This window comes from Parambassis ranga, chromosome 17 (assembly GCF_900634625.1).
Source record: "Parambassis ranga chromosome 17, fParRan2.1, whole genome shotgun sequence".
NCBI classification, from domain to species: Eukaryota; Metazoa; Chordata; class Actinopteri; family Ambassidae; genus Parambassis; species Parambassis ranga.
This window is the reverse complement of record NC_041037.1, coordinates 2,172,501-2,296,340: the sequence shown is the minus strand read 5'-3', so window position 1 is coordinate 2,296,340 and position 123,840 is coordinate 2,172,501. Positions and strand designations below refer to the sequence as shown.

The 123,840-nt window shown below is 42.5% G+C and overlaps 6 protein-coding genes and 1 long non-coding RNA gene across 18 annotated transcripts in view; 5 read left to right on the top strand and 2 right to left on the bottom strand.

Annotated features, from left to right (window-relative positions):
- The first annotated feature begins 7,424 nt into the window (after positions 1 to 7,424).
- On the top strand, positions 7,425 to 27,289 carry LOC114449327 (myosin IXb). Of its 3 annotated transcripts, none has more exons than XM_028426887.1 (41): positions 7,425 to 7,912; positions 8,155 to 8,931; positions 12,090 to 12,184; positions 12,329 to 12,391; positions 12,546 to 12,645; positions 13,397 to 13,497; positions 14,539 to 14,662; positions 14,862 to 14,951; positions 15,097 to 15,213; positions 15,509 to 15,643; positions 15,858 to 15,979; positions 16,440 to 16,581; positions 16,860 to 17,049; positions 17,137 to 17,212; positions 17,327 to 17,419; positions 17,502 to 17,541; positions 17,654 to 17,776; positions 17,892 to 17,972; positions 18,082 to 18,192; positions 18,325 to 18,447; positions 18,571 to 18,720; positions 18,971 to 19,113; positions 19,535 to 19,876; positions 19,975 to 20,047; positions 20,267 to 20,473; positions 21,137 to 21,231; positions 21,316 to 21,395; positions 21,645 to 21,829; positions 21,916 to 22,023; positions 22,120 to 22,290; positions 22,373 to 22,414; positions 22,501 to 22,612; positions 22,691 to 22,764; positions 22,844 to 23,036; positions 23,151 to 23,279; positions 24,159 to 24,264; positions 24,341 to 24,472; positions 24,562 to 24,685; positions 25,134 to 25,234; positions 25,320 to 25,444; positions 26,466 to 27,289. In XM_028426887.1, the coding sequence occupies exons 2-41, from the start codon at positions 8,185 to 8,187 to the stop codon at positions 26,744 to 26,746; spliced, it is 5,646 nt and encodes a 1,881-aa protein (XP_028282688.1). In that variant the 5' UTR covers positions 7,425 to 7,912; positions 8,155 to 8,184; the 3' UTR covers positions 26,747 to 27,289. The 3 variants fall into 3 exon arrangements, with proteins under 3 accessions (XP_028282688.1, XP_028282691.1, XP_028282689.1); XM_028426890.1 differs by having other exon boundaries at positions 25,320 to 25,456; positions 26,466 to 26,601; XM_028426888.1 differs by lacking the exon at positions 20,267 to 20,473 and having other exon boundaries at positions 7,426 to 7,912.
- Positions 27,290 to 29,595: 2,306 nt separating this feature from the next.
- Positions 29,596 to 41,800, top strand: mfsd14a2 (major facilitator superfamily domain containing 14A2). Its single transcript, XM_028427921.1, has 12 exons — positions 29,596 to 29,849; positions 32,702 to 32,797; positions 34,886 to 34,948; positions 36,100 to 36,227; positions 36,362 to 36,476; positions 36,574 to 36,792; positions 36,926 to 37,039; positions 37,946 to 38,017; positions 38,220 to 38,332; positions 39,553 to 39,650; positions 39,810 to 39,964; positions 40,046 to 41,800. The coding sequence occupies exons 1-12, from the start codon at positions 29,766 to 29,768 to the stop codon at positions 40,256 to 40,258; spliced, it is 1,470 nt and encodes a 489-aa protein (XP_028283722.1). The 5' UTR covers positions 29,596 to 29,765; the 3' UTR covers positions 40,259 to 41,800.
- A 9,509-nt stretch (positions 41,801 to 51,309) lies between these two features.
- Positions 51,310 to 93,614, top strand: insra (insulin receptor a). Of its 4 annotated transcripts, none has more exons than XM_028426757.1 (21): positions 51,310 to 51,415; positions 61,286 to 61,834; positions 74,682 to 75,018; positions 78,432 to 78,571; positions 79,034 to 79,178; positions 79,509 to 79,723; positions 80,610 to 80,736; positions 81,169 to 81,422; positions 84,172 to 84,339; positions 85,236 to 85,434; positions 86,243 to 86,529; positions 86,610 to 86,749; positions 87,190 to 87,349; positions 87,431 to 87,530; positions 87,618 to 87,685; positions 88,314 to 88,543; positions 88,707 to 88,817; positions 89,237 to 89,396; positions 89,538 to 89,667; positions 89,909 to 90,043; positions 91,573 to 93,614. In XM_028426757.1, exons 1-21 carry the CDS (start codon positions 51,310 to 51,312, stop codon positions 91,928 to 91,930), a joined length of 4,119 nt encoding a protein of 1,372 aa, XP_028282558.1. In that variant the 3' UTR covers positions 91,931 to 93,614. The 4 variants fall into 4 exon arrangements, with proteins under 4 accessions (XP_028282558.1, XP_028282561.1, XP_028282559.1 ...); XM_028426760.1 differs by lacking the exon at positions 51,310 to 51,415 and adding an exon at positions 53,016 to 53,060 and having other exon boundaries at positions 91,573 to 91,930; XM_028426758.1 differs by lacking the exon at positions 51,310 to 51,415 and adding an exon at positions 53,020 to 53,066 and having other exon boundaries at positions 91,573 to 91,930.
- A 2,452-nt stretch (positions 93,615 to 96,066) lies between these two features.
- arhgef18a (rho/rac guanine nucleotide exchange factor (GEF) 18a) lies at positions 96,067 to 108,228 on the top strand. 4 transcript variants are annotated; one of them, XM_028426977.1, is made up of 23 exons: positions 96,067 to 96,228; positions 99,392 to 99,460; positions 99,874 to 99,941; positions 100,303 to 100,435; positions 100,671 to 100,771; positions 100,979 to 101,119; positions 101,413 to 101,663; positions 103,017 to 103,142; positions 103,272 to 103,389; positions 103,473 to 103,724; positions 104,118 to 104,194; positions 104,274 to 104,455; positions 104,767 to 104,822; positions 105,190 to 105,369; positions 105,514 to 105,636; positions 105,722 to 105,798; positions 105,885 to 105,953; positions 106,038 to 106,085; positions 106,176 to 106,664; positions 106,761 to 107,067; positions 107,152 to 107,256; positions 107,452 to 107,603; positions 107,990 to 108,228. In XM_028426977.1, exons 5-23 carry the CDS (start codon positions 100,687 to 100,689, stop codon positions 108,020 to 108,022), a joined length of 2,871 nt encoding a protein of 956 aa, XP_028282778.1. In that variant the 5' UTR covers positions 96,067 to 96,228; positions 99,392 to 99,460; positions 99,874 to 99,941; positions 100,303 to 100,435; positions 100,671 to 100,686; the 3' UTR covers positions 108,023 to 108,228. The 4 variants fall into 4 exon arrangements, with proteins under 4 accessions (XP_028282778.1, XP_028282777.1, XP_028282780.1 ...); XM_028426976.1 differs by having other exon boundaries at positions 99,870 to 99,941; XM_028426979.1 differs by having other exon boundaries at positions 99,870 to 99,941; positions 107,452 to 108,228.
- A 1,416-nt stretch (positions 108,229 to 109,644) lies between these two features.
- Positions 109,645 to 117,105, bottom strand: sppl2 (signal peptide peptidase-like 2). 3 transcript variants are annotated; one of them, XM_028426981.1, is made up of 15 exons: positions 116,994 to 117,105; positions 115,853 to 115,969; positions 115,325 to 115,507; positions 115,156 to 115,245; positions 114,922 to 115,061; positions 113,873 to 114,015; positions 112,969 to 113,065; positions 112,635 to 112,751; positions 112,395 to 112,476; positions 112,230 to 112,304; positions 112,084 to 112,146; positions 111,906 to 112,005; positions 111,671 to 111,748; positions 111,277 to 111,437; positions 109,645 to 110,576 (listed from the first exon to the last, which is right to left on the bottom strand). In XM_028426981.1, the coding sequence occupies exons 1-15, from the start codon at positions 117,039 to 117,041 to the stop codon at positions 110,391 to 110,393; spliced, it is 1,680 nt and encodes a 559-aa protein (XP_028282782.1). In that variant the 5' UTR covers positions 117,042 to 117,105; the 3' UTR covers positions 109,645 to 110,390. The 3 variants fall into 3 exon arrangements, 2 of the variants coding, with proteins under 2 accessions (XP_028282782.1, XP_028282781.1); XR_003671988.1 differs by having other exon boundaries at positions 110,444 to 110,576; positions 111,160 to 111,437; XM_028426980.1 differs by having other exon boundaries at positions 111,906 to 112,146.
- A 507-nt stretch (positions 117,106 to 117,612) lies between these two features.
- On the top strand, positions 117,613 to 118,632 carry LOC114450305 (uncharacterized). Its single transcript, XR_003672072.1, has 3 exons — positions 117,613 to 117,677; positions 118,344 to 118,381; positions 118,522 to 118,632. It is a non-coding gene; the product is annotated as an uncharacterized LOC114450305 (long non-coding RNA).
- The window catches only part of LOC114450304 (leukotriene B4 receptor 1-like), a 6,959-nt gene continuing 1,182 nt past the window's right edge, over positions 118,064 to 123,840 (bottom strand). Inside the window, exons 2-5 of one of the 2 annotated variants that reach the window (XM_028428324.1) lie at positions 121,969 to 122,554; positions 121,681 to 121,881; positions 120,706 to 120,749; positions 118,064 to 119,683 (exon numbers count right to left, since the gene is read on the bottom strand). In XM_028428324.1, coding sequence (XP_028284125.1) covers positions 119,410 to 119,683; positions 120,706 to 120,749; positions 121,681 to 121,881; positions 121,969 to 122,538 — 1,089 coding nt within the window. In that variant the 5' untranslated portion in view covers positions 122,539 to 122,554 and the 3' untranslated portion in view covers positions 118,064 to 119,409. Of the gene's footprint in view, positions 119,684 to 120,705; positions 120,750 to 121,680; positions 121,882 to 121,968; positions 122,558 to 123,840 lie in introns of both variants that reach the window. The other variant, XM_028428323.1, reaches the window with a different exon arrangement.

Genomic DNA, 123,840 nt, shown 5'->3' with positions numbered 1-123,840 from the left:
ACCCTCTACGGCACATCCTCCAAAAACCTGCCGTCTGAGTGCTCTCTCTCTCTCCCTCTCTCTCCCCCTCTGTCTCTCCCTCGCACTCCAATCACTCTACATTATACACTCCCTACAAAACTGCAGGTGGTTTTGCATGCAGCAAAGCATGCAGGGTCCATTCACTTCCCTCTGCATAAAGAACTTTTCAATCTCCTTGGCTTCTTTAAGCATCAAACAGACTTTCTCTCCAGAACTGTGCCAAAGTCCTGAACCTCACCACAAGGACACGAGTCACTCATTTCCACCTACACACATTAACAGCCTCTCTGACACAGGAATCACTTCGTTCTTTAAGGTCTTTGTCTGTCACAAATGTCCGATGAGAGAAGTCGACTGTTGGACTGTTAATGACTTAATCCTCACACGTCAGGTGCAGATTGATGATAACAATCAGATGTCTGTCTGATCGTGGAGCACATCTGGAAATGTCAAAAGTCAGATTCAAAAATCAGGACTAACCAGCACTTTTGTGTATCCATACAGACCTAAAGAAAGAAAACTCCGGTTGGGGTCACATGCCTGAAGTCTGGACGTAGCCTGAGACCTGCAGAAAGTGCTCCACAGCAGCAAGGACATCAGGCTCACTGTCAGAATGGCGACCACCTGTTCGTCTGGAGAGGAGGAAGTCGTCTGAAGGTGACAAGTCAGTTGTGTTGAGTTTAATTGATTGATTTTCTCAGACAGTGTTGACTTGAAATCAGAACTACACATGCGCATGTAACAAGCTCTAACCGATTCATCTCTAGATTTTTTTTAGTTCAGCAACTCTGTGCTAATATTTGCTAATAAGCTCTTAATCAGTGGTGGAAAGTAACTAAGTATTTGTACTTTGTTACTGTACTTATGTATTTATACTTTACTTAAGTAAAAATAATAGTGCATACTTTATACTTTCTACTCCACTACATTTCTACACTGTCTGTAGTTACAAGTACATTTATGATACAGTTGTGTTCATGCAGCTGTGCTGGACTGATGTGAGGTCAGACTCTGCATGGAGGTGGTGTCACGCTGCCAGCTGTGTTTCTATAATGAGCCTCAGTCATGATGCCGGTGCTCTGGCTCAGTGAGCTAACTAGTTAGCTGCTGTCTGCTAACACAGGTCCATCCATGAATGTCTGATGAACATGAATCATAACATGAATCTACAGCAGGAACACTGACACAGTAAACATGCTGAATGCCTGTTTGTTATCAGCAGCCTCTCTGTTCACTTGATGCCCACAGCCTGCCTCATGACACACAGACCTGTCCACAGCTGCTTCTGGACTGAGCATGGACATTAACTACACATGCTCCATTTTCATTTGATTATTTTAACCTGTTCAGATCCTTTGCAATGGAAATCAATCATATATATGTGGTGCATGAGTACTTTTACTTTTAATACTTTAAGTACATTTAAAAGTACTTAAGGCTTTTACTTAAGTAGGATTGTTGATGTAGCACTTCTACTTTTACTTGAGTATATATTTTGCTGGTTATTTGTACTTTTACTTAAGTACCAAGCTTCAGTGCTTCCTCCACCACTGCTCTAAATGGAACATATGGTTATGGCTTATTGTACTGCCTCTTTAAATGTGGCGCTAACACTCACTTGGGTGGTCAATTAAAGGTTATTGTGACCTCAAAAACATCATACAAGTTCAAATTTCACATGGTTATTATTTAAAATACAATGAAGGGAGGACATTTTATATCCAACAATAGTCTCACTCTGACGTCTCAATGCTCTGCAAACATACTCATCGAATTAATTCAAAGTCTTCATCACACAAAAATTAAAAAAAGTGGAATAATACAAATTTTCCTGCATAATTTATCTTTTATCTAGCAAATTTTTATCAAGCAAACTTGACAAAAATGGATGCTTACAGTTTCTGTTGAATTCTTTGCAGTTTAGGGTGGAAAACACAGCAAACAAGTACTGTTACACATCCAGCTGCCAATAAACAATCAGTATGTCCCACAGAAATTACAGCACTTTTATAAACGAGTCTCCCATATTATGAGACCTTAGGGGCCTGTTGGACATCAAAGCAGTCGAAAAGCGGTTTACCTTCAGACTCCTCCAGCCGTAGCTGCACATAATGGACAGTCGGGCTTCTCGGAGCCAGCTACCCCATTAGGCCGGACTAATGCATCCAGGACTGCCCGCCATGCGCTGCCCATCATTCCAGACCAGATCTGGTTTCACACAGGAGCCGCCTCATCTCTTTGTGGTCGGGGGAAACTCTCGCCACCAAGAACACCGACCTCTGAGAAACCGGACAGATCAGATCATGGAAGAGTAGCACAGAGAATGTGCTCTTTTCCAGTCCTGCTAATACGTTTGTGTATTTAGCAGCTGAGGTTACAAGGTTAAATGAGGAGACGCTGCAGAGCAACCAGCAAAAATCTTCAAATATGCCAGTTATTCTAAAGAGCAGCTGTACTGTAACACATATCACACTCCTGTTTCTCCTCAAAATTTAAAGTGGATATTGGCTCAATCAGAGTGTGAAATTGTTTTTGACCATGCCTGTGATCTTGGGTTTCACAGCTCTGCTTTGCTAAATGGAGCGGGTGCATTAGGGGCCAGGGAGGAGCGCCGCAGAGTGCTCTTAAAAGGCCACAGGAGAAAAACAACTGGAGAAAGACTCCCTGTGTTTTTTTTTTTTAAGGCACGCTGTAGAAGGACAGCGACATGTAACAACCATGTATGGAAGCGCTGCGTATCAGGTTGCAGCTGTCAAATCAAAACAATCACCCTGATGGAGAGAGAGAGAGAGAGAGAGGGCAGAATGGTGACTGACATGAGGGCCCTGATGTGACAACAGAGTCTGAAAGTCTTCCAGTTCCTCCGATTTGTGTTTGTAAGGGGACAAACTCAAACTGAACAAGAGCCGGAAAAGCTTTATTTCCCATACAGACGCCACAAAGTGAGAGCAGGAAGTTTTAAATTTAAACATTCAGTTAATCCCTGTGGGTAATTTAGGGTTGTTGAAGCAGCAGAGTAAAAGAAAATAAGACAATAAAGACAGTAAATGACCACATGTGTGCATAAATACACATTTTTGTAGACCTCCGACTCAGATTGACTGCAATATGAACACACTATATGGACAAAAGTATGTGGACACCCAGACACAACATGTGTCCCCTGCGCAGCCTGTTTACCTTATAAATTCTGATGAAGTGATGAAGTTCAGGAGAAGCAAGTTCTTCCTCACAAAGCTAGAATTTCAAAAGCTTTCAAAGCTTTTTTCAAAGCTTTGAGTTTCTTTGAGCTTTTTTGTATGGCAACAAACACAAAGTTAACACCGACCCATTATATGCTGTGAATCTGCAACAGTGAGGCAATGAGGGGAAGTTAGGAAGTGTTAGAATGCATTGATCAACAATCATCAGGGGCAGATCTAGCAGACTGCAGTGTTGGGATGTCCCACTTTTGTCCCACTTTTGTGTGTGTGTATAATTGAAAAAGACAATAATAAATATGTATTGAGTCCTTTATACTGCAAAACACAAAGACACTTCTGTGTTTAACTTCCTCTTTCTCATTGTAATCCTCAGTTGAAGCGCCGCCATCCTACCAACGTCTCACTATTTTGCATCCAATTGTCCCACAGAAACCCACGTTTCTCTCACTTCCACCACAACAAGGGTGACTCATCACACTGAAGCAAATATGCCAATAGTGTGCAGCAGCACCAGCAGGGTGTGTAAATTCCACACCTGTCCCATCATCCTCCCTCTCCTCCCTCTACCTCCCCTCTCTCACCCTCCCCTTCCTCTTTTGTGCCTTCTCTCTTTTCACACATGCTCGTTCACCCACACCTCACACTGAGCAGCGTGAGGAGCAGAAAGCAGCTCTGTTTTTTAAGAACATTTTAACAAGGGCCTCACACACTCATCATCATCATCATCATGAAGCGTCTCTTCTTGCAAACAGGTAAGCTGAGAGTCACGTCTTTATGAACTGATTAGTTGTTTTTTTGTGTTAGATGTGATGCGATATATTAATCCTGATCATGTGTGGGGATCTGTGCTGAATATGTTGCTGTCTCCATCTTTGTCTTAGTCTCAACCTGAAGCAGACCCACTGTGGAGAAGCTCACCAAAATCCTGTGTGAAGGTGAGAGTGGACTCTTTGTTATTCTGCTTATTAAAAACCCCAAGCTGGATCACACTTTTTCTCCACAGGAGGAGGAAGAAGAAGAAGAGGAGGAGGAGGAGGAGGAGGAGGAGGTGGTGGTGGTGTGATGACAAAGGGTTGCAGCTGCCCTTTCTTCTCCCAGAGCAGCCTGAAAAATGACATAATAGCGGCCGAGCTCAGGTAACTTCATCTGGACACTGATAGCTTTGAAACTAATCCAGCTGTTGTGTGGTTGTGTTTACAAAATCTGTAACAAAATAAATGATCATTTGGGCGAAGATGATCATGTGACCCTCGGAAGTCAAACGTCTGTTTTTTCAGTATGCAGAAAGTCGGAGAATCTGAACTTGTCGTTCTGAAAACGTTTACAGTGAGACGTGAGAGTAAGTTGTTTTCGACTGAGCGCTGATGTCATGACGCCACTGTTTGGGACAGACTCGCAGTTTGTTCTGAAAACTGAGCTCATGTCCCGAGGCTCAGATACGAGTACAAACGAACAGAGGTAGAGACTCCTCGTAGCCGAGGAGGGATGGAAAATACGCATCTTTTGAAAAGAGAAAGCCGATAGGAGCGTTTGAAGTTCAGTGAAACACAAACTTTACCACAAACTTTCTCAGACAAACAGGCCAAAAAGTCGACCAGCTGTGACCCTCCATCACTGGATTTATACCTATAATCTTAATCTTTTTCCCACATATTCACTGTTTTTTTTAAATAATGCCATTGAATGGTTCCTTATTATAATTTGTAAGCTTTGATAGTTTATAGCTTTGCATATGTTTTCATTTCTTCTAACAGTTGTCCTCACTGGATCCGTCTCTTTATGATCGTTGGCTATAAAGCAGCACTCATGATATTGCCTCTTTCTAATGAAGATGAAAAGTATTTATTTCAGAAGCTATCCAAAAAAACAACGTAGCATAAAATGAGACATTAAATTGACTTGCATTTTTTTACAGCGTACTAACCCTCTTTAGGGACTGATTGTTTCTTCTACTGTTGCCTTTAAGGAATGACGTGTTTCTGTGTTTTCCTTCTTAACATGCAGACCATGTGTTCGCTCAACTCTTCGTGGTCCAACTCTTTGCCTGATGTCACATTAGTGAGTCAGAGTAATGTATTAAACCCATGCAGAAAGCCGGGATATCTCCTTTGGATCCATCACATCCTGAAAGCAGCCATTTTTTTTAATGAGTTGTATGAAGATTGTTTTTTTTTTCTCAGGTTTTCCTCTGGGATGACTTTTCTGAAGATGCAGAACTTAGCTCATTAGTGAGCATTGAACCAAATAGGAATTGTTCACAGTGGCTAAGTTCAGTTTCTGACATGAAAGAATGAGCTTCCCCCGCATACCTGAGAGCCTGAAGGAGACAGCTGAGGGATGCAACAGCACCTGTACTGTAAAACAAAGAGGAATGCTGTAAACGTCTCTGCATGTCCAGACAGACAGTACAGTACTCAGCTTCCTCTGATTTATGAGGGTTTGGTGAAAAGAAGGAGACAAACTACATTTTTCAGCACCAGGCGTTTGTGTTTTTTGAATCTGACTCCTTCAAACTTACTGCTGCGTCTTAAAAAATAGAACCACCGCTCACTGTAATGTACACTTTCAGTCATTTTAGTGGACGATGAGGCGTTTTCCCAGGTTGTGTACTCATGTGCCTACTGAACTGATTTCAGTGTGTCTTTGCAGAACTGGCTCAGTCCAGCAGGAACAAGAGTGACACCTAATGTAGCATCATTATCGTCATTAAAGTGATCAAAAATCTGCATATTCAGCGGGATGAGTGTGTTATGATGGCATAAAGAAATGGTGTGTGTGTGTGTGTGTGTGTGTTCCTGTGTGGGGAGTGTGGCTGCCTCTGCAGGCAGGCAGCGGTTGCTTTGTGCTGAGTAACACTTTAAGTCGCCTCTCTTCATTCCTCATGCTGTAATAAGCTGTCAGTGTGTCTTCACCAAATTGGGCTCCACACCTCTGCAGTCATTAAATACCTGAATGGACAGGCTGCACATTAGCATAAGCAAAGCTGATCGTCATAAGATATTGATTCTGGATGTCCTCGGTTGTTGAGCTGCCGTGTTGAACAATTACTTTTCACCTTGGGCCATCTTCTTGTGGAGGCATTTATTAGAAAATCTGCAAGGAGCTGCAAAAAAAATGGACAAAAAAAAAAGGATCAAATTCCACATTGATTTTCGTTAAAAGTGTCTGTATATGTCTGGTGGTGCACGACTGGAGGGCCCATTAAAGGCTGAACCCAAATCATTACGTGTGATGACGATTCCTGCTTCAGTGCTGCTTTCACTGTCTGAGGTTTACAGGAAATATACAGCCGCATGTTTGTGTGTGTGCAGGAAGCAGAAGTACGAGTGATTCATTAACCCGTGTTTGGACGTCTCTGTCAGCTGACAGGCAAATTTCAGCAGAGCGAACACAACTCAGTCTCACCTGAAACACAATCAACCGACCACGGTGAGCTTTATTGATTTGCATGATGATGCACATGTATTTTGCATTGTATCCCTCACCTCTGTAAACTATATAAAGAGAAACATATGGCACATATAATATAAGACACGAGGAGAAAGGTTCAATAAACACAACAGCCTTATGTGAGTGTAATGTCAATAAATCTGTCTCCACATAGTTTTTATTAAACTATGAATAATCCGAGATAACTGATGCTCTAATGATCAATGTTTTTTTTCTATGTTGTTTGATGGCACTTAAATTATTGTACAGTTATATTATGGTCTGTTGTGGCCAATGAAGTTCTTTATTTATTTATTTATTTTAAATTTTTAATTAAACTTGCCAGAAAATAACACTAAAACACTGCTTAACCTACCTCAGCAATATTATTCAGTTTAATGTATGGCTTTTACCTACTCACAACATTAAAATTTTTATGACCTTATTTTATCTCATCCATTAATTTTTTTTTTTTTTTTTTACTAAAGCTGGTAATTAAAATTACACAGAAAAAAAAACGTGTGGGAGATGTAAAGTATATAATTCATTTTTAAAAAATCATAAAATTAAAATATATTTCATGGAATAATTACAACATTTATATGGTGTTATTAATAATACATAAACATCAATAAAACAATCATATATGGATTAGACATTTGGTGTGCTGTGCTTGTTGTAATACATCATCTGTCCACTGGGGGGAGCTCAAACCCCGCAGCTCACCTGCAGCACTAATTAAACTGTTGGGTCTATTAACGGCGGTGTCTGATTTTTCTTCTTCTCTTCTTCTTTTATTTGTAGTTTTATCTCTTGTTAATTGAAAGTCGGCTCCATGTTTGAGGTCAGTGAAAGGAAATAAACAATTTATTTCCACCTCGCCAGCGGGTGTGTTTGTGTCGAAGTGTGTGTGTGAGAGAGAGAGAGAGAGTGTGTGTGTGTGTGTAGAAATGTAGGAAGTAAACTTTCCGAGCAGGACGACGAGGAGGCGTTAATCTCTTTATTTCGCTAAGAAGCTGTGATTTATAAACGCAACAAGGACTTCGAAGTGTTGAAATCACCTTTTCACCTTTTAAACGTCTCGACGAGAGATTTAGTGAGTTACCTTTTCTGAGGGGCGAAGCTCAGGTGAAGAAGCTTTTTCTCGTCCTGGAGTTTGTGTGAGTGGAGTTCGATAACGCTGACCGGACAGACGTTCTCCTCACTGTCGGCGGTTTATACCGACTTTTAAAGATGAAATGACTGCTTGTCCCAGAAAGGTGAGACTTACTTTGACATTTATCGACAGGTTTGACACCTGGTGCTGTTTATTATTTGTCACCTGGGTGGGTGTACGTGTGGGAATTTAGATTAGGATTACCAGGAAGTGTGGATTATTAACATGTTGATACTGTTGGTGGAACACAAAGCAGTTTCTAGCACATTTAGTCTAATTTGTGTTTTTTTCCTTACACTTATTGTGTGTGTGTGTGTGTGTGTGTGTGTGTGTGTGTGTGCACAGTTATGCTGAAGCCTGTCTCTGAGTATCAGTATGAGTCCAACAGATGGAGAAGCCCGTGTGGTGCAGATCTACCCCAGGGTGTCCCAGGACACCGCTGCCTACTGTCCCCTGCAGATCACCGCTGAGGACACAGCGAGGTCGGTCATCCGCAACGCTGTGGTCACCCTGGGCCTGGACTCCAACCAGAAGTACTGCCTGCTGGAAGTCAGGGAGGGCGGTGGGGAGGAGAGGCTGCTGGATTCCAGGGATTCCCCTCTGAAGAGAGTCCTGCTGTGGCCACCAGACGCACAGAAGTGGCACCTTCAGAGCGATGGGTACTACTTCATTCTGCAGCTGCGCACCACCAATGAAGGAGTAGACAGCAGCGTGGAGGACTATGATGACCTCTGCCACCTCTCCACTATCACAGAGGAGAGCATTCTGGAGGCTCTACGGGAACGCCTCTTCAAGCACAAAATCTACACCTATGCCGGCAACATCCTCATCGCCATCAATCCCAATAAGTTCCTGCCCCTGTACTACAACCCCAAGTACGTCAAAATGTACGAGAATCAGCCGCTGGGAAAGCTGAGCCCACATATATTCGCCATAGCAGACGTGGCCTTCCGCACAATGCTGAACCGGCAGGTGAACCAGTGCATTCTGATATCTGGTGAGAGCGGCTCAGGGAAGACTGAAAGCAGCAGTTATCTCATACACTGCCTGACTGCACTCAGCCAGAAGACGTACTCCAGCGGGCTGGAACGGACCATCCTCGGGGCCGGGCCGGTGTTAGAGGTAGGTCACTGTGTCACCCATCTGCTGAAACCACAGAACATCAAAAACATCTGCTAGAGCAGACCATGAGCACACAAGGCCTCAAAGGGGTTCTCTTTAGGGACCATTAGACACAGATTACCCCAGATTATAGGTCCTATATTGTCTGAAACACAAACATATATGCTTTACAATGATAAAATCAAATAAAATTGATTGATCAATGAGTTTAGTCAAATATCAAGTGGCACAAATATTCTACTAAACACTTCATGTATATATTTATTTTAATGGCCAGTTTCTTTTCATGGGAAATAATCCTCTCAGATTTTATCAGAAGTCTTGCTATGATGAGAATCTGCGCTACATTTTTGAGTTTTCAACCGTAAAATGAGCCAAACTGTCTCCATTTTTCACACAATTAGAGGCTCTGTCTCATGTTTGATGCCAGCAGGCTCTGTTTTAGTGTGACTTGTGGTTGATTTCTTGCTGAGAGGGTCAAAGATGATCATCTACAGTACTGCAGATTAATATTATTATTATTCCAAAAACAAAAAAGGTGCAAATCACCACTCTCTTACTGAACTCACACTCACATTTGGATTTAATCTACTCACTGATGTTTCCTTTTATCAAGTTGCACAAACAGTCACATGTTCTTCAACGCATCACAGCAGTTTCACTGATTTCTGCTGTTGTCTCATCAGCACTGTGGCACATTAGACGCCACATTTCCTCTCTTTCTGTTGCACAATGTGTTTATAGGCTGTATGCCTATAAACACTTGCTTAAAAGAAGACCCGCCTCTTTTGAGGGAATTCAAGCTTGTTTCACTTCGTTTAAAACACAGTGTTCTGAAACTAAGAAACTTGTAGTTGTAGGTGTAATAATCCTGTTGTTTCCCTTCTTCACTTTCAACCATCTAAGTCTGATGAAGGCATGTGCAGGAACAGTAGGTGTGGAGTTGAATGCTCCCTCTGATCTCTCCACTTGCTTTATCTCTCCATCGGTCCACATTGTTACTGATGACACACACCTATGCACAAACACAATCCCAAAGGGGCCAGCCTTTCATTAGGCAGTGACTAAATATGGATTCTTCTTCTTCTTTTTCTCTCTGAACAAGTCCAGCAAGTTTCCCCCTTGAAATAAGCAGCAGCTTTAGGCACCTTTCCTGTTAACTGATCTTTCTGGTGTTGTGTGCGCTCCTTCCTGGTTAAGGAGCCACAGATTAAGCTGTAGTGGAGAAAATGTTGCTTTTGTTGGTGTGATTTGTTTTCTAATAATAACTGGGAGAAAAAAAATGGGAAACGAGCTTAACGACTGAGCTCGCACGCCACCAGTGAGGAAAGCTGATGCTAATCTGTTTCTTGGTGGTTTTGCCATTTTGGGGTTTCCCTTGTCTTCATGACTCACACTTCATAACTTATCTGAAATCAGACAAGTTGTAATGTTTTTGTCCTTGTAGCTGTTAATGTTATCTCACCCGCTGTCAGTATGCAAAGAAAAAAAAGTGTGACGGACTCCTGCGGTCTGTACAGGCAGCAGCTGACCGCACTGTGTGTGCTGTCCTTCAGTGAGGTGTTTGCCGTAGTTGTTGTTGCTCCGGGTTTGTGTTGGTGAGCGGGAGGCTGAGCTCCGAGCTTTGCTGGGTGAATGTACAGGGCGTTGTCTTTGAGGGAACATCAGAGAGAGAAGAGAAACAGGAACATGTCAGAACGTGTTCAGCCAGGTCCTCTGGGAAACCGACACAACAAAGTACAGATCTGTGTACTCAGAGTCCGTTTCTCAAGCATTCTGTCTCTAACTTTGCTCAATATTATGGATTTTCTGAGGTCAACCTGCATGTTTGTTTGTGTAAAATTGTTCTCCTTATCTAATTTCCTTGTTTTTATTCTGAATCTTCTCATGATTCCTCCCAGAGTAACATCATTGTGTGAGTAAGTTCAGTGGTTCCAACTTGGGCAGTTCAAGAGACTGCAGAATCCATGTGGTGGGCCACAAACAAATGTACAGTATGGGTCCCTAAAATGACTAAAAAGAGGAAAGATTGTGGTTGACCTGGTGAACAAAGTCACCAAGGCACCAAAAACTGCGGTGAGTCAATCCCCAAAGACGTCCATATCAGCACACAGCAGAAACAAACGTTTCCACAGCACCTCATATTTCAATATTTGGCACTTTTGATGAATTAATCAGTTAATTAACGTCATCACACTTTGCTCACGTCATGTATTTCTCACTTTGAGCTGTGATCAGCTCAGCGTTGGGTCTTCAGGTCTGCCTGAATGCACCATCAGTTTCTGTCTTTCTAGAGGAGCAGGAGTGACGTCTGGAGGAACATCATATCCTGCTGCAGCGGCGTCTTTCCTTATCCCACGTACCATCTGAAATGCTTCTCTCCACATGCCTTTCATTGTTGTTGCCCTCCCTCAAGGTTCTTTGTATGAAATAAAATCGAAATGGAATCTTAGCGTACACTGGGCAGGAACGTCCCACTGTTTGAACAGCGCCGTGTGGCTCACCATCTGCACAGGCATTTCTCTGGCCTGTTAGGACACAGCCCCTTACAGTGGAATGAAGAACAGCAGCACCTTCAGAGGCTGGCGTACATTCAGTTTGGGCTTTTTTTATTGGAATTAGAAGCTGATTTACAGTCAAGCACAGCTAAAAATCCCTCATAAACATATTTATATTCATGGGAAAATGTCCCATGTGGAGTCTGTTGTGTTATTGATTACTGCACAGCTGTGAGATCAATCATTAGGTTCCCTCAAGGGCTGCAGATAACCATTTTTACAGCTATAAGATAATGACAAAAGCTCAAAAAATATATAGTTTAATGTGTAGCAGAAAGTGGCTGAACCTGCTAATGAAGTTTGACTCAAAGTTTGAATTATACCGGTTTTACTTCCCTCTTCTAAGCTGTTCTCAATAACTTCTCTTCATCCTGGTTCATAAGACAGGATGTGCACCACAACACAACTAGGTCACATTCATACTGTAGTTACATAAGGTTGCTAACGGAAACAGTCCTCTGCCATCCACAGAATGATTTAGCACCTCGCTCCTCTGCGCGGCAAACATTACATACAGTGTTTACATTTGGCTGCCAGTGTCTGTAGGAAACGTGCCTGTTTATTTTAGACAAAAACACATGTTCCTTATGTTTTAAACAGGCCTTTGGCAACGCGAAGACTGCAGAGAATAACAACTCTAGTCGCTTCGGGACGTTCATCCAGCTCAACTACCTGGAAAGTGGCGTCATCAGAGGGTGAGGCATCAAAGTTTGTTTTTCCCCTTTTAATTTAATGAACCTTCAGAAGAGTTTTTTATATTTTGTCAATGGACGGTGTCAACAGCTACTCCAAAGCTCTGCATGTTTTGACGACAGTCTCATCTTTCTTGTCTCTTGCAGGGCAGTTATTGAGAAGTACCTGCTGGAAAAGTGTCGCCTTGTGTCCAGAGATAGGAATGAGAGGTGAGGCTCAAAGAGACCCTCACAGTAACACCTCTAAGTCACATTCTAATTAAAAATCTGATGGAAACTTTAAGCTAATTAAAGTAGAAAACACTCAAGTGAGGTAACGCATGTTCAGTCAATAACAATGTTGAAATTGTTCTGTGACCTACAGGAACTACCATGTGTTCTACTATCTGCTGATGGGTGCGTCCAAAGAGGAGCGAGAGCAGTTTCATCTATTAAAGCCGCAGGATTATCTCTACCTCAAGCAGGTACCTTTGATCTGCACAATGAATGAGGAAGATACAGGATGAGTCATTAGATGATATTAAAAAGGAAAAGCAGCGCAAGGGTTTTATACAAACATTGTATAAAACGCTGTGAATAAACAGACGCTCACATAAAACAGCATTTTAACAAGGCTTCCTTCAAATCAGTACAGTATTGCTGTAGATGGTAGAATTTATGATATTAGCCACGGTTTTATTGTACATACTGATGCATTTAATCAGCTCTTTATCTTCATAATGTGCCTGCTTAAACACTAGAAAACTTATAAAGTGATGATTTCAAGGTGCCGTCAGCATCCTGAAATAGTCACATGTACAGGGTAGTGAGGAGGACTCACTAATAAACTAAATTATTATTAGATTACCAAACCAAGTTTTGAACTCTAAACGTAATATCATTTGGAATATGTATAGTTAATGATCAGCAGTTGAATAATCTGAGGTTTAGTCTGTTAACTATTTCTTTCTCGACTCAACTTTTCTTTTTTAGTTGTCCATCTGTTAACAGTGTCTTGCCCAGGATATCTGTTTACCATTATCCACATATCTACTGACTTGAGGGTCTTAATGAGTCCATGTTGAAAAAATAAACATTTAAAATGAAGGTTTGGTCTGAGACATAGATTCAGTCATATTATTATTGATTTGTTTTTATGGACTGTGTTTTGTGTATGTATGCGGGTCATCTCTAGCATGGATGTTTACTGGTACCCCTCGTCTGTCTGTTCCACAGGAAGACATCAGCGTAGATGACGAGGAGAAACTCGGGAATGAGTACAGGAGGCTCCATCAGGCCATGGAGATGGTTGGCTTCCTGGCCTCAACTAAACGACAGTGAGTGTAAAGAATCAGAATCAGAATCGTGTTTACTTCCATGTAAGTGAAGAGGTTTCACATTACTGGGAGTTTGCCTTAGTTATTGGTGCATACATAAAACCGTATATAACAATTAACACAGCTGAAAGGCTGCATGAGGCCACATGAGCGTGAAGGGAAACGTGACGGGCCAACTTTGATGCATGAAAGTGAATTCACTTGTTGTATTTGTGAGTAATCTCTTAATACATATTGTTAAAGTAACCTCCCGCAACATTTCATTGTGTTTCCTCGACAGCATAATGAGGTTTCTCTCTTCTCAGTTACTAACAACAACTGTGTAGATGCTGCAGGTGGGGAGGTGTACTATTTAACTGAAAACTGTCAAAGAGTGTCTGCTTTCCTTTACTGGTGTCAGTAACAGGTTGGAGCTTGTCAAGTCAAGAAAAATGCAGCAAATATGTCAGCCAGCGCCTAACAGCCTGAGGACAGAGTGTGTAGATAAAAACAGCAGCAGCAGCAAACTTTGTAGCCGGTCCAGGTCAATTTCCCTGTTGCAGAACTACACAAACAGCAACTTTTATTCAATGTCAAAGATTTTTTTTAACAAAAAAAAAGGAGATGCAATCAAGAAGAGACCTTGCTGTGCATTTACAGAAGGCTGTGAGCAAGTATGTAGCTAAGGAGACATCCGTATAGATCATAGTGACTGTAAATTCCTACAGCACCAGGTGTCCTCAAAGGCAGCACAGACATGTTTACAATAGCACAGTAGTGTTTATCCTTGGAGGCATTGTTAGTAGGCTGCAGAAGCACAACTTTCACATTCTATATGGATGAGTGTGTAGTGTGGCTTAAAAAAAGAGACACCAGAGCATACAAATGTCAGTTAACAGATGAGAATGTTCTGTCAGTATGTGTTACATGTCAGATTTTACTGATAAAATATAAAAACTGACCACATTTGGTGAGATGTGCCAGCTCTTGTTTCTATTCTGGGTGCCATGTGTGGTATGTTCACATTCAAAACCGCTTAATGGCACCTGTCTCACCGTGCAGCATATTTTCCATCCTCGCTGCCATCCTGCACCTGGGTAATGTGACGTACACTATGTCAAAGGACGCTCAGGTCCTGGAGGCTGGACCTGCTGACGTTCTATCCACCCTGTCAGACCTGTTAAAGGTGAGATTATAAAAAAGATTCTCAGAATTATTGTGCTTCAGTTTCATTCTGTGAAACTGAAAATAAATGGTGTCACCTGTGTGGGTTTTCAAAGCAGACATGTCTCTACAAGTTCTGTCAGAGTCATAAATAGTAATTTATTAGAATAATTATTGAAGAACTGTGGCAGCAGGTTTATGTTTCCTCTTCTTCTTTCTAGGTGAAAAAGGAACTGCTGCTTGAGGCTTTGACCAAGAGGAAAGTTGTGACTGCCAAGTCAACCATAGTTTCACAGTACACACTACAAGAGGTGCACAGATCAGATCAATAATACTAAGGCTGCCCCCTGGAGTTTAATCGATCAAACATTTGATAGAATGATTCAATCAAAACATCACATTTCCTCAATTTTCCAGTTTGGTGACATATTTTTTTTTTACCTCGTGTGCTTCCAGGCCATCATGATGCGGGACTCTATGGCCAAATCTTTATACAGCGCTCTGTTTGACTGGATCATCCTTCACATCAACCACGCAATGCTCAATAGACGAGACATGGAGGAGTCTGTGCCTGTGAGTAACATGATTGATTTTGGGCCTGCTGTGACTGTGGCCAGAGTTAGTTATATATATATATATATATATATATATATGTGTGTATATATATATGTATATATGTATATGTATATATGTATATATATATATATATATGTGTATATATATGTATATGTATATATATATATATATATATATATCTGTATGTATATGTATATATATGTATATATATATATGTATATATATATATGTATATATATATATGTATATATATTCAGTACAGTAAGCGTATGAATTGCTGCTTTCTTTTCAGTGTTTGTCCATCGGTGTCCTGGACATGTTTGGGTTTGAGAACCTGCAGACAAACAGTTTTGAGCAGCTGTGCATCAACTACACCAACGAAAAGCTGCAGTGTTATATCAACCATCACATCTTCAAGCTTGAGCAGGTTGGTGTTTCTATATATATTTACAGCAATTAGTCCCTTTATTTGCATAAACCTGACCCAGAGAAACATCAGTTCTATACCTTCTTTATTTATATTTGTCCTAACTAACTTGTATGCTTATTTATTTATGGGTCAACCCATGCCACCATTGCAAACAAATTACATTTACCTTCAAGGTATATGATTACATAATAGTGACTAAACTAAATTCCAGGAGGATTATGTGTCTGAGGGCATCACCTGGAAAAACATCAGCTTCACCGACAACAGCGGCTGCATTCAGCTGATAAGCAACAAGTCAGATGGACTGTTAGAGCTGCTGGACGAGGAGAGCGAGTAGGTGTTTCCAACATGGATGAGATAATACTTCTGTCACCTAATGTTTGATGGTTAATTTGTACAAGTAAAAGAAATGAGGACATGGTGTTTTAAGTGTTTATTATTGTCCATTAGTCAGAGTTTGAATGAAGGCCTCATCTGTATTAGATCCACATCCACTAACATACACACATAGCTAGTAACTACACTACACACCTGTGTTTTCATGTCATTGGTTAGCATTGTAGTTAGCTTATTAGGTAACTGAAAAAACAAACAACAGAACAGGATGATCCAGTTCATGATGATGTAAGCATTTTATTTTTTCCTTTATAATATTTAATGACGCTTATACTCGATTTCTCCCTTTGTCTGTTTATTTGGCTTTGTGTCTGTTCTGCTATTGTTGGTTTAATAACCAATCAGGCCGATGCTTTTTCCCAGATATCAGGTGTTGAATCTGTTCTCCTCTCTTCAGCCTCCCTCAGGCCACAGACAAAACCCTGTTGGACAAGTTAAAGCAGCATCACCAGGACAGCCCATTCTTTGTGCCCTCTCCAAACAGAGAGGCGAGTTTCATCATCCAACACTTTGCCGGGAGAGTTAAATACCACATCAAGGTAGGTGGAGTATGATTCCCACACTGCAAGCATCTCTGGTCTAAACACTGAAATAAAGTCAACGCACATTCTATCAGTCAGCATGAGCCTTGTCAGATAAGCCAGTGTGAGAAAAACCTGGAAAATCTCACCCATTGAATGATTAATCTGCTCCGGCACCAAGGCTGTGGACACACTGGGAAGTTTGTTGTAGTGAATATCAGGAACTGCAGCCTTTTAAATGTAACATAAGTGTGTATATTACAATAATTATGATGTTTTTTTTTTTTCTTGTCCAGGATTTCAGAAAGAAAAACTCAGACCACATGCGTCCTGAAGTCGTCTCACTTCTACGGAGCAGTGAGCGTTCATTCCTGCATCACTTGGTTGCATCCAGCCCAGAAGCCCTGTTCAGATGGGGCGTCCTGCGGGCGACCATCCGCATCCTCACCGTATTCAAGAACATGGGGCGCCAGCGGGCAGAACAGAGTGGGTAACTTTAGTGTAGAACCTTACTCTGTGATCATACTATTGTATAATATTTTTTTTAAGTGACCTGATGAAATTTCATCACAGTGGTGGCAAAACGGAGCTCCCGCATGTCTCTCGGAGAAATTAAACGGCGCGCCAGTTCTATATACACACCGTCCAGGTAAATATAATACACATGTTCCTTAATAGCAGCTGTTTGGATTGTGGTCTTTCTGCAGAAGGAACTTAGGGTCACTGTACCTCTGCTCACTTAAAACATGTCTAACTTTCACAGCAACAGCATGACTCTGGATTTCTCCTTTGATCGCTCCGATGAGCATCCTCTTGATGCATTTGAGGACATCTTTGCCAATTTTGAACAGACAAAGTAAGGGGGCTATATGTTTTTGCAACTTTAAAGTTGGTTGGTTGTCGGCGTTTTGTGCTTCATTATGTCTCTTGTTCTTCAGGAAAAGTAAAGGGAGCCAACAGAAGCAGCTCATTCCAAAGGTGAAATGTCATTTTAAAGCAGGCAAACATCTTAAGTGCTATGTATTATTCATCTGCACACACACATTGTTCTCAGAGTCGTTTACAGCCTGTTTTGTGTCTTGTCAAACAGAACCTCATGGATATGCGCTCACTTCAACATATCGTTGGTCTTACGGCACATGACCGAACCAGCAAATTAATCTTCCACCCTCGCCGGACAACTAAACCCCCAACAGTTAGCTCTCAGTTTGAGGTTCGTCTTCCGTAAAGGGCAAAATATTTTTGTTTGTTTTTATCAAGTCTTAACTATAGATATGAAAAGAATTTGTGTTTAAAGTTCTATATTTTAATACCTGCTACTCCAACAGGCGTCACTCGGACAGCTGATGGCCAAAGTTCAGAGAGCTGAGCCTTTCTTCATTTTCTGTGTTCGCTCCAACGCCGAAAAGGTGAGGATGTCTGTGAGTGTAGCATCATCTCACTAAATGTATTCCTTGTATACATGTTGGACTGCGAACGTCACTTAATAACACTTGAAATGTTTGTTTGTGTTTACAGAAAGAGCTGCACTTTGACGATGAACTCGTGCTAAAGCAAATCAGGTACACAGGTCTGCTGCAGATGATTCACATGCAGAAGTCTGGATACGGTGCCAAATACACATTCAAGGTGAGTCCGTCTATTAGAATAAGGTATATATTGATTTTAATATCCTGCATTGCTGCACATTTAAGAAAAAGATGACGCAACACAGACAAATAAATGATAATAAACTTAATTTGTGCTTTTTCCTGATAACAGGAATTTGTGAAGAAGTTCAGGATTCTACTTCCAAAAAGAACCACTGCAGCTCCAAAACCTATAACTGAGCTGTTTGAGAGGATGAAGTTGGATAAGACCAGCTACCAAATAGGAAGAACTAAGGTTAATCACTCTCTTTGTGTCCATATCATGTCTCTGTTTGCAGCAAAGCATGTAAGGTTTTGACTGTACAAATGAGCTTTCATCCTTCGTCACATCTTGTATGCTGTTCTTTCATTTATTCAGGTTTTCCTGAAGGAAAAGGAACGACAGCTGCTTCAAGACACTCTCAACAAAGAAGTGGTGCATCGAATCATCACCCTGCAGCGTTGGTTCCGCTCCTGTCTGATAAGGTTCCATTTTCTGCAGAAAAAAGACGCCACCATGATCATACAGGTACACTTTTATCACTTGTGAAGACTGCTACAAAGCCATGGTTTTACACATTCTCCCCTAAAGTTCTTTCTCTCACTGCAGCCATTGTCATATTCAGAATCATTCAACCACCCTCATCTCATTTTTGTGCGGTTAAATATAGCCCGGCCTGTTTATTGGCCAAGCAAAAATAAAAAAATGTTCTCAAAGTCCAACAAATAAAGAGCTTAACCACATAACAGAGCTGAAGGGAGGATTTGTGGTGTTTCAGAGGAGCTGGCGTGAGTTTTATGAGCACCAAAACCGAGCAGCTACAGTGATTCAGACGGCATGGAGGAGTTCCCTGTACAGGTCAGGGCAACAACAGGACAAGGAGGGTAAAGAGGAGCCCAACGGCCAGCCGAGGAGTGACAGGTACTGTGTCTGACTTTAAATCAGAAGTGAACACCTTATCTATACTGTGACAGGCACTAAACATTTAAAGTGTAAACACTGGGTCTGGTGTGGTAACAAACATTACAGGTGTACAGGGGTCGTGCATGTTGTACTCAGAAGAACAGCATATAAAGTCTCAGTTGAGTGAATGTTTATTGATAACCACTCTTAATAGTACAGTTTTGCATTAGACAAGTGTTAGATTCAGCGATAAGCAACATGTGGAGGAGGAGGTTTTTTTTTTGCCGCTTGGGGCACCACAAGTAGAAACCTCTAAACCAAATATAGCAAAATCTGTATAGATAAATATCTCTACAGGCAACAGGGAAGATGAATACTACTATTTGACTTTGTAGTGAATTACAGACTCATGATTGATGTAAACCTTTTTATACAACAGCTTGACAAAAAGAGAGCTGAAGAGGCAGTACAAGGTGGACCACAGCCCCAACAGAACCCGGCTGCCTGACCCGCCACCTGGCCAGTCCGCACAGATCAAGGAGAGACGAGAAGGCAGGGGGTCCCCTCCTACCCTCAACAGACCCCTCTCCCTCCCTCTAGGTCCCAAAGTCAGCAGTGAATCCACCAGCCACACTAAGAGCAGCTCGCTTCAGCGCTACAAAGATGTAGGGGACATCAAGGAGAAGGCCGAGAGGTGGAGGGAAAGACAGGGTGAAGCTGACCCAACGGACGAATCGAGTCCTGAACTACCGCGACGAAGACAGAAGAAAGATGAGTTTCAGTAAGCTTTCAGTTCATATTGTGTATCTTGATGCTGTACTGGTGACTTTAGTCCCACAGTGATTCACCTTTCTGGTTTTGTTTTCCTCTGCTAAACAGCCGCAAAGGGAAGTCCATGTCTGCTGATGAACTGTCCAAAATAAGCTCATCGGGCTCTGATACCTCACCTCCTGTATGTATGCATAAAACACAATTCACAATACTTTATCTGGAAGTAAAACATTGAATCCATCTTTATTTTTGCGTCCTGTGGAGTCAGTGTCATATACAACATAATTGTTGGTAGTGGTTTTACAAAGTGCTGTAGTTGTGTATGCTGTAAGTGTACCTAGCAATAGAGTACATCCACCAAAAGAAGGCCTTCCGATCTGTGCCTCATCACTTTTCCCAGCGCAATCAGGTCAAGGTGCGTCCCCGCAGGCAGAACAAACGCAAGCGGCGCTTAGCCCACGCCCGCAGTGGTTTGGTGATTAACTTTGGGGGCTCCAAGGAGAGCGAGTACTGGAGCTTTCCGCTGCCTCCAATCAGCCCCTACATGCCCAGCATGAAGAGCTCAACCAGTTGTCTGGATATCCGCACCCTCAAATCCCAGGTCAAGGTACTGACCGACGGGATGTTATGACCGAACCCAGCTCTCCTCTGCATACTGCCCTTGCATGTGTAGTCCTGAATGGACTGGTTGGATAGCTTGCATTGTTGTGAAGCTGGTTTCTGCTCAGTAGGACAAAATGAGCGGTTGCTTTCAGACAGAAAGGAAATATTAAAAAAAAAACTATTTCCAAAGCTCATTTCAAAAGTTTTGTTTTTTTGGCCCAAATTTACAGTGAACTCACAGAATGTGATGTAAATATCAGTGAGCTAGCTCTGTGTAGCATTAGCTTTGTGTATTAATTTAATTCATAAACATGGTAAATATTACTTTAAATCTGTAACTCATCCATTGAGTTTTACTAACAAGTGTCTGTAAATACACTTTCCACAGAAGCACAAACTAATGAGGGCAAAGTTTAGCTGGTGGCAGGTGACAATGTAGCTTTGCATGATGAATAAAAATGGTGACAAGCTGCCATTGTTGTGGTTTTACTGTTATTATCAGGTGCATTGGGAGTGGTTTGGTGGTGGAGGTCTTCCGTCTGGAAGAGATGGGTACAGCTGTTGTGGGATCATGTTTTTTTTTTTTTTTTTGGGGGGGGGGGGTGTCTAACTGTTGCTTGTTCACAAGATTTCTTCTTGAAAGTTGAACACATTAATCCTGTTGCAGATGCCACCAGAACCAGACGGCTTGAGGTTCAGTCTTCCACCAAGGACCTCCCATGAGCAGGAGCCTAATCAAAGACAGCTCACAACTCCTGAGAGGTAAAGCGCCTCATAAAGATGGTTTTAAAAACAATCAGAACTAAACTTTGTTATTAACTGTGTGTATTATTTTTGATTTTTTAGGATTTGGTTTCTCAGTAAATTTCTGAAAAAACGAGCCCAAAAATCGTCCCCTAACACCGAGGCACCGTCGGATAAATCAGGTAACAAAAAGGTTGCTGCTAATATAAATCATTTAGTACAAACATTTTATTTTTTTAAATATTATGGTGCATGGATACTTCCTGTCAGTGGTTAACACACATCATCTCTTTGCTGCCATCTGGAGGATGTTTCCTAATCAGCAATAAAAGTCCCAAACTTTTGGCCTTTTAGGAAATTCATGTCTTTCTACAGTTGGTGGTAGATGTTTTATTTAAAATGCTTTATTCTCATGTCATGTGACCTTACAGTCACCCTGCCCAGCTACACTCCACATCCTTACCACATGCCAAACCAACAGAGCGGGAAGGTCAGTCGTAACCCCACCATTCGCATCAGTCGGGCCACACGGGCTTCGCAGTGGGACGCGTCTCTGGACCGAGAAATCACCGACCCCAAGGAGCTACGACACCTGGACGAGTTTCTGGGGAATCAGGTTAGAAGAGAAGAAAGACACGGCAGCTTTACAAAGCTTCATTTAAAAAAAAAAAAAAAAAAAACTTTCACCACCTTTGTCATCAGGTGAATGAGTTGAGTACAAGAATAAAAGAGCTGTCGCCAGCGGAGAGCATTTTCCTCACAGCCACCATGCAGTTCAGAGAGACCATCAAAGGCATGTACTCCATCCAGGTCAGTCACTGTATTGTATAACAGCAGACACACAGGAGACATAATAATAATAATAAAAAGCGACTTGATTACATCGCTGCATGTTGTGACCAACAGAAGCCCCAGATTGGCTACAAAGATCTGATGGTGGGTTATCACAACAAAGTGAACTCACTAGCAGGACCCACGCAGATAGGAGAAGTCTCACTGGTGGTTAACCTGTTCCAGTCTGTGCTGGACGGATTCATCAGAGGTGAATTAAAACGAGTGGAGTCCGAGCCGGCCAAGGTATGTTTCATACTTTTAAGTTTATCATCAGCGTCTTGGAGAATAGGACTCGCTCATATATCTGATGTCTGGCTCCTCTCAGGCTACTAAGGTCACAAAGAAGACGAGGAAAAAGGAGAAATGTGTAAGTTTGAGTATCTTTTATCACCTTTTCTCACCATACGTTTAGTTAAATAATCTGTGTGTTGCTGTACTTTTCTGCATCTACAGCTTGATAACCGTCTGGATCACCTGTTCAGCACATACCAGGTGAACATTATGCAGTCTTGTGACATGTGTGGCTCCTACATCTGGGGAATGGAGAAGGCCTACATGTGCAGCGGTGAGTTCAAAGACCATAAACTCATTTTAGACAGCATATATATGATATACACTCAGAGTAAACCGTTTTCCTTTTTAGCTTGCAAGTTGATATGTCATAAGAAATGTCTGGACAAAATCATCACAGACTGCTCAACCCGGTGTGCCAGACGGGTAAGAACTGACATTTTTAACTATAATTCATGTGTTTTTCTATCTGTAAATCCCTCATGTGTGCTCCTCTCATCCACAGGATGACAATTCAGCCAGCTCCCTTCACTTTGGGGTACAGGTGTGTGTGCTCACTAGTAAAGCCAACCCTGTGCCTAAAGTGGTGGAGCTGTTGCTGATGCACGTGGAGCTGAACGGCCTCTACACTGAAGGCATTTACCGCAAGTCAGGCTCAACCTGTCGTGCGAGAGAACTCCACCAGGTTCTGGAGACTGGTGAGAAATCATAGAAATAAATACCAAAAACAAATACTGTATCTACATGATGATTTAAGTTGTTTATCTTAACCCTCACACTTCTCATCTTTGTGTTCTGGCCTGTTCCATCAGACCCTGAGAAGGTCTGTTTAGACAATTACCCCATCCACACCATCACAGGTCTTGTTAAACGATGGCTCAGAGAACTCCCTGATCCCCTCATGACGTTCTCCCTCTACAATGACTTTTTGCATGCAGTGGGTGAGAAAATATTTACATTGTATACATTTTAATACCTGTTTTTGTGTGTGTGAATAGTCTATAGCAGGGGTGCCCACACTTTCTCGGCTCGCAAGCTACTTTTTACAATGACCAAGTCAAAGTGATCTACCTACTCTAATCCTAATCCACGTATATACATGTGTGTATATAATTGTCGGAGTTTCCATTTTAGGATATATGAACAGTAGCTATATATAATCAGGTTAAAATAATCAACAAAGAAACCTTAAAATTACTCATCTTTATCAAATTAAAAATGACAATGTGGAGTTAAATTACATTTTTCAGTACAAACATATTATAAATGTACCCAGTCAAGTCTGTGTGTCATGGGGCCAGAGCACCGGCACCTTGATTGAAGAACATTATAAAAACACAGCGCGCAGCATCCAGTGTGAACTGGCATCAGGCTACGGCCCTCTGTCTGTCCGCCTGCAGCACTCAACTGTCTCTCCGGTTTGTTGACACGGCCCAAAAACTTGCCTCAAATGTCTTGTATTGACGGTAAGAGCTCTCACTCCTTCGATCTTTCACGCTACTACATACAAACACACACAAACATGCAACGGCACGGGTGATCAGGACAGAGTGAGACATCTGTGTTATAAAAGATCTTTGAGGCACCATGAGGACAGGTGATAGACTAACATGAAAACATTTTTTAAATGACACACGATCAACCCTCACCTCCTCCGCGATCGACGTAATGGGCACCCCTGGTCCATAGTATGCTCTATGATTCTACAGTATGAACACAGCAGGTTTGCAGACATTGTCCATGTACAATCATAAATCTGCTTTTGTAAAGTTAAAATAACATCTAACTGTCTGAGTATTGACGTTCCTGTTTTCCCTCAGAGCTGCCTGAGAAAGCTGAGAGACTCAGAGCTGTATACCAAAAGATTGATGAACTTCCTCCTGCCAACTACAACACGTTAGAGCGGCTTATCTATCATCTCGTTAGGTACGAAGAATCTTTTTCTTATTTGTGTAACAAAGATGCAGTGAGATTATGAGCTCTGTGTGTGTGTGTTTTTTAGGGTTGCAAAAGAAGAAGAGCAGAACAAGATGTCGCCGGGCGCTCTTGCTATTGTGTTTGCCCCTTGCATCCTGCGCTCACCTGATGCTTCGGACCCCTTCCTTGGTATGAAGGACGTGTCCAGGACCACACTGTGAGTCATCACACATGCTGACAGACCCTGGCTGTTATTGTCAAGTACCGGTATGTGTTTCTAAGGATGGGATATTTTTTTGTCTGCAGCTGTGTGGAGATCCTCATCTCTGAGCAGTTCAGACGCTACAATGAGAAGATGCAGAACATTCAGGAGCTGGAATACGCAGAGGCGCTGGCTGTCAATCAGCTCAAACTGCGGAGGCAGAACACGGTGAGAGGGCACTAGAAAGACAAAGGAAGTATGACTGTACCAACTCACTGTGAAAACGTCCTTCTGCTGGCAGTTATCTGGACATAGTAACATCCTACTTTTTCTGTCAGTGTGTTCACTCATGGTTTAGTTAACAGGCTCCCTTTAAAAGCAGAACATTATTTGCACATGAACTTACAAAACAAAGGCGTGCATTATGCTAAATTCACTTATCGGACTTTCCAGCATTTAAAATATAATGAGACACTTTACTTCCTCATTGTTTCACGTTTGTTCAAAAGGACAACAAAGGAAAGTGAAGTTACTTTTACATTCACAGTTCATGTGTGTATCCTTCATCCTGCAAGTTCTTCCTTTTTACTGGATCTGATTTCATGATTTCTAATGACAAACATCAGCATCTAAACATCTAGATAGTGAGACAAACACTGCTCTGTAATGTGTGCAGGTTGTTGAAAAGCCGTCCGAGCTGACCGTGCCGCTACAAACACATCCTGATGAAACAGAGAAGACCCTGATTGAAAGGATCAAGTCCATCAAACAAGAAAAGTGAGCTAAACGTGTTTCATATCGGATACATATCACTTCACACATTCAATCCCTTGATTTAATATCAATATATTTATTTTGTCAGGGTGGACTTGGCCTTCAGGTTACACGACCTGGAGCAGGAGCACTCCGACAATGACAACCTGGACTCGTCATCGTCAATGAGCACAGAGAGCCTAGAGGAGCGGCTGAGGAGTCTGGAATCGGAAGGTCAGTAAAGAGGTATGGTATTCAACCTTCCTCTGGGTTTTAAATGTCAACCGCATGTTATGTGTACCTGTAGTGTCTCACCACTGTGGTAACTGGTAGATCAGACGTGTGACAGTCAAAATTTCATTTTTTTTTTTTAAATATTTCCCAAGTACTTTCTTCAAAAGCCCCGCATTAGGCACTCCAGACACAGGTAAGTATAGAGACGGTTAGAGCTAGGGCTGGGCGATATTGCCTGAACTCAAAAACCGCAATTAATTGCCGCTTTGTCCTCGATCGTGAGTTAGTGTGTGTGTGTGTGTGTTAGGCCCCGTTCACACTGGAGAAAGTCATTCCAGCTAGAGTAGGATTGAGTCCAGACATCCTTTAAGCTGGATGCGTTCAGACCTATTTTCAAATCTGGCTGGTACACAGTTGTGTCCGCACTCAATCCGGCTTAATCCAGCGTGTTTGCGGTCCTCCAAACCACTAGGTGGCGCCTCGTAATATACAGAGTCCGTTCACGCCACGGTAGGACCGCATGTGCGCATGCGTCGTGTGGTTTTTTTGTCCCGTGTGGCGCCCCGTGAACCGGAAGTAGTATGTCGCTAGCCGGATTCGCTAGCCACATTTGCGTTCACACCTGAACCACATTTGAGCCAATCCGGCTAGATCCGCCTCTCGTAGGTGGTAGGTAATGTGTGTGTGTGTTTCGAACATGGAACCTGTTGCTCCCAAGCCACTGATAATCCCGCTGCGCCACAAAACACTCGATCAATCACCACGCATTGCATCAGTTACTGGGCATAAATGTCGGTTTCGATATATTTTCGGTTAATTGCCCAGCCCTAGTTAGAGCTACAGTTATGTGAGTTTCATACAGAAACAACCACTGAGGAAGTTTATTTCACACAAACCAAAAAGTACCCCATAGGAACTGTCCTCTTTGTTTGATGAATCACTGTTATGCAATGATAGCATTACATTCTTATTACAACAAGCTAATATTTATTGTTTCCTAATCAGACATTTCTTTCTACAGGAAAGACATCCATGCAGTTGAAAACCCAGAAAAGTGAGTGCTCGGGTAAATCCCCTGACCTGGCTCAGAGAGTCAGGAGTCTTGTGGCTCAGACCGACGACGAGCAGAAAGAGCTCACTATAGGACAGAACACAAGTACCACCACATCCATGTGCTTCCTGCCCTGCCCGGACACCCGCGCCACCCCGACCAGCAAGCCCCAGGTCCCCAAAAAGGCTTTGAATGGGAGCTTTGACGACCTCAACATCCCTTACATCGACGAGGACGAATGTCAAAGCTGAGATAATGATATGAGAAAAAGTGTCCTTGTTTAATAGACTTGTATCAGTGCTGCTATGGAGACAAAGTGCTTTAAAAATTATTTGTATTTAATAGGAGATTGTGGTGGCTTCAATGTTTTTATAATGGATCTGGACTCGACCTCTTTACACCATACAGTGAGTGAGGTTTTAATTCATATTTCAGTATTGTACAGGTTTTACAAAGCCAGATAAAAACACAGCATCCTGGTGAGACGTGTCTCCTTCAATGGACACTACTTTGAGCTCAACTACTGTGGTACTAATGGGAAGTTATTGCGTGTATGGTCCAACAAAAAGTGTACCAGAAATAATGTTGTACATAAAGAGATTCTCCGTTGTACACAAATTGATGCTGAGCGCACCATTTGAAGCCATTTAATTGTCTTTCCATTTGCTCGTGGTATACATACTGTGACTGAGCAGTATACCTCTTGAGGACTTGCTGCCTTTTAGATTGACTGACCGTTGTTGCTTCTGCAAATCTGTGCAGCTTCACCAAGTAAACTACTATTCATTCGTTCACTCTTTTACGTGCATACTTACACATTTTGTAGTAAGTGGGAAGGATGTACATCGTGGTGGACTTCCTGACAAACACACAGTTCCCAAGTATCTGGAGGTGAAAGAAGAGATATGCAAATACTGTCAGAAAAATGTACTTTTCAGAATCAGAATGACTTTATTTATCCCCGAGGGGAAATTCTTTTTTGTTACAGACAATAGAAATTAAAGATAAATTGAAATATATAATAAATATCTAAATACCTAGATAGCATTTAAATCCCTGAGTTGTTTCTAAAGAAGAAGAAACATATTTACTACTGTATAAAAACCTTTACATAGTAAAGTACCTGTATGAATGTACAGTGTCTGAGTGACTGTTACAGTTCAGACTTCAGTAGTTTGATTGAGACAGGCAGGAGTGACTTCCTGTGTCTCTCAGTGGTGCATCGTGGGAGTCGGAGTCTGTTGCTGAACGAGCTCCTGTAGCTGGTCAGTACAGTGTGGAGTGGGTGAGAGGGACAGTCCAGTATGGCCTTCATCCTCCTCTGACACACCTCTGTCAGAGAGTCCAGGTCCTCTCCTACAACATGGCCACCTTCCTGATGATTCTGTTGAGTCTGTTGATGTCCCTCACCCTCAGACTGCTGCCCCAGCAGACAGCAGCATACATGATGGCACTGGCCACCACAGACTCATAGAACATCCTCAGCATCGTCCAGCAGATGTTGAAGGACCTCAGCTGCCTCAGAAAGTAGAGGCGACTCTGGCCCTTCCTGTAAACTGTGTCCATGTTCTTACTCCAGTCCAGTTTGTGGTCCAAGTACATTCCCAGGTATTTATACTCCTCCACCACCTCCACACTGACCCCTTTGATGCTGGTAGGGGTCACTGGAGCCTTTGTCCTCCTCAGATTCACCACTAGTTCCTTTGTCTTTGTCACATTGAGCAGTAGGTGGTTGCTCTCGCTCCAGGTGACAAAGTTATCCACCATGGCCCTGTACTCCCTCTCATCACCACCAGTGATACATCCAACCACTGCAGAGTCATCAGAGCATTTCTGGAGGTGGCAGAAAGGGAGAGAGGATGGACCATGAGGAGCCCCAGTGTTGCTGATTAGTCTGTCTGACACACAGCTCTGTAGGCGTACATACTGTGGTCTGCCAGTCAGATAGTCCACCATCCTGGACACCAGTGGGGCATCCACCTGCATCGCTGTCAGCTTCTCAGCCAACGGAGCCGGCCTGATGGTGTCAAAAGCACTAGTATCTTAATACACTAAATTCACTGGTGTAAAAAAAATTAACATGCAGGATATCCAGAATACAGCACAAAGTGGTGTGTTGACACTTTACAGTTATTGATGAACCTCAGAGACGCATAATAAACACTGTAAATCATTCAAACACATTAAGCAGAAGCATTTGTACACAAAAATATCCATAAACATTAAAAAATACCATAATCCAACACACGCCATTAAAAGAAAAAGCTCTTTCAAAATAAAAGCCCATGTTAGTCCCAGCCTCTTCACATGACTTGGAAAACAAGGTTTCATCTTGTCTGCATTGACAAGAAGTGATGAGTGCTGAACAACAACAAAAGCTTTCTGCAGAGATTCAGTGGCATGAACAAGAGCTGGTCCACAGCAGTACATCACCGTCATCTGTCAAGTAGCATCACACACATTTAGAAGCAGATTATTGATATAAATAATGAATGAGAGGAAACCTAACACAGAACCCTGCAGCACCCTCTTGTGGACAAAACACAGAACACAGACCATCATACTTCATTCACCATGTGTTATTACCGAGATAATTTGTGAAACAAGTAAATATTGTTACAGAATCATTTTTGTTTCAGAGAACTAAGATGGCTGCTGGCTCAGTGAATTGTTTATTTGACTAATATTGACATGAATGAACATTATAACCCACAAAAAGTTCTACATTTTGTCAATGTTGGGTTTTTCAGTACACTCATGTAGTGTCATAGTGACGTGTGATTTTGTTTTTTCACCGATTATTTGATCAATATAAATTGGCGACTTTTGATTGGGTGTCGGAGTTCGGACCAGGGAGTTTTTGGCGCCAGCCTCTTCTGGCCAACAACGGTACTTTAAGCAACTTCCGCATTTGCCTCATTTCTCGGTCCCGGAGGTGGCCATTTGTGTAATGTTCACAAATCACCATGTGAGGATCAGCAGCACCAGCGTCGTATAAACCAATCAGATTCACTGTGTAGTGTCACTCGTTGCTAAAACAACCAATCATTTACCAGTATTGCGAGGGGAAGGGGCGGGTCAATGTTTGGTTCAGGAAGACGGACTGAAGTGAGGTGGGGATGAGAAATCATCATTTAGTTAGCTCGCTGCTAGCTGCCTGAAGCCGATTGACGAAGTGTGATGAGCTTGGTAGCCGAAATTAGTATATCATTTTATTTTTAATCGGCGCAACGATGACCCTTTGACATCAAGAATGGACATAAGTTAACAATGACGGGGGAGAAAAAGAAGAAAAAGCGGCTGAACCGCAGCATTCTTCTTGCAAAGAAAATTATAATAAAAGATGGAGGAAGTGTGAGTTAAATATTTATTTATCTTCGTTAACTTAGCTTACCAGTAAGCTAAACAAGCTCTCGGTCAATGAAGTTAGTCAGTAGCTTTGTTTATTTCTTCAACACGTAGCAGTCAAAGCGACATTTTCTTTATAGCTGTCAGATGTTTTGCCACAGCAGCATATAATGTTAACCGTTAAGGCTAACTGGCTATTGAAGGGAGCGCCTCGATAACACAGCTAGCTATGAACTAGCATTGGCCTACGTTAGCCAGTCGTTTACACGTCAGCTCAGGTAACGCTAGCTAGCTAATGTCTAAACTGTTTTATCGAATATCTTAACCCCCAGATCCCAGTTCCTGTGATCATTAGCGTGTCTAACTGTAGTATTTACTGTGAACGATACGTCAAGTTTGTTAAAAAGCTTATATAAAGTGCATATGAGTGTGTAAAACACAAATGGGTGCTAGCTTAACATTAGCTCACTAGCATGTGTGTGTTTGTAAGGTGTTTATTTTCACTCTTGCAATAAACAGATATCCTTTGTTAGCTGGTGCTGCTTTGTCTGTTACCAGGCGATTGAGAGATGCAGTGAATATGCTGGTCAGTCAGCAGGTTTTTTACCTTTTACTGTTGTAATGTAATTTATAAAATGGGCGAACACAAGATATTTAAACACCGGGTTAGGTGTTGTTGTTAAAAAACGTGTAGTAACTAACAGACTACATTACGCTGTGAAGAATTATGTGTACATGTTTGTCTAAATAGCAACCATAGCCTAATGTTTTTGTCATATTTATACTCCTTTATCTAGATCAGTGTCGTCTGTAAAAAGTATAATGATGCACTCATGCCATAATAAGATAAAAAAAATATATTCTCTTATCATGAAACCTTTCAGTTCCCTCCCCAGTTGAATCATATAGCCACCTCACTATCATCAGGGATTCCAGTTATTTTGATCACTTAGATGGTTGAGGTGATGATTGCACTAAATTAAGCTGCTGGCAAAGAATGAGCATGGTGGGATTGTAAGTGCAGTGAGACATCAGTGCTGGTTATGTAATCAGTTGGACACTGTAAGGCCAAACGTGCTGGAAATCCATATGAAGACACAGAGTTTATGTCATAATAAGAGACAGTTGTGATTGTTGTGTCGTACGTTGTGGGCGATAAATATCTGAAAAGCCTGACACGTTGTTTTCCAATTCCAATTACACTCTTTGTGTTATTGTAGCTCGTTCCGACCACTCGGCTATTAAGAGTTACAACATCCTGCTTTGTGGATAAATGGTTTGGTTTACTATTTCATAGTAACATGATCTCTATGTGTATAACAGGTCATCATTTCAGTGGAAAGGAAGTTGCAACATTCATATAATAAGACTGTTACAGATTGTTCCTTATTTCTTCAGTGAAGCAGGTGGTGTGGTTATAAGCTCGAACAATAGGGCCAGAAGTTCATTTGAATTGCTCCAAGCAAGCGTACAGACAGATTTTTTTGTGAGGTTTTCATTATTTCCATATGATGAAATGACAAACCACATATGAGTCAGTAAACTAGCAGCTAGTGTTTCAAAGTTGGCCCCCGGCCTACTTTATAGTTTCCACAATTTTCACACCTTATTGTGCTTTGTGGCAGCAATCCTGCTTCAGCACCCTCACTCACACTGTCACAAAATCTCTCCACCTTACAAGTTTGTATAGATTTTACTGAGCCACAGTGAGGTGGCTTTCTCTCCAGGGAGAGAGAGAGGGTCTATGAGAGATAAAAATGGATGTCTATTCGTTATATATAGTCATTACAGACAGTATGTCTGTATTTTTTTTGCCAAATTTTAAATGTTACTATTAAGATGCAGACCCTTGTAGAATCAATTGATATAGTTACTCTCTCTCTCTTTACTTGTATATGTAATCGAAGTAAGACAATAAGGCAGATGGTACAGATGCCATGTAAACAGATTAGCCATGTTGTCTCGCTCCTATTAATGATGTTATTAGAGTATCTGTCACTGGATTAAGACCCACAACGCTTGCCATTGTTTAAAACTACTCTTGTCATGGTAACAGTGTAGGCAGTGATACTTCACATTAAATTGAAAAGCGCCTGTTGTGAAATAGATGCAAAGCAGTGTGTTGGAGAACTTGTAAACTTAAAGTGGCCACTAAATCAATTCAATCGTGCCTCAGTCTGTTTATTTACGGTATCATGTCATCATGTAATCTATTAATCATTGTCACTGGTTCCTGTGAGCAAATTTCCGTAGCTTCACACAGAACATACAATCCAAAGTATATGTTGTATCACCATTTAATTTCAGTATTTAGCACTGTGCTGGCTGAGGCAGGATCAGTCTCCCTTTGCTGATGCGTATACAAGCAGCTGCAGACACAACTGACACGTAGTTGTTGTTATCTATACTCTGTTTAGAGAAGTTAATACATGCACAGTCGATAGCGGAATCACATAATCTCAGTGAACTCTTTCTGAGTTTGTCTGAGCTAATTTCCTTTGCACGCGTTACTATCTTTATATTCTTTTAAAGAGAAATTCTGCAGCTGTAGCTTGAGATGTCTGGCCACATAGGCCTTCTTGTCACTCTTTGGTGTGATATACCATAGACCCTCATATAACCACATGGGTAAGAATATTCCTCAGTGCAGATGCTACTACAGCGTCTCCAGAGCAATAAGTTAATTTGGCCCTTACCAATCTATAGGTTGTCTCGTAGGATCAGACAGTGCCGTCTTTATATCATTTGGCAAATGCCATCTTGAAACAGTCTCCATAAGGTTCGATCTGTTGATGTGTTTCCATTATGTTGGCAGTTTACTTTTCAGCTAACCACCTTCTTTCTGTCTCTCCTTTTAGCCCCAGGGGATCGGTGAGCCCAGTGTTTACCATGCTGTGGTGGTCATCTTCCTGGAGTTTTTTGCATGGGGTCTACTCACCACCCCGATGCTCACGGTAAGCCTCAAAGACACACACACACACACACGCTTACAAAGACATAGCTGTTTGTACACACCTCTATCTCCCTTCTTTGAAGATCTGGAGTGTGCCATTTCCTATTTCCCAGACCATCAGTGTCTATGAATAATTGAATCCCTAATCAACTGAGCAGGACCAAGGGTGACGCAGTTTTTTTTATTATTATTATTTCAGTGCATCTGTGTTGGCAGATGTTTTTTTACCAGGCGCTAATGAACTGAGAAAAATGAAAAGGCCATCAAACAGATGTATTGTGTGAACACCAGTTCTTTGTTGAAACAGCTTATCAGGGAGTCAGTGGTTTGTGTTGTCAGCCTACAGCACAGATGCTGGCTGGGCAAACCACGCCACACATTCACCTCAGTGCACCTCTGAGCAGCATGGCTAAAATGTTTTCTAAATGCAATCTGTGCACCATTTGTGTAGGCAATTCACTGCAAAACATTAGCACCAGAAAGGGTTTTCAAAGCACGGATTCTGTTTTCCTAATTAAGATTTATTTTGTAAGAGAAGTGCTGAGATGTCTTCTATCAGTGGCATGTGTTATTTCATAGTTCCCATTTTTATTACTCTGTGTTTCATATGTCTGCCAAATTCCACATTAACTGAATTCCAACCATTATTTTTTTTCCATACACATACTTCTTCCTTCCATCCTCAATAACGTTAGGGAGGAACTGGTATCTCAAACAAATGATGAGTAAACATCTGTGAGCCACATGAGGTGAACCAGACAGAGCTTATGCAATGCGTGCTTCGCAGCAGTCTCCTGTTTGACGAGGTGGTTGTATGTGTAACTGTTAAGCATTAATTACTGAGGGTTTGTTGCCCTCAAGATCCCTGGGCGGGAGGCAGGATTAGCATTTTGGACTAATCAGAGGCCGCCTGAAGATGAGAGGGACTGCTTCACTGCTCCCAGTGAGCACACTGCTTCATTAGTATCCAGCAGCAACAGTCTTCACTGGGCATTCAGAGTCTGTGTGTGTGTTGGGCAGCTGACTCCCAGAGGAAGAGGAGGGGATTCTTAGCTATACCATGAGCCTTTCCCTCTCTACCCCTGAACAATAACCAGATCCTGTTATTCAGTCAAGCTCCACATGTCCTAAATTAAACCGAAGCTGCGTGTTCCCGCTGCTGTGTCAATGACACGTACCTGCTGTACACTGACGCTGTGGACTTTGAACGCAACATCCAGTGGATTTTTAACTACGTGAACGACCTATGAAACCCTTTCCTTTCTGCATTTACACAAAGATAAAGCATTAAGCATACGGCTTCCATTTTTGTGGTACTGCAATTATAAACAAAACAGAGAACTGAGAATTTATTAAATGTTCTTTCTTCTTTGTTGAAGATACAAACAAGCTTACTTGCAAAGTAGATACAACAGTCAGAGAATTGTGCTTTGAAATGCCCGTAGTTTGTAGAATTCTGTCGACAACCATGTTTCAAGGTGCTAATATCAGGTTTGAATAAAGCCGCACTGTTTCACAGTCATTTTACCAAACCATTGATGTTCACCCCAAACAGTTGTGTAACAAGTAAAAGAATTTAGTTATCCAGAATGCCTCTTGTAACCATGACAACTTGAACGACTGACCAAGACTGGCAGCCTCAACATCTGAAATCATGCAGGGATCAAACAGACATACAACAACTTTACAGTTTCTTCCTCCTACAGAAGTAGTTAGTTCAAAGTCACCATGTGACCATGTAAGGTTGTAAATTTCAGCACAGTACACTGTCGGTAATGTAGTATGAGATCTGTAGTGTTATTTGAACTTGTCTTAAAGTGGCAGATTGTTGTAGGTTACTAAAACAATATTTTCATAGTTCATTTCATTACAATGAAAGCGATTACATTTATGTTTCTTCTCTAAATGTGTGGCTTTCGTCATAGGTTTCAATTCGTAGACTTTTCTACCATGCGGTCACACTAGTTTTCTCTCTAGTTTAGTTTAACTGTAAAACATATATAACCAGCTGTAGGTCACTGTTTCCAGTGTGATGCAGACTGTTTGGACAAAGTGGTCATATCTGACGTTATCTCTGTTTGTTCTCCAGGTATTACACCAGACATTCCCCCAACACACATTCCTGATGAATGGTCTTATTCATGGTGTGAAGGTAAGAGACAGAATTGCACACAAACACAACAGATAATTCATTCCAGACAGAAAAAAGACATGTGACTAACTAATCAGCAGGTTCTGGTTGATATTTATAGATCAGTTATAGAAACTTTCCACTCGATTGCTTTTATTTTATAAGTACGTCCTCTCAGCCTTTCTTTAGACCCCCTCCCCTCTCTGAACCAAATAGCTGCTGTCAGGGTTGACTTGAAGCCGAGCTGTTCTGTGGCTCGCTGCGGTGCCTGCAGTGGTTACCGGACGGCTTGCAGGTGTTAACGTGTAACTGCATGGATGGTTAGCGGTGCATCGCTGAACGAGAACACGTTTCTTTTAAAAGACAAACTGCGAACTGACTGAAGGAGGACATGGAACAGCAACAAGACAGTTTTAATGTTTGGCCAATCATAAAATAGGAAATTTGGTTATCAATACCGTGTGAGCAATTAAAACAAAAATAAAAAGACCAGGCATGACATGTTAAGTGTGTTCTCTCAGTGTGTGTTACATACCCATCATGATAAGAAGAACAGGACTACTCTCTCATGCTGGCCGGCTTATTTTGTGGTTATCGGAAGAACAACTTTCAGTAAAAGCATATGAATATGCATGTATGTAAGATGGGCTCGAAGCTTCCTGGTATGTCGTCATTTTGACTTATGAGGTTTCACTGAGTTTTAGTAGCAAACAGTGTAGAGAGCAAAGAAGTGAAGCGTCTGAACTGTCTGACCATTAGCCAGCGAGCTAACATGTTGCACTTATCAAGCAAACAGGTTAAATGAAGCCAGTAATTAAAACGTATCAGAAGTTTGAAAATTGCTAGCTATACCTTAAGCAATTGCTGACTAGTGTCGGTTCAGATATTTGTTTTAGGTTGTTTAGATATTGTGAACACTGCAGGCCCCAAAATATCTCTATATACGTATATGTAATATAGGTTGTCATCAGAGTTTGGCTGATTTTGGACATTGGCCGCACACTTGGTTCAATCCTTCTTTTGGTTTCAAAGCTTAGAGTAATTGGTGATTGAGGCCAACTCACAGCTAAAACTGCTGAGTTTTAGATTTGTCTGGTGTTAATTTATCCACTTTATCCTGAGTTTTTGACAGGGTTATAACACTTCTATGATACATCTCTCTCCTTCTCCAGGGCCTATTATCTTTTCTGAGCGCTCCACTCATTGGAGCACTGTCAGATGTGTGGGGACGCAAGTCCTTCCTGCTGCTAACGGTCTTCTTCACATGTGCACCCATTCCACTGATGAAGATCAGCCCATGGTGAGTGGAAAACACTGGCTACTCTACAACAACAGTAAAGCACTGCCACACACTTGCGAGGGTTAACTGTCCACAAAGATGAGATTTATGAGGTTTAGCTTGTGCTCACAGGAGAAACTGTTCCCTCGTTGCAGGTGGTACTTTGCAGTCATCTCCATGTCTGGTGTCTTCGCCGTCACCTTCTCAGTGATCTTTGCATATGTGGCAGACATCACACAGGAGCATGAGAGGAGCACAGCATATGGCTTGGTAAGGAGTCAAAGCTTAAAGTTTACTTTTTTTTTGAGTGACTGTGCCGCTTTTTCTTCTTTTGCTCATCATGGATTCTACTCGACCCTCCCCTCAGGTATCAGCTACCTTCGCGGCAAGCCTGGTTACCAGCCCGGCCATCGGAGCCTACTTGTCTGTGGCCTATGGTGACACCTTAGTGGTGATCTTAGCTACGGCCATCGCCCTGTTAGACATCTGCTTCATCCTAGTGGCTGTACCAGAGTCACTACCAGAGAAGATGAGGCCAGCATCATGGGGAGCACCCATCTCCTGGGAACAGGCTGACCCCTTTGCTGTGAGTAGCTGTTAAGTCTGTGGTTTAAAAAGCAACATGTTTTTCTGCTAAATTAGTAAAGGTAAAGCCTCTGAGCCTCATGGTGCTCATGTTTTAAATTCTTCTAACCAAGTTAAACTCCTCTCTTTGCCAGTCTCTGCGTAAAGTGGGCCAGGACTCCACAGTGCTCCTCATCTGTATCACAGTGTTTCTCTCCTACCTCCCTGAGGCCGGCCAGTACTCCAGCTTCTTCCTCTATCTCAAACAGGTAACACATCCCGGCTAACACCGTGTCAGAAACCACAGAAATGACTGGACTGTACACATATTGCTAAATAGCACATGGAAATCTGTGACTCATCCAAATGTAACAACAGCTGGTATTAGACGTTTCATCATCAGGATATTTTTAGACCAGATGTGGTTAGTTGAGACTGACAACACGACAACATGTGTATGCTGTAATTTTTCCACTTATGTTGCCAATTATAGCTTGAAAATATCCCTAGATAAGCTCAGTGATTAATACTGTTACAAACACAAGGCATTTCCATTTGCTTCACGTTGCTCCAGGATTGGATGAGCAGGTTTGCTGATTTGGCTCGTTCAGTGCTGGAATAAGTAGAGCAGATTCATCAGGTGTCACAAACAAAATGCTGCCACATGCTACCTGTGCATTTTTAAGCACGAGTATCGAGAAAAGGACACGTTCAGTCCTTATGCAATGGAAGCATCTGGAAGCAGTTGGCAGCTGGAGAAGGATTTTCTGCCATTTAACAGACTGCCCTGACTGAGTTTGTGTAAACAGTCGGATGAACCAGTTCAGCAGGTCTTCTGCTTACAGGCTTCTCTGCCACCATCCTGAAAGAGATAGCAGCAAAGTCTTACTAGAGCACTGGGTCTAATGTTACTTAAATGATCCCTGTCTGTAGTGGAGCAGATAAAGAGCTGCAGTTTTGGCATAAATACTCCAGGAGGGATACGGAGAAGCACATTTCTTCTTCTTCTTCTCCGTTAAAAGTAGTAAACAACACGTTTACAAAAAATTACAAACAAAACCTCTTCTTCCATTGTGCAAGGTGCAAAATGAGTTGAAGGCGTTGTGCTGAGTTACATACTTGTCTCTGGCCATCATGTCGTAACCTGTGTTATCCAAACGCTCTCTCGCCCTCAGGTCATACGCTTCTCCTCAGAGACAGTGGCTGCCTTTATTGCTGTGGTGGGGATCCTCTCAATTCTAGCTCAGGTACTGTGCACCCATGTGATATTAAGCTTTCCTATGTTCACAATTTTTGTGGTTAACCGATTTATAAGTAACTAAATTATGAAATGTTTTGTCTGTAAAGTGTGATCATTGGCTTGGCTTTAACACGTCGTAAATACAGTCAAGAATCCCTTTTTTTATGAGCATGCTAATATCAGTCTGTGCCTGCTCTGACTCTCCTCAGACGGTGGTGTTGGGGATCCTGATGCGCTCCATAGGAAATAAAAACACAATCTTGCTCGGCCTCGGCTTCCAGATCCTCCAGCTGGCCTGGTACGGCTTCGGCTCCCAGCCCTGGTCAGTTACTCTTCTAACCCTCCGTGCACACACACACACACACACACACTAATACACACCAGGACTCAAGGTAAACAAGAAACTAGTGCTGGAAAAATGAGTTTTGGAATTAGACCAAGAGAACTTTGTGATCCTCCGCACCTCCACTTCATCATCACTGTTGATATTTGTAACTATGGTGCTCAGGTTCGAATGTGTGGGGGAGCTTCATGAGTGATAATAGTGCTTCTGGGAAATGTAATCACTCAAATATAATTTCGGGCAAGTAAGGAAGTATGTCGGGACAAGTTATTTCCTGCAGCATGGTGCAAAAACCAACGCCAGAACTCCTTACACAGCTAACACAGATTTTTAGCAATTTGCTTCAAAAGCACTATTATTAATTTGTACTATTAATATCAGTGAGAAGAATCAGGATAATACAAGTCTGCTTGTGCTGCTGATATTTTTGCTGCAGAATTTTTGGTTGTTGGATTACTGCACTGTTCATGTTCTGTTGTTGTTTCACTGCCCTGACAGACCACTAGAGGTCAGCATAGCCCAAAGCAACAATGTTGCTGCAATGCTCAAACAAAAAAAAAAATGGAAAATTACAGGTTGGGACTGAAGTGAACTGCAGTGCTGCTACAGGTTTTGTGTGTTTATTTGCTCAAAGCCTGTGAATTTTTTAGAAAAGGCACTGCTGCCAAACAACCACCACCCACTCACAGTGGATCACAGTTGCAGTTTCAGTTCTGTCACATCATAGCAGTGTCTCCGGTTGTTTTTGCCTGCAGGAGAAACGACCATAATATCTATTGATTCTGAGAGAAAACATTCTCCTCGCTGCTCCCCTCTACTTCAGTCAATACCCCAAAAATTAAGTTAAATAAAGGTCAAGTTGGTCATATGATATATTAAGGGTAGCATCTTCTCCTTAACAACATAAAAACATCTTTTTTTATATCATCAGGGGCTCTACATCTGAACTTAAAACTGGAGACAGGATTTCTTAAGCAGTCTCTTTGTTGCCATTGCTTTCATAAATGTTACAGCTAATGCAAAATGAGTGCTCATTCATTCTAAAAGTCTTTTTGGGACTGGAGGTTTTAACTTTTAACATTTTCAACTTACCATCTAGGGCATGTATGCATCCAGTGTTTGACAGGTAACAGGGTTAGGGAGGGTTAGGTAACAGACTGTGAATGTTTTGGTTAATGTAAGTGTGTTGTTGGCTGTAGGATGATGTGGGCAGCCGGAGCTGTTGCAGCAATGTCCAGCATCACTTTCCCTGCAATCAGCGCCATTGTGTCCCGTAATGCAGACCCAGATCAGCAAGGTAAGTCTGTTGACTGTTTACAGTGCCCGAAGGCCTATTTGTGCATATTTCAGTGTTATGGATGCAGTGATGTTACGTGGTTTTTCTTTAGTTATGGTGACTAACGGCAAATATATACCAAAACAGAGATACACTGTTTTTCTTATGCGTCGTGTTTAGGTGTGGTCCAGGGGATGATCACTGGAATCCGGGGCCTCTGCAATGGTTTGGGTCCTGCTCTTTACGGCTTTGTCTTCTACCTGTTTCACGTGGAGCTGACGGACACGGACGGCTCAGGGAAAGGTGCCAAAGTCATGGTCAATCCCACTGATGAGGTGAGAAGAATGCTTTGAGTGTGTTCTGAGTTTTGACCACTGATCCAAAGTGCTGTGCATTGACAAACGCTGTCTTTACAGAGTGCCATCATTCCCGGTCCTCCCTTCCTCTTCGGTGCATGCTCAGTGCTGCTCTCTCTGCTGGTGGCCCTGTTCATCCCAGAGCACACGGGGCCAGGCATGAGGCCCGGCGCCTACAAAAAGCACAGCAACGGGGCACAAAGTCACTCCCACAGCCCACAGGGCAGCGGGGCAGAGGGCAAAGAGCCGCTGCTGGAGGACAGCAGTGTATAACCTCAGCTAAGGGGGGGCAGACTCCCTCGCTCCACCCCCCAAAAAAAAAAAACCCCGCACACATGGACAGATACACACATTTTACCACGTGAACACACACCTGAGGCGCACATCAGACTCTGTGAGTGCCATGAAGCGGTGTTTGTGTCTGTGTGTTTGTTTCCACAGCACAAAAGTGGGCACTCCTTCCTCAGCAGCCCCCTTTTCTTCTTAATGCAGGGCACTGAGAGGACTCTCTGAAGGCCCTGTATGAAGTGTGTTGAGTATTTTTGTTGAGGGGTGGGGGGGAGGCTGCAGTGGAAAGGTTTGTATGTGTGTGTGAGACTTGGCTGAGCTGGACTCCGATTTTCACTGAAGCTAACGGAGTGGAGCATGAAACAGCTTGCCCCCCCTCCTGGTGCAAAACAGAACAAATGGATTTTGGTCAGGTGTGCGAGTGGGGTATATCTCAAATGTTACTAAAATCCCTGTGTGACTCTCGATATTCCTCTCCAGTTCGTCGAGCGGCAACTTTTGTTTGTCCAAATGCGAGTGTAACAAACAGTTAGTCGAGCACTTGTGTAATGCTCTTTCACAAGCTAACTCATGTTCTGATGCTTGCGACTTTCTGCTCTGTTAAAGCATCCAAGAAAGGGAACACAGTTATTCCTCTGTGTGCGCAGCAGCGACCTACGAGACGAGTCTCTGCTATAACCAGTGTCTCTGTCCAACCATTGCAGATATACAAAGCTTTCTTAGGACCACACTTTGTTTAAATATCACACTTCTGACCAGAGGGAAGTGTAGAAGAGAGACCACTTTATTAGCAGAAATTGATTTTCAATGTTTACTTGCCATTCTCTAGATCAGTAGTACAGTTTGGGTTGTATATTTTTCTCTGTTGAAACTGAAGGCTAAGATGTGCTTCAAGTTTTCTTTTGTTTTGTTTTGTTTTTTTTTCAAGAAACAAATGTTGCCTTGAAGTGACTTAAGATAAATAATAAATATATATATACACACACATATATATATATATTTAGACATTACGTAACCTGTATGAAGACCGAGGTCTGAGAAGGCTCTGTAATCGTACGCTATCGCTCCCATCGGAGCCGTTACACACATTTTTTTTTTTCCTTTGTATTCATGCCCTTCCTGTTGTTTTGTTTCCTGACATGTATCACCATCAGGCTTTTACAGAACTATGGTTGGAAGCCTCTGGACCACGTGGAGCTTAGAGCGTCGCTATCAGCCTGCTGTCAGTGTTGGCACTGACTGTTAATAAATACCGAGTCTTTGAATTTATATCATCAGGCAGAATATCAGTCATGCTGCTGCAGTAGGAAATTAAGTGTGTTGTAGTGTGGTGGATAATGAGTTCTGCACGGTTTCATATAATCCCTGACCTTTAAGATGCCATACAGTTTTGAGGAGGCACGTTTCTTAAACAAACAAAAGGACAAAAGGTTGTAATGTAAAAAAAAAAAAATATGAACTGGATCAGGCTGGTGTTTACCAGGCTGCAGATTCTCCACAGAAGGGGAGCAGTTCGGTCATGTCAGAGCAGCTCTGGAAGTGCGAGCTGGCACCACCTCTATAGGCACAAAACAGTGTTTTTCTTTTACAGTGACCTTCATCCTCTTTTGTTTTACCATTACCAAAGCCTACACTACTATATAACAACTAGACTTAGGATTTAATTAGAATTACAGTTCTGCCATGCTGCCAGTGTGATTAATATAGTAGTGACCAAGGAGAGAGGTTATATGATAGGTTCATCAGTAATGATTTGCTTTAAAGTTGCAGTTTTAAAATGATGTCTCTTGTGTCTCTAACTGCTGCCGTTGTTTTGCCAATAGTTGGTGCGGTTTGTGCTCGCCTGGTTTTGCATCAGTGACACTGTGTTCCCTTTTGTTCTCATACTGTGTTAGCAGCTGGTAAACTAAACGGTTCAGTTCTTAACGCCTCTACAAGCTAACAGTGGGTTTATGAAGTTCAGCATCTCTCTGTACTCTGTGTGTCGCGTATTTTGTGCCAAATTCTTTCTTTGGGAGGGGTGGGGGTTTGAATTTTTTTTTTTTTTTTGTACCGTTTGTGTGTGTGTATGTGTGCTTGAGTGATTTTTGTTGTTGTTTCATTTTCTCTTGTCTTAATTTCTTTGGCAGAATACTTCAGTTTTAATGCTATTTTTTTTATAGCCTTTTAAAACTTCATCCGGTCATTTTTAGGACTATTTACAACGTTGTTGCTAGATGGTGAGTTATCGAATGTCCATTTTGTCTCTTTTCTGTCTCGGTCTTCATTTAATAACAAGCATTTCACTGTGGTTATTTACATTTATTAAGCTCTTTTTTCCCAGATTTATCAGTAGATCATACATCACTGAATGTTCCCTGAACATTTTGACTCAAGTTTTTTTTTTTTTTTATTATTATTCTTTCAGAGGGGGTGTTGCTATACAGGAGGCCATTCTCTGAATACGATCCTTTTTATATATCATCCATTGAACCAAGATTTACGTGAACACAGAATTTCAGATCCTCCATAAATTTGGTAAGATTCTGCACCAGCCCCCAGTGTGTGCACTCATACAGCCTCCAAGCAGATGACTGTAAATGTACAAAAATCACCTGTACGTTCAGCAAATGTATATATTTATCGCTCAAGGAGACGGCCACTTCTTGGTCTATTCGGTTGTATGGTGCAATTATTATTAATATTCTATATTTCTCAAGATTTACCTGCTAGCCACTCCTGTTTTAGTACGATGTGGTTTGTGGCCTGAACCCCCCTCTCTGTGTGCCTAAAATTAGCCAAGAAACGAGTATGGCAACGTAAGTAAATGGTGGTTATTCTGTAAATATGGGAAACTAATGACAAACTATTTATTAAAGGTTTATTGTACAATGCTATGTTTGAGTTTCATTTTGTGGGTTGTGGGGGCTCCGTTCATCATTTTGGTTTTGCCGCAGGATTTAATGGCTGCTGAATTCCAGTAGATCTCACTATAAACATTTAAATCTCCTCTTACTTACCGTTAATAACACCAGGGTTTTTATTTAATGCTCTGCCTCTGTTGTTTAGTAATCCTGCCCTTTAGAGCTTTGAGGTTGCTTGTAATGCTTCGCTCCACCTACTCACTGTATATACAGTATGCTCATGCATCGACCTAAGCTCATTTAATTAGTGCGGAGTGTGAGCTTTTCTTTATTAAAGCCACATGGAGGCAGTAGTTGCGTCTGGCAGAAATCCTAAGAAGGCTTTCCGTTGCACAAGTGTGAATACATAAGGTGGGAGGTGTTGCAATCCCAACATTTGAAGTCATTTATGTCATGACAATAACGGCCAGAACATCAGCCAGGAAAACGTCTGTTTTAACAGGTTCATGTGGCCAGAACAAGAGGAGGAGGAGGATCAGGTGCAGGCAGATACATTTGTACATTAGGATACAACACATGCAGCACTGACATGTTTGGAACCAGTGCAAAGAAAACTGAGAATATCTATGATTTAACTCTTTAATATTCATGGTGTAACAGTCAGATATTGGCCCAGTTAATGGTTAAAGAGCTGGATCAGCTATTGGATAACAGGCCTGCTGCATGGAGTTGATCTATACACTTCAATTCTATATTGGCAACATGAGCTATCTCATGGATCAGCTGCATGTGCAGTATGTTGACCTGACTTACAACAAACACATGGAGCGAGCCACAAAGAGCCAGCTGTACGGAGGTTTTTTTCATGCTTGCTACTCCAACAATGCAAGTTTTATGGCTACTTAAAATATCTGCAAAGGAAATGGTATCAGGTTACCAGGTGTCAGTCAGTGCTGTCTCCAAGTTAACATGTGATTCCTTTTCCACAAGCAACCCAACAACAGCTTTCTGCAAATAAAACAACATATGACCAGATTATAAGCGACTGTGTGTGGTTTTGCGTTATTAATCACAAACAGTATCTGCATCATCATTAACAGCTTATTTGGGCTTAATGTCTGTGGAGGTCTCATGTTTATTTGAGCATCTCTTCACATGTGCTGACGTGTTTCTACATGAGGGGCCCTGACTGTCTTTTCACATCACTTCTGCTAATGCATTTGAAAGATAAGCCTGCTTAAACAAACATTGAGGAACTTGTCAGTAACTGTGTGTGTGTGTGTGTGTTAATGGAACATTTCCCCCCCTTGGTGTGTATCATAGAATAATCTCTGCAGTGTGTCAGGAATATGATGATGTACGCAAAAAGTGTCCAAGTGGAGCAGCAGGTGTTACGTGGTCTTAACCTGGGATAAAAGAGATAATAATAAGACTCTTAACTATAATCCATGCCCATTGTTTCCTCACTAACCGCGCACCGGGCACTGCAGTGGATTTTGTTGCTCTGGACTCATCAGCACAATGGGGTCCCGTATTGAGCATCGATAATTTGCTGCTGCTGTTTTATACCGCACAGGGATTCTAACTTCCTCTACATATAAAAACCTGTTTCTTCCATGTAAAGCACTTGTGGTACTACGAAAAAGAAGAAGAAGAAAAAAAGACAGAGGAATGCTTTAACTTGTGGCCTCCGGTGCTTGTAGCTACACAACACATCAACAAACGACAGGTTTCAGCTTTGCAGGAATTAGGGGCACACAGCCTTGTCAGGATTAACAGCTCTCTGGCAGGGAAAGGATTGGGCATGTTTTAACAAGAACAACTTCACTGAGCGCTTTAAAGAAGCTACTGAGATGATTTTCAAGGTGCTGGTGTGTGTTTGTGTGCGTGACCCTGTTCCATTTGTGCTTATGTTGGGAACGAAAAGAGGCCATGTGATGTTTTGGGGGGAGCTGCGGGAGTGTATTGTGATGCAGAGCCGCTGTCATTCCACATTTACTTTTCAGGCTTCAATTAGGGCACATGAGAGTGGAAGAGATGTTTGAAAACCTGGCCTGCTGCTGCTGCTGCTGCTGCTGCTGCACTTCTTGGCTAGAGGCCATACTCAGTCCACAACACCATTTCTATAAATGTCCATTAACCTCAGAGAAGCAGTGCATCCATCAAACTCTGCCTCAAGTATTGTCTTTGCAAGCACTGGAAACAGCAGCAGGAAGAAATCTTTCTTTGGACCCTACAGACGCACTGGGAAAGGGGAAGTGCGCCCAGTGGTGGAGGTCCCGCTCAGCCCTGACACATAGCAGCATCTTTTCCTGCAGCGAAGTGGCGTCTAGGAAGGATGACTGGAGGAACACTGTGTGAACCTCATTGTTCCTCCAGTCAGACAGGTCGCCGTGAGCCCAGGTTTGTCTCTAACCTCTGCCACAGCGCCTGCGTTCCCATGTTCTATAAGCGGAACTCCGGTGTTTTCTCACATGACTTCCTGGCACTTGAGGTTGACGATTAACTTGAGGATAGGTGTGGGCCTCACACACAAAACTCTCAGGAGAACACTCACAGACATTTTTCCTCCAAGGCCACACTTTAAAGCTTGTAATTACCTCACAGATATCTCCAGCACCTCTCACAGATACCACAAAAATACCCCCGGTATGTCTCGGTATGTTCATCACAACACGTCTTATCACTGTGAACTCTGACCCTGTTGTTGTAGCCATATGTGGTCAAGGGCGAGAAACTGCAGCTTCAGCTTTTATGTAAGAGCACTTACATTCCTCCCTGCAGCGCATCAATCATCCGGCAGATTTATGTCATTACTGAGATAGACATAACATCAACCCAAGCACCTGCACGGTGAGTGACAGCTCAAAGTGCCACATCAGGGGGGGGGGGGGGATTCTGCATCTGGGAGGCTTTTAACCACAAATCACCTTTATGATATATTCACTTCCAGCTATTTTCCCTTTTTCTAGAATTAACAGCGCTCCTCTGGTTGTCACCAGCTCTGAGTGGAAACCTCATGTTTTACGTGGATGATGTACGAATGACTCAAACCACCCACTTAAATGGTTTCATGTACTTTTTGTCAAGCTTAAGTCAAACAGTCAAACAGTGGTGAGCTACACAGCGCTTCTGTCTGTGCTTATAAAGGATGCGATGAAAAAAACAGTTGATGTTGATGAAGACTGATGCCGCTATTTAAGTTACCAAGGCAACCAGCAGGTTGCAGACTGAACACTTATATCTTATATAAGTTAGATGAGCCAATATGTCTGCCCTCTTTCCAATGCATAGACTATATAACCATGGACAAACTGTTGCCATTTGGCAGCATCTGAATCTGCCTAAACTTGTGGTTGATCCAAATACAGGCAAAGAGGCTGAGCACAGGTGGAGCTGAGGTATGTGGGCAGTTGTAGAAGCAGGAAGCTAAGCAGCCATATCCTTTATTATGCAAAAGTCTGAATATAATTAAACTGTGTACAACGTATTTTCAATAGGTAACCAGAGAAAATATTAATGTATTGTAACAAAATGAGCTTAATTGTTCATATTATTAAACTTCCAGTGAAGTGAGTTGTTGTGTGAGAGAAGAGGATGCCGATGATAGAATCAGTCTCTCGTGTCTTAATTGTATAATATGTGCGTTATTATTTGTGGCTTTTTACAAAGTCAATCAGATGCCAGTGCTGCGTTTATAGTCCTCTTCCAGGACATCGGTGTTTGTTTATTGTTTGCCTTCCGTGTCTGATTCCCCTGAATGTGGCGTGTGAATACAATGCTTTTCAACAGCCAACATGTAAATATCGGATGTTGAAGTTTCCTTGAAGGCACCACAGAGGAAGAGTTCCTGCCACAAGCAGGGTTACAACACAACTTTGAGTCACTTTAACAGGAAGCTCAGTGGTGGAGGTGAAGACTAAATGATGTTTATGTTTGATTATTGGACTCGGTCCATCTGCTTTGGTGACTAAAAACACAGAGTTTTCTCTGTTGTGGTTTGATGATTGAAAAAGTTTGCAGATTTATTTGTTTTGTATCCAAACGTTTATAACAGCCATTGTTTTCCATTTGTGCAGTTTGAAAATAAAATAGCATTAGTGTGAATTTTTAGCCAATATGGCAATTTAAAGCAGACCTGTTCAGAACTAGACCACGTTTAATGAATAACCCGTTAATGTAGCCACATCTTTATTTATTTATATTTTAAGCTTTATTATTACTTGAACAAGTTAATTCAATATGTTGTCCTATCTATCTATCTATCTATCTATCTATCTATCTATCTATCTATCTATCTATCTATCTATCTAAATGAAATATTGAAATATGCCTCTAGTGGCCATTTGAGGAATGACAGTTTGAAGCCCTTGATGATCCTTTAAGTGTTTGTGTCCATCCCAAACTTTCCGTCAGTGTCAGTGGTTTAAATAACTTGCGGTCAACTTCAGCAGCCACCTTGACCCACAGACCCTCTAACAGACTCTGCAGCCATGTTACGCACGTCAGGCTGCTCCACTCTGACCTGATCCCTTGAGGTCAGGACCTGGTGTGTGTGTTTGTGTTGTTACAGCTTAAAAACAACCTGATAATGTGTTTATGAGTCATTTGTTTTTTTGCTCATCTCAGCCACAATAACACATCAATAGTTCTGAGGCATAATGACCCTAATCTGGTTAAAATAGCAAAGCAGGGTACGTACTCTGCTGCTCTGCTGCTCTGCTTCGGTCATGGTGGGTTAAACTGCAGACAAAATGTTCTGGAAATGACTTCATCCTGTTTTAGTGAAACGTGCTCTGAATTTCAGCATTTTAGCAATTCAAGATTAAGAAGATTAGACATTTAAAAATAGGCTGAAAGACGGTTAATGTACTTTTCTCTGACATTTACTTAAAAAGCACATGTCTAAATATTTATGTGACTGTTGTTTTCTGGAACATCATATTCTAATCTACGTCATTTAACTTACTGCCAATCTCATAAATATATGAAAGAAGTAGGTTTTTATCGTTAATACCTGCACGTCTCCAGATTTTTGTATTATTTCTTTTGCTATCTGCCATGAGGGTCCAAAATAAAAGTGTGTAGATCTGTGTCTGTACATATGGCTCCCGGCTGGGAAGTGGGGCACCACTTTGCCCAGCCACTCACTATAGGTTTTAATCTGATTAGGGCATCTCACTCCCACACACTGCACACTCAATATGGGATTATGGGTAAGATAGAATTCACAGTGCTGTGAATATATATATATATATATATATATATATATATATAATGCAACATGTTGCTGCATCCGGTGGGCTCAGTTAGCTAATTACTGCTGTCGGAGGGGTCCTCTGTCTCTTCGCCTGCCACCTCTTGACCCCGCTGCCTCGGGTCTCCTTTCCACCAGGTCAGGCGGTGGTGGTGTTGGTGTTGTTGTTGTTGTTGTGTACATGTGACGGTCTTCTATCATTACAAACTCTGAGCAACTCTAAGGCTTCCAGTAAGCTCTGTTTTTCCTTTTCACAAAACAACAGGACATGATTATCTTCCACCCGTGATGGGGGATGTAAACAGGTAGTGAATTAGCAGCGATGATGGAGGTGGCATTGTGGTACAAATACAGCCAGGAAGGACAATCTGGGATATTTTCAGCATGTGAGTGCTCAGTTGTGAGCACAGTGTGAAATGCGTAATCCTGTGTGTGTGTTTTTTTTCCATTAGTCTGTCTGAGTGTGAGAACATGGCAGCATCAAAAGAAGAATCAGCTTCTGTTTTTAAACAATCGCACACATTTTTCCTTCCTCATTTCTGTCCCTGCAGCCTCCCAGAATAACAGGCGGTCTTCTTCAATGTCAAACGTGCACAGGGGAACCAAACGGGTTCCACTAAGGACAAACATAACGGATGGAATTTAGACTGAGGAGACGTGCATGGTTCAGTCTGAATGCTCGATCAGTTTAAGACCTGTTGCATCATTATGAGAGAAGCACATCAGCGCTAGCAAAGCTACAGCACAGAGCTGAAGTGTGACAGGTGTGCATGATGTTTCCATCACTGTATTTCTGCCTGTGGCTCACACAGAGATGCTGTTTGTCTGCTGTCAGTAAAACCCTGAGACTAGAGTACTCTGAACCGTGCTGCATAATAAAAGGATGAACAGCCCACTTCAACCTGCTCTCCTGAACTTAGCAAAGGACGACAGAGCGACAGGCGGATATACTGTGAAACTCACATTTTCTGAAGTACAAAATAAACGTTCACACTTTGAACTGAAACTGTCAGCTTGCTTCAAATTCTCTCTCTTCTTCTTCTCCCCTTTTCCTTTTTTGTTTTTTTCTGTCGTTCTACCCCAGCTGGCCTCAAGCAGCAGCCCCCACACCCTCCATATTTGGCGGGTTGTTCTTCCTGTTTAAAGGAAGGTTTTTTTCTTTTTAAGCCAGCGCTGCCTTAGTGCTGACTGAGGCTTTTTTTTTTTTAAGTTTTTATTTTTGTCTCTCTCTCTTTTTTGTTGATCAGCATTTGCCATGAAAAAAAAAGATTATTAATGTGTTCATTAATTATATAAAAACAATCTGCTTTTATTTTGATAAACTTAAACCTGGTGGGTGAAAATTTTTTTTTTTTTTTTTTTACAGATTTCTCTGACACATTTTTAATTAATTATATTAGCATAAAATTATTTTATGAATTTATTTTCTCTCCATTGTGATTATTTTTATTATTATTATTTAATAATATGTTCTCTATCAAATTTTGCAGTGTTTGCACTTTTTCGACCCAGACACATTAAATAAATAAATAAATAATTAAATAAATAAATAAATAAATAAATAAATAAATAAATAACACACAAAATGTGACATTTGCTGGAACTAAATGTTAAAAATATTGAACTGAATGTATTATGTACATGAATGTACACAGCAATAAATCCATACCCATCCATCCTCCTGCTGTAACAGATTACTGGCAGCTATAGTTACTTTTCTTCAGCGCGTTACCAGCTGACAGTGGGATCAGTTTGTTGTGTAATCCAATAAGCTCCAGTCCGTATTTCCCCTCAAGCCCGTCTGGCTCGCTGGCAGGGTTTGTTTACTGGCGGAGAGGCTGGGAAGAAGGGGGGATCCTACAGGACCTGGGCGACTGTACAATCTACCTCTGTGTCTGTGGAAGAAGAAGAAGAAGGACGAATTAATAAAAAACTCCACCGCCTTCTTTCCTCTCATCCCCGCGGCAGACAGCTCTCCGTGGCAGAGCACGGACACAACTTGGAGCATGTGCGCTTTTGCTTTTTAATGTTCAAACCACAGCAGGAACAGGAGAGAGTGCTGTGCAGCTGAGACGGAGTCCGGTCCGCCTGCTGTCAGCCGCGGAGGTCTCACTCCAATCTCTGCTCTGGGACTAGGGGAGAGTTTCTGCAGCTGGACAGAAGCCACCAAAGAAACATATCCCAGGTTCAATCACGCAGACTGCGCTGCTGTGTCCTCGCTGTGTGCTGACTTGGGAAGATTTTTTTTTTTTTTTTTTTACGAAAGACACGCAAACGTTACGCCACGCATGCCACAACCATCGAGTCAGCAGCTCCTAAAAAAATAATCCCTCTGAATTAAATTAAAGCTGGCTTTTTAAAGAGATTTCCATGCATGCATCTCTTCTGTTTTTAACAAGAGGATGCATCACAGCCATGTGGGTATGCGTGACAGTTCTTAAAAGTTTCAATTAATTGAGACAGTTGCTGAAAAAGCAGCGCAAACTTCGCCTGTGGCCTGGATTTGAAGTGGAGGAGCCAGCGAGGCTAGGCTAGCTAGCTAGCTAGCTCAACTAGCACTTGACGCTAGCTTCAGCTCGGACAACAAGTCTTGTTTGTTTGTTTTTTCTCGACACGGACGAACTTAACTGAGGCCAGTGTAACTAACTGGGGCGTTTGAAGTGACAACAAGAGCACACACGCTCCATGCTGGTTGGCTGTTAATTGTAGTTTTTCCATGAGGTGGCTAACTTTAGCAGCAGCAGCGTTAGCTTGTGTTTGACTGAACACGTTGGACTCGTTCCTCCGCCCATCTTCCGGGATGTCTTTTATTTATTTTTGTTTACCTGTTGGCCTGCGCCTCAAAACAAAACCAGTTTCCTGAAGGCATTTCTTTGGCAGTTTCAGCTGTGATCATCGCCGAGGATTATTCAGTATTGGACCCGGAGCAGTGCTGGATGGTGTCTTATCCAGAGTCAGTTATGTGGCTCAGGACTTTGTGTTTGTGTTTTGTTTTCACCGCTGTCTGCTTTGTGATGTGCTGTCATCGAGCGAGTGCAGAGAGTAAGTAACATTTATCATCACATTTTTATTTATTTTTTTGTTAAATGAATAACTTTAATTGTGTTAATTGGTCTGAAATGTGTAGATTGTTGCACTAACGACAGAAGTTATACGAAATAAGGAGCCAGAAATCATAAAAAAAACACTAAATTAAATACGTTTTGAACAAAATCATGATTCAATGCTGCTCAGCGTGATAAAATTGTTTATTTTTCCTCTTTATATGTAATATTTACACATAATAAAACTGCATGTGAATGAAAAATATCATAATTTGCATTTAACCTTTTAAGTACACGCGGCCCGAGGACGGGACGGTTCATGTTTTCACTGCAATATCTCCGTCTGGGCGCAGCCATTTTGTGCTCCTTGTTGACAACCTACACCTCGTTGGAAAGCCACTTCCCTACTCTATTGATTGACAGCTCGTTTGACCATACAAAAGGATCGAGGGCCTGTCCCTAGCCAAAAGAATCCAATGAGCGACTATATCGAGCGAAGCACCTCCCCCCACTCTTACGCTTGTATTTTCAGCCCATTATATTTGACGCTGAATCTGATGCAATGGACGTATAGCCAATAAGATTTCCGTCACGGGGATGTCCCACATGAAGGGGTTGTGGAAGGAGGGTGGGCTACAGGCCTAAGCGTAAACATGAACAATGGATGCCGGCTGTCCATGCGTAAATGCGTAATAGTGAGAGTGAGCGTATATCTCCATTCCAGTGGTATTTCCAGTGACCAGAGAGATGGCGAAACGCATGGAAAAGAAGAATTACACTGTTGAAGAAGTTATTGAAGAGTGTACGAGACGGGAAAGCGACTTTTCTGACGAGGATGTGTCGGATGCGCAAAGTTATGTGTCGTCTGTTGACTCGGTGGAGGAGGACATGTTCATTGAAGGAGAAGATATTGTCCATGACAAGTAAGTAACTTTTATACATGTTGCAGTTTTATAAATAGAATGTAGACGTTTCAAAGAATTAGTGAATACAGTGTTGTGTCCTTTGTTTTGTTTACCTGTGTGGGGGAGGTGTGCGCTTTTACTATTCCTCCAAAAGTAGTTGTGGAGGACTGATTTGTGAGGTGAACAATGAATACAGCTACAGTTGTTCTGTGAATGAATATCTGATATATACATACAACCATACATACATCTATAGTTATTTTGTTTTATATATATTTTGTGCATTTTTAGGCAAACACTGTGTTCTATTTCATTTACCTGTGTGGGTCCTTTGTTCTGTTTACCTGTGTGGGGGAGGTGTGTGCTTTTACTATTCCTCCAAAAGTAGTTGTGGAGGACTGATTTGTGAGGTGAACAATGAATACAGCTACAGTTGTTCTGTGAATGAATATCTGATATATACATACAACCATACATACATCTATAGTTATTTTGTTTTATATATATTTTTTGCATTTTAGGCAAACACTGTTCTATTTTGTTTACCTGTGTGGTGTGCACTTTTACTATTGATTTGTGAGGTGAACAATGAATGCAGATACAGTTGTTCTGTGAATGAAAACCTTATTTTTTGCATTTTAGGCAAACTGATTCAGATACAGAGTGGGAGCCAAGCACCAGAGCCAGAGCAGCCTCCTACTCCCAGTGTACAACATCACAAGCCAGTCTACATCTCTGGTGACAGTAAGACACCCATCAAGCTTTCTAGCTGTGCTTTGTAGCAGCCCGTGACTGTAACAGTGGCATACTGAGAACAACATGTGGCTGTGAAACCTGTGGAATTGTAAACATGTAAACAGTTTGCTGTAAGTAGTTTGGGTATTTGTTTAGATAAAGGTGTTGTTTTTGACCATATCTCTTGTTCTGAGTCTTTTCTTGTGATGCACAATTTCAGTTTCAGTAGAATAATGAGCATTCAATGTGTTTTTGCTTCACTAACATTATTTCAATCATACTAATAGTGAATCTGAATATGGAATGAGGTTCCTCTAAGTGGCACCTTTCATTAGAGCTCTCATTGATGTCTGTATGTTGAAGCATTCCAGAGTTATGCACTTTGGTGCCAAAGTGTCCATTTGGAGACTCCAAATGGCACTTTTTGGAGAGCGCCTGGGAATACCTACAGAAAAACCTGTCCCAAATGGTCATTTCTTGTCCAATTACTATCTACTTTTAACTGGGAATAGGTAAGACTTCAGCCTGTGTCACTATATTGTCATCTAATCAACATCACCATGCTCCAGTTGTCAAGCAGCCTTTTTTTACAAAAAAAATTTAGGCGAGCTACAAAATCTTTTTATTTCTCTGTGTTTAGACTTCTCTCACTGTTAACCATTTGCAATTGCAGTAAATCACACAGCTAAAATAAAAATTTCAGAGTGTTACCTTCACAATGAGACCAAGCTTTTGCACATACTCCTAAGGGGTCACAAACAGCTTGTAGTTTAATTTGGGTATGCCTTTGACAGGCGTTTCATCAACTATTGAGGGTGGTGTTAAAGGGTTAAATGAGACATGATAAGAAATACTGCTGATTAGTGCACATGCCTGCTGCAATATTGGCACATGGATTTTTCTGTTTTGTTAGTGATGGTGAGTGATAAAGGCAGCAGCAGCAGCAGCAGTGCTGGTGTAGACAGTCACTGCATTGAAGGGACAAAGGTTAACACTTATCGGCTGTGTGAGTCTGCAGGAACTGTAAACACAAACTGTTTTGTCCCAATTAAGTAAGTAGTCCTGAGATTTTGCTGGAATTAATTGGCTGTTATTGCAGATGAAGCACCCAGGCTGTGTCTGTGTGTGTCAGTGCAGGAATGTGACAATAAGCCTCTCTCACAGCTCCTGACAGTCCCTGTGTTTCCACCAGCCCGGTGATAAGAATGAATGAATGTGTTTGCAATCTCCTGGAGACACTTTTTAAACACACACACACACACACACACACAACGTCACAGTTTTTCCCTTTTTTTAACACTCCTGGAATCATTAAGCAAATATTAGTTATTGGGGGAAAATGTGTAGAGAACCTGCAGGGCTGCGTCTGTACAGCAAGAGACGAGGACAACAAACAGCAGCATAGTAAATGTGACACTTCAGAGATTACTCTTTGCCCCATATACCAGGAAATGTGTTTTTTTTTTTTAATCTAAGTAGATGAATCATTGGATGTTATCAGTGATCGTAGGTGAGATGAAGAAAGCTCGTTTGCCTGTAAACAGTTCTTAGTGTTATTTCCTGATTATCCACTCAGGATTACTTGTTGGAAAAACATTGAATTTAATCCTCCCAAAGAACGGATTTAAAATACATTCTAAGAAATTAAACCGAGCCAAATGCTTATGAGAATAAGAATTTTAGGTTCTCCTAAAAGTTGTAGATAAATTAAATTATGCTTTAAATGTACTCAAAATGATCAGAAACAGGTTGTTTATTATTGTGACATAGGTTTTAACTGTTAGATTATTTCCTATGTATTAAAATAAAAACCTTCACATCCCTCTTTTTAATTTCAAAGACCGACAACCTGAAGCTTCTCCTGTGTGCAGTCTTTGTGTGCATGCAGTCTGCAGCCAGCTTTTTTTTTTTTCTGAAACTGCCACTAACTAATTCTCTGAAAAAGAAGAAAAGCACAGGCTCCTCCACCTGTCATCAGATTTTCAAGGGGCAAAAGGAGCGATGTCATCAAACCAGTTTCAGTGAGAATTTTAAGAAATAAATCAAAAGCATGTTGTGTAATTGCTTCGCCGCCTCGTCGTACCACCCCCCTCCACCCCCTTTCCTGCTCCCCCTCAGACTCAGAGTGAACCGCAGAAGGGAAGAGTGGAACCTGGGCCTCACACTGGCCGATTTCATAAGCTGGACTCACCAGTGTTGAAGTCAGAAAATCTTCTGAGCTGCTTGTTGGGTGCTCTCCAGCTCAGCTTGATGGAAAATTTCTCTTAATAATGGAAGCTTATATTTAGTGGCAGTCTGAATTGATTTAATTTAGTGAGCTTCAGCCGGCAGTTTGTCTATGTAGCTGCACATTTCTCACTTTTTCTTATGTGTTGCATATTTGTATACTCTAAACTAGATCCTGCTTGCAGCCTCAAGTATTAGTTTTTTCTGGAATATAAATATCCAGGATTGTGTGTGTGTGTGTGTGTGGGGGGAGGCATCAAATCGTTTAGCACTGTTCATACTTATGTCAAAAAGTCTTATTTTGTGTAATCCGTCTCTCAAATTGTGGTACTTTTTTACTGACTTTTTTACTGTCTTGCACGATGATATTGGCACGTCCAGGTTAAAAATGAAATCTCAGCATCAAAATGAACATTGACAGGCTGACAGGTCTGTGCATTATGTGGGTGAAGTTTATGGTTCCGAGTATTGCATAAGATAAGTGTTATGAAGTTGTTTTCTTAGTAGTAGTTGTATTTTATGTCAGCAGTTTTATATATATTGTGCAAAAATGGTTGCTAATTACGTCCTGTGAAGCTTTTATTTTGGAAAATAAAGGTGCGTATTTGAAATGTAATGAGGATATGTAAGAGGCACATGAGCTTCTTTCAGCTCGGTTCACCTTGCCCTGCTTGTGTTATTATTGTGCCACGATGATACATCACTTTAAGAGTGTCAAACAGCATGGGGCCCGGCATGTGAAGCCACCGGCACCCTGCTGTTGAGCACCACTCTGGTCAGAACAAGTGGTAGGGATCCAGCAGCCTGATGCCCCTGATTTATGCCTCCTGACAAGGGGGAGTGATTGCAAAGTGATGCAACTCTAATCTCCCCCCTTTCTCCCCTCTCTCATTGCAGCTACACTTCACTGTACACAACTTGTGGTCTCAAGTAGCAAAGTCATGAGTGCGTGTGACATGTATACAATGGAGTGATTTTTTTTACTCATCACTGTGAACAAAGGCGGCCTAATCCTGGCTGACAAGTTTATGTTTGAAAATTATGCAGTGCTTGAAAATGGAGTAATCTGGCTCACAGGCGCTCCTTCAGTTTGTCTACACATGCACCTGACGAGGTGACAGAGAAATATGCTTGTTATTATGCTCCAGCTTGAGAGGTAATAATTACCTCAATGACAGCGTTGCCCTTAACACGGAAGCCATTACGATGATGAAGGCCATTAGTAAACAGGACGTTAGCTGCTTCAGCCTTTGTCCTGAGTTTAAAATACAAGGAGCAGTGTGTGCGCTTTTATTTTCTCCTTAAATGTATTGTTTTCCCTGCTAACCAGCTGAGAGAGTAATGTGAGTACTGCTGGTGTGCAACTCAATCACCAAATGGTCTTTGGTCCAGAGCCAGAGTATACACACATCACACACACATCACACACACATCACACACACACACACAGCCCCAAGAGGGAACTTTGTGGTCTTTGCAGGCTCTCACTCTTTTGCTCAGTTTCACTCTATTTAAAGACTTTGGTTTAAACGTATTCCCTGGCCTGCTGCACTGTATTGTCACCTCTCCAAACAGCTGGCACATTTGATACGGGTCTTGCTTACAAGACATTTATAGGCGAGTCCATATGGTCGAGGATGGCCGTGACTTTTCACTGATTTCCTAAGAATGGTGTGAGTTTTTTTTTTTTTAACTTTTTTTAGCCATCAATTAAACTGAAACGATTGAATTACTTTAATACTGATGGATGGTGATGATTTTATGCCTGAACCCTAGTACCCCTAGAAAACAAACACAAAAACAGAACAGCGGAACCTTAAAAAGGGAAGTGTTGCAATCACTGAGCGCTTGTGTGCTGCATGTTTATCGAGGCCTTAGTTCTTTCTAAGGCCCAGTGATAATACACACCATCAGTCTTAACCACAACCTGTAGCTGCCCCCCCCCCTCCTCCCCTCCGCTGCCAGTTGATGCTTGTAGCTGCAGTGAAAGGACTGCGTGTGTCACAGACTCAGATATGTACAGCATTCATGTTCTGCATTAACGCTTCAACGAGTTATAGGTCAGTACATGTTGATTTAAGTTTAGGCCCCACCTCGTGACCCGAAAGATCTCAAGCCATCACAGTGGTATCCGTTCCGATTCATTATGAGGAAAAGGCCATGTCATAGCTGGCTACAGCTTTTTACTCACTATTCATTATGCGGTTTTATATGCTGCATAATGTGTCTGCATTATTGTGCAGATTTGTGACATGGGAGTTGCGTAACAGGGGTCACAGAAGTCAGCTGTCAGATCTTGTGGGTGGGCTTTTTTTTTTTTTTTTCTACTCAAATGTGATCAGGCTCTATGGATTTCCTTTAAGCCTGAACGTGGTCTGATCGCAACGTGCTCCAGACCACCAGTCACCCATTACTGTAGATCTGAATGCAGTGTAGGCCATTAGTAAATACAGAGTAAATCACTCTTAAATTAAATTGTCATCAATTCAAGCTTCTCTTTTTGTCTTAACATGACTCTAAATCAGGTGCTTTGGGTTTTTGGTCCATTAGTCAAACATAATGTGACATAAATTTTGCTAATTGGATGTTGTGGGGTTTCTTCATGTTAGGAAAATATAACGAGAAACTTATAATCACTCAAATCTGCAAATTATTATTCATTCACAAATCTTATCTATACACAGTGTACTGTAGTGATGCGTAAATAAGGCTTAAAAGTTTAATGATGATTAAACAAATTTACCTAACATACAAAACCACTGAAATGGGAAAACATCTTCCTCTTCATTTTTAATTAACCTTTAAAGTTCATCTGTTTCAAACGTGTGCAGGCAGTAGGAGATATTGGACAACACTAATGACTCTAGGTGCAGATTCGAAGCAGCGGCGCTGTCTGGCTCTGGGTAGGAGATGTACGGCGAGCTCAACAATACAGTGGAGCATTTAAATTCAGGGATGCACCTGGTTTGTTTTGCTGGGGTTGTGTGGTAATCCTGCCATGTTGTCATGGATTTATGAAGGGTTGTGTGCCAAACTTTGTTTCTGAACTGAAGTGTTCACATGTGGAGGAGACGGCTCAAACTGTTCTTTCTCTGCTGCCACTCTAAAATTCCTCACTTACACACCACCAGGACTGCTATGTTCCAGTTTCCAGTGCGAGCCACTATCGGTACGACTGGAGTGTATTAGATTCTCAATTGGGAATGTGGTGCTAAAAATACTGGCCTGGCTGAAAGTGTACACTGATAGGAGCCTGGACTCACAGTCCTGTGATGATCTGTCCACAGGGTCACTTGGTTCCCTGCTGTTTGACTTAACCACGGCCACTATTCTTACAGATTGTGCAGTTGTGCTGTGTGTGAGGCCTCCTATGAGAGACGCTCTTTGTAGCTGTTGATATATTTTGTCTGGGCTTTGTCAGTTTTATAGGACATGTTTAATTTGTAGTAAGATGTGTTGAAATTAAAGGACTGGAGCCCGCCATACATGCTTACAGCTCAGCTCTAAGACCACAAGGAGAGTTGTGTGTGTGTGTGTAGTTTAAAAAAAGAAATATGCCTTAAAACATGGTAACCTGCTTTTAAAAGGCTGCAGCTGAAACTCATGTTTGAACATGTAGCCCCGCGTTTCAAACAAACCTCAGAGTTGTAGGCTGAACATGAGATAATTGCTGCAGAATGAGCCGCTTAAGGTCACACGGTGAAAAGCTTGTTGTTTAGACACTAAGTGATTGTGTGTGTGTGCGGGTTGTCTTGTACTGTTATGCAACAGAAGGTGTAAAAGGAGCCACAGCCATAAAGGTGTGCACGCCTTCTTCTTCACATGGCTGACCACCAGTGATCAGATGCTCCCAGCTGAGTGGGGGGTCAGTCAGATGCAGACACACCTTCAGCTGTGGTCATGGCTTGTGTGAGCTGTAAAGTTGAGGCTGGAATGTCCCATGTTGTCCCATTACTGGCAGTACACTGAATATACAGCATGTTTGGCTGATTTCCAGAAGAGAGAGTCTGGGAAATCCTCATGTACAACTCCCAGAGTGTGATAGTGTGATAGATATTTCCAGAAGGTTGGTAGGCTGGTTCCACCTTTATCTGAACCTTAGATTGCCTTTATCCATGTTTTCCTCCTGATATCAGTAACCTGAGCTTTGGCCAACAATAATCTGATGTTTGCTTTGCCAATATATTTTAAATAACCATCAAACTTGTTGGCATGAAGTGCTTCCAAACAGCTGATCTTTGTGTGTTTGTTGTGAGTCCAGCCTACCAACATGCTGCATGTGCTGCTGATGCATGTTGCAGACATGATCGGCTCAATGATCAGATATCTGATCTAGTTATTTCGTCAATATCAGGATCAATATCGGATATTACTTTTCGATCACTGCATCTTTAGCTGAAACAAACGACCCACTCGAAACCGGTTGTTAACTTTCCAGTCAGCCTTAAATCACACTTAAAGGTAGGAGATTTCATTCTGATGCACTTTTTGTTAAATTAGTGTAACTTCTCTTTACAATCTGATAGCAACGAATTAGTTCGGCAGTTTCGCATTAAAGCGAAGAATATGAATCATCTGTGGAAGCTATAAAACAGTGGACGCAGGGTCCACTGGGTGGACCCTGTAGGAGTATTGGCTGGTTGTCACTCTCTTCCTGCTCTGTGCACCAGAGAGGTACGTGCATGATGGCCGAAGCCACAGACCGCAGCTCGTCTTCAGGTGATGCGCGTCCATGTGATTGGGAGGCGTGGCTTCTGGGTGAGCTCCGAGAGAAAGGGGCGTGTGTTTACTTTCAAAATCTGGCTGACTCTCACTGAGTTTTCAAAATCTCCTACCCTACCTTAAGTGTTAATTGTGAGTGAATATAGTTGGGCGATTGTATTAATACCAAGTCACTCCACATGTAAAAACAAAACTGTTTTACAAAGAAGCCATCATTGACGCAGTAGTCGCAGGGCAAAGAGTGTATTTGGCTGAGCTGCAGGCCTTTTAACATTTGATGCTTAGGCTAATGTGAATCTGGGTTTTGTAGTATGTGAGGTAGACTATGATGGGGTTTTTTGCTCCGTCAAGCTTCATAAATATAAAAATGATTTTCTTCCGTTCTCGGTTTCACATCAGCGTAACTTTGGTTAAAGTTTTGGACTGCTGGTTGAGCAAGTTTTGAAAGCATCTTTTGTCCTCTGTCTTAGAAAACATGATGGATCTGTTGGAGCAATAATTGACAGATTAATAAGAGTGGCGTGCAGTCATGTCCTGCATTGCATCATCGTGATACTGTATAATTTGAAATGATCGAGACAGGAAAAAAATGTAACCCGTCTGCACATCAGCACAGTTGAGGCATTTTCTCGTTGAACTGGATCATGTGTCTGGGTGAGCACTGACAAAGCCACAAATCTACTACTGGTGCAACACATGACCATTAAGTGCTTCAGTTCCCCTCACAGACAAATATTTTTAATGCATGAGCTAATGTTTTTTATGGTCTTGAGTTACAGAGGCAACTCCACAAATCAACACAGTGTAACCAAGGATGAGCACAGCCCCACGTCGATGACAGCGCTCCATATTTGACGGTGGCTCACAGCCAGATAAGGGGTTGCTAAACTAAATGTCTGTGAAGATGGTCTGGTCTCCATCAAAGGCAGAGACATAACCACATATTTTTTTCAGGAAAATATCCCCCTTTAATTATCAAGAGATCTTTTTTTTCCTTTCTCAAGACCATGTCTGACATCTTCAACCTTGTTTTTCCAGTTTACAGAGCAGACGTCTTGTGAAATGCATTAGTCATGTTCAACAGCGAACAACTGCTCGACATAAATCATCTTGTGGATTTTTTTATGTTCACACCCAAGGGCCATAGTACTTACTTTTCTAAATACAAAATGTTTCAGTTCAAGGTTCTCTACCTTTCTGCACAATGTTTTGTTAACTGTTTCACTTCAAACTATTCATGCAAAAAGGTATTCAGGCTCTTTCTTTGCTTGTCTTTTCAGTTTGTCCGAGTAAGGACATCCGGAACAATGTGACCAACCTGCAGACGCTGGAGAATTGCACCGTGATCGAAGGCCACCTAAAGATCTTACTGATGTTCAGGACCAAGCCCGAGGACTTCCGAGGCCTCAGTTTCCCTAAGCTGACGGTGGTCACTGACTACCTGCTGCTCTTCAGGGTGTACGGCCTGGAGAGCCTCAGCGATCTCTTCCCCAATTTGACGGTCATCAGAGGCAACAACCTGTTCTTCAACTACGCTCTTGTGATGTTTGAGATGCTGCAGCTGCGAGAGATCGGCCTCCATAGCTTGATGAATATCACCAGAGGAGCGGTGAGGATTGAGAAGAACCCAGACCTCTGCTATCTCTCCACTCTTGACTGGTCCAAGATCCTGGACTCGGTGGAGGACAACTACATCGTGGCCAACAAGAACGACAGGGAGTGCGGCGACGTGTGCCCGGGGGCAGCTGTCGGAAAGACCACCTGCCAGACGACCACCATCAACGGACACTTCAGCGAGCGCTGCTGGACACAGAATCACTGTCAAAGAAGTAAGCAGACTTTTTAATATTCATTCATGCATATTTAATCTCTACTTGGAGTCACATTGGAGATATCACTGAGCAGACATGGCTTAAAATGCCTCACTCCATCAGCACAAGAGCAGAGATGTCTGCACCTCTTAATAACATTAATAGGTAATCAAAATTGTCACAGTTTGGTTTCTGAAAAGTCAATTATATGTGATGTTACAGATTAGATTTTGTTTTTTAAATCACCTACTGTTGCACTATTTTCCCAGTGATTACTGGCAGCTCCTTGTGAAGCTGCTCTCAGCTACTTTCCATCAACACGCCACTATTTCCATTCCGCTCTTACTTTTGCCACAGGTTTAACCAGCCTAGCCTAAACTGTGTTTGGGTGAAGTAAAAGCCAGCGAGGGCCCCTGCATGAAACGAAAACACTTCTCTGTTGGAGTCTGTAAAATAGCACACAGATTGATTTGAAACGAATTTGATGTCAGACCTCTGTCATGTGCTGCCGTTAGTTAAGTAGGCCAAACTGTGTGTGAATGCAGCTTGAACTGTACTTTAATGTGATGCAACACCTCACCAGTTAGTCTGTGAACTCTCAATGGACTGCAGTGTTGTCGTCACCTTTGTTGTGTAGAGGACATCATGGCACACAGTCATGTTTCCAATTAACTCAAAAATGACAAACACACCCATTTCACATTGGAAAAAATGTTCCAGTTCAAGTGAGGAGAAGAATTTTGCACAAAGGTGCTGTCTGAACACCTTGGCTTGCACCATTACACAACACTGCGTACATTGGTTTAACAACCAGTTTCTCAGCATGTCAAGTCTTATTAATGAGCAGTGGAGTTTCTAAAGAGAGTTTTTATAGTTTATGTTCCCCTGCTGATGACTTGAGGCCACTTTTTCATAGTCATCAGAAATCATCTTTGTAGACATTTTGCAGAGTACGCCCTGAAAACCTGTTGGCATATCGTAGTGATGTGGTAACTCCGGAAGTGTTTATATAAAAAGTCACAAAGCAGAAGTGATTTCCTAATTTCTGCCATTTTTTTGCGATGATGGATCAAACCAAATGCTGAGTGGCAAGCGCTGATTTTCATGTCATGGACCTGCATATTGCACAGGCTGGGCCTGTGGTCTTGTGGTCTGGGACCTGTGGCTTTTTGCCTACTTTCACTAAAGCATGAAAATGCTTTAGCGATCCGTTAGGCCCAGTTGGAACCGCAGGACAGAGAGAGCGAGACGTTCAGTGTCCTCCTCAGATGTGCGCTGCTGTTTATAGGCCTACTGTAGGGCTTAAAATACAGTTACATGCATGTGAAAGATAAATTACTTTTTTCCGTGCATACCCTTTAAATATTATTCACACAAATACTGGGTTGTTGTTCAATCTAAATCAAGTGATTTCTTGAGGAGAATAGGCAGCGGTTAAGCCAGAGGTGACTCTGGGTCACACATACTTTTTTTCCGTAGCCTGCACTCTCAACAGAAAACAAAGCTGCCGAACCACGAGGCTTGGCTTAGGTCCCATGTTTGGAGTCGCAACCCATTTCCGTTCCTTGCTTCTATAACAGGGGTAATTTGAGCTTCACCGAGAGCAGCCCCCCCCTCCCATTTTTTCACCAAATTGTGAGCTTCTGTTCAGCAAAGTAGCAAAGCAAGGTTGCAGGAGATGCTCATTACCAAAGCTGATTAGATTTGGGTGCAGCCACACAGAAACTCAGGCCGTGTCAACAAGACCTCGTTCTGAGAAGGTTCATTCACATATTTGTATCTATCTCTGACATTTCTAAATTTTCATCAACTTTTTGTTTGATATACATTCTTATTAAAGTCAACAGTGTCATTTCTGTATCTGTACCCAGACTTCATGCAGCTGCTCCACATGTGCAGTCTCATCTGCTTATACAGACACCAAGTGTGATATAAACAGGATCTGATGCACATTATTTTGGGGCTTTTAATATTGCTCTAAAGAAATACCTAGAACCGCTCTTGGCAATAATCCGTTGTTTTGCAACTCCTAATTCTGTGGCCAGTTTTAGCTTTTAGTCCATCACAAACAGGCTGTTTAAAATGGATGCAAAACAAAGCAGGCCTTTATTTCCTCCTAGAAAATCGAGTTGATATTGTGAGCTGGCGTGAAGGAGCGATATGACAGTTTTAGACAGTTTTTGAATGTAATGCAGTCCTATTACTTGCCAGCACTCATTTGAAGATAATGGGTGCTTGATTATGTTTTGGTAATGCCTGTTGTGTTGCACAGATTGTTTCACAGCCTCCATCCTGAATGGGTCTGGAAGCTGAAAATATTGGCTTTGACTCAATGTGACTTCTCAATAGGATCTTATTTTTCCCTACTACTACTACTTCAGAATCTCCTTCATATTCTCTTCTTTGATTGCTGGTCTTTGTTGTCAGGGGGTTCTGTTCCCTGCAGTCTGTCCTCTCGGAACAGGCATGTGTTGGAAAGGTGCTGTCTGCTTCCGGAAATACAGTACATTGTCACAGACATAGCTGCTGCATAGACTGCAGATCATTAAGTACTGCTACTTTATAGTGAGGCGAGCAGCACTTGGTGTGATGCCTGTGGTAGAAACTCTAAACATTTAAGTAATATTTAATTGTTATGGCCTACAGAAGGTTTCCTGGATGGGGTATCTTAATCTTAAAAAGCATTAAAGTTAGTTTTTACAAAAATAAAGGCCTGTCAAAGTGTTATTATGTCACTGAATGTTTTTTACATCCTTATGTGTGCTGCTGGGAGAGTTTGTCCACAAGACCTGCAGAACATGCACTAAAGCAAGCTGCAGCTTATCCTTTCATAATGAAAATATGTTGATTATAGCTAACACTTCCATGAATTAATCACTTTTTCGTGGGTAATCCATCTGTGTTCTGATTCTTTTCTGGGCCCTGTCATTTCAGTTTAATTATGCCAAACTATTTGGAATTATTGCTTTGTTTTTAATGGGAGTAGTGCACAAAAAAAAAAAGCTTCATAGTTCTGGGCCATGTTATATCCTCACAGGGCTGAGGGCTTTTAAAACACCTTCAGACTATATGAACTCAATGCTTGTTGCATTTTTGTGTTTTCTTTAGAAAGTGTTACCCCACAGTCATTGAATTATATCCCAGGTGGGTTTAAATTTACACACATTATTAAAATCTTAATGATCTACTCTTGCCTGAAGTTAGGGCCGCTGATGTCTTCCTCCTCAGCCACCACAGCAGTTTTTTTAGCCAGTGTCTGCAAGAACTGTTACATATTTTATAAACCCCCATAAGGTGGAGAACAGCTCAACCTCTGACTGGTTTCCACACACTGCAGAGCCACTGCTGTTGGTTTCATACGCACTCACACAATTGGGGAGTCACTATAAATCGGAGCGTGCCAGGTAGGTGAGGACCTCGTGCCAGAGCTGTCTTGATATGGAGTGTCCAAATTTACACTTGGCTCATGTCGCATACATATCTGCACACCAATCACAAGATGGACTTGGAGATTTGTCAGGGTCAGTGTGCGTCTGTGTGTGTGGGCGTAGCAGTTGCACAGACATACACTATAAATCACACGGGGACATAACCTCTGCGTGTGTGTGTGTGTGCGCAGACTGAGTGGATGTCCATTGTTTTGTCTTGCTGCTAGGAAACAGGAGAGTAACATTGTGGTGTAATCGTGGATATGAACACATCAGTCATTCACTCTCAGGCTGTATCGGAAGGAAAAGCGAGGTCAGCGGTCACTGTGGCTGTAAGGGGACGGATCCCGCCTCACCATCGACTTTAGCTCTGCTCTCCGCTCGTCCTTGTTGTGGCTCCCGCACGCAACGCCCATCGCTGGCGCCACGATCCGTTTCCAATGCAAACGGTTGCAGTTGTAGAAGTTCACGGAGTGTTCTTCCCAATTGTTTCCTGTCTTTGTTGGTCCACTTCCTCTCTGAGGTTATGAATGGACACAGAGGCCTGGACTGCTGCCTCAGTTACAGCAGACACTTTTATGACAGCAAAATACTGAAGGGTGACCTACAGAGGTCAGCAAGGCAGGAAGGAGGACAAACATAGCAACTAGTAAAGCTGTCTGTGCGGAAACAAGAGCAAAATGTTGCCTAGCTTAGATAGGACAAAACCCTAAAGAAGCTTCATCACCTTCATTAACTGTTAGATCTGTGTATCTTCTCCAGCTAAGCATCCACCGTGGGCCTGTCATTCCTTTGGTGCTTGTGTGTGTAGATAAGAGGTACACCCTTCATCAGACACAATTATTTTACAGATTGCATTGCTAACTTTATTAACTGTTATCCCAGACTGTTCAAACAAAAGGAAATTGTACTGGTTGGCATACCTTGAAGGTGTTTTGGTGCTTCATCTAGAGTTTCAGGCTGGATTTCTGATAGTTTTGGCCAGGTGAGGAGTGATAAAAGCCACCCACACTCAGCCGTGTATTAGTTACAGCAATAGCAGTAAGGAACTTTAAGTCTATAGACCTTTTATCTTTTAGCTGTTCTGCTTTTTTTCCAGTTTGATACCAAATCCTGGACACTTTCATTCTTTAATTGTTCTGTCTGTTGTCTGTTGACAGACTATTGCACTGAAAATACACAAAAATGAACTGAATGTTTGCCGGCGGAGAGAAAAATGTAATCGGTGTTGCAGTAACCCTATATCCTGAACGGCCCCGTGGCTCTGTTTCATTACCCAAAAACAAAACTGTCCATTCTCTGAGCTCTGAAGCTTAAATCTGTAGTTTCCCTTCATAACACATGGTGCAAAATGTATTTGCTGTCGTGCCTTCTCAGTGCAGATGGCTGTGATTTAACTCTGTAACGTCACCCAGCGTTGGACTGAATGTCATCCACACACATTATTTACTGCACGCGCACATATGGCCGTCAAGTTTATTGCGTGGTACTGGCTATAGATTTTCTGTCCGGAAGCAGCAGGTCTGGATTCTCAGCTTTTGATTTGTTTGTTTCTGCTTCGGATCAATATTCAGCTGAGCAGGTTGTTTTTCATCTTTGGTCTGTTCACTCTTTTTTTTTTTTTACAGTAAATTAAGTACGTCCTTATTACATTTGAGAACAAATCAGTGCTAAAAGCTATCAATGAAATGGTCCTGATGTAATGAGTGTAAGGCAAAAGCATTCTAAAAATGAAACATACTCATACTCAAGGCCTGCAGTGCTATTAGTCCATTATATTGTAGTAGGAATCAGGCTGGGTAACAATATCTCTGCATAGAAGGAGTCTGCGTTTGTGTTTACCTCCAGTTGTGGTTTCACATGGATGGGTATGGTTTGCCCAGTGTTACATGGTTAAAAAAAGAGTTGGTACGGTTTGCTCACCTCAAAGTCTGTTGATGTTCTTGAGTAACCCGGTCATGAGCTTTTCAGTTGTATTTAGTGTTTTTGAGGTGAACTGTCCCTTTAAGTGGTGATTTATTTAAAATGGCATTAGCAAAGCTTGAAATACACACCAGTTAAGTACCAGCTAGTCATGTCACAAGAAGTGTCAGCACTTGATCTTCTGTTTAAAGACTTCATGACCTGATTAGTTGAACTTTCTCTTTAAATTCTGGCCGGGTGGAGCCAATGATCATCGTAAAACTTTGCCTCTTCGTCGGACCTCGAAAGAGAGAGAGAGGGGGAAAAAAAGAAGCCAGACAAGATGCTACTAACGTGAACAGGTCATGAATAGGGCTCTCTTCATTTTGGTCAGATGCTTCAGGCTGCGCTCTTCGTGGTTCATTATGCAGAGGGCTTTCCACCAGCCTAAAGCTAGCCTCAGATCCCCCCCCCATCCACACACACACCATGAGTCCTTTTTCTTTGAGCTGACTTAACCGCTCTGGCACTCAGTCTTGTGGAGCTGCACCCTGCGAACCCTGGCCGTTCAGCTACTGGAGCCATTCCCATGGAATCCCAGACATTTCAGGCATTCATTAAAGCTGGGCCGACAGGCGTTTCTTCACCGCTTACACTCGCCGTGGCTGTTCAATCGCTGTTTTACAGCTAGTTTAATCCACTGCTTCTTTTTTTATGCACTCTCACAGGTCACATGCAACTTTGATCCAGATGTTTTAGGAGTTTGTTTCAAGAAGCCCTGTGGGACTTTTTTTGCATCAGATTTTTTTCGTCTTGATCGTCAGTTGTGTGTGTGTGTGTGTGTGTGTGTGTGTGTGTATTTTGGCAAAACATCACTATTGTTTAATATCATAACATCTCACTCAAATGCAGTGATGTGTCAGAGCCAAGCCTGAATGTTTTCATTCAGTTTGTACTGAAGGCTGCAAATAAAAGAAGAGAAATGAAAAACATGGAGCAAGATCAATTTACAGACTCGGATATAATTACTTTCGGCATATTGGTGCCTTAAAAATTGTGAGTTTACTCCAATGAAAGCAAAACATAAAAATCAGTCGTCACGCATTGTTTGCTTTTGTTTTTAAATTCTGAGCAGATGCTTATCTCAGAAAGATCATTAACACACTTTTTTTTTTACATTCATCGGAGGCCATTAAAAACAGCAGTTGGCTGAAAGTCTCCCAAACATTCTCTACAGCTGGCCCCAATGCAAATCAATCCCTGTAGACCTCCATGTGAAATGTCCAACTCTGCAGCAAAAATAAACATGTTTACAGCCGGGTACAGAAACAGTTCTTTTCACGGGGCAGCTGTGTGCTGGGTGAATGAATTATATTAATACTTCAAATTATATGCTTCGAGCTACAGGTGGGTGCCAACTCACATCAGCAATTACTGTACTTGAAGAAATAAATTAAAAATTTGAATGCTGCTTTGAGTCACCATCTACCAGCCGTATTAGCATTTTGACAGCCTAATAAATCCTCACCCACTAGTCCACTGATCATACTTATTATTTCCACTGCTGCTCTCTTAAAACTACAAAACCACTGGTTCATATTAAATATTAAATTAACTTGTGACACTGCATTAATGACAGAAAGGCTTCACAACAGTTCGTCGAAGTCGTTCGCAGAGGTTGTCATTATTTCTACCTGACACTGAGCCCCTGGAAGGAAATGGAAGATTCAAGGCCGTCGTCGTGCGTCATTTGCCTGTAAATGCCCATCAATGAGTGCATAGTGTTTATCATTTCCATTCCAGTCACGGACAAACTGGATATCCTGCCTCCAGATGACAGTGGCGACGGGGTGACATTTAAAACAAAAATTGCTTTTCCATGTTGTTTGTGTGTTTTTGTTCTATTAACAGAGGCCCAGGGCCGGTTAATGAAGTTGTTTACGGTTCCTGTTGCTCCCCCAGTCATCTTAAAAGAGAACACCGCTGCTGAATCAGAGCAGCTGACGAGTGATTACCACGAAAAAAAAAAAAAAAAAGGAGACAAATAAACCCCGGTGATTAGCCTCTGCTTTTGACGAGGTCACGTTCATGCAGCACTTTTGTTCCTGTGGCATGATGTTTATTATTATTATTATTATTGCTTTCAAACTCGTTGCATATATTTCAGCATGTTCTCATCTTGATCAGTACATGGTCGGCACGCACACCAATTTGTAATTTGACAATTATTTAAACATTCGTGTCAGCTGAAGATGTTTGGTTTGCTGTCGTAGCGTGACAATCATTTTAATTGGAAAATTACTAAACAGGTCATTTAATGATTCCCAATTCATTTCCTTTTGCTCTGCTTAGTTCCCAACATGGGTTGCATTCAGAATATGTGTCATTTTTAGTGTTAAACACACGAACTGTGTTATTTTTTTTTAAGTAAACCTAAAGAAATGTGAGAAGTTAATCTGGATTGTGGACAGCCAAACCTGCAGCTGTTTGTTTGAGTGATATTAAAGTAATTAAATTCAGTCATTAGGTGTAAGCACTATGGAGTTTTTAACGTTGTAGCTTCTACCCAGCGCTCTCGTCTACTCATGACTTGCAGGAGCCTCGAATGCTGTGTGACTAATTAATTCTTTGTTGATTTTATGTCCGGCCGACTGTTCGTCTTCATTTGTCAGGATCTCGTTTCTATTAAAGGTGATGAGGATGTTAAAGTGGGGACTAAATCACATCTGTTCCTCACTAGTGGAGAGCAGACCAGCTCCGTGTTAATGACGGACATTAGCGTGTAGCGCAGCAGAGACGGCGGCCGTCACCGTCGGAGATAAATCTAGTGTGTAAACGGCTCGATTTTGTTGTTGAGGTGCCGCCAATTGATGTTTATTTATTCAAATCATACAAACAGATAATAAATGCATTACACAGCAGGGTGTAGCTGTTGTATAGGGGCTTTTATTAATCATATAAGGAGATATGATCAGTGCATGTTTGGTTGCTTTTGTCTATTCCAAGCATAAGATGTGTTTTCTTTAAGGTTTTAAGTATTAGAAGGTGAATTAATCAGTTTGATTTCCGCACTTTTATTCAATCTTCACTTGCTGTTGTTTCTTAGTTCATGGGGAAACATTAAGAACCTCTTCATCACTCTAACTAGTTCTTCCTTAAATCCTTGTCTTCTGAGTCTTTAGCAAAAAAAAAAAAAAGTACTTTCATAAGAAACTAAACACTACCCTTGTCATGGCTGTGGAATTTTAATTACCTACCAGCGCACCACCACGTTCCTGTTTGGCATTTTCTTGGGTCTAATATGAAGTCGATGCAAAAGGCCTGAATATGCTGCTGCTGTTTCATCGCTGCCATAAAAGGAACCTGGAAAAACTCACCACAGAATGATTTTAGGGAGGTTTGTGGTTAATGAAACTCTTAATTTTAGGCAGAAATCCCTACATTTTATGCAACAGTCTTACTTATATAATATCCTCACAAATTCTTGCAGCAGAAGCAATACAATCAGAGACTCTCCGTGCAGTATGAGGGTTGCTTGCGTGACAGTCTTTCTGCCTTTTTCTACACCCCACCTTGTTGAATGGCTGTGTTGGCTGGCATGCAGCAACACATCTTTTGCTTCACCTCCCATTTCTAAGTTGGCACCATCCTGACAGTGCGTATTCATCTCTGTCACACAGAAGGGTTGGAGCGGTGTTGATTTGTTGTTGCTGTCCACTCGGGGGCCTCTGGGATTCAGCCTGTCTTTGTGTACTGCCGCCCCGTTCCCCCACCTCCGTCATCCAAGTGAAACCTCAACTAATGAGATAAAGAGTCAGGCATTTCTGCAGCATTCTCCCTACTTTGCACAAAACGCATGACGAAGAGATCAGACCGGATCCAACCAGTGTGCCAGTGGAACCAGAGTCATTCGTGGTTTAGTGACTTAAAAAGAAGATGCAGCCGCTTGTAAACAGACCTAAGTCCAACGGCTCAGCACTGGCCTCCCACAAAATCCCATTGATTTGTCAAGCGATTGAACAAATGGAAGATAAGAAGTAGCAATGCTGACAAAACCAAATGCAAGCTGAGCACGTCTAATTCACACAGACGAAAGCAAGAAAAGACCTGCGCTCGTCACAAACTGTTCCTGCCTCAGGCCTAATAATGGTAATACACTGATTTGGAGATTTGCATGTTTTAAGGAAAGGAATGGCAAGCATCCTCCTCGGTGTCCTCCTTCGCTCCGGGAGATCAAAGATGGCTTGGGGAGGCCCCACGCTCACAGTTAATCAGGGGCGCGACCCTGAAAGCATTTTTGACAAGTACACAAGAAACAGGTCTGCAGCATCTGCCCCGGTGTGGTCACTGCTGTTGGAAGTTGCAGAAACCTCTGTGATAGCTGACAGTGAATGCTAATGCTTTATTTAGGAACAACCAGTGTGTTCATTTTTTAAAGTGACTGGCAAAGCGAACTGTACAAATCATTTGGACAGTGAGGAGTTTGTTTTGGTGCCTTGCCCAGAGGCTCAATCACTGCATGGGGCTGAAATGGACTGACCCGTGTTAACCCAGGTCCTTTTTAGGACGTCTGTAATAAAGTATAATAAAACACAATGACATAAAACTATGTGTTATTAGTGTTATTCATCTGTCTAAGCCTCCATTCAGCAACCTCCAATGAACAATGGGAGCTCTGTTTCCTAAATGGAACTTTGTGGCCATGCAGAGCTGCACTGGAAAATGAGCAGAAATTAGCACATCCACCTGGGTGTAATGTTTACATCTCTGCCGGTGGAAGCTGGAGACACATTCATTAGATCACAAACTCAAACAAACCAATTTTTTCAAGGATCTTTGTGCATCAGCAACCTGTGAGGAGGCAGCCTTGTCCTTTTTGTGCACACATGCTAACTGCTACTCGCTATCTTACGAAGATCTTCAGCCACTTGTTGTTTATTAGTTGATAAATCACAAGATGATTTAATTTAATTTAAGCTCTGATATAGTGTTTCATATCTTAACAGCATTGCTGCATAATAAGGTTTAATATACTGCAGGCTGCAGCATTAAATACATCTCACTGAAAAATGATACACACCCATTCAGAGGGAAAAACATTACCACCATCTGTCACCGTGGATTTGGACTTGGTCTATAGAACTAACTGCAGTTGAAGGCGGAGTTGTTCAAACAGATTTCAGCCTGCATGTTTCCAGAGCCGCTCGAATCTGTACTCCTAATGAGTCGTAGACCTGACGAGACACAATCGATCTCCCGAGGCACCGAACTGTTCAGCACAATATTAACATAACATGATTGTCTCAGCACAAGTTTGACCCTTTTATTGCAGAACACATGTGGTTAAGGTTAGAGTAGAATCAGCGCTGTTGTTGAAGCCATGCAGCACACTTTCCTTTCAGCCTCTGTGCGACTTTTTTTTCCCTGCACTCATTACTGCTGTTGTTTGTTGTCTGCGAGGGGACGAGAGAGGGACACAAAGGGTTAAACTGTGCGCCTGTCTTCCTTGGAGATGGGAGAGGCCAGTCGAATGGCTAGCTTCTACAGCTAGCCAACACATTGGCTAAGGCTGAGGGTGGATCTGATGCTGGGTCTGTGCTCCGACATGGAGCCCCGCCGGAGGATCAGGAGTCAGTGAGAGCACACAGCAGAGCTTTTGTGTGTGTGTGTGTGTGTGTGTGTGTGTGTGTGTGTGTGCACATTTGAGGAAAAGTTGAAGAGCAGCTTTTGAAACAAGCGATGGAAATAAAGCAGCACATCCACAGGCAGTTATTGTGAAAATGCTGTTGTGTAAATCTTCTTTGTGCAGTAGATTATTCAGCAGAGTGGCGTAGATAAAAGGTGGTTATATCATTTGTTTTTCTTGCGCTTTGCCCCCCTTTAGCTTCCCTCTCACACTGCCATTCTCATATTGCCGCTGCCCTCCCCAAACACACACACACTCCTCGTGTGCTTCACAAGCTTTACCTCCACTAATGTAGGAGGTCAGGGGGGGTCCATGTTGTTTTGGTTCATTTAATGGCTGCCCTCCTGACACTAACAAACCTGAGCAGTTTTTAATAACAAGCTCCACAAAAAATCTTCCTCCTGCACACATTTCCCTGACCCTTCATCAAGTCGCTGAACGTTAGCCCGAGCCTCATAAAACACACACGTCTTAATGGCCTGAACTGTAACATGCCCCTTTACTTCTCTTCAGTCACTCATTATCCTCCCCGCTGCTGAACAGTTTTAATCTGGGTGCCTTGGATGAGAAGCTAATCTCAGTGAGCAGGTCAGTCTGCTCTATTTACCGCTGACAATCCTCGCACCCTTCGTCCTCACACCTAACATTGAGACGGCGACAACACAAACTCTGGTACACTCTGGTACACCTGCCAATCCACACACTGTTATGTAACGGGGCTGATTTGCAGGCGATGTAAACAGCTGACCTACAGACTCGTGTCTTTGTCCTGAGTTGAACGTGTTTACACCTGAAACCCATCACTGAAGTTTAATTTGCGTGTATGTTTATATCTTCAAGGAGCTTTGGTGTTTCCTTTTTGCTAGGAAGAGGCCTACAGTTCCATCTTCTGGAGCTACTTCAGATGATTTAGTGCTTGTTTGTGCTATGGCTCTTACAGCACAGGCTTGGAAATGCTGCATATTTATCACATTATGTCACATTATGATGTAGTGAGAGTACTTTGCATTATATGTCAGTGATGCTGTCTAAGCTTAATCTACCTTTATTGACTGTCTGAGTTTTCTCTGCAGTTATCAACCAGATACATGTATGCATCATTTGCCGTTTTGTTGCAGTTCTGAGGCTGGTGTGGATTTATGTTCAGAAACCATTGAGTCTTTGTATTATTACATTCTTCATCCACAGTTTTATTAGTTTATTACACAAACCATTCTTTCTCTTCTCTTCTTACTGTTCCCAAACCTTCTGGCTTAGACATCAGTCTTTTGTCATCGTGCTGTTTTTATTCAGCGTGCTCGTTGGCCAATGACAGATGGTCCTGTGGGCTGCTGGCCTGTGCAGTAAGCAGGGATCGCACTCCTGCTGACAGGGAGAATGCACCATGAGATTTCTGGGAAGTTAAGAAATTGATATATTGGTCATTTGCCACTGATTAAAATCATCTACAGATGGAAACAACATTTTTAGCCCCTTCTGAAAATGTCATTCTTTCTCCAGGATGCTCACAATCAGCCTTGGTGTAGTCTTCAACAAGTTTGAGGCACGTCTCCTGACGTTTTGCTGCTTTAGGTTTTATTTCATGGTATTCAGATCAGTCTTTTTCATGATTCTTCCACCCTGACAAGGTTCCTAATTCCAGACGCACTGAATCATCCTCCCAGCATCATACTGCCACCACCCTGTTTGACTGTATGAACCGTGTTCTTTGGGTTTTGTCTCCAGCTGTACCTAGCTCAGGGATGCTCAGCTGGGGCCAGCTGGCTGGGACTGAGTTGGCCTGTGCACCAAACCTTTCTGCATCACCCTTTATAACCTGACCATCCTCTTCTTCTTCTCTCCTCTTCAGTGTGTCCTGTTCATTGCAAACACCGGGCCTGCACCAAGGATGGCCAGTGCTGCCATGAGCAGTGCCTGGGCGGCTGCCTGAAGCCCGTCTCAGCCAGTCACTGCATTACCTGCCGTAGACTCCAGCATGACGGCAACTGTGTGGATCAATGCCCCAAAAATCACTTCACCTACAAGGGCTGGCGCTGCGTCTCCTTTGCCTACTGCCAAGATCTGCACAACAGATGCAAGCGGGAGAAGGAGCGCAGCAAGAGCACTGACTGCCACGAGTACGTCATCCACAACGGTGCCTGCATCCCAGAGTGTCCCTCTGGCTACACCACCGTCAACTCCTCCACGTAAGTGCACACTCGCCACGGTCTGACGGGTTCCTGAAAGCCAGGAGGAGCAATGTTTGATTAGTGAAGCTGGCTTAATGTGCATTCATGTTCACAGTGGGGCTTAATCCTGTGTCAGGAGCTTGTTGATGTGTTTATTCCCCTGCATGTCTGTAATACTATGCATAATATACATAAAATTGGCATAAATAACCCTTAATCTTCCCACAAAATGTCAGACTCTGTTAAGAAGTAGCATTGTATTTGAAAAATCCTCCTGCCTCTGCTCTGTAACTGTGTTTTTAGCACACAATGACAGTGCAGGAACTGAAGGTCCTCCTGCTGAGCGCTGTGTGTGTGTATGAGAGACACACACCGCAGACAGCTGGGTCAAAATGGGGCAGCACAGTAGGAAGGCTGGCACATCTGTGTTTCTGAATCTGACTCAGTATCCTACATTTTTATGTTGCATACACGCTGCACAAAATTGAGGGTTGTTTAGCAGCTGCTGCTGTCTGCACTGTGAGGCGTACGCAGACACGAGTGGTTTTTTTTTTTTTTGTCGCTTTTTCTCCGTAATTTCTAATTAGGTGTGCTCAGAACTCGCATCAAAGCAAGCAGAGTTGCAAGCTGTAAAGACGGATGTTGTGTATGTGCTGTGACCCGCTGACGACCTTCATCGCCTCCCTTTTTGACACCTTTATTGACCGTGACAGGCCTGTTGATGAGTGTGGGCATGCCTGCAAGTACACACACACTCCAGACAGAGCGTACCCGCTTTGCTCGGGCAGAGGTTGAAAATGTCTTTCAGGACTTGTTGTCTTTTGTTACAGCTTGACTGGTTAGGAGTCAGGGGACAGATTGTTAAAGCTCTAGAGCTGCAAGGCCTCAAACTCCCCTGGCTTGGGGAGAGAGATAGAGGTCCTGTCTGGCAAGCATTAGACATCCAGGGAGACCGTGATGACAAGGAAAAGTGGTTGTGCTACTGCTGCGGCGTTATGTGTGTTTAACCTTTATTAATCCACAGAGGATTTGCCAAGTACGTAATCTCCATTTGAACAGCGTGCAGCTTCACATTCATTGTGCTCCGTTCACACCAGACAGGTTACTGGTGAGCGTATTCAGCTGCCGTGGCGCAGATGTGAGTAAAACGTTAAGAACAAGACTAGTTCTGTTGATTTTTATGACTCAGAGTTTCCAGCATGTCAATGTCTCTCACTTTATTATAGTTGTCTTCAGTTTTTGACCTACTATTACTATTATAAACATTTTGAGCTGCTCAGCTCTTTAACCTTCTGAACTCACATTTTTCACAGCTACAAAAGTGCAGTGCAACACAGTTATAAAGTCTAAAATCATAAAAGATGAAGGTTTTCCTTGATCATGGATTTTACAGAAATGAAACTAGAATCTGTACATGCAGTGTTACAGATGCCCACAAGGGAGTTACACACACTATACATATTTTACAGCCTTCACACACCCGGTGTGTGCCTCTGTCACCTCTGGCAGTGTATTTTACAGAACTGTCTTAATGCAAATAGTTCATTTTTGGCAGATTTATAATTGAGGCACGCAGATATGGAGAAAAAATAACAGCTACAGTTTAAATAATGTGTGCATTTGATCTCTTCTTTCCCAGAACATGAATCAACAGCCCTGCCCATCTAAACCTGCAGGCTGCCTTTGACCTGTTGAACTCGGTCACACTTAGCCTCCCCCATCCCTCCCCTCCAGCCTCTCACTCCCTTTCTGTTCCCCCCTTTTTGGATCATCTCTCCTCTTTGGCATCTCCCTCCCGTCGTTGGCTTTAAACTAAGCTGTGGAAATGAAAGTTCTTTGAGGATAAGCGGTGTTATGATTGTCTGGGCTGGAAGTGCACATGTGGCACCGCAGAGGGAGAAAAGGTCAAGACAGTTCAGAGAAGTGAAGAGGCAGGTGAAGAAGAAGCAATTTGTCGTCAAGGCGGCCGCCCCTTAACTACAAAGCGCTGCGGGAAACCCTGCTTACTCTAGTCTAGTGTTGGGGAATCTCATTAGCTGCCACTTGTTTGTTTTTGGCATAAACAAGATGCCACATTCTTCTGTGTTTGTCCTGCCAGCTTACTCGACTGTTGTTAGACAAAGGCATTCTCACCTCATAAACCAGCCAATGGCCAAACACATATTGGGGACAATGACCTTGAGCGAACAGCCCATCATTGTCTAATCCCTCGCTTAATCCTCCTCAATTTGAAACCTTTAAAAAAAATCCCAGCAAGTGTCTCTGCACAAAGATATTTGTTTCCTTTTTTTATTGTTTTATCCTGTTTTTACATTGGTCCACCTCACCTGCTGCCTGATCAGTGTGCATGATGTTTTTCAGGAAGTAGGTTAATAATGGTTGACACGCGGTCATGAGGAGACCTGTTATGAAAACATTATGTAAGGCAGGTTGTTTAACTCGGTGATGAAGGTCAGAGGTTGGGGGCAGGTCATTTCATTTCATTTAACACACAGTCCAACAACATTCATTTTGTAATGCGCTGGGTGTTGTTGTCATTGTTGTCGTAATTTTTGAGATGTCTACGTGCTTTTTGTTTTCGGAGATGCAGCCACAGAGAAATGTTATCACTCTCCTTTTTAGCCCCCAAACCACACACTTTTCGGCCACAGCAGCCAAAATTAGTACCTAGTTGGTAAATACTGGATGGTGGTTCATTCAGCAGCTAAAGATACAGACGCCTCAATTAGGAGTGCTATGAAAACCAGTTGTGCAATGTGCTGTCTGAAGATTTAATGTTGAAGGTTGCAGCCAAAACTGTGTCTTCTCAGGAGTATTTTAAATAAAAACTCCAGCAGTCATGGTTGCAGAGCAAGTGAGCACTTTGAGGACCGTAAAGAAGACCGGTAAAGAAAACTGGAAACCCTCTTGTAGGCCAGGTCTCTGGTCTCTGGTCTCTGGTCTACAAGTGTCTCATCTTTCGTAAAACCTTTGATGGGTGCCGCCTGTGAACTGAGACACATGCCCCCTTTCACACAGCCCTGTCAAGGCGGGACTGTTACATCATTATTGCGTCCCACGGCATATGTTGTTGCTCCTCGGAGCTGGCAGCAAATGTCACAGAGCCTAATTGACCGCTGTGTGAAAGGATAGATGCCAACACAAAGCCAAGCCTGTGATTATAGAAGCGGGACATTGTGCCAGCTTTGTTTGCTGTTTGTGAATTAGCAAAGCCAAGCAAAGGCGGCGTAAAGATGGAGACTTCTAAGTGGTATTATAGCACAGTCTTTGTGTGGTAGCAAATGGCTGCTGTCAGACCTAGCTTTGTTTGATGTCTTTAAATCAGTTAAGGCTTTACTATTCCCATGCAAAAAAAAGGATATATATATATGTGTGTAATTTTCTCTTCGCAGTTTTTTTAACTCTTTGAAATCTTTGTCTCTGATCTTCAGGCTGAACTGCACTCCCTGTGCCGGGCTCTGTCCGAAGGTGTGTATGGGTCTGAAAATAGTGGACTCCGTCACTGCTGCCCAGGCTTTAAGAGGCTGCACCGTTCTCAATGGCAGTCTGGTCATCAACCTGCGTGGAGGAAGTGAGTGTCTGTGGTTTATTTGGCTCAATCAAATTAAAGTGTGCAGCAGACCAGCGCAGCAGAACAACAAACATAGCGATGTTGACCTTACGCAAAAGCAGGACACTGAGAGAAACAACAGAGGAAAGAAATGGAGAGATCCTTACATGTGATAAATATGAACAGTTTGAACAGAACACCTGAGACAATGCAAACAAATGATGAGCAGTTGTTTGCTCCTGGTGATATATATATATATATCTGGAGCCATATATAATTTTGCAATCAAAGTAATCTGGTTTTACTCGGGTGTAGTGTTGTGTGCATGTGTCAGACACGCACACCCCTCATGTTATTTGATTGCAGATACAACAGAAGATACAACATAAATTGAAAGCACGGACGTCAGAGAACAGCTGCCCGTCTGCACTAAGCATGAGTCAGAAGTGGCCTTAACAGATTGTGTGTTTTCTTTCTTTACAGACAACATAGCGGCTGAACTGGAGGCCAGCCTGGGCCAGCTGGAGGAGATCACTGGCTACCTGACAGTGCGACGTTCCTACGCCCTCGTGTCCCTCTCATTTTTCCGCAAACTCCGTGTTATTCGTGGAGAGGAACAGGAAGCCGGGTGAGACTCTGCCTCCCTACTAGCCCCATGTCAGAGCCTCCTCCTGTAATTATGAGTTAAAAGCGGAAGAACTGACCTTTTCAAAATGTCTTTCTGTGGTGGCTGATTTTGGTTAAACTTTTCCCAAATCATATACGAGGCTTCATACAGACGAAGTGGAAATGGATGTAGCACAATGGGCTGCACTTTACAGAAGAAATGGCACATGAAGGCTAACCATGCTCTGACAGTCTTCTACTCGTGTTACTCAAGATGCTTTTTATACCCTCGACTAAATGTCATGTATCATGTAAAAAATATGCTCATGCAATCTTCCCTCTGCTTTTCCAGCAATTACACGTTCTACGCCCTCGACAACCAGAACCTGCGGCAGCTCTGGGATTGGTCCAAACACAAGCTGACCATCCTGCAGGGACGCATGTTCTTCCACTACAACTCCAAACTCTGCATGTCCGAGATCCGCAAGATGGAGGAGGTGACGGGAACCAAAGACCGGAAAGTTGAAAACTACATCGCCTCCAAGACCAACGGAGATCAAGCCTCATGTAAGAACCTGTCTGTGAGTGTTGTCGTTACTGCGGCAACAGCCAAAACACAGCCTGGTACGGACGCAAACGTAGTCACAGGCATTGTTATGATGGTCATTTCCTGTCCTCCTGTGTTTGCAGATGTCTTTTCTGCAGACCTTTTACTGACATTATTTAACTAGGAACAACCAACAGGCCGGTTAGAAGTGTTTTTCATACAAGTGCAGGAGTAACGTGTCAGGGTGCAGAGATGATTTATATATTTTCAGGTATCCAATGACAACCTGAATCTGTCATCTGTAGGAACATCCTCAGGCTTCAGGCTTCAGACCGGTTGATGTCTCCTTTTAGATCATCAGTCTCTGTGTTTTAATGAGTCTTTGCATTTCCACTGCTCCATTTCGGTGGCCACTACAGAAGGTCACAGGCCAGATTTGAATGTCAGGTCAGTGTGCAGCTTAGCAAACTGATGCTCCAAGCCAAGATAATCCTTCCTTTAAAGAGACGTTAAAAGGCTTTTTGACAAATACAAGAATCATGAAGGAGGCTCACACTGTGTGGGGACATTGGTTGTATCCAAATCTATCACATATATACACACACACTAATGTGCTGTTGAACTCCTGACTCATTACAGTTTGTGCTTCGTGTTATGTAATTCCACCCAAGCCGAGACAGATAGAGTAAATGAGATTTATTTGCTGTGTCAGCTGAAGTTGGAGTGAGATGATTGAGCAGGTGGAGGTGGTCTGCAGAGAGTTATTTTCATAAATCAGCAACAGCAGACGCTCCACCTCATAATTTCTCCTGATAGAGAAGATTTAAAAAAAACTGCACCATTTCCTCCCTGAGCCCTTTTTTTCTGTTGTTGTAAATTGATTTATGTCTTTTCTTATGTACACAGGTGAAAACCATGTGTTGAAGTTTACCCAGATTCGAACCATGAGCGATAAGATAATGGTCAAATGGCAAGCGTTCTGGCCTCCAGACTTCAGAGATCTGCTGGGTTTCATGGTGCTCTACAAAGAAGCGTAAGTTAATTTCCAGTCATCCGTCAGCCGCAGCCAGGCTTGGATCACAGCCAAAAGAATATTGTTTTTTTTCAGCCTCTTCAGTGCTGGATAAAGAGCAGAGTGGAAATGTGCACATCAGTGGTGACATCAATTCCTGCTTCACTGACTGAATATCCTCAGGGTATTCAGGTATAACAAACATGTCTAGATCAATAAGAATTCCTTCTATAAGAGGGTGTTTTTTTTATCTTATTTAGAATGAGCCTCAGGGCTGTCACCTGTTAGTGAAGCTCAGCCTAGATATTCATGTCAACACATCAGCTGAGACATGTTTTAGATTCATAGACACAGAATCATCAGAAAATATCCATCCATCATTCTCTGGTCTCTGGTCTCTGTGACAAAAACCACACGTTTGATTCATGTTCTGTGATTGTTTTTCCCCAACAGACCATTTCAGAACGTAACTGAGTTTGATGGGCAGGACGCCTGCGGCTCCAACAGCTGGGTGATTGCTGATGTGGACCCTCCACGTCGAGCCACAGAGGGCGACAAAGAGCAGGTTGAGCCGGGTCATCTCATTATGCCTCTGAAGCCCTGGACGCAGTACGCCATCATGGTGAAGACCCAGCTGTCGGCCTCCGACGAGCATCAGGTCCACGGAGCCAAGAGCGAGATCATCTACGTTCGTACCAACGCCACCAGTAAGTGTGACGGAGGTTTCTGTCGACCACTTCTGTCATGTCATTCAAGTAACCTGAAAAAAAATCAAGCCAATGCCGCAACAGGAACAACCTGCAGTTCCTCAAATGGCCTCTAGAGACTGTCTCTAAAAGTGGGTGGATATTCAATCACATCACAGGTCATTTGTGGTCTACTTCAAATGTTTATACAAATTTGGATTAGCCTGGAGTTAGGCAGACTCGGTGCTGCAAAGATGGCGATGATGACCAGAGCTATCACTCTCAGTTCCAAAACATTGGTTCTTTGAGTCCGCTACAGAAACCGAACAACCTGACAAAACAGAATATTATAACTTCTACCAAAATCTGAGCCTGAAAGTAGGCAAAGACATAAACTTTATATTCTTTGTCCTTTATTTATTCAGATAAATCCAGTGTTTTATATCTTAGCAACAGTTGAACAGTAAAGTACGGCCTTTGTCCTTTCAATGCCGCCCAGAGAATATCAGAACGACCATCCAAAAATTAAAAAAAAAAAAGGCAGCAATCTTGTTGAGCACACTCTCTGCCTCTCCCTTGCTGCAGTGCTGCGGTCACAGCCTCCACCCTTCACAGAGCTGTGGTTGGACTTTAAAAATGTGGCGCACGGTCACATTGAAACGTACGTTAAAGCGTGCGGGGGCACTCCATGGTGCGTTCAGATGTGACCGCACTGCTGGAGTGACAGACCGTTTTCTTAAAGCACAACATTTGACATTTGAGGTTTGGCTCTTTTTAAAATGATAAGTTTTAACTCTAAATGGCGTCTTCAGTAAAATGATCTTCACATCATCTGTGATCTGCTCTACACTGTGTGCGCTTTATTTGTGGACCTCCTGAAAAAATTATTGCCACCCCCCCAGGCAGAAATATTATATTTAGTCCTTACAGGTTTCTGAAATGTCAGGTTATGGTAAGCTCCAGGTTGGATTGTTAGGTTCACACAGGGGAGAAGGTCACTCTCCTCTCCTGTAACCAGCATTCAGCTGTTTTTCATAGTCCTCCTGTGGCGTTACTATCATTGACTGGTGGAGTGTTGTGTGTGTGTCAGCCTTGCTGCTGTCAAAATGTCCTTCCCGCATGGACAGTGAAGAGGAAGACAGATGGCACAGTTTGCCTAGGGTGCCACCGACTTCACAGAACCCCGCCTCGTGCAAGGTGTCTGAACGAGGCAGTCACGCAGCAATCATCAGGCTCTATCTACCCCAGCTTTTAATTGTACTCTGCTACCCACAGTGTGTTCCACGCTCATCACCGTCATGATGGCCTGTCTAGCTGTCTTCCTTTTAGACAATACACATTTCCTTCCTGATAGACCGCATCAAACATGACATGCTTCGCTCTCACTCAGCAGAGGCGCATCAGCCAGACAGACAGCCAGTCTGCCTGCCTGCCATGTCGAGGGAGGGTTGTTTTCTACCTTGTCTGGCAGCCGCTCCGGGTTTCTGGTCTGTTTCATATTTAACCGGCGTACTTCATCAGAAGGGCAAAGCTGTCATTACAAATAAGCTGTTGCTGCTTGAATCTTGGTCTGACAATGTGGTCAAACCAGTGTGTTGCGTCATCAGAAACAAGGACAAGATAATCTCACGGTGACAATGAAGCTCGGGTCTCTTGTCTCCTCAGGGCTCAGAATCGAAGGGGCCTTTTTCTCATATATTCTATTCCTACTTGTGTTATCGCATAAACCTTTTGATGATTCTCATACTTCACTTTAAAGACGTGCCTCGTAGTTTGCCTCCGACCCAGAACTTAGACTGAAACTCAACAAACAGCTCGCCATCAATCAGATATACGCCGATACCAGTCAGTGTTCCTGTCTCAGGCCTGCAGCTTGTTTTATTATCAGCCGACCACATTCGATGCAAATCAAAGATCACAAAAAAAGCACTCTGTCCTGAAACTGTGATTACGTGGCTGCCAAAGATATTTTCAGAGGTATTAAATCTCACCAACAACCTCTCACACACACACACACACATGCATGCATGTGTGCAGCTGGTGCCAAAGTCCCCATCTTGCAAATCACACACAGGCTGAGATTTCACTTTTGCAGCTTACCACAAAGGATACATGTTGTGTCAAATTTGTCACCACACAGTGGTAAATGGTTCTCTAAACAGATCCCACAGGGACTGCAGATGAATATTAGACATATTTAGCACTTTTACAGAAATGTAATGTATGTTTAATTAGATAAAATATGCCCAAAAAACACAGAAAAACTACCCAAAATATATATTTATTGTATATATATATAAAATATAAATATACTATGAAGTGTGAAGTGAAACGCTGTGCCATAACCAAACAAACTGATGGGGAAAACCCCGAGCTGGCAGCTGTCGGTCACGCTGTGCCAGTAAGTGTGTTTCGTTATTAGAACTGTGCTGTGAAATGCAAATCGATCGAAACAAAAACATTCTCTTCTGCTATCTTTAAAATGTGCCACTGAGTAATGTGTTGACAGCAACATTGACAAGCAATCTCAGTATCTCTGATAAACATGTATTTACTACGTATGCACTGGATGTAGGTAGAGCATAGTGAGCAGGACACAGTACGAATACCTGGTAAAGGTTTAGTTCCTGTTGTGCAGCCCCATCACTTCGGGGACTAATAAACTGCCTACACTGGTGGACAAATAAACATATTTATGCTGTGGAAGGTCATATTTTATTTTTATTTTTTGCTGCACTTCCCTTAAACTGTGTCTGTGATGTCGTTCCAGAGCCGTCGGTCCCACTGGACGCCATTTCCTCCTCCAACTCTTCCTTCCAGATCATCCTGAAGTGGAAACCTCCCAACGACCCCAACGGCAACATCACTCACTACCTGGTCTTCTGCCAGCGGCAGCCGGAGGCTAGCGAGCTCTACAAATTTGACTACTGCCAGAAGGGTGAGCCACATTGTTTGTGGTAGTGTTTCTTATGTCTGCTTCTGGGTCAGTGGTTTGTGAGTCTGACTGTCTGAAAATACAAAAATAGAGAGACACACAAAGTGAGAGAGGGTATATTTTGACCTTTCCATTAGCTGAAGAGCTCTTCTGGCTCAAAAGCTCTTGACTGGCTTTGATGACTCGTTCACTTTGATGGCAAATTCATATAAAAAATGTATGTTGTTTTCAAATAAGTCAGCATTTTAATGTGCTCATTGAATGTGCATTACAATAAAAAAGAAAATAGAGGTCCTCAGCACCACGTTGTGCTGTGTGTAGGAAGACATTTTATGCATAAATGTGCAGCTGTGCTTTTGACCTCTGTTTGAATCAATTGAATTTTTTTGGATGGCTGTTTCTCTGTACACACTGAGCAAGAAAATCAAGTGGTGAGACAAAGGTGAGTCGTTTGTTTAAGTGGCTGAAACAATGTGAAACCTGGCACGGGCACAGTCAAAGTCTTCCTCTGTGTCTCTCTCCAGCTCAGGTTCATGAAAAGTTCAGACATTTATTTTGGTTGAATTATTTTGGTCATAGCCCGGCCCAGGTCCACGCCTGGCCATCAGTGCCCTTTCATGTTAGCACACCATCAAGCCCAACCTTTCCTCTTATTCTCACATATCCACACAGAGATGGGAGTCTGTGGGGAGGTCGTGTCACTGGTAATTTATCTCCACCAGGAAGGGTGAGGGACCTGAGGGTTGACAATGACAGACATGTCCCTCAGGCGTGTGTGTGTGTGTGTTGGAGTGTGTGCGCACGTGGATATTTGCACATAAGTCTGTCTTTCCATCTCTTGTCTATTGCACTTCATCCCACCTTGTCTGACTTTTTTTTTTTTTCCTGTATGACTTTAGGGATGAAGTTGCCGTCACGGGCGCCCACTCAGGTGGACAGTGACAAGGAGCAGAAGTGGAACCAGACTGAGGAGCAGGGCCAGGGGACACGATGCTGCGCCTGCCCCAAAACCGACAAGGAGCTCAAGAAGGAGAAAGAAGACTCGGAGTACCGCAAGACTTTTGAGAATTACCTCCACAACGAAGTCTTTGAGATCAAGTAAGAATCCTGACAGCAGAACTGTGCTGGGAAAGAAATATGTGCTTCATTATTTATGAACATGAACCTCAGGAGAACCATTTTTTTTAAGGTTCGAGTTGAACAGTGCTTTCAGTTTAGATTCTCACATATTAAATTGAAATTCATGTCCCAAAAAAAAAAAGCATTAATCACAAGGCCCAGACACAACAAGGACTAGATGAAGGTCGGCTGTGAGAGCACAGCTGCATTACAATCGGCTAACATGAGAGAACCACATCAGGTGTCAGAGTTTGGATTCTTCGTTCCAGATGTTCTCCCTCAAATAAATGTCCACTGTGTTGTAAATCTAATTCTAAAAATATGCTACTGCAAAAATGATCAGTGACAATTTACAGTTGGACTGTAACAACAACAAAAAGAAGTCCTTAAAAATGTGCAGGCCTGTTTGGTGACTTCTGTGAAGTAGGGCTGAAACAAACGAGTATTTTTGATACTCGGATACTCGCCGATTATTTCTGCGATTACTCAAGTACTCAGATCACGTAAATGTCATAGTTTTTCCATAGATCTAGCAGCAGGTGGATACCTGCTTTAGGCCGCTGCAGTGTCAGTGTGTGTGTGAACGGCTCACCCGTGTCTCGAACCCTGGGCCTCTTGCACCCAAAACACTGATCATCCCACTACGCCACAAGAGAATCATCCCCAATGACGTCACTAAACGAGTCATCGAGTACTAAATTAGTTGTCCAGGCATTTTGCCCTCAAATATTGCTCAAGTACTCGTTGCAGCCCTACTGTAAAGCATGTAATTCTTACCGCTTTCCAGACGTTCCAGACAGCGTCGCTCTGTGATGGGCATAGCCAACCGGACGCTTCCCTTACTCACCACGGCTCCCAGCCCGCCCGGGGGCACCGGCATCCCTGGCGACGAGGATGAGGAAACCTTTGAAAGCACTAGAACATCATTCATGGTCCACGGTAAAGAGGCCACTGTCATCTCCAACCTGCGGCACTTTACCAGCTATCAGATCGAGATCCACGCCTGCAACCACCCGACGGATCAGGCTCGCTGCAGCATGGCGGCATACGTCAGCGCTCGCACAATGCCTGAGGGTAAGGAGACGCCGAGGAGACAGTGATGACATTTAATAATATATAAAATGATTTATGACACGACCTGTTGCTGTCCACAGACAAAGCTGATGACATATCGGGTCCCATCCATTATGATGTGAAAGACCACTCAGTACACATCACGTGGCAGGAGCCCACAGCCCCCAACGGTATGATCATCCTGTACGAGGTCAACTACAAAAGACTGGGAGACACAGAGGTGAGAAAGCACACACATGCATCTGTCAAGGCTTTATCGCTTTAGTCTGTGTAATAATTTACATTCTTGGGTCACAGAGGACGGGTTCACCTCAAGTTCACTCCAGCACAACATATTCAGAGAGCATTAACCATCAACCATAAAAACATGGACTACTAATGAAAGCCGAATTAAATATGTCCGTCTTAAATGTGTCCGTCAGAGGCAATGCTCATTGCTAGAGTGCATTTGGCCAGGTCCACAATTACCATTTATTTGATGGCGAGGGAGTTCATGCATCACACAATGTTTTAGTTGCCATGGAGACAACACAACCTCTGCTTGATGCTAAAGACTGTTTGTTGTTGTGGAAAGTGATGGAAAAAAAACAATAACCTGGATGTTTCTACCGTGTTACATGAAATAAAGTAAGACTTCGTCTGAATGTTTTCATTGTGCAGGAGCTGCACTACTGCGTGTCAAGAAACATGTACAAAGGTACCCGAGGCTGCAAGCTGAAAGTGATGCATCCTGGGAACTACACGGTGAGGATTCGAGCCACCTCGCTGGCCGGGAACGGGTCATGGACCGAGCCGACGTACTTCTACGTTCAAGACACGAGTAAGTGTCCAGAAAGACATACCAGGTGTAAATAAAATCCGAATGATGTTCAGAAACGCAGCATGTCTCTGTGTCCAACAGGCGATCCTCTGCACATTGTGAAGATCGTCATCGGACCAGTCATCTGTCTCGTGCTGCTGCTGTTTGTGGCTGTGGCAGGATTCGTCATGTTCAAGAAGAGGTACGCCGGAATCCTCACACCTGTTCAACTCTGATTATTTTAGTTTGTCAGTGTTATCATTAATCATGATTTTATTTTTCCTATCAGTCAAACACAAGGGCCCAGTGGTCCCATCTATGCCTCTTCAAACCCTGAGTATCTCAGCGCTAATGACGGTAAGCTGAATTTATCACTTTATTCCAGGTTTTTATTTCTTAAATGACAATTTTGAAATTAATTAAACTGTGGGGCCGATAAGGCACAAAACACCCTCTTTGTTTACAGCACAGAGTGGGAAAGTTTGTCCGTGCTCACAAACACAGTCATAACTTCCTCGTTGCTGCAGTAATGTCTTAAATTTCCTTCTTTTGTCTGACAAAACAGTTTAAAATGTATATTTTACTGCAGATTATCACATTTTAGAAGCCTGAACCAGACAGCGTGGGCTCTTTTGTTAATTTTTACTGCTGTGGTACAAAACAGGTCAAACATGTAAATTAAATCTTGAGTAGTTTTATTGCATTAAAATGCTGAATTCCTGCAGGTTAACCTGATTCCTGAACTTTAGAAATAAAAGTTTTTCCCTGAACGAATGTGAAGCAATACAGAGAAACACAGTTCAGACAGGTTTCTTATTATTTGACACAGTATTTGATTTTCCACAAATAAGCAGTTGACCCGCTGTATGCTCCTGTGTCTGAAAGATGCTATCGGTTGTCTTGCTTTAACCTCATTACTCCCACTAACATGTTTTCATGTAAACTTCAAGCTGAAACATGTTGGTAAAAAAAAACGTGCTTGCAGTATACGAGGAGGACGAATGGGAGGTGCCCAGGGAGAAGATCGCCATTCTGAGGGAACTGGGTCAGGGCTCCTTCGGCATGGTGTACGAGGGCATCGCCAAGGACATTATCAAAGGCGAGGGAGAGACACGTGTGGCGGTGAAGACGGTGAACGAGTCAGCCAGCCTGAGGGAGAGGATCGAGTTCCTGAACGAAGCCTCCGTCATGAAGGCCTTCAGCTGCCACCATGTGGTAAAGAGAGCTGCCTTTTTTTTTTAATGTTTTACCTGCCGACGGTGGGGTTCAGCTGCACGAAAGGGTGACGCTTCACCTTTTGTGTGTTTTCTGCTTCAACAATGTGATAAAACAAGACACAGACTGACGTGTTAAAAACGCCCCTGTCCTTGTCTGTCAGGTGCGTCTGCTGGGAGTTGTGTCTAAGGGTCAGCCGACGCTGGTGGTGATGGAGCTGATGACGCATGGAGATCTGAAGAGCTACCTGCGCTCTCTACGCCCTGATGCAGACGTAATGACATCTGATAGAATTACTTTCACTTCTACGTTTCACTTCTGCATTTTAAGCTTAGAAACACTAATGCTGTTCTTCATCTGTATGCAAATTTACTCTGTTACACAACAGAAACTGGTCCAAAATTAGGCCCTACTAGGTGATATCTATACAAAGAAGCTATTTCTCCATCAGACTAAGAGCAGGACTTTTGGAGAGTGGCTACACAGAATCATAAGCACGTCAGTCTGCTTACAGTAAAGGCAGCACGAGTCTGTGTTGCTTTATTTGAGAGAAATATTTGTTGAGTTTGAGAAAGATCTGGTGATAAAAGTTCTAAGTGCAACAATCCCCAGTGCAAAAAAAAACCTAAATGAAATGTCTTTCATTATCAGATCAGGAGATCAGATACTGATCCTCTCTGTTGTGTCCTTCAGAACAATCCCGGCCGTCCACCGCCCACTCTGAAGGAGATGATCCAAATGGCTGCCGAGATCGCGGACGGCATGGCTTACCTCAACGCCAAGAAGTTTGTCCACAGAGACCTGGCAGCCAGAAACTGCATGGTGGCTCATGATCTCACCGTCAAAATAGGAGGCGAGTTTTAATTAAGTAAATCTGGTTAAGGTTAAGTATTTGTCTGACATTGGTGAACCCTAGTGGTGGCATCAGAGGACACTGGCAGCCAACCCAGTGACCATACACTGACATAAATCTCACTGTAAACCTCTTTCGCAGACTTCGGAATGACCCGAGACATCTATGAGACCGACTACTACAGGAAGGGAGGGAAGGGGCTGCTGCCCGTCAGGTGGATGGCACCGGAGTCTCTGAAGGACGGCGTCTTCACTGCACATTCAGACTGCTGGTCAGTCATCAGATTACATTTTAAAAGTTTAGAAATGGAAGCATATTTCACAATCCGTTTTTAGAAAGCAGAAAAACAAACATACACACACATTTGAGGCCACACATGCACCAGAGGTTGTTTACTCGCACCGCTTCCTGTTCAAGTGTTTACAGACAGATTTACTCCGTCAGGTGTCTTAACTGGCATGTCTTCATTCTGCCTGTGTCCTGTTCTTCCCTCTTGTCTGCCTGTTTACCAGGTCGTTCGGGGTTGTGCTGTGGGAGATCAGCACGCTGGCAGAGCAGCCGTACCAGGGCCTGTCCAACGAGCAGGTCCTCAAGTTTGTTATGGATGGAGGCTTCCTGGACCGGCCGGACAACTGTGCCGACAGACTGTAAGTATGAGTGCCAGCATGGTGACTCGCAGGGTCTTAAAAAGTCTAAAAATGTCTTAAATTTAACTTTAAATTTCAAAACTTTAAATTTAAGGTCTTAAAAAGTCTTAAAACGACCAGATTTTCACCCAAAGGTCTTAAATTTAATTAGTTGGCCGCATAAAATCAGAGTAAAACGCCGCAATCAGAAGCTGCTTTTGCATTGTCTCTCTTCCTGAGGGGCTTTGATAGCTACCGTTGTTGGAACGTGGCACTACAAATCCGCCGCCATAGTTGAGATGTCTGCGTGTTCAGTCACTTCGCCTTCTTGTCGTAGAAAACATGGGGAAGTGTGTTTTCAACGAGGCTTGGCTTGATACCGGCGATTAACGCCGCTTGTTGCAAGCGGATCCTTGCAACCAGCAAGCTCGCTGTAAACCTTGCAAGAGGACCATCCAGTTAGGGACCTTGGGTGTGAAAGCACTCGAGTCTCACTCCAAGGCGGACGAACACCAGCTTGCTGTAAAAAGCCTTCAGCGGGCTCAAGCTATCGCCCCCGCCGCCCTCACCTTTGTCAGCGCCCGGTCCCTCCGCACTCCAGCGCAGTGTCACTACCACTTCAACTAACGACCTTCGAGCTACATTTGGTTCCAATGAGACATCAAAATCGGAGCTGCTTTGGATTCCTCACTCAATTACAAAGCATCTGTCATGCAACAGTTGTGCTGATATTTGCAGCATCTTGTTTCAGGTAATGAGTCGTGTTGGCCTAAAATTTCATTCACAATGGTCTTGAAAGGTCTTAAAGTTAACTCACTACAACCTGCAAGAACCCTGGTTACATGTTGGAGTCATAATACTCAAGTAGTTGATGCAGTCCATCATTTTGATTAAAAAAACTCTTTCTGTAAACTGAGTGTCTGGATGTTATCAGACAGATTATTAAGGTATTTTTCTTATTTTTGACCGTGTTTGTCAAACATGCAACAAAGGAATCAAGAAAAAAGTAGAATAATCCAGAATTTAAACTGAAAAAATAAGCACGCTTTGAAGACTTAACACAATAGTTATTGTATATAATAAATATATAAATTAAAATATGTATAAATGGGATGATAAGATAAGGCTGCAGCACAAATATATATGACTAGGGATCATTGATGTGTTTTTACTCCTTCCACGTTCAGCCACTAGTTATCAAATGACTCCCTGAGGTCTCATAACCGAGCACAATGCAGACAGACTAAACCCGGCCTTGCATTAGTCTGACCTTCTGTATTTTGTGCTAAACACTCGGCTTCAAGCCTGAATTCAAAGCTAACAGATGTGCAGTTTATTTTTTGATAATCAGATGTTACTTTAAAACTAAAGTGTGCTCTTATGGTGGGGATGTTTTCAGCTGTGGATTAGTGAGGATGTTGTACTCAAAATACACTACAGTGCTCATGTTCATCAGTCTAATTATAGCTGTGATTCGTGTGTTTGGACGATGACAGTGATGGTTAACCACACCTAAGATTTTCTCACTCTCCCCGTTTCCTCTCACGCAGACACAACCTGATGCAGATGTGTTGGCAGTACAACCCCAAGATGCGGCCCACCTTCCAGGAGATCATCGAGATGCTGCGGGAGGACCTGCATCCTTCCTTCCAGGAGGTCTCCTTCTTCTACAGCGAGGAGAACAAGCCGCCGGAGAGCGAGGATTTCGACCTGGACATGGAAAACATGGAGAGCATCCCGCTGGACCCTTCATCGTACTCCCAGAGGGAGCACTGTCTGGACAGGGACGAGGGCTCCTCCATGGGGCTGAGGGGCAGCTACGAAGAGCACCACATCCCGTTCACACACATGAACGGGGGAAAGACCAACGGGCGAATACTGGCCCTGCCACGGTCCAGCCCCTCATAACATACTGCACACATCCCGCACACAACGCATCGACGCTATAGATTTAAATATATTTTTTATTTTTTCGTTGTCATTTTATATAGATCACAACGTGTATCACTCTCTTCAGTCGCCCCTCAGTGCATATCTCAGGACTTTATTTTTCTCTTCAGATGCCACAAACACACACTACAGGACGCCCTCGCACCGACGCCAGAAGACACTTTTTTTGTATTTAAAAGGATGAATCTTTGCGATTGTAGTTTCTAAAACTGTATATGTATATTGCCAAGTTTTGTGCTAGAATTCGGGTGGATAATGGATTCAACTGTGAAACAAACTCTTGACAAACAAGAAGGCTGCTAAACCCACTGTCCCCTCCCCTCATGCCCAGACTGTGTCGCCTCAGACTCCCATGCCATGAATTTACCAAAAGGACCCCCCCCCCCACACACACACACACACACACACACTTATAAAAAAAGTGTCCTTCTATTTTGTCTGTGGCCTATTTCAGTTGTCATGGAACTGAATCTTTGTACGCTAAACGGACGATAAACTGAAACAAGGAAAGGCTTCGGGAACTCTCTCTCTCTCTGTTGTTGGATGGTCCAGATCATCCTCGAACAAAACTCTTATCCACCGGAGAAGCTGGTTGAAGTGGCTTAACTCCTCACAATCTGCAGTATTCCAAAATGGACACAAGATAAACAGAAAACTTTTGCCGGATTGTATTTTTTTAATTTATTTACTTGTCTTTCTTTTTTCTTTTTCTTCTTTTTCTTTTTTGAGTTTTCACATTTACAGCTGAAGGATATTTAAACTGTTTTCAAAAACATATTGGAGTTCCTCAGATTGACCAATAGCTGCTTCATTGGTATATTTTAGTGGGTATAGAAGATAAAAAAAAATATATAAATATATATTATATTGATGTTTTTTTGTACATAGTTGATATGTTGTCATTCTTGAGGTTTTTCCGGTCATAGAAAAAAAAATGTTTTTACATGTTAGTCTTTAATGTTTATTTTTTCTAATCCAGAAAATCATACTAATTTGCTTTTTTTTTTTTTTTTGACTCATGATCAACCAACAGCACTTGGTCTTTTTACTATATTTACTATGCGAGGAGGAGGAGGAGGAGGAGGAGGAGTGTTTGGCGTCTTCAGCTTAAGATGTCTGCCCATCATATCAAGATCAAATAAAATAGTGCTGTAAATAATGCAGCAAGGTGCATTCATGACGAGGCTCCGGCACTGCTTTTATTACTGTCAGACAAGGGGAGGGACTTTTTTTTTTTGTCTCTGTCGCATTTCCATGTTCACAAATATTGTTTAGGTTTTATATTTTTATTTTTGTGTCATGCAAACAACATAAGCTGGTGATAGTTGGTCTTATTTAAAGTGTTTACAGCAGTTAGCTGCTGTTTTTTTAAGCTCATCATCACTGTTTGCAGTAGAGACGCATGCACAAAGGAAAGTTTAGTTTATGGAGTTTAAAGGACCAAAAAAAAGTCTCTTTTCTGAAAGACATGTTGGGAACCATATGTATGTAGGAACTGTTTTTGGTTCTTCTAAAGCAGAAAGGTAAGCTCATCCAAGGAGCCTGAGTAATATCCCAGTGGAGACGACAGTGACGTGTGACCTTAGAATCTGGTATTCAAGAAAAAAAACAAAGATTTTAATAAAAAAGCTGTGCATCAGAATATCTGTCAGCATAATTCAGGCCGATAATACGTCATCAATCACATCAGTAATCAAAGCTTTTGTCACGTGCTGTTTGTATTTGTTGTGTGTGTTGATGAGTGAATGCTGAGGGTGCTCTGCACCTCAGGCTCCAGTCCGCTGAATGAATGAATGAATGAATGAATGAATTCAGCTGATGAAGACTATGGTACAATGGCGCCACCTACTGTGTAACGATGAAAAGTGAACTGTGATAGAAGCTGCACAGCATTAGATACTAATAATGAAGTGATTAGGCAAAATCTGTTCAGTTATATAATATAAAAACTCATAATTATATTTAGTGTGGATTGTTGTGCTATCACAGTGCAGGCAGGAATCACAGTGTCCACATATCAACGTGCTGCTTCGCTGTCACTCTGTCAGCATCTCCCTGGTACTGAAGAGCAGATTCACATGTATTTATCTGACCACAGGACACAAGGGGTGATTGATAAGTTCGCGGCCTTTGGTAGAAGGCACTCTTTTTAGTCTGAAGTCAATACTTCTTCTGTTTTGGGTTATTAAAAACTGCAAAGTTAGCGCCATCTGGTGGCTGTCATCCAGATGTCTCACAGCCACTGGTGGTCACCCACAGACTGCTGCCTCTTCCTACAAGATGGAAGATGAAGTCTGGTGATGATGATGTCTTCACTCAAAATCTGGAGGTCCAAGACGCTGAGAAAAAGGATCCACATCCTCCACGTACTGGGTCACAGCCTGTGTTCTCATTTAAGGCTTTTGCAGCTTTAATCAATGAAACCAAGTCAGTAAAGTAAAACAAAATAGGATTAACTCTGATTATCATCATCATTTTAAAAAAATACTGAACATTGATTTTTATCTCAACCTCTCTTGGGTTATAATTGAGGCAGAATATGATTGGACACCAGAAGCACAGCTGGATAAAAACACAGCTTGACTCCTAAAATCTTTAAAACCTTTGACATTAATCCACTGACAACAAGAGTGAGGCAACAATACTTCATCTTTAATAAAATGGTGCACTATTCATCCTAATGCCACTGTTATTTTCCTGGCATTAAGTTGTATATGGAAAGTTATTGGTGACTTATTCTGTCAGCACTGACTATGAGCAGGTTCGTCTGCCTACCTGTCATTGGAGCAAACACGAGTTTTCTAAAGGAATAAGATGCAATTTAACCCCATGCATTTGATCAAAAGTTGTACTTCTCAAGTGCTTCTAACAATCCAGTAGGTGGCGCAAATTAGCTAAAGTCTAAAGTCAGAGAGAGGACACCTGTCCGCCTGATATAAGGCTGAAAATCAGCCCCTCAGAATGAGTAATATGGGTAAATTATACACTTTATGAACCCTTAGTCATGTTTGAATTTTGTATAGTTTGATGAGCTCCAGTGTCCACTGTACTACTTCTCAAAAGTATTCACAAAAGAACTTGAAATGATACCAAACATAATAATATAATATAATAATAACATAATAATAAAAATTCAAATGTGTCCTTAACAAGAGCCAATACTAAGACATGCACCAGTGTCAAAAATGCAGGGAGGGAGGTAACTTTAACAGCTGATAACATAATTTAGCTGTGACTTCAGCAGGGTTATCAAACCCAAATGTTGACTACAGACATGCATCTTTTCAAAAAGTCTAAGCAGCCTTTGCACTCAGCCTGAGCGGTACCGACCTGTCGCCTGGCCCATGGGCTATTTTCTTTAGTTTTTGTTTTTGTTCTTCACATTTCTGACTTTAATATCTGAATTCTGACTTTATTTGGACTTTTTTTCCATATAATTCTGACTTTAATAGATATTTTTTCTTTGAGTTCAGACTCAAATTGTGTCTTTTTCCCCTTTATTCTGACTTTTATTGTGATTCTTTCCTCAATTCTGACCTTAACGTTGATGAATAGTCTGTTTTCTGAAGGGAAAGGAAGGACAATGAACAGGTGGAGCTGACTTTTTGCCTCATGTCTGCTTTCATTTAAATCACCTGTAGGAATGTGTCGCCCTGAAGCGGCCGAGGAGGAAGAGGAGGAGGAGGAAGAGAAGGAGGAGGAGGAGCAGGAGGAGGAGGAGGAGCAGGAGGAGGAGGAAGAGAAGGAGGAAGAGGAGGAGGAGGAGGAGGAGGAGCAGGAGGAGGAGGAAGAGAAGGAGGAAGAGGAGGAGGAGGAAGAGAAGGAGGAGGAAGAGGAGGAGGAGGAGGAGCAGGAGGAGGAGGAAGAGAAGGAGGAGGAGGAAGAGGAGGAGGAGGAAGAGGAGGAGGAAGAGAAGGAGGAGGAGGAAGAGAAGGAGGAAGAGGAGGAGCAGGAGGAGCAGGAGGAGGAGGAGGAGCAGGAGGAGGAGGAAGAGAAGGAGAAGGAGGAGCAGGAGGAGGGCAGATCCAGAGGAGGCTGGGGTTTCTTTAACCACCTCCTCGTCTTCTCCATTTTCTTACTTATGTGCACTTGTTCCTCCTGAGGCATCCTCCTCTTCCTCCTCCTCTTCCTCCTCCTCCTCCTCCTCCTGTTCAGTAGCAGCTGTGAAGAGACATCATTTCCCACGTTCACCTGCTTTTAGCTGGATTTAAACAGAAACTTCTCTGTTTCATGTCGATGCTTCTCTTCAACTACGGGTAAGATGAAACTGTTTAATAGTTTTTTGTGTTGCTAACAGTCACAGGTGGCGAACCTGCACAACACCAACAGGTTAGCTAGCTAAACTAGCATACTAACTTTACGTCGCTAACATGAAAAGAGCAGTTTACAGCGGACACTTGTTAGTTTTATAACTCGACATACGCTCATAATCTATCATTTTACGTGTTAATTATTATTTATTCTGAATACGAGTAGGGATATAAATCTATACATCAGCCAGTGCCAGGCAGGTGTTACGTTACTGTGTCAGTTCAGAAGCTAAATTAGCATAAATAGCAGAAGCTAATAGTTAATAATAAAGTCACCTGCTGCTGTTTCCTGACTTTCCGCTCCACTGCACCTGTTTCTGTTGATTTAATCTGACACTTATTCCGTGGGGAAACATTTTCAAGTAACGTCTGCATTGCTCGTATTTGGAATACGCTACTTTTATTACACTTTAAACACACAACTTTAATGGTAACGTGGACCAGCTGTGTATTTTAATGAACGACGTGCACAACTTCTCCGGTATTGTTTGTTTATTTGCCGTGTTTTAGAGGAAAATGGTTCTAAATAATCACATTTTATTTCACTTTGGAGTGTCAGGTGAGTGTAAGCGGAGTGATACTTTTTTTTTTTTTACAAAACATAGAGCGCGGAGTGACACACTGCTGCAAACACCTGGCTGGGACTCACTTGTTGTTTAATGATTTGTTTGCTTTGTCTGCTACCCCTCAGTGATATATAACATCACCTCAGAAATACTTGTTTTGATTTATTTTAGCATCCCAACTCATTCTTAGTCACTTTTAAGATTAAGATTAAGAAACCTTTATTAGTCCCACAATGGGGAAATTGCATTTATGGGTCTTCTGGAAGCACGTGTGTTGTCAAAGTGCTTTTACCACATGTTGCATAGTTTAAGGGATGGTTTGCAAACTGTTTCTATTGTCCTGCAAGCCGTCGCATTAATCAATAAGTCTGCATTCGTTCATGGCTGAATCACAGTGTTATTGGGTGGTATTGCTGTGCAGACTGTTAAGATGAATTCCCACTTATACTGCATGATTATGACGTGCAGAGGTTTACCTGGAATGGCATCGCTGTCCCTTCCTGTCGAGTACACACTGACAGAAGCACATTGGCATGCATGTTACTGAGGATACAAACAGCCAGTATCTAGAGGTTAATGAGTAAACTATGTGTCAAGGCTGGTGGTCATCAAGTGCGAGTTAAATGTGTTACTGTTTTGACGAATTACTCCTACTGTGAGACAAACACTGCACAGCCTTCAGGGTTTATTAGTAATCAGAGCAACAGGGATCACTGGTCTCTGTTGTGTCTATATAACCTGGGTATGGTTTCACAGCTGTTAGCCGTCGATGTCCTGGTTGTGTTGTCACGACAGATCATCAGGAGCTCTCGCTTGTTTTAATAATCCCGGTGTTGCTATTATTAGGCCTTGACTCTTCCTGACTGAAACTTGCTGCTTCACACAAACAGCATTCATCAGCTGCCTCCTCAGCCTCTCTGGCCTCTGCAGGATACTTGGCAGACTCGCTGGTCTTGTTTTTTCTCTTGTAGGGAATGACCTGCATTTCATGCTACTCGGTTCCCTCTCCGCCCATTATGGGTGAATCATTTTGAGGTGTGGCTGCTTCTTACAACAAGCGGCTGAACCATACAACCACAATATGCATAATAACAGACCGTAAAGCTTCGAAGAAAGTTTTTAAAGAAAGTAACAGGAGCCTGGGAAAAAGTGCCTAAAATGCTAGAATGTGTTGTTTTTTTTCTTTGTGTGCTGAGAGGTTTGAATTTTAAATATAATACTTACATTTGTCAGTTAACAGCATAGGGAAGAGTAGTCTGAAAAATCATATTAGGATTTTCCTCCTTATTTTATACATACAAAAATGATGCATGCATTATGTTTGTGATACTGTACAGCACTTTATATACACAAATGAGCTTGATTAGATTTCCCATTAGGCTCCTGCAAAGGCTTCCACTAACTTCAAATAATGTTAGTCCTTCTAAAAATAAGATTTAAATGGGTTACCTGGGGTGTTTTGAAGCTCAGTGTGGAAGCTATAGCCATCACCGTTTTCCATCCCCATATTAATCCAAGAATGGCCGAAGCCCTGGAGCTTAAAGCCTTCCCTTTTTTTTATTATTGCATATTTTTAAGCCTTAATATACTTAAGTTAAATAACAAAAGCCATTTTGTACCAGGGTGTAAACGTGATTATTTATCTATATTATGGGGACCTGTTTGCTTTTATGGTTTTGCCTCATGAGGCCACTTTGAACTTGGGCATTGGCTTTGATTTCCAATCCCTTATTGTCGTTATTATAAAAACAGATTATTGACCACACACAGCCAAACTACAACTACAAATAGCCCTTTTCGCAGACACCATGTCTCTTAAATTATTATTTAAAACAAGAGGGAGTTTTTTTGTTATTTTTAATAAGTCACCTGTTGCATAATTTAGAGACTATTGAGCGTCATTGCTCAAGCATCTAATCTAGCAGCATAAAATGCATTGGGAGTTGGACTGCTTTACAACTCTGACATTTGCAGGCACAGCTTGTGATGTGCATGCTGTTTTTATGTGTTTATTTTCCTCCAAACAATTAGTGTTTGAGGTTTTTGCTCAAAAAGAGCCAGAAGCTAGCAAGCTAGGTCTGAGAGATCCTTGTGTTTGTGTTGCAGCTTTAATCAAACAGTGTTGTGTGTTTAGGTGTGTCGAGAGTGCTTCTTTTCTTCTAATACTTTGTGCAACTAAGAGAGCTTGTATACAATTAGATAGAAATAACATGCAGTTTGGGCTTATCAGCTGTTTTCCGTCATGCATTACTGATCCTCCTCTTGCCTCCCAGACTCTGCTCCTGCTGCTGAATAAGGTGGAGGTGTTTATATAAAACAATGGATCTCTTGACCTTGACCCTCGGTGCCCCATTAGTATGTGTCCACATGCACTCATGTGAGACACAGCCAGCGGCCACACTGCTAAAACTGGGACACACAAACTCAGACAGGCTGTCACCCAGACACACTCATTGTCAGCTGCTTTCTGGATTTTCCTCGTGTGTTTTTTTTGGGCTGCCTCAAAAAGATGATTTTTTTCCTTTTTGTGTCTTTTTTTCCAGTATCACTGTGGAAGACAGAACTCGGAAAGCGAGCTGAGTCACCCTGCATCCCAGACGAGGAGAGGATAGGTTTGTATTTAAGAATGAACATATGACACTTTACGATGGGAGTGAAAAGGATCTGTCAGTCATCGCTTGCACACCCTGCCCTGACAGATGTGTATCTCGGAGGAAAATGCTGACCGGATAAGGTGGCATGGTTGCATTGTTATGCCTCTGTGAAGTACAGTAGCTGTAAATGTTGTTCCATGTGGTTGTCTTGTTCCTGTGCTAGTGTGATACCATTAAGTAGCTGCCGTTACCATAGTAGCACTGTTTTCACCTTGCACAGCTTGTCAGTTATCTTTGCCTGGAAGCTGGTCTGACTTGAGCTGTGCTGTTGCAGCCAAACCAGTTCCCTCTGTAAGGGAAACGCTTAGTTTTGACACAGGCCTGTTGTTTGGATTCATTCTTCCACTCCTTTTTTTCCCTTTGGTAGCTAGCTGGTTGGTGTGAGGACCTGTGAGTCAGTGGGCAAAAGGACACTGTTTTCAGGAAACAAATAATAAAGGTATGTCTATTTTTTTGTTACTTATCTCATCACTGGTAGCATTGTCCTGGGTGACCACTGTAGGAAGTGATCTTCACATTTATTTATCCAGTTGATTTGTTTATTTTAGGGATCACAATATAACAGTCTGTAGTAGGAAAGCTTTTTTTAAATATACTGATTTTTATAAGGCCATTAGGTTCTGTTCCTCACTCTTTAAAATGCTGTAGAGGTAAATGTACTGGCTGCATAAACTCACAGTGGAGACATGACTTTTTATAGAATCTTGTAAACAGACAAACATCTTTTTATCTTCGTTCCCATGCATTCTTGTATTCAAACTCCAGATGTTACTCATTGACGGTCAGTTTCTCTCACACAGCCCTGGGGACAGTGTCTCTCCGGCCATTTCCAATGGCCTCCATGCCGGCTTCCTCAGTCCAGGCATGACTGTCATCCCCAAAAAAATCAGTCGCTCAACCTGTTTCCTCTTCTTACAGCGACACGAGTCCCAGGTTGGTCACAGTGTCTGCTTTTCCATCATGTGACCACACTAAAAACTGGCAGTGCCTTGGTGCCATTTTTCCTCTTGCATGTAACAAATTGTTTTCCAGTCAAAGCCCAGCTGCTGAAATTCAAATGTAGTCGCATAATTTTTTCATTGTATGTGATTCAGATTTTTCTAAATCATGTGAAGTCTCTTACGTTTGAATTTACCGGTGGAGTCTTGTCTCATTACATGCCACTTAGATCCGGCCCGGCGGAGATGGATGACGTTGATGGCCCGCGTTTTAGGCCCGAGGACACTGTGTCTCTGGCGTCCTCCTTGGCTGAGCCCATCAACCTAGAAGGTCAGTCAGCACTGTCAGTGTGATGAAAAGGTGCTGAAAGACTCTCATACCTTTTGTCATAATAGCCTGAAGAAGCTTTGTGGCATAAAGCTGAAAGTTTAAATTTGTTGCAGATATTTTTTGTGTGTACCTGACTGTTATTCAAGCGTTGGCACACACATGTATGTGAAATTTGTCCTACCGTGGCTGTGTGTGTGTGTCATTCAGACTCCTATTATGCTCTGCTGCGAGGTGAGCTGGAGTTCGATGCCCAGAATCTGGAGGCAGACTCCTGGAGCCTGGCTGTGGACCAGAACTACCTGAAGGTCCTAAACAAAGAGGCCATTAAAAGACAAGACGTCATGTATGGTAGGCTGACACAAGACATTAAACTGAATTTTAAGAACCTTTTAAATTAGTTTGACCCACAGGGACAGAATTTTCTCATGACCTGTTGTGAAAGATAAATATTTGCAAATGATTGAAAGGTTTAACTGCCACTAAATATGTAATGATTTTCTTTTCCTCACAGGCCCTTTTGATGGGAACACCTGATTGTATTTTCTGTACAAAAATATTTTCCAGTTTTTATTGCTGCATGATTATGTTTGAATGTGGAAAGTATTAGGTAATCACCAAGTTCATCTTTTCCAATGTCCTAGAGTTGATCCAAACAGAGATGCATCACGTCCGCACCTTGAAAATCCTCCTCCATGTCTACATGTATGAGCTGAAGCGGTCTTTTCTGATCGAGGAGGCCAGGCTGGAGCAGCTCTTCCCTGGTGTGGACAGTCTGCTCAGCCTCCACCAGGACTTCCTCAACATGCTCAAACTGCGCCAAGCACAAAGTCAGGAGGAAGGAAGCCCGAACAACTACTACATCACACAGCTGGGAGATATTCTCATCGCTCAGGTAGGAAAATCTGATCTCATCCGCTTCATGTAACTTTCAGGTATAAATGCAAAACAACTGAAGCAATAATCCAGAATTGAGGTGGAGTTTGAGAGTAACTTAGGTGGGTGGTCGACACCCAAGCAGGCCACCAGCATCCTGACTTCAGATGGTTGCCTTTGGTGCTGCATTGTTTCAAAAAACAGTTAGGGTTGCATCATGACACCCATCTTGTCAGCAGTTTACTTTCCCTGAATGCTATGCTTGAATTCCTACAACAGGCAGTGCTGTTGGCGAGCTTCACTTGTAATCTAGCCGCCACAAATGGGATTACAGCACAGATTGTTAATGTTGTGACAGGCTCAAAATGCTAGAACGGGTTTGTGGTCTTGTTGGCCGGTTAGGATAAGTTGTGTTAAATGGTTTGCTGTTGTTTTTCCTGCTTGGCAGCATCTCACATTTTGCACCCATGCTGCACACTCTGTACCTACCCTGGTCATTTTTGGTGCACATGCTGCATTTTGTTTTACCTGCTTTGTCGTTAAAGTCGCTTTTACAGCCGTATGTCAGGACGTGGTGGAGTAAAAACTATGGACAGAGCTTCTGTGACGTCACCCGTTTGTTTCTAAAGAGCCGTTTTGAGGCTCGGTGGGAGGTTCCGGGACGTGATGACCGCCGCCATGTTGGCAGCGTCACGTCCGCCAAAACTCCGAATATGGACAAAGAGGGGGAGCACGAGCGGGGTTTAGGGGGGCGGGCGATCGTGGAAGCAGGAAACTCACGTTGTGATACGTCAACTGTCAGTCACTCAAGCAGCAACGCCCATAATTATGCGTAATTTTAATTCCGAATACTATTGAAACGAGTGAGTTGTAAAAAAATTCACCCCCCGTACAATCGACACTAGAAGAGAACCTATCATCTGAGACCAGAGCGATTTTTTTTTTTTTTTTTTTTGTACCAGGCTGTAAACATGTTCTTTTCTGCTGTGAAGTCGGCCATTTTAACATGGGAGTCTATGGGAAATGACTCGCTTTTGGAGCCAGCCCCCAGCTGTTGCAGCGTGAATTACAAGTTTTGACACTTCCGCATGGGCTTCAACTTTGAGGCCCGAAGGTTGCCGCTTGTGATAAAGCAGGTAATACACCAGGCGGTTCACAGTAAGCAAATGGACATGTTGATGCTGTTACAGAATGGAACTGGTTCATTGCATTTCCTGCTGACCTCTGCACTGCTTTCTTCCCCATGTGTAAAAATGTCTGCTGTTCATTGACTTCCTATACTGTTTAAATGACTACGTGTAGTTAAATAAAGAATGTTTCAGTAAATGTGAGGCAGTCCCTGTCATTGTTAATGCCATTCCTCTTTGTGTAGTTTTCAGGTTTAAAGGGGCAACAGATGATGGAGTCCTACAGTGAGTTTTGCAGCCATCACGGTGAAGCCAACAGCTTCTACAAAGAACAGATGCAGAACAACAAGAAGCTGCAGATTCTGATTAAAGTAAGAAATCCACACGTCCTCGTGAATGTCAAAGTGATCAGGCCTGCAGTTGTGTGTTGTTGCGTAGAAGGTGCACTGGGATTGGCATCACAAACAGGTGTGTATTAAAGTGATACATTCGATCAACAGAAAATCGGCCAGCTGCCTCTGGTGCGCAGGCTGGGAGTCCCTGAATGTTTCTTGTTGGTGACTCAACGCATCACAAAATATCCCGTCCTGGTGGAGCGGATCATACAGAACACTGAAGGTGACAACTCGCCGAAACATTAAAAAAATGTCCTGGATGCACTGCTGTGTGTATACGATGAAAATATTTTCTGCGTTTTACAGCCGACACAGAAGAGCACAGGTCCCTGGTTGAAGGTTTGGGGTTGATCAAAAACACCATCTCCCAGGTGAACACTCAGGTCTCTGTCTACGAGAAAGTTGCTCGTCTGCGAGAGATCAGCCTGCGTCTGGAGCCGAAATGCGGCCGGATGAAGGATGGCGGGATGTTTCAGAGAGAGGATCTTCTGAACGAAGAAAAACGGACGCTGCTGCATGAAGGCAACGTCACATGGAAGTCCCCCGGTAGACAAAAAGGTCTGTGACGAGGTGTTTTTTCCAGACTGATGGTTAAATGAGCAGCAGGATTATCCACTTTGTCACATCACTGCCAGAGAAAAAAATCTTCAAACAGCTTTTTGTTTGTCCGCCCTGGTGTGAAGACTCTCCCTTCAGCATATCCGAGGATTCGTGTCATTATGCACCTTTTATTTGCTTAAAGCTGCAGTAATGACTCATTCAAATGGTGACGCATTTCATTTTGATAAAACTGAGGAACGATGGTTCCTGTCTGTTTTCACAAATTGTTTTTTGAAAAACAAAAGACTCAGAGAACCAGTATAAAAACCAAATTTTGAATCGCAGTGTCACATGTGACTGAAATCAGAGGCCTTGTGTTGTTTTTGCTGATGCTTTAATCTGACTCTGCAGACATTTACGCCGTGTTGCTGTCAGACGTGCTTCTCCTCTTGCAAGAGAAAGATCAGAAGCTGGTTTTTGCTGCTCTGGTGAGTTCCGCTGCAACATTGCTTTGTGTTGGTAACAAAATGTGACCTTTTAAGGGAGACATTAACGCGTCCTCTACAGGAAAACAAACCACCTGTGATCTCCCTTCGAGAATTGATAGTCAGGGAAGTGGCCCATGAAGACAAAGCCATGTACCTGATCTGCACAAGCACCTCCAGTGTGCCGGAAATGTATGAGATCCACACAGGCTCCAAGGAGGAGCGCGCCACATGGACACAACTCATCCGAGAAGCCGCGGACTGGTGAGCTCAGCGCTTCGATAAAGAAGTGTTAATGTTGGTTGCAAATGCATTTGATAATAGAAGTGAATCTTGAAGAATAAAAAGTGACAGCTGCACACTCAGCACATATAGGGGGTACATATAGATGTCCCTTTCCCACTGGAATACTCAGTGGCAACACAAGCAGCAACATGAATAGCTTCAGTGACAGAAAGATGAAAACGGCATATATGACATCATGAGGTTGAATTAAAAAAAGAAAAAAAGAGATCTTTGTTTTGGGATGTAGAAGATTTACGTGGTCTTAAAATGTTGTCTTTTAATTTTACAAGTCATCGAGTGGAGGAGCTGTACAGCAACCAGATTAAAAGGCTGCAACAATTTGAAGGTAGGAGTCGAGATTAAGTCTAGTAAGTGTTTGATTATGGGAGATTGGTGGAAAACATCTTACACTAAAATACATCCAGGCACTTTCATGTTTTCTCTTTTTTCCATCTATAATATTTACAGTATAAAAGAATGGTCTTGAGGATTTGATTGATGAGAATTTAGGACAAATGTATAGAATAGAATAGAAAATACTTTATTCATCCCAAGCTGGGAAATTTCACTATAGCAGCAGCAAAATACAGACACTCAAGCAAACTAAAAATGTACCTCTGACGGTAACAGTATGAACATTATTTACAGCATAATCAAACACAGAGGTGTTACAGTCTTATGGCATGAAGTCACATGTTACATTTTCTCTGTAGATAATCTGAAGCTGAGGGATGAGCAGATAAGGCACATGCTGTGGGAGAAGCAGCAGATTTTTGCTGCTCTCTATGAGGAGGTGACGGAGCAGGAAGCTCCCCACAAAGGGCTGCTGCTCCGAGGAGACATGACCGACCTCCAGCAGGGGGAGACACTGCTTAACGGAGCCATCAATGAAGGTGAGGCATTAGTTTCTGTGTTGAAGAGTCGCTTAGTTTTACTTTTACATTTTGTCACGATGAGGAAGTTCTTTTAGTTTTGAGCACAGATTTTATCTTCTGTCAAGGATGTTAAAGAATCGTCTTTTTTGTTTTTGACTGAAGTGGAAATCCTGCAGAACCTGTTCTTCCTGAGGATGAGGAATCTAAATCCCAGTGAGTTGCAGGAGGGGCCGCTCAGGAGGTCCAGCACCTGCAATGACAACAGTGTGGGCAGCATCATGAAAAGTAAGTGACGTTTTCTACATAATGTGTCTCACATTTTGAGTTGAATGAATAAACTCCGGACAGACATTGACAAAACTGTGCTCAGATGGAGATGCAGTCGACCAGCCTGATGGCAGCGACCAACAGCAGGAAAGGTTTTACACTGAAGGCCCTGAAGAGTCTGTGAGTGAGGCAGCTGTAACGGATTTAAACCTGACATCTATCCGGTGACTAAACGTTTAGATTCTTTTGTGCTTTTTAACTTTCAGGCTGATGATACTGACTGCCTCCCAGTGCCAAACTCCAGTACATCCTCCAGCCATCTCACTGAGCCAGAAGTAATGCTTCTCTCTTCCTCTGTCAATCAAGCAGATTGCTTAAATACTAATCCATGATAACAGCTGCTTGTGTTTCTCCTTTAGGTGTGTGACAGATTGATAATGCTCGCACAGAGGCTCTACAGCTTACAGGTAAGACTGCAGATCTGAGAAGAGAGATATGTGATTTTAAAAAGCAGTATTGCTGATAAAAGTTTTTTTTTTTTTTTTTTTTATATACAGGCAATCGTCACCCAGCAGGACACCCAGATTGAGCTGCAGCACGCCCTCAAGTCTAAGAGCAGTCATCACGCACGCCACTACAGCAGCGTGCTACTCGAGCAGGAGAAGCAGCGCAACTTGGAGAAGCAGAAGGAGGAGATCGCCAACGTGCACAAGCTGCAGGCTCAGCACCGAGAGGAGCAGCAGCGCTGGGAGAAGGAGAGGGAGCGGCAGAGGATTCAAATCGAAGCTCTGGAGGCTCAGGTGCAACAGAGGGAGGAGGAGTGCAGGAAGTGGGAGGAGAAGCTGAATGAGGAGAAGGCCGAGTTGGAGAGGCAGAAAGAAGACTACCAGCAGCGCCTGGAGAGGCTGAGGGAGACCACGAAGTCTGTGGAGAAGAAGAGGGAGCAAATTGAACAGGAGAGGGAGCGTTTGGAGAAGGTGCAAGAAAGGTTGAAGCTGAGGTACAACCAGAATCCAGGACACTCCAACTATGATGATCCTGCACAAGTGAGGAGTCCGATTCATTCAATATCACTGACGTTATTGTGCGTCGATTCATCAGAATGAAACTATTATTGACATCCCTTAAATCTCTCTCCACAGTCCTGGAGTCTCCAGAGTTACCCATCGTTCAGGGGAAGCACTGTGAACGGAGGGGCTAATCTGACTTTATCTCCACATGCTGCCTCTGAACCCCTTGAAATTCCTCCAAAGGTCCCACCGCGTAAGGAGAGCATCAGCCCTCAACCAGCCAAACCTGAGATGCCCGTGCACCTGATCAGCACCACCAACCAGGTGCACAAACCCGCAGCTGTGCAGCAGCAGATCCCCACCAAGCTGGCCAGTCTGTCCAAAGGAAAGGAGAAGGGCGTCAAGGCAAAGGGGTCGCATCAGAGGACACAGAGCGCAGGTCAGAGCAGGGCTTTGTACCTCAGCTTACAGGTGTAATGTACTGTACACCTGTTATCAATAAGAACATCCTGTTTGCATCCAGCCTCTATAGATGTGAACCAGGTGCTGCCGATCCGAGTGACGGGGAAAGAAGGAGGCAGTCTGAGAGCCAAAAGGAACGCCAGTCCACAAAGGATACTACATTCAGGTACAAACGACAAAACCCCCACACACACAGTTTGACGAGTTAATTGTAAAAATGTTAATGGATGAGCAGCACTCTTTTGAATCACAACAGTGAGGGAGTTTGTTGCTCTCAGTATAGTGTACCAGTGTCACTGTCAGGAAATATTTAACATGAACTTAATACATGTATAATTTAGAGTCCTCCCCCTCTCTACAGAAACCTTCAGAGCACCAGGACCTGCCCACAACATAAAAACATCTCAGTCCTTCAGCACAAACAAGTGGAGCAGCGAGGATCCTCCTCCACCAGCACCTCCTCCTTTCCCCAAAGAGGTTCTCGAGAAGGGAAAAGAAAAGGGAAGAGAGAAGGTAATATTCCTTTAAAAGAGACACAGACTCGCACACATGGAAACACTGATGGAGCGGTGAAAAGACGTTAAGCACGACTCCACCAAGGTCGTGTGTGTCCAGTGTAAAAAGGACTTTTACGGCTGATGTTTGATAAACATGCACATTTGTGGTCAAGATTATGTAAAAAAAAAAAAGCTGAAATCCTGACTTACTTGTACTTTAGAAAGAGACTATTTTAAAGGATTTTATGGCCAAAGACTTTTTTGACTTTTTGTTTTTAAATCTTAAAATCAGAGTAGGATGTCTGTACCCATTTAGCACTACACACAAGCTTTATGATATAATGAATGACAAACATGTTTACATCTGCTTAAATATGAAGTACCAAGCACATTGTGTTTCAGAGTGGACCTGTTCCTCGGTATGTGTACAGATGACTGAGGTTTGAGGAAGAAACCTGTTTCCTGACTATAAATGTGGAAGCTGCTGAATGTTCACAGCTGCTGAACACACAACAAAATCATGGCTGACATTTTCTGTTCATGTTCCTGAATCATGAAACATTTAACGTAGAAACATGCCGACCTCTGTGTTCCATGAAAAATATCCAACAGCTCATGGAATAAAAAGGTGATTGATTTGAGTTTTTCTATGTTCTGTGGATTGATGTCAATTTCATTGTGGCTGACTGAAGCAAAGAAAAGTCGTACAGGTTAAATAATAGTCTGTAAAGAGCAGGCTGTTATTCTGCTGTGACTTCATTTCCATTTCCACTCATAACAGTGTGTTAGCTGATCAGACAAGTCAGTAAATCGAATTCCACTTCTGAGCCACTGCGCTGAGGCGACAAGAGATTCTTTGTCAAGCGGCTGCTCAGCTCTGGAGAGTCGGAGCAGCACAGCGATGTTTCACAGCTGGAAGGCCACGATGAAAAGACGTATTCAGACTCCACTGCAGGGCTTCTAAGTGATGTCAGGCATCAGTGTACCGGTGTACTAACAGAATTACTATAGTGCTTCTAAGCCCAAAAAGATAAAACAAATCATCCAAAAGTCAAATACAGTGTTTCTTTATTATATGTATTCCTCCACAGAGGCATTTAGAAACCACTCGGTGACAGCAGACTGTACTGATGAACCAGTCCTCATCTCCCTTAAAACTCAGGGCACACATTCAGACATCTAAGCTGCTCTGCCCAAGTTAGTGTTACTTTTAAACTCAACTTTTATACATATGCAAGTTTTAAATGAGCAAGAACCAGAATAACGACCTATACTAATGTACAGAGTGCTGGGCCCTGGTGTTCAAAACCTCCCCCCCCCCAGATCCGAAAAGGGCTTACAGAGAAATGAAAGCAAAATGGATACTGGATATATTAGATTATTACCTTGGTTTCCATTTCTTTAAACCCTTTATGATTATACATAAACATATACATATGTGAGCCAGGAACATGTCAGGCCATGAGTTACAAAATACTGTGCAAATGCTTTATACAAAAGAAAAAAGAACACAACCAGTCACTCACTCCTCACTTCGCACATTTTGAGTACAGTACTTTTCAAATAAGTGACGACACATTCCACTGTACCTCCCCAGCACACATATCCACACAATAAGGCCAAAACCAATTCTTAAGACAACGATGTACTGCGGGAACTAAAACTGTCGCACCGTCGGTAGTGAATACAAAAACTACACAATAGAATAAACATGTTCGTTTGTGGCACCTTAGCAGAGCTTTTCAGGGTCAAGTGCTCCAGTCAGCCCAGCTTCAGAGTCTTCTTCCTTCTCTCTGTAGGTGTAGATTATACACTAGTTTTTTTTATATAAAGGGTAAAATTGCATGCAAAAAAAAAAATAAAAAAAAAAATAGACGAAATACAAAACAAACAAATGCTTAAAATGAAATGTAATCGCTTTGGCTCAGTCGACAACCACAATAGCACCACATTTTAAAGGGTATGAAACTCTTCAGACTGACCGCTCTTTGTATCCTAACAGTGGTGTGTTTTATCACGTACTGTAATGGGAGGAATCACAGCAGTAAAACATGCTGTTGGGAATTAAAGTCTTAGTGTTTATTAATCGTTTATGATCCATCCAAAAGAAAAGTTTGCAGCCTTTTAGACAGCGATTGGTTGTCTTTGCACAACCAAAGTACCACATGACAAAACGCCATTTAACCTCATACGTCTGCTTTCGCTGCATCTGACCCCTTTAAGGTGACGCCAGTCACACACAGAGGGGCGCAGTGAAACTATTTGGTTCTGGAGAAGCTGGAAATGATGAATCTTTGGGTGTTTATAGTTGATATAATTATGCTAAACTAACTTTTTAATCTTAATATCCAGGGTTTTCTGATACATTAGTGTAACCACCTCATAAAGTCCTGATAGCTTGAAGTTTGAAAAACCTAAATCATCCCACTGATTTTGCTGCAAGACGTCACCCTTTAAATGCTGTCAAGACTGGAGCTTTATGTAGTGTAATGGCAACATGTTTAGCTTGTGTGTTTGGTAGAGTTGGCTTCTCATTCCCTTTACAGGCTGCACAGACTGTGTGTTAGTAGAAGGGGCTGCCGTGCAGGTTTATTACTGTATGTTCCTCTGCTCCAATCCCTCATCCTTGTGCGTTTGAGCCCCCACTTAGCCAACCGCTCACAAAACACAAATCTGCTCCTCTCCTGCGCACCAAGTGCAAATTAAAGTCTGTTTTACGTAATATGTCCACTGACTGAGACACACCGTGGAAACTGAACGAATAAAACATGGAGAGAAACTTTAAATGCCGTACGAAAAGTTCTCAGTCAGATTTGCTTTCCTCTTCATTCTTCTCCGCTGGGGGCGTTTCCTGGGGTGCAGGCTGGGGCACGTCTTCGCTCTGGTTGGTGGTTTCTGTGGTTTGTGGCTCCGGCTGCTGCGCTGAGGCGCCCTCTGTCTGCGACGCTGCAGTTTGTGTACAGTTGATTGGTGCAAGCACTATGGCAGGCTGCAGGGGACAGAACGCAAAGATCGTATGAGATCATGGAAATGTGCTCAGCTGGAAAAGTACATGTACTGACAACACATACAGAAGGAGCTACAGATAAAAAGAACCAAAAATATACAGTCATTCCTCTGTTTTTAAGCAATTAAACCCCAATCAACAGCTTAATGAGCTTAATGTTGTTGTCAGAGGTATTACTGTAAGACAGAGAAAAGTTCCAAAACTGAGAGGAAAGGAAAACTTGCAGAGGTCTCAGAATACACACATAATAAGCTAATCTACGCCACCACCAGTGAGGCTGTAGTTCACCACTTTAACCACAGAAACAACACATCATCTACCCTCCAGGAAAAACAACAAAAAGGAACTTTTAGTGACATTGTTGTTTAATGGTAGAGAGTAAAGTGGTAATCCCAGATAGAATACCTGCAGTGACATTCACAGACAGCTGAGCCCTCAGCAGCAGACTACAGCACACCCACAGTAAAATAAAGGGCAAGGAGCAGCAGTGGAGGGAGGGAGGGGGACAGTGAAACAGAAAGAGGCAGTTGGAATGGATGGAATTATTTGAATGGGGTTACTCAACTTGAAATTCTACTGTACTCTGCATGTTATTTTACACTAGATTTGTTTGTGTGTGTTTTTTTTTTAAAAGTCTTTTTTGTTCTTCCGCAGTAGGCAGTCATATCAAACTGGTATTCACCACAAATCCACTTCCAGTCCAAAACTGGGGCAACTCCCTGCGCCACAGTGCTACAGTGAGGCTGGTGAGCAGAGTGCAAGGCACCAGGTAGAGCAAGGCCGGCTGACCCATCTGCATCACGGCCAGGGCCACGAAGGTGATGAGCAGGCCGATGCCGTAAGCTGAGGGGGAGACACAAAACCAGACAGAAAGGCTGAAAGCATTTACTTTAATTCTGCGATCAGACTGAATTTATTTTGCGACTCTTAACAGATGATGATGATTTTAATCCCATCCACAGCATCTGTTGTTATTTTTTTTAGCAAAGTAGCTAGTCTTTGTATCACAGGAGGATGGTAGAAATATTAAGTGCAGAGGACAAGAGTGGTTTTTTTTTAACTAGTTTGTGACATACCGATTGTACAGGCCACAAAGTAGATCCTGGAGGATTGTGTTAAAATGTCAAATCTGTGACAGTAAGCCACCAGCAGGCCTGGAGGGAGGGAAAAGCAGAGGCATTCAGACAGAGGCACACACAGTATTTTTATTCTAACATAAGTGGAATTATAGGAATAATTCTGTGCTCATCCATAGTGTGTACTTTTCAGAACATGAGAGGTACTGCTCTATATTTTGTATTATATATATACCTGGTACTAAGATATCTCCAAAGCCCAGGAGGGAGAAGGGCCGGTCACAGAGAGCCAGAGGAGAGGAGTTTAACCTGGGTACTTTGAGCACCATGGGAAGCTGAAAAGAAAAGACAGACAGTGGTACATTTTTCTTAACTGGAAGCAGATAGAAGGGAGGTGTGGAACTGCAGCTCACCTTCTCGTGTGTGGAGGAGTCAGAGGGACCAGCTGCCACCTCCACCATTATACTTTCCCCACTCTGAGGAGAGAAAGAAATAAAATGGGTAAATGTTGCAGCAGACGGCCCAACAGCCAGGACATGGCGACAGTGTAAGAAAGTACCTTTGTAAAGAAGGGTGTAATAAATACAAAGAACACGTCGTAGACAAACAGGACCGTCAGTAGTAACGTGCAAGCCTGCAGCAGAGAGAGGGGAGGAAAATAAAAAACCAGGTGAGTTTACAGCGAACACAATATTAACAACGTTACAGCTCGTCATCTTCCCACCTTAAATGTAGGCAGCCTGACAGTTTTGAGCATGTAGAGACAGAAGGCGATCCCCAGGGCGTCCTGCAACACCCACGCCCACCTGCAGGACATCACAGGAATGTTAGCCAGCCAACACCATCATTACATCAGACCGGCACGGTGCCACCTAACACATGCAGCAACCAACACAGACTACGAAATCTGAATTTTAACATTAGTTTTAAGGTTAAACTGGATGCATGTTCTTCGTGCACTCACTGGTCTTCATTGCGAAACACCATCCAGATGATGCTGACGCTGATGCAGAAGGCCGAAAGGAGTAACATCCGGATCTGTGGCCGCTTGTGCAGGTATGGCAAGTTGTTCTCTGGGATCCTGTCATCACAAGATGGTTCACATGACGGTCCACATTACATTCTCTCTCTCAAGAGAGCCGGTAGAAATTATGATTGCTGTGTATCCAGTAGGGCAACTTATTATTATTTTTTCCATTATTGATGTAGCTGCAGGTTCTTTATGTAAATACACAGTATGAACTCTTTGTTGTATAAAGACTTTTGTGTATTGAATAGTCTGAAAAGAACAAAATCACCTGCACTTGCAGAAAGGAATCCTCCTGACAAAAGGCCACAGACAGCTGTAGAGACCAACAGAGGACGCCACGCAGAAGATCGCAATGACCCAGATGGCTAAACGGCAGAGGTAAGAGGAAGGTTAGCATGTGTTATCATCACTCGACTTCTCCGTAACTGTCTGAACAGTACTACAGTACAGATCTTAGCGGGGCCTGCCTGCTACTCAGAAACATAAAGCAGTCAGCTCCTTTAATCTAGTTATGTGAAATTTTATCAGTCCTTCAGGAAGATTTGCAAACTCAGTCAACAACTGTGCAGAGAGCAGCTCTTAATATATAAAATGCAGAGAAAGCAACTGACGTCTGAGCATCCTGATATCCAAGGTTTACTCAGGTCTGGGCAACCTTGTTGTTTTTTTTAATATTTCTGACAGTAACATTGCACAGAATGTGGGTAGTAATGACATGCCTACTCAAAGTCTAGCAGGATTTATTCTACCAAAAGAGCTGCTATGTTTAGTTCAACACCAGGACATTGAGAGCCGAATAAGCATTTCGCCATTCAGGGGCTCCTCATTCAAGTAAAATCAATGGAAGCTGGTGCGACGCTCAATTGAAAGCTCCAAAAATGTTGCTGCAGTTCAGATTGTTTACCCCACAAGGATGTGATACTGTGGGCCATCATCTGCACAACCTGAATTTAAAGTAAATGCCTACTGAATGATGCCAGGCCGCAGTGAGTGGGGAAAAAATTAGAGGCTTTGAGAGGCCAACCACCCCCCACACAGCAATAAACACTGGCCTGAAACCACCGTTGGTCATATAAACATGGATCTGTGAGCTAAGAGATTTTAGTCAGTCAGTAGTTGTTACAATGAGAAGATACCAGTGGTGTGTGTGTGTGTGTGTGTTGGTGTCATACCGAGGCGATCATAGAAAAAGTAGAGAAGCACCAGCATGTTGCAGCACATGACCACAAACACACAGATCATGATGGGGGTGACGTCGAGCGTCTCCTCGTCCTGCTTCTCTGCGCTGTCGTCCCGCTTGTGTTTCATGTAACGTCTGCAGGAGAAGAAACAACGTACAAAGGCGCCTACTGATCAGAAGAGACTTTTAGAACTGACTCTAAATACATGTATTCTATTCATTCAGCTTTTTAAATCACAGATTCGACTGTCTGCATCCAAGACGGCCATGCTGCCATCCACAGTCAATATTTACTGCCATTTTGTGGAATTCACTTCCTTTAAGTTCAAAACAACACTCATGTTTTTTTTTTTTTGCCTGCGGTCCTGTGCGTCACCGACGGTGCCCTCAGTCACCTTGGCAACTCCGTCAGAATGGACGGACCCGGATTGGCTTAAACTGGTGACTCACTCAGGCGGCCTCAAATAAACAACACTGCCCTTTAGTGGAGTTCCAGCAGCACAATGCAGACTTCTTGGTTTGAAAAGAAGACCGATGCCAAGACTGACTAATTTTCTCCGCAGAGGACTCCCCTGATAAATTACATTTGATTTAAATTTAGCAGATTAAAAAAAGACTAAAAGCACAGTGTGCACAGGAAGAGGGGAATCTGTGTCCTGGTACAACGTAGTGTAGAGGAAACTACAAAGTCACTGGAAACTGCATCACTTGGACTTTTCCTCTGCCTGAGAACTACTTTATAAAAAAAAAAAGTAGTGTCAGTCCATTGGCCCATAATGAGGCTGTGATGGTACCATTACATCCTGATCACACAAACACTGACTCTGCATGATTAAGGAAACACACCTTGACTCTTGGTCCTGTCTCTGAGCCTGATCCTCTCTCTCATTGGTCCCTTCTTCCTGTGTTGATTGTGCACTACTTAGACCAGATGCTAAAACTAAGGTGACTTAACTTTCTGCTTGTTTACTATTGTTTCTGTTCATACTAAGAAGCCCCTTTCCCACCAGATTTCCCCACTTGAACTCCACATTCACTCACTTCTTGCTGTCTCTGCTGCCAGCCCAGTAGCCTCCAATAGCAACCGTTCCAACTGCCATCAAGAAGATGATCACCATGTTGTAGTCCAACACTGGCTCATTGGGTGCATACATGGCAACCAATCTTCCTTTACCAAAGGTCTGTAAATGTTAGTGACAGGATTAGATCAAATATTCTAAGTACACTGAAAGGACTCTCACACATGTCTGGTAGAGTGGTTTGAGTGCCTCTCACCTTGCTTATGTCCAACATATCGGTGTAGCTGAGCAGTGCTACAGGAATGTCAATCTCCTCATACTGAGTCTTGTTTCCTGCTGGTGGTGTCTGTATAAGAAACCCAGCACATCATTTCTGTTCTGTAATGGACCAAACTCAGTTTAATCCCAACAAACAAAAATCTTACCAGCCTGTCCTTGCTGACGATGAGCAGGCCCTTGGCACCGTTAATCTGCGCCAAGCGAACCTTTTCATAGAAAGTGCAGTTGCCCCTCATCACCATGGGGATGCGGTTTGGGAAGCCTCCCTCTGGGACCTCGGAGGGCGAGCACAGGACCGATGTCGTCAAGTCATAGATCTGGAGTCGTGACTATGAGACAAAGACGGTGACATTAAGCAGAGCTCAGGAAATTCTATTACAGATCAATATCTGTGAATATCATAGGTGCTGTTCCATTACAGAGCTTAACTGTAATTCTGGCATTCATATCCTGTTGAGTGGATTACGGCAAAGTTATTATAGTCTGACATCAGTCATAAGTAGCTGCTTAATAGCCGGTTAAGTGAAGATAAAATGTTTGCATCAAGTATAAATGTTCCTAGGAAGGTCCTCAAGGTAGGTAACCTGCAACCCATCAGCCTTCTATGGAGCTGTGAAGCTTGAAGTCGAAACCTGGCTTCCAGTTGCACCTTGTGTTGCTCAGTAGTGACTTACTGCTTTATTGAGATCCTGAGGTAGTCGTGCCCACTGTGAGTTGAAGAATATGCAGTAATCCTTTCCTTTGCTTTTGCCCTTGTCACTGAAATGGGCCATGCCGTACTCTCCCACCACCTGATAACACAAACACAACTGATGTGTGACTTTGCATCTAAAAAAAAAATCTGTTTTTAAATCAAAAGCCGGAACAAATCCTTTAGAAATCTGAAAATTCATGGCCTTTTTTCCTGGGTCACCAAATGCTGTTCTGACATGATTCATGTGGTAAATGTCACAGAGTTCATCTCAATTAGATTGATGTTGTTGTGACTAAAATGACCAGGAGGCTGATTGTTGTCACGTATACTGTACCCATGTCTGAAACGGACTCGACTGTAACATCCTGCTGCACTTTGTGAGGTTCCACTGTTGAGTGGGAAGACACCTGATAACAAGGTAAATGTCAAACTGTGTGCAGCACTGAACACGTCACAAGGTTTCATCAACCTGCTGACCCACTCAGTGCAGCCAGGTACGCACTAACATAAGAGAAATTATAGATTACAAATCACATTTGTATTAATCTTGAAGTTTTCCTAAAGGTTTTATATTAGCCCAACTAACTGTCCACTGATTTACAGCCACAGGTAAGAACCTAATATGGAACCCCCCCCCCCCTGTTCTACTGAGAACAGAGAAAGTCTCTATACAGACCAGAAGAGAACCGGTCTAATTATGAGTTGTGGTCCGAGTTATCAGGTCAAAGTACAGTTGATCATCATGTCAGCCATGAAACATTTTCCTCCTAAAGTCTCAGATTTCAGCCGCGTTGCCACATCTTAACAACAATAGCTTAAAGTCGCTGGCTAACATCTTTTTTTTTAACCAATGTAGCGCCTAAAATACACCGAGTGGTGTTGATGTCTGAGATTCGGTGAATCAGCAGTAATCCTACTTAATTAATGTCACATAAAGAAGTGAGTGATGTGTGGGGTCCCAGGGCCGACGGTGATCTCCGCAAGCTAACAGTCATATAGCATCCGAGCTAAAACACGGTACGGTAAAAAAAAACAGACCTGTATTCGTCAACCACGTACCGCTACGCAACAAAAACGTACAGAGAAAGAGTTCTCGGAGAAACAGGTGCGGTCTCTCTCACCTTCTGGATGAGAAAAGCGGCCCAAATCAGTGTTTCAGGGACCCTCATGATGACAAGCTTGTTGTTGTTTCCCCCATCAACCACCCTACCGCTCGGCTCGAGCCTCTTTATACGAGCCCCACCAGATTTTCCTGTAACCACGCCCACTTTGCCCTACGAAGGTTGTGATTGGACGAGCGAATGAGCTCGGCTATATATAAAGACCGTCGATGCAGCAGCTCCCCCTGCTGGTTTGCTGCAGTTTATTACATGTTAGTGGATGGGACCCAACTAAAAAGTACTCTTCATACAGTTTTTGTCAGAAACATGTAATTTTATTCTTAGTAACGTCTGGCACTAGTATTAGAATGACATTAATGTCAGTTCATTGTAATATTTTATTCATTATTCACACATTTTTGAGCTCATACTACAATCCCTCCCGCTTAATATTGGTAATAGTTTTATTTGTCAGATTTTATTTTAATAAACAAAAACTAAAAACCAAAAGGAGGCGCCTTATGTATTCTGCGCCAAACCCGGAAGCTGTGTGCGGTGTGACGGCAGAGCGCAGACACGTGGTTTGATGAAGAGATAAATTGCGGCTCAGCCTCATTAACAGCCTCTCTTCCTTGTTGCGGTGAGGGGAGTCGGACATGCGGCGGTGCGGAGCTGAAAGCGGATCCACTCCAGGCCTCGTCTACGGTAAATGTTCACATTTATTACACGTTCACTTTGTTTACATCACGCTTGGTGTGTTTGTTTTTGTGCCGGTGGCTGATTGTTGCGGTTATTTCCGCTAACGGATGATCATTGTTAGCTAGCAGCTCTAGCAGCAACAAACCGACCGCATGGTGAAACCTGCAGCTGGAAGCTGCACCGCAATGAACTGTCTAAGGATATAAATGAGATAATAACTAGCAGTCACAATTAAACATCCCCTGTTTTGTACATTCAGTCGGTTTTGTGACTTTATATAAAGAGTATTTCCGTTATAAATGCAGAAACATCAGTATTTCCTGTACAGGAAAAAGAGGCTCTGTCTGTATAATGTTATAACTCACACACTAAATTGAATCAAAACAACAAAATGGTACAACACACAACTTTATTTCAGTTATAGCTTGTTATGCACATGAGCTGCAGCTGCTCCTTACACATTTTTATCTAGACAGAAGAACCAAAAGAAGCCACCTTTGTTTGAATGAATCAACTTTTATACAGTCAACCCTTGATGATGATCTGCAGTCCGTGTTTCACCTGAGCCTGATGATTACACTCTTACTGCACTGATGGGTTTGACATTAAAAATAACAGTCTGCATGTTTGTATTGAAAGCTGGGACTAACAGCCATGTTTTTTATTTCTTAGGGTTGAAGAAACTTTCTGCGACGTCTTCCTTTTATAAGGTAAGTCCATCAGTATGTCAGTATAGTATCATCCTAAAATGGGTTTTCAATATTAATTTCTTTAACTCCAGCCTTGTATGTTTGCTTTGTATAGTTAGTAAATTTCTGCCTCTAACAGCTTCATCTTCTCTTCTTTGCAGGTAGAAAGAGCTGCTGGTGGAGCTCTGTCATTGCAGGGTCATGCTGGATTTTTGATGGAATGCTGACAAGTAAAATATCTTTATACAGTAATCTATGCACACATCCCATACCCAACACATGGCATGATTCATTAGGAATATTAGTGCTGTATAATTATTCAATTATATAATTTAAATTGTAATTTGGTGCTAATGTTTGAACGATTCTTTCAATGTGTTGGTATGTGTACATACTTGTAGGTTGTTTTTTTTACTGGTAAATAAAGCTGAGAGGTAAAACTGTTGTTGCTTTATTTTACACATCAAGGTGGCAGAAAGTGTGCGGTGGTCATAACATGGAGGTTAAGCTTTATATGCACGAATAAATAAAAATGAAAAATCAGATGGCTGTAGTGTGTTACTGTGGGTAAAAAAATAAATTTTATATGCCAGAGTCCTGCTCCAAACATTGTAATTGGAGAATATGAACCATCTACTAGCAAGTTCAAAGACAAATACTATTTATCTAACTCCCTGAGTGGAGTGATTATATAATTGGAGCAACAAAGCAGGAACAGAATTGCTAAAAGTCTCACCACAGTGTTATAAACCATTAAATGTGGCTTGATAATGTTAATCTTATTACAGTAATGACCCCAGGGAGATGTAATACAGGCTACTGTAGGTAAATATGTATTAAAAAAACACTGCACAGGTATTCAGGTACATGTACAAATAATAAACTGCTTGTGCCTGTACCAATGACTTAAAGTCTCTTATATTTCAGTCTGAAGAACAAATACTATAGTGGTGCATTAGTTTTTTGTCTGTTGCTTCTACACAGCTTGACACTTTTTTTTTTTTTAGAGTGCAGTTACTTATATACAAAATCCAGTCAGTGCTTAAAGTTCAGTCAGTGCTTCCATTCTGTGCACCTGAGTCCACTGTGTTGTTTATGGAGTCACCATTAGTTTGTCCAATGGTGTTTTTGTCCAAAATCCGTCCCTTGTGGGTTCCCGATTGCTCTGACGACGTCCCCTCGAAGAGCTTAGCCATGAAGGCGAAGCCATTCTGCTTGATGTAAGACTTGCCAGCAAAGGTGTAGAGGATTGGGTTGGCACAGCTGCTGATGAAGGCCAGTGCTGACGTCACCGCACGGCTGGATTGATGGATGTGTTCCAAACTGTCGGTAAACAGAACAGCACAACATATAGGTCCAATTTATGATAAAAGTTTACAGACCAACACATAAGCTGTCATGCATCAGCCCATATGTATCGTGTTGCAGAGACATCCATTGAAAAGGCTAAATATGATAACTTGTTACAAAAATTGTGCTCCATAAGGAAATGTTTTTATTATTTTTATTTTATTTGATCTTAGAAATATTTTGTGTATGTCTGTTTTTATTTTTATTTATTATTAATAATAAATTTAATTTATTTAAAAAAAAATTATTTAAAATCTAATTTCCGTGTATTTATTAGCATGCTAACTGTAACCTGTAGTACCTCTTTCAACCACAAGGTGGTCTAGTGAGTCAATTCATTGTTCGGTTTGCCCTCCGGCAAACAAGAGAAGAAGAATTATCGGGAAGTAGCATAGCGCTGATCTTGTCATTAAAAAAACCCGTAAGATGATCTGCTGGGTGAGCGGCATGGTTTCTGCTTTGTGCAGAGGGACCAGGACCAGGCCCCTTCTTCTCCGCGGTGCTTGAAGTTGGGAGGCCGGGAGGAAGTGAAAGCCTAGTGAGTAACCAGGAGTTGGCTAGCTAGCTAAAAGCTAAAAACAAACCCCCGGAAATTAGTTCACCCCCAATGTTCACTCACAGCATGAAACAAGGTGGAGTTTTTACTCCAGCAGACAGACCGCATGGAAGAGGATTAGGAACTGGGGCCCCTTTGCTTTCACTGGGAGGCTCTGAAACAGAGTCCTGGACTCCTACATTAAACTGGACGGGCCCTCCTCGTTTGGACCCCTGGCAGAGATGCAGCTCAGTGTGGTAAGTGTGCACTTTTCATCTCTGGTGGAGGAGGGGTTCAGTCCTGGTCATGTTTTTGCTTTGTAGACTGCATTTATACATAATTGATCCTTACTCTGTTCCTACCCTTAGTTAACTACTCTTTAAGTCAACATGTATCTGCAATGATGGCTAATCATGTAAGGTTTTTAATTCATGTAAGGTGAAAATCTTTTGTTACTCACGTCTTTCTTGTTTTTGTCCCGACTGTGTACCACTCAGCTGCAACCTTGGACAGAGCAGAACAAACAGATTTACTCCTCAGGTTCAGAAAAGAGCATTTAAAAGCAGAAATGTGTTACAGATTTAGTAGGGGTATAAGAAAAAAACGAAAAATTCTGTGATATATCGCGATGTTTTATTTGGAGATGCTGGTATTGATGTAAGTTGTGGCCAAATCGATTTTTTTTTATAAATTATTATGAGCAAACATTAATTTCAACATCTTACTTTTGTGGTGCACACTTCCTCTTTCAGCATAAAAACAAATTGAATGTGAGATACAGTTGCATTGTGCAATGTTCTTATAATTTGTTGAAGATGAAGATTCTCAGTCATCCAGGTCATCATACGTAGAGAAGATTGAAACAAGGCGTCTGGACTTGTAGAGTTTTCTTGAAGACGTTTTGCTGCTCATCCAAGCAGCTTCATCAGTTCTAAGTGTTTGGTGGGGAAACATGGTTTATATGTGGTAACAGACCTCAGTGGGTGGGTCTGGGTAAAACTTAAATAAACAATAGCACTAAATGTTTCCATAGTTACCTGTGATGTTCTGGCTGACTGGGCCAGGTGTGTCTAACGATTAGCCAGTCGTTAGACACACCTGGCCCATTATTATAATTAAACATTTTGTTCTTGTGAAAGAAGATAGTATTCAAATGAGGCTTTCCAAACAAGTTTCCATACTCTTAAAAACACACACACATATATATATATATATATATATATATATATATATATATATATATATATATATATATATATATATATATATATATATATATATATTGTTGTTTGCAATATATAAAATCGCAATATATATCGTCTTTGTTACAGTATCGGGATATATATCGTATTGTATCGTGACGTGTATCGTGACGTGTGTATCGTGATATGTATCGTATCGCCAGATCCTTGCCAAGATTTAGACTTTCACTTACCGTTATCATATTAATAACGTGGTATGGAAACCAGAATATGCCAAAAGTGATCACAATAGCCAGGATGAGTTTCTCGCTGCGGATCTTTCGTTGGAACTTGGTCTGTCTGAGGCGTCTCAGGATGAGAATGTAGCTGGTTGTGATGATCGCAAATGGAAGAATGAATCCTACTACTGTCTCAACAGCGTACTGAAACCTCACCTGCACACAGGAGGATCAAACAAAATGCACTGAGGACCTTGATCAGTTTTTTCTTAATCAGTTAATGATCATAAATAGTCTACTTACATGTCGAGCCTCCTCATGTTTAGGTAAACACACCAGTCGGGTTTTGTTGTACTCATCGTGTGTAATGACCACGTCTCTGAACAGCAGGGATGGGGTAGAAGTGAGAAACACCAACGCCCACATGCCTATGAGCACCCTCCTCACAATTTTCTCAGTGATCAGGTAGGGTAGTCTCCGTGGAAACACCACAGCCACCAGCCTGTGCACGCTCATCAGTGTGATCAGAAAGATGGAGGCGTACATGTTGACGTTGCACAGGTAGAACAGGGTTTTACACATGGGTTTACCAAAGATCCATGTCTGCTTAGCCAGGTAGATAATGAAGAAGATGGTGAGGGCCATGAGGCACCCGTCAGCAAACGCTAAGTTGAGGATGAGAAGGGTGGTGACGGAGCGTCGCCGGATGCGTGCCAGGATGCTCCAGACTATAAAGAGGTTGCCAGGGACGCCCACGAGGAGGACCAAACTGAGGATGAGGGCGCCCAAGGCTGTGGAGAAATCATTGCTCACAGCGTTTTCCTCCCCTGGGGTCGGGGTGGTGGTCAGTGGGAAAGAAGTTGTCGTAACCATACTAGAAGAAGTTTTGATCCTAAAGATGAGAGAATTACAACCTTATGTTAATGAGCTGATATGAAGACTGATGTGGTTGCAGTGTTGCTTAAAGGTAGGGTAGGAGATTTTGAAAACTCAGTGAGAGTCAGCCAGATTTCCAAAGTAAACACACGCCCCTTTCTCTCGGAGCTCACCCCGAAGCCACGCCTCCCAATCACATGGACGCGCATCACCTGAAGACGAGCTGCGGTCTGTGGCTTCGGCCATCATGCACGTACCTCTCTGGTGCGTGGAGAGCAGGAAGAGAGTGACAACCAGCCAATACTCCGTGCAGGGTCCACCCGGAGGATTGGCTGATGTTTTTAGCGTTTTATAGCTTCCACAGATGATTCATATTCTTCGCTTTAATGTGAAACTGCCGAACTAATTGTTTGCTATCGGATTGTAAAGAGAAGTTACACTAACTATAAGAGTATTCTTTTCAGTCAGACCAGTGTTTTTTGTGTTTTTTACCTTGACTCGACATGTTTCGACTGCTTCCTGCAGCCTTCCTCAGAAGTCACATGATGTGAAATCAGGAAGCGGGCCAATGGGACAGTGAACTGGGACGAGGGGACTTTCACACTGTCCCACACCTGGAACACTGTCCTGAGGAGACCAGACTGCTGTCCCACACCTGGGACACAGCGCTGAAAAAGCCAGACTACAGGTGCCGCTGTTCCCCTACTACCTGGAGTAGTGGGAGAATGGCGCTACAACCTGCATAAAATCAGCTGGCAGACACGTCACCGGTAACATCATGTGACTTCTGAGGAAGGCTGCAGGAAGCAGTCGAAACATGTAAAGTCAAGGTAAAAAACACAAAAAACACTGACTGAAAAGAATACTCTTATAGTTAAAAAGGTGAAGACCAAATGAACCTTGTCGAAATAGAAGTTACACTAATTTAACGAAAAGTGCATCAGAATGAAATCTCCTACCCTACCTTTAAGACAGGTTGATTCAAGATCATTTGGGGGGTGTAAACTCAACAGTTTTTGGTGCTGAAATATGGCTGATATACTCTGTGCATAAACAACCAGCTTGATTTTAGGTCTTTTTTTGAACTATTTTGTGACTAATAATAATCTGCTTGCTCTGCATACTTCAAACATGTAGTAAACCCGTAAAACAACAAGTAGTTTTAGTCCCCTGTTATTAAAGTTATTAAAGACTTCATAGAACCTAATAATCTCCTCATCACAGATGGAAACTTTTTTTCTGTATCAGCGGACGCACACCTGCCTTTAACACTGTGAGATCTGCACTGATGCTGGCACC

Excerpts from the sequence above, each read along its gene's own strand:
- sppl2 (XM_028426980.1), bottom strand. The coding sequence starts at position 117,041 with ATGAGGGTCCCTGAAACACTGATTTGGGCCGCTTTTCTCATCCAGAAG. Across the intron at positions 115,062-115,155 it reads ATATGTTGGACATAAGCAAG|ACCTTTGGTAAAGGAAGATT; the intron begins GTGAGAGGCACT and ends TAACATTTACAG. Across the intron at positions 114,016-114,921 it reads GGCAGCAGAGACAGCAAGAA|ACGTTACATGAAACACAAGC; the intron begins GTGAGTGAATGT and ends CTTCTCCTGCAG.
- arhgef18a (XM_028426977.1), top strand. The coding sequence starts at position 100,687 with ATGGATGACGTTGATGGCCCGCGTTTTAGGCCCGAGGACACTGTGTCT. Across the intron at positions 104,195-104,273 it reads AGCTGGTTTTTGCTGCTCTG|GAAAACAAACCACCTGTGAT; the intron begins GTGAGTTCCGCT and ends CGTCCTCTACAG. Across the intron at positions 107,257-107,451 it reads ACAAAGGATACTACATTCAG|AAACCTTCAGAGCACCAGGA; the intron begins GTACAAACGACA and ends CCCTCTCTACAG.
- LOC114449327 (XM_028426887.1), top strand. The coding sequence starts at position 8,185 with ATGAGTCCAACAGATGGAGAAGCCCGTGTGGTGCAGATCTACCCCAGG. Across the intron at positions 12,392-12,545 it reads TCCAGAGATAGGAATGAGAG|GAACTACCATGTGTTCTACT; the intron begins GTGAGGCTCAAA and ends TGTGACCTACAG. Across the intron at positions 22,765-22,843 it reads CAACCCGGTGTGCCAGACGG|GATGACAATTCAGCCAGCTC; the intron begins GTAAGAACTGAC and ends TCTCATCCACAG.
- mfsd14a2 (XM_028427921.1), top strand. The coding sequence starts at position 29,766 with ATGACGGGGGAGAAAAAGAAGAAAAAGCGGCTGAACCGCAGCATTCTT. Across the intron at positions 34,949-36,099 it reads GTCTTATTCATGGTGTGAAG|GGCCTATTATCTTTTCTGAG; the intron begins GTAAGAGACAGA and ends CTCCTTCTCCAG. Across the intron at positions 36,228-36,361 it reads CTGATGAAGATCAGCCCATG|GTGGTACTTTGCAGTCATCT; the intron begins GTGAGTGGAAAA and ends CCCTCGTTGCAG.
- insra (XM_028426757.1), top strand. The coding sequence starts at position 51,310 with ATGGTGTCTTATCCAGAGTCAGTTATGTGGCTCAGGACTTTGTGTTTG. Across the intron at positions 51,416-61,285 it reads TCATCGAGCGAGTGCAGAGA|TTTGTCCGAGTAAGGACATC; the intron begins GTAAGTAACATT and ends TTGTCTTTTCAG. Across the intron at positions 79,179-79,508 it reads GGAGAGGAACAGGAAGCCGG|CAATTACACGTTCTACGCCC; the intron begins GTGAGACTCTGC and ends CTGCTTTTCCAG.